The 135,547-nt window shown below is 53.8% G+C and overlaps 9 protein-coding genes and 1 long non-coding RNA gene across 26 annotated transcripts in view; 4 read left to right on the forward strand and 6 right to left on the reverse strand.

Annotated features, from left to right (window-relative positions):
* Positions 1–985: 985 nt before the first annotated feature.
* Positions 986–11,465, reverse strand: LOC120299528 (inactive serine/threonine-protein kinase PLK5-like). Of its 4 annotated transcripts, XM_039324422.1 has the most exons (16): positions 10,878–10,895; positions 10,007–10,114; positions 9,513–9,632; positions 9,037–9,153; positions 7,750–7,879; positions 7,080–7,167; positions 6,572–6,667; positions 6,034–6,232; positions 4,763–4,901; positions 4,509–4,582; positions 3,811–3,907; positions 3,593–3,670; positions 2,855–3,020; positions 2,470–2,599; positions 2,266–2,376; positions 987–1,606 (listed from the first exon to the last, which is right to left on the reverse strand). In XM_039324422.1, exons 3-16 carry the CDS (start codon positions 9,522–9,524, stop codon positions 1,418–1,420), a joined length of 1,626 nt encoding a protein of 541 aa, XP_039180356.1. In that variant the 5' UTR covers positions 9,525–9,632; positions 10,007–10,114; positions 10,878–10,895; the 3' UTR covers positions 987–1,417. The 4 variants fall into 4 exon arrangements, with proteins under 4 accessions (XP_039180354.1, XP_039180356.1, XP_039180353.1 ...); XM_039324419.1 differs by lacking the exon at positions 9,513–9,632 and having other exon boundaries at positions 10,878–11,461; XM_039324421.1 differs by lacking the exon at positions 9,513–9,632 and having other exon boundaries at positions 1,479–1,606; positions 2,240–2,376; positions 10,878–11,464.
* A 3,347-nt stretch (positions 11,466–14,812) lies between these two features.
* LMNB2 (lamin B2) lies at positions 14,813–21,119 on the reverse strand. Its single transcript, XM_039324379.1, has 12 exons — positions 20,823–21,119; positions 20,568–20,704; positions 19,332–19,488; positions 18,604–18,729; positions 18,315–18,485; positions 18,037–18,162; positions 17,552–17,772; positions 17,126–17,396; positions 16,898–17,005; positions 16,568–16,687; positions 15,889–16,008; positions 14,813–15,581 (listed from the first exon to the last, which is right to left on the reverse strand). Exons 1-12 carry the CDS (start codon positions 21,045–21,047, stop codon positions 15,540–15,542), a joined length of 1,824 nt encoding a protein of 607 aa, XP_039180313.1. The 5' UTR covers positions 21,048–21,119; the 3' UTR covers positions 14,813–15,539.
* A 20-nt stretch (positions 21,120–21,139) lies between these two features.
* On the reverse strand, positions 21,140–50,237 carry LINGO3 (leucine rich repeat and Ig domain containing 3). 3 transcript variants are annotated; one of them, XM_039324382.1, is made up of 2 exons: positions 50,188–50,237; positions 21,140–25,652 (listed from the first exon to the last, which is right to left on the reverse strand). In XM_039324382.1, the coding sequence occupies exon 2, from the start codon at positions 25,616–25,618 to the stop codon at positions 23,798–23,800; it is 1,821 nt and encodes a 606-aa protein (XP_039180316.1). In that variant the 5' UTR covers positions 25,619–25,652; positions 50,188–50,237; the 3' UTR covers positions 21,140–23,797. The 3 variants fall into 3 exon arrangements, with proteins under 3 accessions (XP_039180316.1, XP_039180314.1, XP_039180315.1); XM_039324380.1 differs by lacking the exon at positions 50,188–50,237 and adding an exon at positions 42,001–42,425; XM_039324381.1 differs by lacking the exon at positions 50,188–50,237 and adding an exon at positions 37,526–37,765.
* TIMM13 (translocase of inner mitochondrial membrane 13) lies at positions 48,286–49,168 on the forward strand. Its single transcript, XM_039324384.1, has 3 exons — positions 48,286–48,447; positions 48,813–48,881; positions 48,977–49,168. The coding sequence occupies exons 1-3, from the start codon at positions 48,334–48,336 to the stop codon at positions 49,073–49,075; spliced, it is 282 nt and encodes a 93-aa protein (XP_039180318.1). The 5' UTR covers positions 48,286–48,333; the 3' UTR covers positions 49,076–49,168.
* Positions 49,306–63,421, reverse strand: TMPRSS9 (transmembrane serine protease 9). 6 transcript variants are annotated; one of them, XM_039324377.1, is made up of 20 exons: positions 63,374–63,421; positions 59,879–60,048; positions 58,939–59,066; positions 58,352–58,419; positions 58,091–58,257; positions 57,921–57,965; positions 57,459–57,572; positions 56,685–56,856; positions 55,928–56,202; positions 55,273–55,412; positions 54,869–55,190; positions 54,604–54,775; positions 54,013–54,284; positions 53,641–53,777; positions 52,322–52,640; positions 51,978–52,094; positions 51,414–51,582; positions 50,967–51,232; positions 50,627–50,800; positions 49,306–50,459 (listed from the first exon to the last, which is right to left on the reverse strand). In XM_039324377.1, the coding sequence occupies exons 2-20, from the start codon at positions 60,021–60,023 to the stop codon at positions 50,254–50,256; spliced, it is 3,408 nt and encodes a 1,135-aa protein (XP_039180311.1). In that variant the 5' UTR covers positions 60,024–60,048; positions 63,374–63,421; the 3' UTR covers positions 49,306–50,253. The 6 variants fall into 6 exon arrangements, 5 of the variants coding, with proteins under 5 accessions (XP_039180311.1, XP_039180310.1, XP_039180312.1 ...); XM_039324376.1 differs by having other exon boundaries at positions 50,664–50,747; positions 54,604–55,190; XM_039324378.1 differs by having other exon boundaries at positions 50,627–50,747; positions 54,604–55,190.
* Positions 63,422–74,422: 11,001 nt separating this feature from the next.
* SPPL2B (signal peptide peptidase like 2B) lies at positions 74,423–98,201 on the reverse strand. The gene is given in 16 exon segments (XM_039324354.1): positions 74,423–76,058; positions 76,061–76,118; positions 78,379–78,539; positions 78,899–78,976; positions 79,329–79,428; positions 80,422–80,484; positions 81,001–81,075; positions 81,697–81,778; positions 82,163–82,279; positions 82,739–82,835; positions 83,873–84,015; positions 84,640–84,779; positions 96,056–96,145; positions 97,358–97,540; positions 97,647–97,772; positions 97,873–98,201. Coding segments are annotated over 16 exon segments (1,860 nt in total). The 5' UTR covers positions 97,930–98,201; the 3' UTR covers positions 74,423–75,768.
* Positions 97,928–99,707, forward strand: LSM7 (LSM7 homolog, U6 small nuclear RNA and mRNA degradation associated). The gene is made up of 5 exons (XM_039324435.1): positions 97,928–97,974; positions 98,091–98,340; positions 98,460–98,550; positions 98,663–98,734; positions 99,045–99,707. The coding sequence occupies exons 1-5, from the start codon at positions 97,928–97,930 to the stop codon at positions 99,185–99,187; spliced, it is 603 nt and encodes a 200-aa protein (XP_039180369.1). The 3' UTR covers positions 99,188–99,707.
* A 113-nt stretch (positions 99,708–99,820) lies between these two features.
* On the forward strand, positions 99,821–107,635 carry LOC120299498 (kelch-like protein 21). Its single transcript, XM_039324362.1, has 2 exons — positions 99,821–101,682; positions 104,993–107,635. Exons 1-2 carry the CDS (start codon positions 100,773–100,775, stop codon positions 105,406–105,408), a joined length of 1,326 nt encoding a protein of 441 aa, XP_039180296.1. The 5' UTR covers positions 99,821–100,772; the 3' UTR covers positions 105,409–107,635.
* A 21-nt stretch (positions 107,636–107,656) lies between these two features.
* Positions 107,657–135,547, reverse strand: part of ADAMTSL5 (ADAMTS like 5) — a 35,340-nt gene continuing 7,449 nt past the window's right edge. For 3 of the 6 annotated variants that reach the window (XM_039324358.1, XM_039324360.1, XM_039324361.1), the window contains 8 exons: positions 133,947–134,101; positions 115,753–115,880; positions 114,907–115,030; positions 112,433–112,516; positions 110,853–111,016; positions 110,291–110,549; positions 108,950–109,021; positions 107,657–108,501 (listed from right to left, as the gene is read on the reverse strand). In XM_039324358.1, the coding sequence (XP_039180292.1) occupies positions 108,188–108,501; positions 108,950–109,021; positions 110,291–110,549; positions 110,853–111,016; positions 112,433–112,516; positions 114,907–115,030; positions 115,753–115,880; positions 133,947–134,101 (1,300 nt within the window). In that variant the 3' untranslated portion in view covers positions 107,657–108,187. Of the gene's footprint in view, positions 108,502–108,949; positions 109,022–110,290; positions 110,550–110,852; positions 111,017–112,432; positions 112,517–114,906; positions 115,031–115,752; positions 115,881–116,387; positions 116,497–118,044; positions 118,106–133,946; positions 134,102–135,547 lie in introns of all 6 variants that reach the window. The other 3 variants (XM_039324357.1, XM_039324355.1, XM_039324359.1) reach the window with 2 other exon arrangements.
* On the forward strand, positions 108,390–113,954 carry LOC120299499. Of its 2 annotated transcripts, XR_005554426.1 has the most exons (5): positions 108,390–108,530; positions 108,808–108,874; positions 110,833–111,024; positions 111,922–112,120; positions 113,011–113,954. It is a non-coding gene; the product is annotated as an uncharacterized LOC120299499 (long non-coding RNA). The 2 variants fall into 2 exon arrangements; XR_005554425.1 differs by lacking the exon at positions 113,011–113,954 and having other exon boundaries at positions 111,922–112,168.

Here is a 135,547-nt window from a genome sequence, read left to right on the forward strand (position 1 = left end):
CTGGGCCCAGGCCTTCCGAGGCCCAGGCCGCTTTCTCAGACGCTGCTTGGCCTCTGCCACTCACAACCGCTGGCCTGATGTGGCAGTTCGGGTCTGGGTGAGGCCACTTGCCAGGGAGCGGTGCAGGCTTTTCCCCACCGAGCCCCTCCAGCCCCCCAAGGCTCCCCCCAGGGCTCCAGCCGGGGGACGAGGCCCCGAAGCCTGGCCTCTCTCGGGGGGAGGCAAGGGAGCCCCACCCGACCCGGGCTGGGCGAGCTGGCTCTCCTTGGTCAGAGCCTTCAGGGCTCCAGGGAGGGATCACACAGCCATGGATGCTTTGTGTATTGCTGTTGTTTGGGGTTGGTTTGTTTGTTTTGGTTCTGTCATAACGCCACTTGACTTCAAGTTGCTTCTAATCATATTGTGTTGTAAGCTGTGAGACTGAAAAGATTTGGCACTCACGCATTTAATAGATGACAACAATCATGTTGGCACTGTGGAAAAAATGTGGGTCCCTGCCCTGGGCCCACTGGGGTGACGGCCTCCCGGAAGACTTCCAAGGAGTCACAGATGCTGCCCAGCTGATTTCCCTCTGCCCAGCTGCCTCTCTCGCCCCACTAGTGCCAGCCGGCCGGGGGGGGGACCCTTCCATATCTCACGGGACCCCTTAACGGCTGCTCCAAGCCAACCCTGAGAACAGAACCCCCGCTTGGCCCAGGGGAGCCGCCCCACCCTAAGGATCCCCACCGTGGGCCAAGCAGCAGAGACCATCTGCACGCAGCCCCACAGCCCCTAGAAGGTCCCTGCCGCCCCACCCTGCCCATGGCTGCCCCCCAAACCCTCCCTGTGCCTGCCCTGCCTGGCCCTCTCTGCAGAGCTCCCAGCCCCCCCCCATTTGCCTCCAACGTCCCCCCTCCTCTCTCCGACACATCCCCCCCGCTTTCCTGCCCTTCTGTACCCCCCCAAAGTCCTGCAAACCTGTGACTATCTGACCCCCCCTTCTGCCAACCACTGGGACTCTGCCCTCCAACAGCCACAGAGTCTGACCCGGATGGCCAAGGGCTTCCCCACCCCACTGCGCTTGCAGAGCCTCCCCACAACAGCCAAAGAGACCACTGGGTTGCACCCCCCCCCAGACACACCAGCCTGATCCGGGGTCAAGGCACCGCCCCCACCCGGAGAGCCTTGCGGTGAAGATGCTGGGCTAGGAGAGGGAGACCCGGCCTCTGCCCCCCTTTTGCCCACAGACGGTGCCTGGGAATTGGGGGGCTCCTCTCTGGCTGGCTGCCCCCCAGGAGGGTGGTGGTGGGAGGCCTGTGTGTGCCCCCTGGGTCCCTGGAAGGAAGACGAGCCACGGAGGCCTGGACACCCAGGCCCTCCAGCGGAGGCCGTGGCCAGAAGAGACGGGATCTAGCTGGCCCTTGGGGAGGAGGGGGGGCTAGAGGCAGTGCAGCAAGCGCAGGGCGTAGTGCACCCGCTCGTGCAGGGGCAGCGTCCAGCCCTGCCGTGCCAGGGTGCCCAGAGGGAAGGTGGTGCTGCAACGCTGGCGGTCCACGAAGGTCAAGAGCTCCTCCCCCTTGGCCGAGCAGCTGAGCACAATCTTGGTGTGGTCGTGGTAAAAGTTCACCTGGGAGAGACAAGGGGAGGCAGAATTGGGCCAGGGGAAGCTGGCACCACCCTCCACCTCTTAGGGGGAGACCCCGACTCCCTGGGGAGGCTGAGGTTTATCCAACTTTTGAAAGGTGGGGGAGGGGAGGAAGGCTGCCTCCTTTGGCTCCTTGGCTCTGTTCTGCTGGTCCCGCTCCATGCGCTCAACGGAGACCGAATCCCAGGAATTGTGAGGTTGGGATTGACACAAGGCAGCATCAAGAAGCCGAAACCAACACTGCCCCTCCCACACACACCCCAGTGGCCCTTTCCCCTTCTGGGAATCCAGCAGAGCCTCAGAGGAAGAAAGCCGGAGAGGGAGGGGGCCGCCCTCCTTCTGCCTTCAGCCGCATTTTGCAAACCCCTCTGGCTGCCTCCGAAAGCCGATGTTCTCACTTGAACAACTTCCGCATTTCTCCTTTTGACCTGTTTTGTGGCTGCTGGCCCTTCGCTTGTTCCAATGTTTGTGGCCGCCTTGCATTGTTCCGGCCGGCTGACCCTCTGGGGGGCCAGGATGGGCCTCCAGCGTCCTTTGCTCGGTCTTTGCAGAGCCCAACCTCCCTCCCTTTGGCTAGCTTGACCTCAGGGCTGACCCACGGCCTCCTCCACTCACCCTGGCTGGGGGCAGGCTCCTCCTACCTGCAGGGTGCCGTCGCTGAAGAGCATCAGGAGGGCCTTGTCGGATTTTGCAAAGTGCAGGAGGGAAAAGTCCCACGCTGGTCTGCCGGGGCTGGTCTGCCGTGGGGCCCCCTGGCAAAAGAAGCAGGGTCGGCAGGGGCCCAGCCTGCAGTGGGGGTGCCCCACAGCCCCCCTCTCTCTGCCCCTCCCCTCCCAGCTCCTCACCTCCTGCAGCCACTGCTGCATGTACCGGGCGAAGAAGCGAAGGACGCTCCTCTTGGTGGCCAGCCAGGGGGGCACCTCTCCCCACCCAAAGGACACGGCCTCCTCCACCTTGCTGTGGTAGCAGATGCGCCTGAGGGGGAAGCCAGAGGGGGCGCTGCCGCAATGCAGGGTGGGCACCCCAAGTGGCCTTCACTGGAGCAGCTGCAGCCCAGAGCGCGAGGCACCGAGCAAGCAGGAGAGGCTGAGCCAGCTGCCAGGCCCCTCTCTCACCAGGACCCAGACCTGGCCCACCCTGCCCCCCCTTGCCCAGGGGGCTTGGGCCTCCGTTGCCCTCACCCAAACCAGGGCCCGTGTGGCGGTGCCTGACTCACAAGGGGAAACTCACTGGCGCCGAGGGCAAAAGGCCACGTGAGTCCCATCGGGGAGCAGCACCGCGGTCGACCCATTGGACAGGAGGTAGCCAAACCCGAACCTATTGGAGTAGTCCACCCACTTGGTGGCCATGTGGGCAGGACTGGCACTGGGTGGCAGGCCTTTGGGCAACTCTTCCACTGCAGAGGGAGAGAGAGAGAGACGCCCTCTGCTCAGCCCAAACTGGGGGGAGGCCCAGCACCCCCTGCCCACCCTCACCCCCCCGGCCCTGTCAAGTTTCCAGTCCTCCAAGATTTGGTGCGGGTCTATTCTAGAAAATTCCCATGGAGGTTCTGTGCCCAGGAGAGCACCGGAGCGCCTCACCTGGCACGGTGCCCAGTCGCCCCTTCCCAGCTGGGCAGGATTTACTTCTTTATCGATGCAATATAAAATGGCCTTGGCTATCAACCAATAACAGTGCCAAAACGGTAAAGTCCTTCTGGAAGGGGAGGGGGCTGGGGGCAGCTCCAGAGAGGTCTCACCCTCCCCCAGGACTCCAGATGACAACACGGAAGGGAGGGGAGCTGGCACAATATGGCCAGAGGGGTGGAAGCCCCCCCAGGTGGGAGGCTCCCAGCCTTTGGGCCGGTCCCTTCGAGTCCAAGGGAGCAGCAGCTGAGGGTCTGGCAGGCCGAAGAGGGGACAAAGCCCCCAGGAGAAGGCAAGGCAGACCCCAGGGAGACTGGGGGGGGCAGAGGGGCAGCAGCCTCACCTAGTGGGATGGTCTGCAGGCAGCGGCACAGCCTTCGCTCTACACTCTCCAGCACTCCGCCGGGGCCCCAGTTGGCCTCTGCCAGGGAGGAAGGAGACAGCAGGGAGGGAGGAGATGGCAGGGAAGGGGGGAAGGAAGGGAGGGAGGGAAGGAAGGGAGGGAGGAAAGGAAGGAAGGAGGGGTGGCATGCCCGCCGCCCTCCCTGCACCCCCACTCACCTTCGGGCAGCCGGCTGCGCAGGGAGCCCCTCTGCAGCAAGAGGGGGGGAAGGCAGCTGGGCTCCTCCGCAGGGTCCGGGCTCCCCTCTTCGGCTTCCTTCAGGGCCATGGGGAGGGGGGGGCAATGCGAGAGCAACCCATGAATCCCACAAAGCAGCTGTGCCCTTTGGCAGCACCCTCCCCTCTGCCAGGCCCTCTGCAGGTGCCAGAGGAGACGCTCTCCAGAGACCACCCGGCAAAGGCCGTTTGGTGGGGCCCCAATTTAAACGGAGGTGGTAGAAGAACTTTGCAGAAGCTGCCATCAAAAGGACAGGAATGTTATCCCCATTTGGCAGACAGGAAGACTGAGGGAAAAGGACCAGGCCTCCAGGGCACTAAGGGGGCAGGGGAGAGAGGCGGCCAGAATGGAGGGGGGTCCAGCTGGTGAATCAAATCAGTAAATGCACAATCAGAGGGAGGGGGGCAGTGGTAGCGAACCACGATCCCAGCAAAGTGGGAAGGACTGGTTTCTACTGGGAAAGGGAGTCGATCACCAACACCAATCCGCGTGACTCCCGGGCTCTCAGTGCCCATTCAGAGTGTGAGAATCGTCTGAATAATTGTGGTGATAACATGATCATGAGCTCCAGAAAGCTGCAGCAACCTTTTAACTGCTGAAGTTGGACAAGACCCCTAACGCAGCCAGGAGCCTTTCTTACCCAGTGGGGAGGGGCAGCGGGTCCCAATCCTTGCAGCCGTGGGGCTTCCTCCTGTTCTTGGGGTGCAGGGCTCACTGGGGGGGAGGGCAGCAGTAGAGGGACACAATTAGATGGTAAGCCTGCCTTCTGTAGTACACTGAGGACTAGAAACCTAGTTTAATAGCTGCAAAGGGCCTGGGAGGAGAGCAGGAGACTTGTCTCCCCTCCCTCTGCCCAATTCCCCCCTCCCCCCTCTTCCTTCCAAGAGCACTCACCAGCCTGGGGGTCCTGGTGAGGGGAGCCCTGGAAAAGGAACCTGGCTGCTTTCTGGAGGAATTTTCCAAGCGGATTCGCGAAAGGGAAAATGGGGGCAGAGTGACAAGCGCGCGAGGGGAGCCTGGCAGGGGTGAAGTGCTGGGGAGAGAGGCAGAACCGAATTACGCTCCTGCCCAGGACCCTCCACTCTGCCCTGAGTGACAGCTGGGGAGGGGTGGGACTCCAGACTTCTTTGGAGGGGGGGCAGGCAGGCGAGGGCAGGCTGGGAGAGGAGGATCCCTGCCATGAGGGTTCGGTGGGACCGGAGCCGCTCTGAGCCCAGCCACAGCACTCCTCGCCAGAAAGACCCCCACCCCCTCCGTTCTGGGGGGAACCCAGCACAGCCCTCCGGCCCAGGGACGCCTGCCTTGTGAGGGGAGGGGGCAGCAGGCCAGAGGGAGCCCCTCCAGGCTCTGAATTTCACGAGGCCGTTTAGGCGCTTCTGTTGCACTTTTGAATCCTATGCGGACTTTCGTGTTCGCACTGTTTTAATCCTGCTGGCTTTGACTGATTAAAAGTTGCTTTAATAGAGGTTTAGAGATGATTTTGTAAGATGTAGTATTATTATTGCCTATCGCCTCCTCTGGCGCTCCTTGGTTTCCCCTCCCCGTTGAGGGGCTCACGGCTTGGCCACCTCAGGGGGGCCTAGAGAAGGAGCAAAGGGGTCTCTGTGAAGGAGAAGCCCCCGTCCCCTTAAGACAGTGGTTCTCCACCTGTGGGTCGGGACCCCATTTGGGGTCGAATGACCATTTCACGGGGGTCGCCAAACAACGCAGTCCGCCAATTTTCCCCCCTTTTCCTTAGCTGTGCTACTCCCTTTTATTCGATTGGCTTTTGAAAGCCAATAGAATAGACTCTCTTGAATAGAGTCTCATTCTATTGGCTTTCAAAAGCCAATAGGAATTGTCCAGGCTGTCTCTGCCCTGCTGAGCCCGCCAAAAGTCCCATTCTGCAAACGGTGCTGCACCCGTTGAGTAGTCCTCGACTTACGACCAGTTGAGTAGTCCTCGACTTGCGACCGGTTGGGAGTCGCAGCATTAAAAAGGATGAGAACCATTGCCTTAGGAGAAGCCGGTCTTCAGAGCAGCCACATCCTCCCCCGGGGAACTGGCTGCATTCAGGGGACACACACACACACACACACACACACACACACACACACACACATACACACCAGCCTCCCTCTCCCTCCCCGGCTTTGGCCTTTAATCCAAAGGGCAGCTGCACACACCTGGGTGAAGAAGGGCTGGCGGATCGCCTCTTCCGGGCTGGGTCGGGCGGCTGGGTCGGGGGCCAGCAGCCTCCCAATCAGGCTGCGGGCGGCTGGGGAGAGGCGGTCGGGAAGGGCGTAGCGGCCCTCTCGGATCCTCTGGAACAGCTCCTGCTTGTGCGAGATCTCGAAGGGGGGGGAGCCGGCCAGGGCCGTGTACCTGGGGAGAAAAGGGACAGGCAGACGTGCCTGACACCCTCCCCCCCACGCCCAGAAGGAGCCTCCCCCCGTGAGCAGAGCCCTGAGTTTTGCCCAGCCTTTCCCCCAGAAAGGAACCCTTCCTTGGCCATGGGGATCACTTGCATCAGGGGTCCCCAACCCCCGGTCCATGGACCAGTACCAGGCCACCGCATGCCAGCCCCCGGGCCGCACAAACAAGCAAAGCCCCATCCACGGGATGCAGGCAGCACACAAAACCACGCACTCTCCAGTCCACGGAAAAACCTCTCTCCGAGGAACCGGTCCCTGGTGCCCCAAAGGTGGGGGGCCTCTGACTTACATGATGCAGCCCAGGGCCCACATGTCTGACTTGAAGGAGTGCCCCTTCTTAGCGATGACTTCGGGGGCCAGGTAATTGGGGGTCCCACAGACCACCCTGTGGAGAGGAAAGTTGAATTCAGAAATGTGCCTGCTGCTGCTGGTGGAGGGGGGAGGGGTGTCAGGTTCCCTATGACAGCATCCCTTGCATCAAGCATGTGGGGGTGTTGCTGGAGGAGGGGGGGAGGGGGTCAGAGGGGGGCTTGCCTATTCTGGCACTTGGGAACCGGCCCCCCTCCCTCCCCTCTCAGACTCCCAGCCGGCAGGGCTGCTGCTCCGTGGCTTCTCAGCCAGCTCCTTCACCTGGCACAGATGAATCTGGGCAGCGTCACCAGGTGGAAGAGGTGCCCTGCCCGCTGAGACTGGCTTAAGGCTGCCATCCTGCTGGGTCTGAGCTGCTTCAGCCAACCACCTCCCCCCCTTGCCCGAGGGGTCCTGGCCTGCCCCCCCCCCCACAATCGAGCACTCACCCTCTCCTCCGGCACGCCCGCTCCTCCCGTCTTGCCAGGCCCAGGTCGCCAATCTTCACCTGCATGCGCTTGGTGATGAACACGTTGCCTGGGAAGGGAGGGTGTGTCCCGACTGTGCCTCCGCAGACCGTCCTGCCTGCCCTAGAGCTTCCCTGGCCCCCAGCAGCCTCATCCGCCAGGCAGGGTGGAGCTCCTGAAAAGGGTCCCCTCCCCCTTGAAGGCTCTCGCCCCCCCCCCATGGCCTGATCTTCGCGCCCCCTCCTGCCACCCCAGAGGGAGGGCTCTGGGGAGCAAGCAGAGTGGCCCCTCCCTGGGTGATGGGTGGACCAGCCTCTTGGGCCGGCACCCAGGAAAGCAAGCTGGTCTCCAGGCTCTGGCAAGCCTGGAGAAATCAACCAGGTTCTTGGTCGGTTTCCTTTTTATTCTATCTGCTGTGTCCTTGCCTGTCATTTCCCCCCACCTTTTTAATGGTTTTGGTTGTTGTCTCCGTGCTGGGCGGATGGCATACAAATGCGATTGGTAAGTAAAGGAACATGGACTTCAAGCTGCACCAGGAATGGTGATTTTCCAGGAACAGGCCTCTTGGAGCCTGGGGCAGACTGTGGGTCACTGCCCAGCACTGGGGCTCCTCTTGCCCCCTCCCCCTCCCCCCAGGGTCTTTGCCACCTACTCAGTTTGAGGTCACGGTGGATGATCCCTTGCTGATGCAGGTATTGCAGGCCACTCATGATTTGCTTCAGATAGAATCTCACCTCTGGCTCCGTCAGGGCTCTCCGGACCTTCAGAATGTGGGCCAGGGACTAGGAGGAAGAGATGGGTTGAGGAGGAGGGGGAGGGGGAGGAGGAGGAGGAGGAAGGGGAGGAGGAAGAGGAAGAAAAGGGGTCTCACACAAGAAAGAAAGAACAGCATGCCTGTGCCTGGGGCTGCCTTTCACAGGCCTTTGGCCAACCCTATCCTAGTAAGGCTTCTGACTACATCAAACCTAACTCAGACTTTGTGTCAGGCTTCACACCAAAAGATACTATAGCCCAACGTACCAAAAAAGACACTGCAAAAGACAAACTTAAAACGAAAATTAAAATAAGCAAGAAAATGGGAAGAGAATACCTATCTGACCTTGATGAATATAAACCACCAGGACAGATGGATTACATCCCACAGTTCTGAAGGAGCTGGACAGTCACTTGTCTGAGATGGTATACGTCAGTGATGGCGAACCTTTTAGAGACTGAGTGACCAAAAACCAGCCCCACCTCCCCGCCCTGCCCCTGCTCCCACCCACTCCGTCCCCACGTGCCTTACCCCCACTCTGCCCCTGCCCACCCGCAGGACCACTCACCACCTCTACGGCCAGCTGCAGATCGCCCAGGTGACCCAATGGCAGCGCCATGGCAGCCACACCCTCTGCCTGCACCCCACAGCATCAACTGCACAAGACGGGTCGCAGACTGCCCGGCTGCCATGTCCTTGGCTGCGCTGCTCTGCGCAGGCCATGCCCGGGCGTGACTTTCCTCCAGGGGGGCTGTTGGGGAGGTGGGGGCTGTGGGGGAAGGCGGGGCTGGAGTGACAGCATGCGTGCCCACAGAGAGGGCTCCGAGTGGCATGCATGCCATAGGTTCCCCACCACTGATATAGATTCTCCTGCTTGAGCAGGGGGCTGGACTAGAAGACCTCCAAGGTGCTGCCTTGGAGCATTCTGTTCTGTTCTGTTCTAAGCTTCCTTGGCCAGCAGCTTTTCCCCTAACCTCAGGCCGTGCTCTGCTTCCAAGCTCCCCAAGTGCTTCCCTATCCTGACTCTCCAGGCTTCTTGCAAGGGTAGAAAACAGGCAAACCCTGTAGAAACTGCCCAGGTTGTCAGTCTGCTCCTCATCTCTGATTAGCTTCCCCATTAAATATTCCCCAGAGAGAGAGAGAGAGAGAGAGAGAGAGAGAGAGAGAATGGTCCACCCCCCTAACCTTCCTACTGCAGTATTCCAGCACCATGTAGATGTTCTCCTGGTCAGTGAAATGTCGGTGGAAGCCCACCACATTCCTGTGCTGAAGCTGGCTGTGCAGCTCGATCTCACGTTGAACCTGCAAAGAGTTAAGCCGAGTCACAAGGATAAGACGCTTCAGGCACAGGTGCGCATGCAAGAGAGAGCAGAAGTGCTAGAATCAGCTGAAACCCCTGCACACCTGGGGAGGAGAGTCAAAGAAGCCGACCAAGGTCACACCTGAGGGAAGGAAGAAAGCTGCGGGGCGAGGGAGGGGAAGCAGAGACCCACTGAGCCCAGATGCTCCCTCTCAATTCAGCAGACATCTTCACCTCCCTCACCCCCCCCCTTCCTAAAAGGAAGCTGGCTCTAATGAGAGCCCTTCTCTGCCTCTTCAGGACTTGGCTCTCTGCGGGACCCTGTCCCGTCCCCATCCCTTCATCCCAGAGGCTTCTCCACCTGGGAAGGCATGTGGGGCTGCCTCCCACTTCTGATCTGCAACGTTTTACTTCCCGTGATCTTCAAGAAAGTGGTCAGTCAACAGAAGATCACATCATCCCTGGAGGGCAAAGGAATCGGCTGGAAAAGACAGAAACTCTTTGGCGGAACTGAAGGAAGCTGAAGAGGGGAAGGGAGTTGTGTAGACAGGGCTGGCCTGCAGAAGACAGTCCAGGTGGGCAGCCAGTGCCTGACCTCTTGGTCGGAAGGATTCAGCTCCTGGCTGGGCACCCTAATTCGGCTGGTCCCCAGTCCAGAGACAGGACAGCCCAGGGAACTTGCAGCCGTTCGTTGGTTGGCTCATTTATTCTATTCAATTTTCATGCCGCCCCTCCCTCCTAGCAGTTGACTCAAATAAGGCAGGACTGGCGCTCCCTTTGTGGGAGCTGATCGCCCGGGAGAGGAATCTGGCAGAAGAACACAAGCCCCCCCCCCCCCCCGCAAATCCCACTTACCTTTCCTTGGTTGCCCAGCCTTGCCACTCGCTGTTGAGAGAGCACCTTCACCGCGTAGACTCTGTTAGTGGATGTGTCGGTAAATTTGTAGCATTGTCCGAATGCTCCCTGGTGGGGGGGGAAGACGGGGGGGGGAGGTGTGTGTGGGGGTGTCAGTCAGACGCAACCTCCTTCCCAGAACACTTGGCTTGTTCTGAGTCTGGAAAGAAGACCTTTGCTCCAGCCAGCCACCCACCCACCCCCACCTTTTATCCCACCACTGGGTTGAAAAGCGTCTCTTTGGGTCGGCCTCGCCCCTCCCTGGGAAGGCGAGGAAAGAATGGCCAGCCTGTGCCAGCCCCTGCCCGAAGGACGGCAGCCCCTCTGCCGCTGGGGAAGCCCCGGAGGAGACGGGCACACTTTGAAGGCGGGACTCGACCTTACATCCCGCCCAAGGTTTACCGTCTTCTGGTTCTGCAGAAGAGCAGCCGATGGTAGGGCAGGTTTTCGGGGGAGGGGGAAAGGCGCTCTTTCAAAACGGGCTGAGAGAGGAGAGCAGCCCCCCCCCCGGACCTGCGGCGGCGGCGATAGGAAGCAGGACGTGGCGCTCCGGGCTCCCGGGGCGCGCAGGAAAGGCGGGTCGAGCGGAGGAGCCGAGCGGCTCCAGTCTGTCTCCGGGCTCCCGCCTGTGACCTTGGCTCACACGTCGCCTCGCGACTTGAAAGAGGAGACCGGCGGTGCCCCGCCCGCCCCGCCGCCGTCGCGGGGCAAAACGCTGAAAGCACGCGGTGCGCTTCGCGGCCGCCGCTCCGGTCACCTTGCCGGGAATCCGGCGCAACCCTCGGAAGAGCCGCGACCGCCCGGCGCAGCCTTCAAGGCGAAGGCGGCTTACCTGTCCCAAAAGCTGCCCCCGCTTGTAAAGCGTCCCGGTGCCGGGATCCTCCACGAAGTATTTCAAGGTGTCCCCCTCGGCTCTCATCTGGGCGGCGGCGGCCCCAGCGGCGGCAGTCAGACCCATCCCGCCCTCGGCCCCGCAGCCCGCGGCCGGCCGCCCCGCCCCGTCCTCCCCCCCGCTGCTCCCCGAGCGTCTGGCTAGCCAGGCTCCCCGGCCGGAGCTCTTATACGGGGCTGGAGGGGGAGGCAGGGCAGAAGGGAGGTGCCGCCGCCACCCAGGCCTCTGGCCAGTTGGAAAGACCCGCCCGACGCATCTGGGGTCCGCGGGGGAGGGAGCGGCCCTCGGTCTCCCGCTCCCTTTGTGACTGTCGGGGTGGCGGGGGAGGCTAGATTTGGAGGAGGACTTTTATCTCCGACGTCCGTCCTGCCGTCCCAAGAACCCCCCCCCTCCCTCTCGCTCAGCCCAGGCTTGCAAGGGGGCGAACCGGGTTGCAGCCCAAAGCTACTTTCGGCTCAGTGAGGTGCGGGGGTGGGGGGCTCCTGCTCGATCCCCGCCGGCCTCTTCCTGACGCAGACCGTGGCTCTCTGGGAGGGGGGTGGAGCGGCACCATCCCAGGGGAAGGAGAGCTGCCTTCGCGCCCGGTTTCGGTGCAAGCGGGGCTTAGGCGGGCCAGTTGGATAACGGAGCGCCGCCCAGGGCAGAGGCAGGCAGCTGGCTTCAGACTAAACAACAGCTGGATGGGACCCTGGAGGCCTTCTGGTCCTTCCGGACAAAGGGCCGTCCAGCCTTTTCTTAAAAGCCTTCAGTTATGGAACACCCACAATTTCCGGAGGATAGCTGTTCTGTCAGGAAGTTTCCTTAGTTTAAGGCTGCTTCTCTCCCCGGTTAGTTTCCATCTTCTTGTTCTGCCTTCAGGTGCTTTGGAGGTCAGAGCCCCCCCCCCCGCTCCTCCGTCTTCTTCGGGGCAGCCCCTGGAACACGAGAAGGCGCCATGGGCCCAGCACCCCTTCTCCCTCTAGCCAAGACTCGCTTCCTGCGACCGTCTTAGCCTCCGGTCCCCCGATCATCTCTGCACCCCGTCCTTCCTCAGCCTTGAAGTCGGGGGAGGCGGGGAGCTGCCCCGCCGAGTGGGAAGCGGCGCTTTGCCAGTCCTTTTTCTGGGGCTGCTTCTGCGGGATCGGTGGAGAATAGACGCCACCCTAACTCTCCAGAGCTTAACCCCCCCCCCCGGAAAGGACCGGGGGAGGGGCAGCTGCACCGGCTCAACTTGCCCTGAGATGCCATCCACTCGGAGTGATTTTTTGCTGGGGCTCTACAGCAGCCGCCTTTGGCTGCTCACTGAGGGTGGGGTGGGGGGCTGCTATCAGCACTTCCCCCTAGCATGCGCGCGGGGGGGGGGGAGGATGCACAGGCAGGGAACACCGGTCGTCTTCCAAGCCAGAATTTGCCTCAGTCCCATCTGCAGCCCTCCTTACCCTGCCCAGCCCTTGGGCTTCCTATATGGACTTTGGGGTGGGGGAGGTAAAAGGCAACACACACACAGAAACACACCCGTAGCTGGGCTGGACAACACAAATGGCTGCCCAAAGGCTTGAAAGCAGCCCAGGAGAAAAGCAGATTCTTCTCCCCCCCCCCAGCTCAGAGGATTTTACACCCCCCATCCCCCTGCCCCAGAGCCAACAGGCGGGAGGGGGGAGCTTCCAGCATCCCATGGACTGACAGGCACTCTGAACTGCTGTTCACCATTTGCCACAAGAGTCCAGATAAAAATGCAAAACATTTATTTGAGTGTTGTACAAAATGCTTCCAGTCCAAAAAATGTATTACAAATTGCTGAAAAAGACACTGAGCATGCATATCTATAAGAACACAAAAACAACACAAGAGCATCCAGGTCAGTTTCCTCCTGAAGATACGATGCACTGGCCAACATTAGGTGCCCCCCACCAGCGAGTCCTTTCAGCTGTTCCCATTTTGGAAAACAAAACTCTCCAGAAAACAAAACAAACAAAAAAGCACTGCTACAAAAATAGACTTCTAATAATAAGGAAATGGGCTTTGTATCAAGTCAATGCTCACCTCTCCACAAGGGGTGTCAGAAAGTGTATTGCTTGCAAAACGTAATCTTGCAGGCCTGACCCAGCGCCCCCAACGCTCCCCCTGCAGGGAAGGTGATGGGGGGGGTCAGGGTAATAGCTGGAGAAGGGCTGGACAGGAGCTGGGCCTTTCCCTGTCCAGTCCAGTCCAGTCCAGGGGGTGCCTGCCAGCCAGGGGATTTACTGAGGAAAGCTGCTGCTGTCAGCAGTGAAATTTGGGGAGGGGATCCAAAGAACCCCCCCCCCCATATCCAGTGTCCTGCAATTTTTTTCACAATGATTCACAAAACTTTAGTATTTCAAAGGGTTATTAAGACATATCAATAATTAAGTGTAAACATGGGCTTAAAATACATTTAAAGTCACATTTTGTTTAAAGTACAAAGGAAGGCATACTTCCAGAGCAAACCAACCAAACCAAGTCACAACCAAATGCTGATCAGGTGCTGAATGGATCTCCCAGTTAACCCTGACTGCCCCCCCCCACTGAAGGGGAAGGGCCTTCCGGGGAGGGGAGAGATCAAGGCAGCCAAACATCCCTGGAGGGTCTCAGTCCCCCAGGACCCAGCTGTCCCCCAAAGGTGTTTTCTCAAGAGGCAACTGGAGTTTCTTTGTTTTTCTCTCTGAAGACATTTCACTTCTCGTCTAAGAAGCTTCTTCAGCTCTGACTGGATGGTGGGGAATGGGTGGATTGTCTTCAAGGAACAGAAATCCTCCCATTCCCTACCATCCAGTCAGAGCTGAAGAAGCTTCTTGGACGAGAAGTGAAATGTCTTTTCCTAAGAGAAAAACAAAGGAACTCCAGTTGCCTCTTGAAAAAACACCTTTGGGACAATCAAGGCAGTCCAAGTATACCTGCCCCCCCAAGAATCTACACCCTGATGTGTCCATTATTAGCGTCCATAAACTGTGGGGAAGGGGTGTGTGTACAGACCTGTGTGGCTGAAGAAAGGCAGGCAGGACTATCGGAGGGGGTGCCTTGAAAGTATTCCCTCCCCCTGCTTCCTATGGACAGATCAATGGGGAACCTGCTCAGCTTCTCTTATGTTGGGAGGCTGGCCCCAATTAAGGGTCTGGCAGGTGAGGGGGGGGTCTGGGTGGCAGCTGATGGGCTGGGAGGCCAGAGGGTGCACAAGGATGGACTCAAGCAGACCCCTCCCTCCCCCTAATTCTCAGCCACACAGGAAGCGTGGCTGTGGCCCCTCCTGCCAACGGAAGGGAAGGATTATTTGGGGGGAGGGGATAGACAAGAATTTATGCAACCTGATCCCACCTGAATTCCCCTTTTCAGCTGCAACACTGGGGGCTCCACAGAAAGCAGACCAGACCTTCTACTTCTAAAAGACTTTTACATTAATTCACATTGGTTATTAGCACCTCCTGGAGCACTGAAGCATCCAGGAGGGCTTGCTGCTTAAACCGCTACTCTTGTGCTGTGGTTGATTTCCTATTCAATTCCTGCTTCAGCTAGGCCCCCCCCCCCCGGTCTTCTCCTTTTTAAAATATCTTCTTTGATATCACTTCTTACCGCTGCCAAAATGTCCTCACGCTGGAGCTAAAGCACCAAAGACATCGCTGAAGTAGTGGGGGGGGGGAATTCAGGTCAGAAGCCCCCTGGCACTCTATGAATTTGGGGGATCGTCCCAAAGGCCCTTCCGAGCTTTTTTCGATTTCAGAGCGAGCGGGGTGCCCGGCGGCTCAAAGAGAGGGTCAGTCCGGTCCCCAGGACAGGTGCCGGGGTAACAGCGGGCAGCCAGTCCTTCGATGCGGCTGTCTAAGGTGATGGACTAGCAACCGGCCCTTGGAAATGCAGCTGGCTGAAATTCTCAAGACTTGTTTTTTTTTCCATTAAAATTTTGTTGATTTTTTTAAAAATAAATAAAATGAAGAACCGAGGCAGTGTGTTTGAAGCCTAGTGTCTGAAGAGGGAGATCAGAGCTGAACACAAAGATCACATAATTTTTAGGGTTCCGTGTTTGGGCCATGAGAGCTAACATTAGGGGCTTGTTCGCCTGAAGGGTGAGGCATCCAGACTGAAATGGCGTCGGGCACTCAGAGCACTAATTTAGAGCCCACTGCCCCACATAAAAGGTGGGCAAGACCCAATTTCAAAGGTATTTTTTCTATGACCTCCCAGTAAACGGCACCTGAGGCAGGCCAGGCGGGCGAGGCCAGCAGCTGGCAGGTCAGCGGTTTTTATGCTGGGCCTCCTCCCTATCCCGAATGGCAGAGAGCGCAGGCCGGGCGTGTCCCGTCTCCACCAGGGGCTCGGGGGGGGCTTCAGAGCCCAACCGGTCGGTCCTTGGCTGCCCATCCAAGAGGAGGCTCAGGGTGAGGCGCTCCCCCCCCTGCCCCTACCGCGGCTGGGGGCTAAAAAAGCGGCCGCAGGGGCACAAGAAGCAACTGGCCCAGTTCGGACCAATCCGCTTCCTGCTTTTTAAAACTCAGTTCGGCTCAAAGTAAAAATAAACCATAGAAGACTTAGAAAAATAATTTCCCATAAACGCAGGTGGAAGAAAAAAAAGGGGGACGGGGCAGGTAAAAGATGGTGGTTTCCTTCCTCTCACATGAGGGCGCATCCCCTGGAGGTGGTCCTGGGGTCCCCCTAGGAGAAAAGGAAAGGCAGCCTGAAGAGGGGGGTCCCCCGGGGTCCCTCCGCCCTGCTCTGGGGGCAGAAGAGCGCCAGGGCTCCCCCACCCAAAAGGGGGGGCTATGTGTGGTTCTGAGGTCCTCTCGCCAAAGGCTCCCTGGGGTCCCTCCTGGCGAGGGCAGCCCCCCCCATGGACCAGAAGGGGGGCCGGGGGGGCACCTCCCACCCAGGAGTGGCTCGGCCTCGCTCTTCCGGCTGCCAGCGGGTGAGCTGCTCCCCTCAGCCGAGAGGAAAGAGGGAGGGGGCCGCTTTCGGAGTCTACCTGCTGGTGGAAGAGATCTTCCTCCCCAAACTCAGCTGCCTCCTCCTCCTCCTCCTCCTCCTCCCCGTTCTCCTGCAGCCCGGCCGTCGTCCTCTGGGTCAGACTGCGCACAGCCACTTCCTAGCAGGGAGAGGAAGGGGAGCAGCCTCAGGAGGGGGACACCAGAGACCGGGGTGCAATGCACGTAGGGCGAGTGCCCCCCCAACATGGGTTCAGGGATGCTGAGCAGGAAGCAGCAATATTTTCGGCCAGCCCCCCCCCCCCAGCAGGCTATTTCTTTCTGCCAGCAGAAGCAACCCGGGCAGTCCAGCACGGCCCCCTTCAGCAGAGAGGCTCGCTAAACACCAGAGGCGGAAGGCCGGAGTGCAACCGTGGGTGACAAGAATGAAAGGACGGCTTCCGACAACCCAGAATCCCCACTTCTCCTGGATAACCCTCTGGCACCGCTGGGGGCAACTCTGGGCATGGAATTTGGGAGGGCTGGGGGGGTTGGGTTACTACTTCTGCCAGCACCTGGTGTGGGGAGGGCGCCTCCCAGTTCAGATCAGACCGGCTCCCTCTATGCCGGGAGCGTCGTGGGGACGCTTTTCATGTTATTTACTGGCCGTTTCTCTTGCGCGTCTCCTTCCCTTTGCTGCCCCCCTCCCTCCACCCTCTCCGTGCCCCTCCCCCCACGTACCTCTCCCTCGGCATTCACCAGGCACGTTTGGATGTGGTCCCCGGTGCCCCAGCTGCCCTGGTTCTTCCAGACCAGCACTGAGGGGGGGCTGTGTGCCACCCCAGCCTCCGTGGCCCAGATCTAGGAAGACAGACATGTTGGCCCTTGCCCAGCTCTCCCATCCTGGCCAGCCGGAGCCCCCCACAGCCTGGCATCGGACAGTGTGTGTGTCGGGGGGGGGGGGTGTTTCGGAGCAGAACTGCAGCTCCCATCGAGTGGAGGGGCTAGAAAGGGCCCCGAAGAAACCCTAAGGGCTGACCTGAGCGTAGGGCAGGGCCCTCCAGCACTTACCGTCACCGTCTGCCCGGCCCGGAGGATGTACTTTGGAGTAAACTTGTACGCAATCTCCTCTCCCTCCCCAACCTTCCTCTTCAGCCTCCAGTTTCCGAGCGACTGGTCCTGCGGAGGGAGGTGGGGGAGGGGTTAGCCCTTGCCCAAGCAGCAGAGCCACGGGGGGGAGGCGGGGGGGCGTGCACAAGGCAGCCCTGTGGGAGCTTCTCCGGGCTCAGGGGAGCCTACCTTGTCAGAATGGTTCTTCAGCTGAACAAACTTCCCTTCGGGGTCCACCTCCTCGATGCTGACGCTGCCCTTGGCCGAGGCCTGCTGGCTGACCCGGAGGCCGCTGCCGCCGCTGCCCCTCCTGCTTGCAACCCCACTGGGCGTGCGTCCCAACAGCTCCTCGACCTCCGCCCGCTTCCGCTTCCCCCGCAAGGAGCGAGCGCCCACGGCGCTGGAGGAGGTGGCCCGGGAGACGGTGATGCGGGACGGAGGGCTGGGGGACAGCTTGAGCCTGGCGGGGAAGCAAGTGGGAGCCACGTCCTCCTCCTCCTGGTGGGCAGAGCCACGCCTGGGACCCCCAGCCCTTCTCCCCACCCACCCAAGAGGCTGCTGCCAGCCGCCTTCCCTGGGCCCGTCCAGCCAGGAGGGGGGCCTGGGAGCGCCTACCTCTCCTCTTCCCCTTCCAGAAGCTTCCGGTAAGCGCTGATCTCCATGTCCAGAGCCAGCTTGACATCCAGCAGCTCCTGGTACTCCATCAGCTGCTGCTGCATCTGCTCCCGCAGGTCCGCCATCTCCCGCTCTTTGGTATCCAGCATCTTCCGCAACTTCTCCTGCTCTCCAGCCATCAGCTCCTCCAGGTCCCGCATCCGCTCTTCTGCTGTACTCACCTGAGGAATGGAGGAGGGGCCGTTAGGGCCCCCCAGTCTCCTTCCCCAGGAGGCTCTGAAGGCAGGGGCCTGTCTCTGGAGCTGGTTCCTTTCCAGAGGCCCCAGGGCCAGTCACCAGAGGCGAGGCTGTCCTGGAGGGTGTCCCCCTGGACTGGCGGGACTGCGGCAGGCGGGCCGGCCCCACCCGAGGCAACTCCTCCAAGCAAGCCCGAGCCTGGAACTGGCAAGGGGGGAGGGGAGAGAGACAGGCCCCGCGTGCCTCACCTGCTTCTGCAGTCCAGACAGCTGGTAGCTGAGAGCCTCGATCCGCAGGCGGGCCTCGTTCAGCTCCTCCCTAGCGGCGCTGGCTGCCCGTTCGTTCTGGTCCGAGCAGAGCTTGGCGTTCTCCAGCTGAGAAAAGGGCACAGGACCCGTTGCCTGCTGCGTGCGTGGGCTTCTTGGCGAGAGGCCAGGAGGGAGCTTAAAGTCAGCCCCCCACCTCCGCCAGGACGAGGCTGGACTACTGCCTGCCTCCTCCTCCCCCTCCCCGAGAAGGGCCTCACCTTGGCCTGGTAGGTCTGCTCCAATTCCAGCTTGTAGAGCTGCACCTGGTGGTCGTGCTGCCTGCGCAGGTCTTCCAGGGCTTGGGCAATTTTGGACTTGTACTCCTTGTGGCAGCTGCTGTCCACCTCCACCAGGTGGCGCTCATGCCACTTCTGGGTCTCTCTCACTTCCTGGGAGGGAGGGGCTGGGTCAGCACACCAGGGTTCTCCTCTTGGGGGAGAGGGGGGGCCTACAAGGAGCAGCCCCCTCCCTGGGCGCTGGAGCCCTGGCCCAGCGGAACCGGCCCACCTCTTCGAAGATGCTCTTCCTGAAGTCCAGCTCCTCTTGCAGGCTCTGGCAGCGGTTCTCCAGGTCCACCCGCAGGAGGGTCTCCTTCTCCAGCTGCTTCTTGGCCACGGCGTGGGCGTCCTCCGACTGGGGAGAAGCCGGACAAGAGTGCTCAGCAGGCTGCAGCTGGAGCTTTCGGATCCTCACGGGGGTGGGGGGGGTCGGGTGGGGGGTGGGAAAGAGCTGCTCCTTTGCCAGGCAGGGTGAGCTCACTTGGGCAGGCAGGAGAGACCGCCCCCCTGCCCCCCCCAACAGGGAGCCCCTCCAACCCTGGAGAGGCCTTCCTTGCCCCCAGGTGGGCCCCCTCCCCAAGCGGAGCCCAGAGCTCCCGATGTGTCTTTCCCCCTGCTCCAGCAGCAGCCTCTGGGCGGCCATTAGAGCCAGCCACAGCACAGAGGTAACTTTCCATGAGGGAGAGTCACTTGCAGAAGCCCCTCACGAAGACTCCGATGATGTGACACCCAACCATCACCTCATTCACAGAAACAACCGATTCACCAAACTCTCTCGCTGTTGCCCGGCCACACTGGGCACGTGTGTGGCAGTGTGCGATTTCTGAGGCTCCTCGGAGGAAAAGAGCCACCCGCAGGGACCTCTCTGGCTCCTCTCTGGACCGTTAGAAGGACCACCCCCCAATCCCCTGCCACCTTCTCACTTGGCAGCTGCCCTGCGGACTGCCATGCCTGTACCTTTGCCAGCTGGGCCCGGGCGTCAGCCACCTCAGCCTCCAAGCTCTGCTTCTCGCTCAGAGTGGCCGTGAGCTCTGCTTCGCTCCGATGGAAGAGCACCTCCAGCTCTCTGATGCGACCTTGGGACGTGGACCACTCCCCGTCCTTCTTTTTGTAGCTAGGGAAAGAAGCAGGATGGCTCAGCTCAGGGAGGAGGCAGAAGAGAGCCCCGGCCACCCCCCTTGCCCCCCCCAGAGGTCCCCTTCCACAACGCTTCCAAGCAGCCAGGACGGGGCAACCCCTGGGTGCTCTGAGCTCAGGCCAGCCTGGTCCCTGGGCGGAGGGCAGAGCCAGCGTCGGGAGGCCCACGGGAGAGAAGCCTTGCAGGGATGAGTTTGAGCAGAGGATAAACAGGCGTTTCCCTCGGGTGTTTAATTGGGAAACACTCCTGGCTCCTTTCGGGTGTCTGCAGGGGCTGGGATGTGGGCTGCCCAGGCTCAAGTGCCACCTCCGCTAGCAGGTGGGAGGCATAAAGGCGCAGGGAAGGCTGGCAGAGAGCCACGCTCCAACTCAGCTGCCGCCCTTCCATGGGCCCCCAGGCCAAAGGAGTGAGCCATGGGGGATGCGGTGCCCAAAGAAGGAACTGCCAGCCACCCTCCCTGCAGCTGCTGCGGCAGCTGGAGGGCTCCCAGGGGCTTTTGCAAAGGGGCAAGAAGGGAGAGAGGCTGAAAGATCTCCCCAACAGGCCCAGGGCTGGCACAGCAAAGAAGCAGCCTCTCCCACAACATGCTCCCACAGCTCCACCCGGATCAAGTGGGGGGATCCAGGGTAACACTGGACTTGGGGGGGAGTGCCAGAGGGTGTGTGTGAGAGGGAGAGAGAGAGAGAGAAAGAGAAAGAGAGAGACACCCAGGGAGAAGAAGGGGGTCAAAAGGGGGAAAGGCAAAACGCCAAGACCCAGGAAAGGAGACAGAACCCGCCTCCCCCTCACAGAATCCGCCCGGGGAGTGCCAGGCAGAGGCGGGCGGCTGCCCCGCTTCCTCCCAGCACCGGACGGGGATGGAGGGCCAAAAGCCGCCGCCCCTCTCCCATCTCTCCCCTCCCTCCCAGAGAGGAGCCGAGCTCCGGGGCGCCCGTGGGGGGGGCGGGCTGGGAACCTCCGCCGGGCCTTTCCCCGAGGGAGCCGACCGCCCTTCCCCCCCCCGTCTCTGCGGCGGGAGGGGGCTGCTCCTTCCTCCTCCCCCCTCCCGGGCACACCTCCGCCGCAGCTCCTCGAACTCGGCGCGCAGCTTCCCGGCCTCGATCTGCAGCCTGGCCCGCTCCCGCGCCGTCTCGTCCAGCGCCCGCCGGGTGTCGCCCAGCTCGGCCTCGTAGAGCGCCTTCAGGCCGGTCACCTGCCCGGGGGGGGAGAGGAGGGGAGGGGCGGGAGGAGAAAGAAAGTGAGAGGGAGGCGGGAAAGGGGGGGAGAGCGAGGAGGAGGAAGAGCCGCTGTGCCGCCGATGCCCCCCTCACCTCGCGCGTGACCACCTCCTCCTTCTCGGAGACGCGGAGCAGCAGCCGGTCGTTCTCCAGCTCCAGGGCGCGCACCCGCTCGATGTAGAGGGCCAGCCGGTCGTTCAGCCGCCGCAGCTCCTCCTTCTCCTGCAGCCGCGACAGCCGCGCGGGCGAGAGGGGCGTCGCCGCGGGGGACGGGGCGCCCGCGGCGGGCGGCGTGGCGGGGGCGGCAGAGGCGGACATGGCGCGAGCGGAGGGCGCGGGTCATTCAATCGCCCAAAATGGCGGCGCGCGCCAACGGCCGGCCGGAGGCGACGCCCCTCGCGGCGCATCTCGGGAAACGGGGCGCGTCCAATCGGAGGAGAGGGTGCGGCCGAAGCCTGCTGGGAGATGTAGTGCGGCGCGCGGCCGCCATCTTGGACCCTCGAAGCCGGCTGCCTCCGCCGGACCCGACGGGGCTTCCCCTCCGCCGCCCCTCGGAGCGGGTCAGGCTGGATGGCCTCTGGAGCAGCTGGCCGGGGGGGGGGCGGGGAATCCCGGTTCCCCTTTGCTCTGGCAGGAGGGCGGCTTTGGCTGGTGGGGAGGGCGGCGTGCCTTCCTCGGAACTAGGGATCCACCGCCACACGTGTCAACTCCGCGTTCCTACGGGCTCCCCGTGGAACCTTTGGGTGTTGTCCGTGCGCGTGGGAACGGAACGCAAGAAAGAGTAAAAAGAGGAGGAGGCTCGTGTGGAAGGGCTTCTTTATTAACTCAGCAGGACGCGAGAGCGAGGCGCGCTGGGGCGACTGCGACGGGCTCTCCTTCTTGGCGCGCTTCGGAAGGAAGGAAACCGCGAGAGCAGCTCCCCCACGCAGGACCCCCCCCTTCTCCCAGCTGTGCCCTTCCCCCCGCTCGGGAGGTGATTTTTATGGCGGGGGGGGGCTGGCAGAGCAGACTCAGAGCCAGAAGGGGGGGCAGGAATCCGTGGCGACCGAGAGCCTAGAGGACCCCCCCTTGGCCGGGGCCTCCCTGGGATTGCTGGTCTAGGGAGGGGGAGGGGATCTTGCCAGTGGTGATGCCAGCGGAGACTTGTGTTCCTTTGGGTCTATACTGGCTCGTTTTGCACAACAGCCCTGCAAGGTAGGCTGGGGCCAAAATCACTCAGGAGGTCCCGCGCTCTGTCGGGCTGGCTTCGCACTAGAGAAAGCGCAGATCGCTGGCTGCGGGTCGGCCCGTGTCCCGAAAGAGACTCGGCTGCTGTTGGGGGGGGCTGCTTCCCACGATGGAGCCAGCTGTGCGTGGGGAGAGGGCGGTGGGAATGGAGGAGAAAGCGGGAAAAGGTGGAGGCCTGCAGTCTGAAAGCTCTTCCCCAACGGGGCCTGGGGCGGGGGGCCTTGGCGGCTCGCTTCGGTCAGAAGAGCCAGCTGAAAAAAGGCGTGCCGGCCCCCTCCTCAATCGGCCCCCACTTCTCTGCCTGGCTGCAAGTCTGTTCTTCCCCCCCCCCATGGAGGGAAGTGATAAAAGAGGGTCTCTCCCTCTGCGCCTTCTTCCAGGCGGGGTGGCTCGCCGCCCTGCTGCGCAGAGGGCTGAGCCCCCCCCCCCCCCGCCGGAAGCCCTCTCGGCCCGGCCGAGGGTAGAAGCTCAGCAGAGGACGGCTGCCCCCAGCCTTGAGCCGCCCACGGGGGGCCGACGGCCAAAGGAGGCGCAGGCGCCAGCGGCCGTTTCTCACAGCCCTGCTGGTGCGGCTGCTCCGCTGCGGAAAAGATGTTTGGCGGCCACGAGGAGGGCGGGAGAATCCGGAAGGACGGCTGGGGACCCAGGGACACACACAAATATGCACAGGCGCACACGTGCATGCAAAGTGGTCTCAGCGGCATGCCCAGCAATTCCTGGTTTAACTATGGCTTGTTGATGAAGCCTTCATTGGCGTGGTTCAGGCCGCTTGCTCAGCCGAGACCGAAGACCTTATGGCTCATTGCAATGTGTGAAAACTGCCCTTAGCTGCCGGGGGGAGAGACGAGGCGCTAGGTCACCAAGGGTGGGGGGCGTTACGGAAGCCCCATCCAGCCTGGCGCGCTCAGCCTCCCCGCCCCGGCCATGCAAGCAGGCGGGGGATGGCCGGTCGTGGCTCAGCAGCGCCCCCTTCAGGACGCCGTGGAAGCACCTGTCTCGGTCGCAGCCAGGTTTTGTCCTTTGCCACCTGGGAGGGGAGGGGCTCCCGGCCAGCCCCGGGGACCCCCTGCTGACCTGCGCCTGGAAAGGCTTCAAGGCTGGCGGAGGCTGCCGGTGCTCAGCTCTGCTTGGATGGGCCGAGGGAGGCGGAGCTGCCCCCCCCCCCTTTGCAGCCCTGCCACCTACTAGGAAGACAGTGAACGTGCATATAAAACAGTTTAAAAATGAACCCATCGACTAAACCAGGGTTTTTTCAAAATTGTTGCTAAAAAAAGAGGGGCCTCCGTACCTGAACGGAATGTTCTCAGTGGTTGAAAAATGCATAGTTGAGATAGAAAACACTGACTCGGCTGGGGGGGATTACCCACCCACCCCTAGCTTGTGTTCCCACCTGGCCAAGAGACCTGGGGGAGGGGAGATGGAAGCACCATGAGGTGGACTGGGGAGGGAGTGCAGCTGATGTCCTGAGGGGGTCAAAGGCCCTCCCACCCAGCAGAAGCTGCTCCTCTGGCCAGGCCATCTGCCACAGGCAGTGGGAGGGAGGGGACTGGCCACTTGCTTACCAAGCCAGCGCTGGCAGCCCCACAGAGTGAGGGTCTGGACCAGCTGCTGCCAGGAGAGCAGCCCAACCCCTCCGCCCAGACCCCAGTGGGGAGAGGAATGGGGAAGGGCCGTGGCAGTGGGTCTGTGTCTGGCCTCACAAGGGCTCACTCAGAGCATGGGTCAGGAGGGGGTCAAAGCCCTGGATCTTGATGCAGCTGATCTGATCTGCGGCGGGGCAGTGGCAGATGTGCGGCCAGTGGGCTGCCTCGCCCCACGGAGCCCCCTTTGGCAACGGGCTTTCAGATCATTTTCATGTTGAACTTCCTGGCCCCGCCTTGCCCGGAGGCCGAGGTGGGGCCGTCCACCTTGCGGAAGGAGTACTCCCCGGCAAAGTTGTTCTTGTGCTGCCCCCGGCCCCGACTCCAAACAAAGAGGAGGAGGAAGCAGAAGAGGACCACGCCCAGGAAGGTGATGCAGCCCATGGCTGTGGACACCAGGATGGTCTTGAGGTCCAAGGTGAACTTGATGAAGACCCGGGTGTCGTTGTGGAAAGTGTCGTTGAACTCGCCTAGCATCGATGTCCGATTGGCATCCAGGATGCCATTGATGGAGGGCCCTTTGACGGTCAGGGTGGCAAAGTAGGTGTCATTGCCGGCAGGGTTGGTGGCGAGGCAAATGTAGGTCCCGCTGTCCCTGGCCTGGGCATAGCGGATCTCCAGCATCCCGCTGGACGAGACGGTGACCCGGCCCAAACTCTTGGAGGTGATCATCCGGTGCTGAGGGGAGACCCAGCTGATGGAGGGCACGGGCTCCCCCTCTGCCTGGCACTGGAAGGACACTGCCTGCCCCTCGTGAGCCACCACGTGCTGCAGGTGGCGGTTCCGGATTTTGGGCTTCTGGCAGGTGAAGTACTCGAAAAGGACGGAGTCCGGGAAGTCGTGCAGAGCGTTGCCCTGGATCTCGAGGGGCGAGGAGCACATGGGTGGCTGCCCACCGAAGTTCAGCGTCTTCCGGCGCTGGAGTATCCAGAGCAGGCGGCAGTCGCAGACCAGTGGGTTTTGGTCCACCCGGAGTGTCTCCAGGGTGTTGACGGAGTGGAAGGTGGTCTCCTCCAGAGTAGACAGGAGATTGTTGGAGAGGTTGAGGAGACGGATCTGCCTCAGCCCAGAGAGCGCCTGGGGCTCCATGGAGACCAGCAGAGTGCCCACCATGTGGAGCTCCCTCAGCCGGGTGAGGTCCCGGAAGGACCCCCTGGGCACGGTGCCGATGGGGTTGTAGGAGAGGTTGAGGTACACGAGATGCCCCAAGCTCCTCAGGGCCGCGGTGGGCACGGCTGTGATGTTGGTGAAGGTGATGAACAGGGAGGTGAGGTTCAGGCCCTGGAAGGCATTGGGCGGAATGTCCTCCAGCAACGGCCAGTTGTCGACTTCCAGGAGCTGCAGACGGCTGAGCTTCTGGAAGTTCTCATCCTCCAGCAGGGCAATGCTGAGGTGCCTGAGCCGGAGGAGCTCCAGGTTTTGCAGGCGGGAGAGGGACTCGGCCGAGAGGTCCGTCAGGTTACACTTCTCGAGGGTCAGCTCCTGCAGGCTGAGCAGGCCAGAGAAGGCCTTTCGGGAGATGTAGACCAGGTCATTGTCCCCGACCTCGAGGTGCTTCAGGTTCCTCAGATCTTGGAACATGAAGTCCAGAAGGACGACGATTTTGTTCTCGCTGATGTCCAGGAGGGTGAGGTTGGCCAGTTTGTGGAAGACGCCCTGAGGGATCAGCTTGAGCTGGTTGCGTCGAAGCCGCAAGACCCGCAGGTGGAAGAGGTTGCCGAAGGCCCCGGGCTCCACGCTGGCGAGGATGTTCTCGCTGAAGTCCAACTCTTCCAGCCTGGGGAAGGAGGAGAGCTCGCCCGAGTTCAAGCAGCGGATGCGGTTCTTGTTCAACTCCAGGATCCTGGTCTCGGTTGGGATTCCCTCCGGGACAGATGTGAGGCGTTTCCGAGAGCAGCTGACGGACTTGAGCTGAGGGAGGCACTCGCAGCGCACTGGGCAGGCCCACCCCGGGGCCAGACTCAGGAGGCAGCAGCAGCAGCAGGCCAGGAGGAGAAAGCCACGTTGCATTGTGTGGGGCATGGTCCTACAGACCCCTTACCATCGTCCCACGCACCTGGGAGTGGGAGAGAGGGAGGGAGGGAGGGAGAAAGAGAAGGTTACTCGGACCCTGGCAGGGTTTGTGCTGTTCCCTTACAAGCCTCACTTGGGAGCCTTGAATTTGCCCCGAAGGGTTGAGCATCTCTCTCTGCTTCGCCCAAGAGCAGGTCTGGGCCACCCTCCAAAGTGTGTAGATGAAACTGAACCCTCAAAGGACTGTGTGTGTTTGTGTGTGTTTCTGTGTACACACCCTTTTTGAGCACCTTCCTCCCTCCTGCTCCCCCCCCCCATCCCCAGGCCCCGTCCTGATGCAGGGCACGAAGTGGCTTTTCTTGTCTTTCCAGATCACAAACATCCAAGACAGTGTTCTGGGATCCATCCTTCATAGATTAGTCCATAAATAGCTACAGTCACAAAATAATCCCAAACCGGCAGAAATAGCCATGATTTAGCTTTATTCTTTGTGAAGATGCTGAGTTTTTACTACTGCAGACTGAATCAGAGGTGGCGGTGGGGGCTTTGTATCTGAGGGAGACAGTGCAGAAGCTCAGAACCTCTCTGCTGATACAACAGGGGGGGGGTCCCTTCTTATCTCTTGGGTGAGGGCCTTTACCAAATGGAGCCTGGGAACCCCCCTGGCTGCTGGTAGGTTTTCCTGAAGCTGGGAAGACTCCAGAGCAGTGCTTCCCCCAGTCTTTGGCTGCAAGGTCTTCCTCAATGAAACGGACTGTCTGGGCCGATTCCCCAGGCAGAGCATTGTGGGGGGGGGGCTTCATGAGGGGGGCTAGGTGAGGGCAGATGGGAGGAGCCCTGCGCCCCTTTCTGCCTCCTTGCTGGCAGACGACTCTTCCCCTGCACCTCAAAGGGATCATCAAGAGCTGCTGCAGGGCGATTTCCCCTCTTTGCATCATGAGGGGCAAATGCCTGCCCCCTCCCTTGCCGGCCACTCAGCCCCCCTGCCCCCCGTGGATGGGGCCCACTGCCTCCACTGCCCAGTTGCCAATTCTGGGGCAGGGGATCCACGCCCAGCAGAGTTTGCCCGGATATACTTTTAGGCCAGTCGGGACCCCATTTGGGGTCGAATGACCATTTCACGGGGGTCACCAAACCATGCTGTCCACCATTTTTTTCCCTTTTCCCTAGCTGTCCTACTCCCTCTTATTGGTGGCCACACCCACTTGGGGGTCACTACAACATGGGGAACTGTATTATGGGGTCATGGCATTAGAAAGGTTGAGAACCACTGTTTTAGGCCCTTACAGGATCAACAGGGGCAGCGGGGGGGTGGGAGTCCATGCCAGATCTGGGCTTTGTGCCGCTGAAGTGAGCAGGAGAGAGACCTGGCTCCACAGGCCCCCCTGGGGGCATCAGACTGGGACAGAAGCCGGCAGGGAAAGGGGGCCACCTGGTCTAAACCGGACAGGGCAAGAGAAGAGAAGCGGGAAGCCGAGAGCAGGTGAGCACTTGCCTCCTAAGCTTTGAGGGGGCCACCAGGTTCTCCAGAGGCTCCTGGAGAGCAAAGTTCCTCTGCTGTGGATGAAGCCAGACCGGACTCCATCTAAAAGCTGCTCAGGTGGCCCCTGGGGTCCAGTTCTGGCCCAGGCGATTGCTTTCCTCCCCACACCATGCAAGGCCCTGACCGTATTTCTTCTTCCTTCTCTCTGCATGCTTTGGTGAATTCATTGTGCATTATGCTTTTGGTTTGATGAGCATTTGGTCTTAATTGGAGCTGCTACTCTCAGCCCTACAAGACAGGAAATAAACTCCTCCAGAAGGCTGAAGGTGCTCTTGCTGAAGCTAAAACTGCCCCTGCGTTGCTGGCTTCAGCTTTAAGGGCAGAAGCTTGCAAATCTGCTTGTGCCGAACGAAAGGCCTCCTCCTGCTGCAGTGAATTAGGGAGGCTCCTGTCTGGGCCTCTTCCGAATGCTGCCTCCCTGCTCTGGGCTTAAGGATGCTTTCGCCTGGGGAACGGACCTCCATCTAGGTCACCTTCCTATCTTGGCAGCTACGGACCTTGTGGAATGAGGTGGTTGAGAAAATAAAAAAAGCAAGCCCCCCCCCCCAGGAAAGACCGCTCCGGTGGCCTGCTTAGTGTTGCTGGGCTGGTCTGTAAGCCCTGGGGCCTCCCCTTCCCACCAAGGGCCAGGCTGGAGCTCCTCAGAAGCCTTGGAAAATGACCAGCCCCCCCCCCCCGCTTGCTGCTGACCTACTTGAGGCAGCTTCAGGGAAAACCCAAGGCAGAGCAGCCCCCCCCCCGGGACTTGGCCCACTGAGCCAGCAACAAATGAGAGCTGGAAGGCGGGGGACTTTTGCTCTCACCCGTGGCTCGCCAGCCGAAGATGGTGACGGAAGCACTCGTGGGAGCTGCGAGGGCTGTGCCACAGGGGCTGATTGTTATCCGTAAAGCCCCACACGGCACAGGGCCCAATTACTGGCAGGACCACGTCTCTCCCTCGGTATCTGCCCGACTGAAGAGACCTTGCAGGGTGGGCACGCTTCTCGGGAGCAGGGCCTGCTCTCTGGAAGGAGGCTCCCCCTGAGCCCTGGATGCCCCCCTGGCTCAGCTGAAGGATGAAGAGCTGGCTCTTCAGCCACGCCTTTGGTGGGGAGACCGAGACCCTCGCTCAAGCGATCAAGCACTTCAAAGTGGAGGCGGACCCCTGATAAACCAGGCAGGAAATGGAACCAGTTTATCTAAATCTTCCTTATTGTAAAGCTGCATTAACAGAGTCTCTCAAATCTGGAAGGGCAGAACTTCCCTCCGGCCACTTTTAACTGCTTGGTCCATCAGGGCAGGTCCTCCCTCTGTCCCTTTCCGTGGCTGATAAGAGACTGGGGGCTCCTGCCCCTCTTGTCAGATAATTTCCTAGGCAGCATCCTTTCCCCTTGTTCCCCAAACATCCCCTTCCATTTTTGCAATTGACTGATGGGGAGCTGGCCAATGCTGATGGTGTTCTGGTGTCCAGATGTTTGCCCCTAAGGCTCCTATTGCGTTTGTTGTTACGGTTGCCTTTGGCCACAGTTGTTCTATTTGCAGGTCTCCTTCACATTTTGTGATTTTCTCCAGTTCTCCCTCTTCTAGAAAGGGACCTGGGATAAGCAGCTGTCATTATTTTGCAATATTAACACTATCGTTGCAGAATGTAAGTTCTGCCAAGTAAAGCTTATTATTAGTCTAATACGCACGTCTGTGAAATCACAGCTGGCAGTTCCTGAGTTTTGGCCTCCATGTGCGCTGAGGTTTTCCCAAGCGCTAAAAATGTTGTATCTGTGCGGATCCAAGTAGGATGTAATTTTGCAACTGACAGAGGGAGATTTTGTAAATACACAGATTGTGTAGTCCAAGGCCTTTTGGTATGGCACCCATTGTGCTGATAGCCACTGGGACCACCTGAGCTGGTTTATGCCATCATCTTTCAGTTCGGATTTTCATCTCTTGATATCTGTGATCTCCGATTATTTGTCTTCTACCATCCCCCACATCAGTTACCCACACTTCTTTTTAACCACAATTAAATCTGGTGTGTTATGAGCCAAGACCATCAGTTTGTATTTGGAAATCCCACAGTATTTTAACCTGCTCATTTTCAACTATTTTATCTACTAACTTTGTTCTGACATCTACTACCTGCTAATAAATTTTATCTACTACTTTAGTGGTTCATTTTATTATTATTGTTCCTGGAGACCAGAAGCATCATGTGAGCTGTCAGCGCAGGCGGATTGTCCTCTGAGAAAAGAAACAGAAAAGATTTCCTGAACAGCTTCTCGTAGGGCCAGCAAAAGTGCCAGATTTTTTGGGGGGGGGGGACAAGGGGTCTGAGAAGGCTGCGATGCAGAGGCCCAGCTCTTCTCTGAACAGGCCTAGGGGCCCAACCTGCACCTCCCACCTCCTGATGCTTCTGGGCTCCCCGGTCAAGAGCAGCTGCCCCGAAACTGAACAATGGACTGGGGGGGGAGGGGGGAGGAAGAGAAAGAAGGACAAGCGGGGGGGGGGCTGAGGTTGGAGACTCCCCCAAAGACTTCTGAAACCATCCATCAGCCTAGGCTGAGATGGGCTCTCCCCCCGGGGCTCCCCCCCTGGACCCTGCCAAGGAGGAGGGTGACCCCTCTACAGGAGTGGACTGGGCGGAGGAGCTGGTGGCCTGCAGTGCCCTTTGTCCTGCTGAAAGGACAAAGAACTGGAGGATGGGACCCCTAGTTGTCCCTTTCATCAAAAAAGTGGGAGTCCTGCAAACTACAAAAAGGACAGTCTGTTTCTGGACAGACTGCGTTGAAACCAGGTTGTGAGAAAGCACGGTGGGGGTTACTGGAAGCCAAAATGAGCCTTGTCAAATTAAGCGGCTGATCCCAGCTGGGTCACCCAAGGGGTGATGGTCATCTCATTGGTCAACTAAAGCCAGCAGGCACCTCTTTGGGCAGCAGCCAGAGGGAAGGATGCTGGAGGCGGCACTCACTCAGTGGCAATGGGAAAGGGAGGGGGAGGCCACGGGAAGCCTTGCCCTGTTTTTGCCAAGACACCACCCTGCACAGAGAAGAGGAACTGATGGCGGAGAGGATGCCGGATGACGGACCCTCGGATCGGAATTGCTGAGGAGCTTTCTGAATCCTAGGAGCATTTACAACATGGGTGGGTTAAAGCCCTAGCCCAATATCAAGAGCCTACCATCACAGTAAAGGGACAAAGCTGCAAGCAGTGGACCAATTTATGTATCTTGGTAGTACCCTCTCCCGTGCAGTGACAATTGACATCCAGGTCAACTGTAGAATTGCCAAGGCAAGTTCTGCATTTGGGAGATTGCGGACTCACGTGTGGGACCGCTGTGGAATAAGTCTTGCTACCGAGCTTAAAGTTTACCAGGCAGCAGTGCTAACTACCCTGTTATATGCTAGTGAGACCTGGACAGTGTACAGGAGGCACGTTAGGCAACGGAACTACTTCCACATGACTTGCCTTCGTAGAATTCTGAGGATCCGGTGGCAGGATAAGATACCAGACACAGATGTCCTCTCCAGAGCAGGCCTATCATCCGTTTACACTCTGTTGATGAAAGCCCAGATGCGCTGGGCAGGCCATGTTGTAAGGATGCCAGATCATCGCATCCCTAAACAGCTCTTCTATGGTGAGCTGTCTCAAGGAAAGCAATCGCACGGGGGACAAAAGAAGCGATACAAAGACACGTTGAAAGCCTCTCTTAAGTCCCTGGATATTAACACCATCTCTTGGGAACATTTGGCGCATGATCGACCGACATGGTGCACCTTGGTGTACCAGGGTTGCCAGACATATGAACGCAGGAGGACAATCTTGGCACAAGAGAAGCGAGCACTCCGCAAAGCCAGAGCTGTAAATGCTGAAGTAACAGTGTCTACATTTCTTTGTTCAGTATGTGGCAGAACATTCCGTGCTAACGTCGCTCTTATTAGCCACCTACGGACACATCGTTGATGGCCCATAACCCACAAGATGTCAAGGTCTTCATCGAAATCGATGGACGAACAACAAGGTTAAAGCCCTCGGGACATCCGGTTGCTGAGGTTGCCATTCAAGGAAAGAGACCCAAAGTGGCAAAGACAGAATTGCAGCAGGAATATGGGAGATAAGAAGCACGGACAGAGAAAGCTCAACGCAGCCAAGGATAAAGCGAAACCATGAACAGATGGCCATGCTTTTACGCATCAGCAAGTTGAGATGGATTGGGTGCCTTCAGTCAGAAGATCACACGTTAACTGCCCAGGACACGAAAAGCAGAGGGGAAGGGAACTGCTGCCGTAGGAAGGACACAGATGTAGTTGAAGATCCAATCCAATGATTTTTAAATTGCTAACACATTCTTTAAACCACCAAAAGGATGCGTATATACGTGGACATTACTGGATGACGTACCCTCAATTTTCAAGGATCAGGAATTACTCTGAAGCTCTGAATCTCATTGATAAGGAATCGGGAACTATGGAATGAAATCCACCAGGGACAGAAGATGTCAGAACAAACCGTTACCAAATGCCAAGAAGAGACGTCAAAGACAGAAAATTCAGAAAGATCTTGAAGTATTTCAGAGAGCAGTTAGAGGAGACGTGTAGGAGTGTTACAGCCAAATCTGTAAGCAATGAAAATGAAAACAGAGCCCAAGGAAAGTCTTCCAAAATGAGGAGGTGCACCTGGGGAAGTGTAAGTGTGTGTGTGTGTGTGTGTGTGTGTGTGAGGTCTTGGCAGCACAGAGCTTTCCCTGGAGGAGGTCCTGCCCTCCAGAGAGAAACCCAGATTAGGAGAGCTGGGGGGACTCCAGCTAAGGGGGGGGGAGGAGACAGAGAGGAAGAGGTTCAGAGTGGCCACACACTCTAGACTCTCTCAGGATAGGCCTATCCAGGGCAGAGGGTTACAGCTTTAGTTGGGGGGGAAATTGTCCATTACAGCCATCCCTTGGCTGGATGATGGGATGACTTGGGTCATTTAGTGGCCATTCAAAGTTACAACCGACCCTCCCAAAAGCTACCTATGACCTGGTTCCAAAGTTCTGACAGACAGATGACCCTGCAATCAAGTGACCGCATTTTGGGCCTGGCGGAAGGAGGTCCCAACCTCAGGCGGGTCTGCCAAAGGAGCCGGAGAGAGAGACCCTAACCCCAACCCTAACCTGTGGAGAGGTCAGCACGTCTCCTGCACTAAGAGCCTCTGGGACGACGAGGTCTTTACTTTCAGATGCCAGCAAAAGAGCGCTTCATGGATCACAGAAGGGCCTCCTCCACCCACTGGGTTGACCGTATCAAACTCTAGAAGGGCCTAGGAAATTGGGAATTCCAGCACCGCCAGCACTTCAGTCCCACTCTGTCTGCGCTGTCTGCGGGTATAGCCACAGCACTTAAGACTTCTATGCTGCTTCACAGCGCCTTTACAGCCTGCAATACTGCAGTCCAACCACTGTGTCACCACTGCTCCATATAGCTTTGCATGAGGACAATGAGATGTCCTGGAATTACACACACACACACAAAACTTCCTCCGAGGGGGGAACTAAGTCCCTAATTATTTTAAGCCAAGAACCAAGAAGAGAAGGGGGGGCAGCAGGGGGCTTTTGAACTCTCCAGGGTCAACTGCTGGGGGGAGGGGTGTCAGAAGACTTCCAGGCAGCAGGGAAATTGGGGGAGCGGGTGGGGAGCCAACTTGTCAGAATCCAATTATATTTCATCTCTAGTTATCGACTATGGAAAACCCCATTTCTGCCCTCTCTGGATTCTGTCATACGATGAAGGGGGGTGAACAAAGGGGCTTTATGGCCCTCACTTCCTTCACTACAGCTTCAAAAGGGATTGAATGTGGATTTCACCAAAAGGACTAACAATGGGGCCATCAGCTTTGATCTGCTCCTCTCTGAAGTCTCCCTTCCACCAGCAGTGAGGAAAGGGGGTGAAAATGTAAGGCCTGAGATTGCCACTGGAAAGATGATGGGTTGGGCTGGGCTGCTGGGGACCCCTTAAAACCTTGAACCGTAGGGTTTGGCCCCCAAGTCCTGTCTAGAATGCCTGCAACCAGTTTCTCTTAATAAAGATGCCTGTTGGAAGAAAGATTCCAAGAGTTCTGTCTTCTTAAGATGCAAAGTGGGGTGGGTCCTTACACAACCTAAACATCCCGAGTCTGCCTCCTTGACACTGGCTAACAGGCAGATACGGGCATAGGATTCCAGCTCTTTTTCATCCATTATGCAGGTTGCAGAACTCGGTAGTTGCCAGGAGGGGGAGCAGGAGTTCAACCCTCACGCCCCCCCCCCCCAAATTGCCCGCTCTTTGGCTGGCTGGCTGGCCTCGCCTCGCTCCATACCCTGGGGCTCGCCCCCCGCCCGGTGGGGACTGGAAGGAAGACGCTCCAGCCTTCCCCGCCGCCCGGAAACGAGCAGGGAGCCTGCCCCGCTCGTCCTCGGCTGCAGCCGGTCGGGCGGAGAAGCTCCGGGTCACTCTGGGGGGGAAAAAGGCTGCCGGGGACGGCGGCCGCCTTCAGCCTCCCGGTCGGCGCTCTCCATTCCCTGGCCAAGGACGAGGGCGGGCGCGCAGGGCGGCGGGGACGCGCCGCTAAATGGGTCTCTCTGTCCCGGCCGGTCTTCCACAATCGAGGCGAGGCCCCGGGGAGCCTTTTGCCCCGGATAGCAGCGCCGAGATCTGGCACACGCTCTCCCCCGGGGCTCTCGCCTCTCTCTGCCGCGAGGAAGGCGCGGAGGCCGCGGCGATTCACGCTCCCTCCCAAGGTGGGCCTGCTCTTGGCCCTCGGCGCGGGAGCAGCCCAGCCTGAGGGTCTTCACGAGGGGACGCCCCTTTCCCCATCCCGCCCTGGCCATTCTGAGACAGCCAGCAACTAAGTGCAGCCCGTCCAAACCGAGAACCCCCCCCCTTCAGATGCCTGCAGGTACGACCCAGGGCCCCCTGCCTGGGACTGAGAGCCCCCTCCCCGTGGCTGCCACCCCTGCACTGAACTCCCCTGAAACAGCTGGAGCGCTCCCCTCCCACCCACTGCCCTTCTGTTGGCCCTAATGTTGGCCTCCAGCAGTGGCTGCCTGGTGGGGAAGCGGAGGAGGGGCTGGGCACCTGCCTCAGAGCGCTCTCGCCCACCGGAGGAGGGGTCCCCGGGAGGGGTTGCAGTGCTGCAGAGGCACATCCCCACCTGCCTTTCAAGGAGGAGGAGGCATTAAATTACCTTGGTCATGGTTGCCTAGCAACGGGCCAGCACCTTGCAGGTGAGGGAGCCCCTGATGGATTGTCTGCCTGCTGAAAGGCGGCTGCTGGCAGATCCCATCAGAATCCCGGTGCTCGATGTAGAGGCACCCTTTGGGTGCAGACACAGCTTGTGCTTGTGCGGACACCCCCCTTCCCCCTCCTCCCCTGACAAGGACTGAGCCTCATTGAGGCTTCTGGCCTGGCCTTGAATTGGTCAGAGGAGGCCCCACTCCCTTCCAGTCAGACCAGAAGGAGATCTAGGTCATCCCAGCGTTTCCATAGCAGAAACCACAAAGCAAGGGATCCCCGCTCTTGCTGGCAGTGATCTAAACACACAACCATGGGGGGGGGGGAACACAGGATGTACAACAACTAAAATGTCACTAAAAACAGCAGATTTGGGGGGAGGGAGAAGTTTGGGGGAACTGATTATAGAGGTGTAGCAGGTCCTTGCTTGATCCTTTCTCAACCGGTCATGAAAAGCAGCCAGGATCCTGGCTTGGCTGATTTCAGATTCACAGGCGGACAGGGTGGCACCAGGGCTGCCCCTGGAGACTGTCTCTCGGCAGACTCTTCCTTGGGTAGTTGGTGGGCCATGGGGAGAACAGGCAGCTGGACTAGACAGGCCAGGTTCCCCTCCGGCACTGCCCAGCTTCTCTTCTGATGTTCAGGAAGACGTGCAGCAAACGTGCAGCTTTGAGGATGCAAGGCAGAACTGGGGGCCCGATCCTTTCCCCCCCCCCCGTCTGCCCCCATGGAGGGGTGCCGAAGAGCAAGGCTCATTCCGGAGCTGATCTCTGTGCAGCTGCCTGGTGAGCAGAGGGCTCCAGAGAGCCAGGCAGGAGGGGGCCTGTGCAGATGGTCGGGGCCTGCGTTCTCCTGGGCTTGGGGGAAAGGTGCTTCCTGTGGTGGGAGGGAAATCACAGGCAGAAGAAAGGCAAGCTGCCCGGCTGGCCGAGGGAAGCTGGTGACCTGCCACCTGAAGCCCAGACGCAGCAGGGATTTTCAGCTCCGGTTGCATCCAGAGCGGCAGAGCCTGACTGCCTGGGAAAGGCCCGCAACATCGCAGGGGTGCTGGAGGGGGCGGAGGGGGCTTTTCCACCCGAGCAGGGACGGCTCTGGGCTGGCAGCCTCATCCTGCCCAGGTGGAAGCCGCCCGATCGATTCACCCAGGCTCACAAGCGGCTTGCCTGGAAGCTGCCTCTGTGCAGCCTGGTTCTCCTCTCCAGTCTAAAGATCGGCTGCTCTGCGGAGGTTTTCACAGAGAGGCCGGAAGGTCTGCCAGCCTGTAGGCCTTTTGCAAGTTGGCTGGGCTGAGCGGTCAATAGATGTGGTCTACTTTATCAAATGCTTACTGAAGTCTAAGTATACTACGTCCATAGTATTTCGCTGGTCTATTAGTTTAGTCACTTTGTCAAAGAATGAAATAAGATTGGTTTGGCATGATTTGTTTTTAACAAACCTGTGCTGGCTACTATTTATAACTTTTTTTGCTTCTAGTTGTTCTCAGATCTGTTTTTTGATTATCTTTTCTAGGATCTTTCCAGGTATTGAGGTAAAACTGATTGGTCTGTAGTTTCCTGCCTCTGCTTTTTTCCCTTTCTTGAAAATAGGAACCACATTAGCCCTTTTCCAATCCTCAGGTACTTCCCCGGTGGTCCAGGATTTATGAAAGATGTGGTGCAAGGTTCTGAGATAACATCTGCCAGCTCCTTCAGAACTGTGGCATGTAATCCATCAGGTCCTGGTGATTTATATTCATCAAGGTCAGATAGGTGTTCTCTTCCCATTTTGTTGCTTATTTTAATTTTTGTTTCAAGTTTGTCTTTTGCAGTGTTTTTTTTTTGTATGATGGGCTATAGTTTCTTTTTGTGTGAAGACTGACGCGAAATATGAGTTAAGCAGCTCTGCTTTCTTCCTGTTGCCTGTTATTTCCTTGCCATCTTCTCTCTTTAGTGGGCCTACAGTTTCTTTGACTTTTTTCTTGTTAATGGAAGAAACTTTTTTTTATTATCCATAATTTCTGTTGCAAGTCTTTGTTCAATCTGGGCCTTTGTTTTCCTGACTTCATCTTTGCATGTTCTGGCTGTCTGCTGATAATCAGTCTTAGTTATGTGCCCCTCTTTCAAATTTTTGTATTTGTCCTTTTTGCCTTTCAGTTCGGCAGAGAGATCTTTGTGCAGCCATTCTGGTTTCCTCTTGAATTTCTTGTTTTTCTTTTTCAATGGTATTGTGCTGGTCTGGGCTTTTATGATTGCATTTATGAGAGTTTCCCACGCTTCTTGGGTTGTTTTACCCTTTAGGATTTTCATCCATTTCCTAGGTTCTCTCTGAGTTTGTTAAAGTCTGCTCTTTTGAAGTTTAGGATGTTGGTTGGATTGTTTTCTGTTGCTGGTGTTTGCGTTATATTAAACTCCAGCATGACGTGGTCACTTTTGCCCAAGGTTCCGGCAACTTCAACTCCCTCTATCACTTCTTTTCTGGCGTCTCACCCTGTCAATGTTGGTGGAGGATAGTCTCAGAGGTTCTTTGGTTGGCTTGTTTACTGTTGGCTTGTTTGACTGTTCCTGGATTGGGGCACTGTTTACCTCTTGGTCTGATGTTAATGTTGGAGTTCGTCTAGCAGGGTGTTTATGGCTTGTGTTGGTGGTGCTATATTGGGCTGAGTGGTCTACAGCACAACCAACACAAGCGTAAAAAGGATCACACTGCCATACATCAAGAAACCACCAACAGACTATTACAACCACATGAAATCAGCAGAGCACACACAAACCTTGTGCTCGGAGTGATTGGCCATCAAAAGGATACATAAACCAGATCTACCTATTGTACAAAGGAGACACTCAACAAGCCACAAAGGGAACGACTTCCCCACCAGAAATCAAGGCTCAGATGAGCATAGGGCAACTCCAAGATTTAACATCAGATCAAAAACAGGGAACAATGAGAAACTGCCAAACCAGCCAACATTAAACAGCTCAACGAGAGCATCCCTGAGACCACCCCCACCGACACCGGCAGGGCGAGGCTCTAGAACATCAACTGAGAGCAAGACCCCCCCCCCACTCCCTTCTGGCACTGATGTTACCTAGTTTGGGTAAAGAAACCTCTGCAAGGAAACCACCCAGCTGAGAGAGCATCGGGGACCCCTGAGTTACGAATATCCTCCTTTATCCCTACCTGGAAAGTCTACCTACGGAGACATCTGGAATGCGGGGCTCCTGGAGCAGGGCTTCCCTCTTCCTGAAATTCTTCCAGTGGATAAAGCAGCTGCCAGCCTTGAAGGGAAGCTGCTCTGTTTGTCTCACAGGCCAGGGCTATTTTTAAAAAATCCTAGTTGCAGTGAAGCCCTCCCCAGCCAGCCGGGAGCAGGGAGGGATGTCCAGGCCACTTCCAAAAGGGGAACAGGGCAAGGGAGGGAGCAGTTGGTGGCTGCAAGGGAGGTTCTTGTGAGGTGGCTGGAGTGAGGAATTGCCCTCCTGTCATTCTGGGCCCCATCCAGCCCAGGACCAGGGCCGGGGGAGGAGGGGTCTCTGAGCCCTGCAAGGACCCCTGGGTCTTGCTGTCTCGGAGGCTTAACAGCCATCTGCCTGCCTGCCTGCTGGGGGTGGGGATGCTCAACAGACGGGGGGGGGGGAGCAAGGCGGAGGGGGGCAAGGAGCAGAAGTGGCAGCTGGGAATTGCAAGGAGGGACTGGGAAAAGATGGATTACAGTCAGCCGATGCTGAGGCCTGGGATAGCCAGTTCAACGCAGGGGCTCCCTCCCAGCTCTGGGGCCATCTGCACAGAGGGCTTCTCGCTGCTGCTGCTGCTGCTGGCACCCGTAAACCCGTGGGGGAGGAGGCCTGGTTTCAGCGTCCCTCACCACCATCTCCTACCTGGGTATCACTTTTTTTTGGGGGGGGGAGGTCATCTCAGCATAAGGACTCTTGCCTGAGGTTGCTTACCAGTGGCTGAGTCTCCTCTGACAGCTGCAAAGGTTCACAAAGCCTCCCATATTCAAGGGGGGACGTGGGAGGGGGGTGCTGCAACCCTCAGCTCAGTGAAGAAAGGCCTTCGTTGGGCTGCTGGACCCTCCCCCCCCCCGCTGGAGAGTCTGAGTGGGCTTCCCAGAACAGGAGAGAGGAAGAGCTGGGGAGGATGGGAGATGATCTGAGGGATCATTTCCAAGCGATCCAACAGGACCTAGCAAGGCTTGGTTTGTGTGTGTGTGTGTGTGTGTGTGTGTGTGTGGCACGTCTCCTGCAGTACAAATGAGGGCCCCCTTGGAAGTTGAAAGCACACACATCCAAGGTAGACTGGCTCTGATACTGGAGGTTCAGCATGATATGTTTTCTCCATTTACCCTGAACTTCTTGCCTGAAAAGCTGGCAAGCTCCTCCTTGGGAGGGGAGCCACTGGCAGCCTCCATCCACTCCTGGGGAGGGCAAAGGGGGCAGGAACTGGACCTTCCTCAAGCACTCCTCAGTGCCCTCTAGCCTTTCAGCAGCCTTAGATCTGCTCAGAAGCAGGACAAATGTTTGGGAGAGCGATGGGGGGGGAGGGGAGGCCCCTCTAGGAAGGTCACTGGAGAATCTGAGAGGTTGCTGGGTCCTGCTCTGCCCAATCCAATCGGACCTTCGCTTCCATCTGCAGCCCCTCCTCTTACAGCACAGCCCTGCCCAGACCAGCCACCACCCAGAAAAGAGGCCAGATTGACAGCCCAAGAAGTTTTGTTGGGAAATTCTCTCCCCTAAGGTAACATGGGGGGGGGGCAGCCTCTTGCAAAGCTCAGGTGGGGATGCCCACCCAGGAATGGATGCGCTCAGGGCCGCCTTTCCTTGGTCCAGCTTTAGGCTGAAAGATGTACAACTAGCAGGGCAGCCCTGCTTGACCCCTGCATCCTTCCGCTGATCAGGACCCGGACCAGGCAGGTAGTAAGGAATCAAAGTATTCAGATCCGTTTGAGAAATGTTCCCTGGCCACATGGGATCTCCTCCCCCGCAGTCTTCCTTCGCAGCCGTCAAGAGAGCGCATCACACAAGGCGCAGCTACAGTTTGAGGGCTGCAGCTTGGCTGATTTGAAAAAGCAGTGGGGAGGGGCGCCCAGGGACTGTCTCGTGGGACCCCTGCCATCCTTAAGTCTAGCATTCCTTGAAGCCCAAGAGGCCACAGAAAAATGTGGGCGGGGCTGTCTCTGCCCTGCCTCTTGCCCCACGAAACAGTCACCCCCCCCACACACACTGCTTGATCCTCTCTGAGGGCCCCTTCCTGTTCCAAGATAGGTTGCCTGTCCTCGGCATCCATGGAGGAAGAGCCCCCTCCCCCGAGCCCTGACTGAGGCAGGCAGGTGACTGCAGCCTCCCCCCCCCTAGATCCCCTCCATCGCCAACTGACACTGAGGCAGGAGTCAGAGGGGCACAAAGTGTGTGTGGGCTGAGGAACACATGGCGCCCCTCCCCCACCTTAGACAGGGAGGGACAGCCTAAAGGACCCTGCATGACATGCCAGAGAGGAGATCCTGTCCGAGGCGGAAACAGAGGCAAAGGATATGGCAGGACTGGGGGACGCCAAGAAGCTCTGAGGCCGGCATCAGGGGCTGTTGGTGCACCCTAAGAATGGCAGCCCAGAGGTTCTCTTGAGAAATGTAAACCAGATGTGCACAGGCCAGTCCCTGATCTTAACCTCCCCTTACTTTGAATACCATTTAACCTAGGGGCAGATGGTTGCTTTGCCCCCCCCAGTCAGTTTCTGGAAGGGGGGGGAGAGCCCAGGAGAGAAAAAGGTCCCAGCAGCAGCAGGAGCACTCTGGCTCAGCAGAAGCGGGGGGGGGGGACCCTCTGGGATGGGCCCGGTTCTCTCAGGCCCAGGGAGAGGCAGCCCAACTGCTCAGCCTTTGGATCACCTCGGCCCAGTCGCTGTCCCCTTAGGAGCAGCTTCGGGCAATTTCCACTTGGAGGGGAGTAAAGCCTCCCCCCCCTGGGAAGAGCGCTTAGTCTTTTCCATCTCTGGTGGAGACCAGGCTTTGACCTCCTAGGAGCAGGCTCTCCCTCTAGGGAAAGTGGGGAGGAGGGGCCAAGTGCCCCTCTCTGTCCCGCTGCCCCAGCTAGCTGCTGGAGTGTAGCCCTGTCTGCAGGGTGTGTAGAGGAGCGGCAGGAGGGAGCATGGGACACAGAACAGAGTCCCATGCAGATGTGCAGCCGGATCAGCCCTTCCCAGGACTGGACAGCTCTGGGCAATTGGACATGACTGGTCGATCAGCAGAACACCAGAAGACAGATTTGGGTCATAGCTGGCTCAAAGTGGGCGGTGACAATTGAAACTGCAAAGATGGCAGCTTGCCAGAAGAGAGAGAATCCACCAGGAAAATGCCCTGGAATGATTTGCACCCAGGACAGGAGAAAACCACATGGGAACCGCCAGCCAGGGCAGCCCCAGGAGGCCCACGTTGGCAGGGGATTCTGCTCTGTGCTGGGCTTCCTTCCCTTGGGGGTGGGAACTGGCCCTTGCAGAGGCTGCCTTACTGGACCCTTCACATCCATGCCAGTCTCAGCCCCCCCCCCGCAGTGAGCGATCTGAAACGGGACCGGGGGGGGGGGGAGAGAGAGGCCGGGCTGGTGGTTCAGGGGAGGCAGAAAAGCGTTGGAGGCCTCAAATCCGCTCGGCCTGGCATTGACTCCCTCTCTGGAGTCGGTGGGCACTGGAGCGCAGAGGCGCACCCCCGGAATAGGCTCAGAGAGGAAATGGGGGGGGGTTCAGAAGTTTAAACGGGGGGAGAATGGGAGAGATCATGCACAGCTAGAAGTACCCGGTGGTTTGCCGGGAAACAAGCCTCGCTGACTGCGCGCATTTCGGGAGAGAAAAGAGCCCTAAACCCCAACGCGGCAGGACAGCTAGAAAGGCACCCAGGAGGGAACAACAGCCCAGAGTTCTGAATTTCTCACGCGCTTCACCGGCCCCGCAGCCTCTTCTCGGGGGAGCCGGGGATAAACGGGGCTCTCGCCAGAGAACTCCCCCTCCCACGCGCTGCCCCTTGCCTGGGAAGCAACAAGGCGCAGCGGGGGGGGGGGGAGGACAGGTGACGCACCCCGGTGCCTGCCTGACGGTCTGGGATCGGAAGCAGCCCCTGGGCCGCCCAGACGGGGGACTTGGCAGCGCAGGCCGCTGGGCCCTCAGCCCTGCAGGGTCACCCCCGACCAGCAGCCCGCTTTTCCGAAGGCCCGGCCGGGACCCGGCGGCGACCGGCTCTGCCCTCGCCACCTCCACAGCGACCTCCTCCTGCTCCGGGGCCCTGGACTCCGCGGAGGGGTCGGACTCCCCCGCCCCGAAAGCCCCTTTCCGGGGGGCAGCCTCCGGCCTCTTCCTCGCCTGCGGAGTCGCAGCAGGAGGCCGGGCAGAAACCCCCCCGCCCCGCGACGGAGATGCCGCCCCTCCGAGCCCAAAGTTACGGGCAGCTGCGGCAGGAAAGAAGCTAGCTGCGGGCCGGCGGCGGACAACCGCAACTGCCGCCGCCGGCCGCCCGCTGACCCAGCCCCGGCCGGCTGCGATCCTCGGCGAGTCGGTTCACTGGCGCCGTCTCCCTCCGAGCGCCGCGCTTCCTGCCCCCGCCCGCCCGCCCCTCTTTCCCGCAAGGACTCCGCCGCTCCGAAGCCAGGCGGGAGGCGGCGGACACCTACCGGGCACGGCGAGGAGCTGGGCTTCGGCGGGCAAAGGGAGCCGAGGGGAGCAGCTGCTGGCCGCGGGCGGCGAGCGGGACGGCGGCCGCCCAGCATCAGCGCTGCGCACTAGGAGGAAGAGCGGCGGCGGTGGCGGCGGCTCTCGGCTGGATGAGCGGCAGGGTGACCCGCGACAGCCGCCCTCTTGCCCGGCGGGGCTCCGTGGCGTATCGGGGGCGGCGAACTCTGCCCGCTCGCCCCGCTGGCCCTCTCCTCCCCGCCGGCCAGCTACCGTATGGCTCGGGCGGGGCGGGCGGCGCGCCTGGGATGCTGCTCTGCCCCGCGAGCGCCTCTGAGGCTGGAGACCCCCCCCGCCGCCGCCCGCCTGCTCGCTCCCGCCGCGCAGTGCGTGGGCCCGCGCCGCGTCCGACAGGGCGCCCTCCTGGACAGCCGGGGCTGCGGGGGAGACGTTTCGCGCGGCGCGCTCCGTTCCGGGCCCGGTGAGGGGCTTCGGGCGCCGCCTCGGCAAGCGAGCCTCGGTGGGGTAGGGGCGCCCCGACCTGTAGCCAGACGGGCGGCGCTCGGCCTGGTGTCCCGTTTGACTGCCAGCGCCGGCCCTGGAGCCTTGAGGCAAACTGATGGGGCCACCGGGGCCCCCCAGCCCGACCTGCCTCGGCTGCGGCACCCGGCTCCCTCTAGCTGGCCTCGAGCCGAAGGCGCCCAGCCCCCGGCAGGAAGCGAAGGGCCGCTGCGAAGGCCAAAGCGCCACCCAAACGTCCAAGGGGGCTGCGGTCCTGTGGGGCCGGCGAAGAGCCCTGCGTGGCTGGGAAAGGAACAGTCTCGTGCGCCGCCCGGCTCAGCCTAGCCCGCCATTCGCAACGCCCAAACCCGAGCAAAAGGAGGGCAGCGGGGCTGGAGCTCGGGGGGAGGGTGTCCCCGTTTGGAGACGGTAGCCCTCGCCTTCGCCCTCCAGGACTGCCCTGGGATAGCCGCCTGGTGCGGCGATCTTCCGCCTCCTGGCCATCGCGAGTGCCCCCTTCCCTGCCGAAGGGGAGCCCGGAAGCGGGCCGGGCCGGGCTTCCTGGGCCAGACCCGTGAAGAAGCGCGCGAAGTACCCCGGCTGGACTCGGGAGTTTCGAGCGGCCGCGGTACTGTAGAGGGGGTGGGGGGAAGGGAAGGCGGCGGACTGCAGACCCTGGCTTGAGGCTTGTCCGGCGCCTTCCCCCTCTTCCAGCCTCTGATGGGTCCTCCTCTGGGTCCGTTTCCCAGGAGGGGGTCAGCAGGGCATGGTGCTCCCTCAAGAGGGGCAAAGGAGAGTAAAGCGGAGTTCCCCTTCCCTGATTGGAGCGATCCGAAAGGGTCGCTTTGTGGATGTCGCCTTCGCCCTTCCTGTACCCCCCCCAACCCACTAGGCAGGGAAGGGTCCTTCCAAGCTGACCTGGCTGGCGGCTCCCCTCCCCGCCCCCCATCTGGGCTCTCCAGATTGCTTTGGCCTTCCTTTCTGTCTTCTAGGATATCAGGCAGCCCCTCCATTTTATGTCATCTGCCTGAACTATATTTTAGGGATATTTTGGGATTCATCATTTTTCCCCCTTTCGAGTTTTAGTTTCCTCCTTTCAAAGGCAAAATGACAAAATGGTGGAATCTGTCAAATACACACAGTGGGTGCCAAACAGCTCCCAGAACAGGATATTTCCTTTGTGGAGGTGCTCTTCCCTTCTGCTCAGCCTGCGCTGCGCTCGACTCCCCAGGACTGATCCTCTCGGGGAGGGTGTTCCCTTCAGATGCTGCGCCTCAGGAATGGAATTTCTGGGATCTGTGTTGGGACACGGCACTGGCATGCAGCCTGCACAGCCTCCTCTATTCAAAGTTTACATCCTAGCCCAGAGGTCCCCAACCTTTTGGGCACCAGGGACCATCGGTTCCGTGGAGAGAGGCTTTTCCAAGGACCGGAGGAGGGTGTGTGGTTTTGAGTGCTGCCTGCATTCCAAGGATGGGGCGTTGCTTGTTTGTGCGGACCGGTTGCTGGTATGCCGGGGCCTGATACTGGTCCACAGATCAGGGGTTGGGGACCTGTCCTAGCCAATTCATCTGCTCTGCAAAGGTGCGAAGGGCGACCACAGCAAAGGAGCGGTCCCAGCCTCTTCCCTGCGACCTCCTCCGCGCCCAATCGCAGGCCCTTTGTTCCCAAGTGGTCTGAAGGATGCCGTGGTTCCCATGGACTCTCAGCCTGCCCCACTCAGGCAGTGCAGGAATTGGCTCCCTCCCCAGCAACAACAGCCAAAGGAAGGGAGACCCAGGAGCTGCGGAGGAGCTATTGTTGGGCCGTAGGATGGTCTTCCCAGCAGCAGCAGCAGCAGCAGCCCTCACCGAGCTCTGTGGGGCAGGGCATCCAGAAAGGGCTCGGATCCCTTGAGGGAAGCCTGCTTGTCTGCTGGGCCTGGAAGCCAAATCTGTCAGCAGAGTGAACACATGGATAAGCCCAAGAGGGCCACAGTGGCAGTTTCTGGAAACGGTTCCTGCTCAGTGCACAGGGCCAGCTAGACGGCCGCTTTATCAAGTCACATCAATTCTAGCCTGTCCCTCTTTTGCAACAGGGACCAGCTCAGTTGAAAACACAATAGTGTGAAAATAGTGTGGCTGGATGTTGGCAATCTACACAAACAAAATGTGGGGCAATCCTTAGACAGCATCACCACCAGATGGATCAGTAGTTAGCTGACCGGCCGTATTCAGTGTGTGGTCCTCAATGGAACCGCATCTACATGGAGAGAAGTATGTAGTGGGGTGCCCCAGGGCTCTGTTCTGGGCCCAGTGCTCTTCAACATCTTCATCAATGATTTGGACGAGGGGATAGATGGGGAACTCATCAAATTTGCAGATGTCACCAAGCTGGCAGGAATAGCCAACCCTCCAGAAGACAGGCTTAGGATACAGGAGGATTTGGACAGACTTGAACACTGGGCGCTATCTAACAAAATGAAATTCAGTGGTGAAAAAAAGTAAGGTTCTACATTTAGGCAAGAAAAACCAAATGCCATTTATTTCCCTGGACGTCCCCGTTTGTCGGGGTCCTCCAAGGCAAGGCCAAGAACTGGGTGGAAAGGAAAAGGCCAGGCGTTCGTGTGAAGAGAAAGAGCCCTTGTGGTCTCCTTGTGGACCAGGCGTGAAGCAGGAGGCGGGAGAGGATGGGGCGAATGAAAGAGGGCGGGCAGAGAGAAGAACCGCCAGGGAGGCTGGAGTTCAATGCTTCCCCCCCCCCCTCCTCAAAGCACTCTGACCACCTTCCCAAGGCAGGATCAGGGGGAGACGGGGAAGGAACCAAGGGGCTGCTTTGCCCAAGGCACCCCGACTGATCTTCCTTTTGGTCCTGGATGCCTCTCCCTGCTTAAACCTCATCCCCCAGCCCTCCCCTCTCATTGGTTCTTTACTACCCTCCTTCTTTCTTTCAACCTCCACCCTTTTCTTTCTTTCTTTTTTTATAAATTTTATTGAATAAAAAAAAGGAATTAAAAACATTGAGCATAGTAAATCAACATTTGACAGACATCTCAGTCCATATTTACATTAATTACAAATAAATCTCTTTACAGTAATATCATTCTAATCTCAGTCTTGGCTTTTCTCATTACAATGACCTCCCTTTTTCCCCCCACCATATAAAATTTATTCCATATTTGATAAAAATCTGATTCATCCTGATTTTTTAATCTTTTAGTTATCCTGTCTAATTCTGCGCAATACATGATTTTCTGAATTAATGTTTCCCCACTCGGCACATCCGTAGCTTTCCATTTTTGCGCAAATAATATCCTTGCCGCTATAACCACGTGAATGAATAAATATGTGTCATCTTTACTTACATTTTTTTCAAGTAAAGTCTCAGGTTTGTACTGAATGTTTTGCATAGTCATTTCTATTGCCCATTCCCAGACCATACGCCAATACACCTGTGCTTTTCTCCATGTCCACCAAACATGAAAAAAGTGCCCCTTTCTTTTTTACATTTCCAACACTATCCTTTATAGTTTATACATTTTGGCTAATTAGGCTGGAGGGAGATACCATTTGTAAACCATCTTATACAAATTCTCTTTATATGTTGACGCCAATGTGATTTTATTGTTTCGAATCCATACCTGCTGCCACTGATCCAAATTAATATTATATCCTAGATCTATCGCCCATGTCACCATTGTTTCTTTGACCTGTTCTTCGAATATACTCCAGTAAGTGTTTATAAATATTCTTTATTTGTTTTTTCTCCGGGCCTAGCAATATTTTGTCTAGCCCCATATCTTGTCTATTAATACCCCATTCTTGCTTATCTTTTGTGTATCTTGCTTGAATCTGGAGGTAAGACCACCACTCTATGTCTATTCCTTGTTGTCTTAACTCTTGTTTTGATTTTAAATAACCCTCTTCTGTCAGAATGTCTTTATATGTAATAACCTTGTCTTTCCTAAACAGATTGGGGTATGTAACTGCCTCCAGTGGCGATAACCAGGCCGGAATCTTTGTATAATATTGACGCTTAATCCTTGCCGAACCTTGTGTCTTAAGAAGTATTGGTGATTTCTGTTTTGCCCCATCCACATGTGAGCATGCCATCCCTGCTGAAGATCATAACCCTCTAACTGTAAGCCTTTTCTAGTCATTTCTCCTAGCAAGTTTGCTTGTTCCTTGTTTTGTGTGTGTGTGTGTGTGTGTGTGTGTTGCTTGTTGTGGTTAGCTAGCACTTTCAGGAGTGGCTGGGTGTTCAAAAGTCTTCCTGCTCCTATTCAACCTCTACTACAGGAAGGCTGCTGGGGAAAGTCATTCTAGGGTTTCCCCACTGTGCCCTTCCAGCTGAGAATAAACAAGCCGGGCTCTCGAGGTCCTATCACAGTGCCTGGAAGCTGCTGGGCTCTGGATGGGGAGGAAAAATTCAGTTCCGTTCATTATGGCTGCCCATAAGGACTGCGGGGGGGGGGGGCTTGCAACATTCCCAAAATAATAAAAACAATTAAGACACACGTAAACCGCAGCCCAGACAGAAGCAGCCAGAACAGCCAACAGTGTGACTGGAGCAATGCCAGATGGCCGAGGTTTGGGAGCCACCTGGCTGCAGAGGGTTTCCATGGTTAGTTCTAGATGGGGCTGCCCTTCCCCAGGTGGAGAGATTGGGGGACCCTCCTAAACGCTTGGCTCCCGCTTGAAGAGGGCCTGGTAGATCTGGTTCCTCCCTCAGGTGCTGGGCCACATTTCTAATTCAAGTTTGTTTAACCACCCCCCCCCCATGTGGCATTTCTACTGACTGCCACTTTTTCATTTGAGCAACCCTCCGATGGCCGGCCAGGGACAGGCCCTAGAAATTGAGCAAATAAGCAGGTGAGGCGTGAGGAGGAAGGGAGGCAGAGCTGAGAGGGGCCTTGCTTTTTCCACAGAGGCAAAATGCCCCTTTGCAGAATAAAAGGGCGTCCAAGTGAAGTAAGAATCCATGTTTCTGATGCAGCTCCTCCGACTACCAGAACGGGACGACTGGAGGAAGAATCGCTCCCCTCCTTGGGGGGGGGGGGCTCCCCTTCGCTTGGAGCTCTTCCACCACCCTCGGATGCTAAAGATGCTTTGGGGGATCCTGTACTAAGTGGGGACGTTGGACTAGATGATCTTTAGTATCCTATATAACTCTGTATTAGTCGTTTGTAGTGCCCATTCTCGTCTGAAAGATATCCTTAATTTTTTGTAATTATCTTAAATTGTCCTGCCAATTGGATTGTTCTCAAGTTCTTTGCATCAGTTACACTTTCTTGCCTCTTCTCTGCTACTCAGCACTGAACTGTGCAAATTTTCTTCTGTCTCACTTAAATTTTGCTTTTTTCAGCTACTTAAACATAGCAGGCAGCCGGTTTTCAGGTTTTTCTGCATTTTGTCCTATTTCTGATTGCTCTGTCTTGAATTAGGCCATGAATTTCAGTCCAGAGATCTTCCCAAATTCCATCAGAGCTGATCCTTTATATCTCTTTCTCACCTTCATACAGAATATTGTTGAGGACGTATCTTGAGGATGTTACCTAGCCGGGCCGTGGAACGTCTGCAGGGAAACGGCCGAGCTCAGACGGGGCAGCCAGGACCCCGCAGTCGAATCCCCTTCCTCGGAGGCCCCGGCGCAGCCAACGGGCGGCCGAGGCTTCCAGGACCTTGCCGGCCACCGGCTCTCTCCCCCTCCCGTCCTCCCTCCGCCGCTGGGGGCGCCCGAGGGCTCCGCGGGCCGGGGCGGGGCACGGGCAGCGCTGCCGGAAGTCGGGCTGCGGGAGAGGCGGGGCTCCCCCGGGGCCGGAAGTGGCGGCGCGCGGGCTGCCGGGAGGGCGCGGGATGGCGGCGGGCGGCGAGTTCGGTTCCGGGGCGTCGGGCCGGCTGGACCCGGGGGCGCTGATGGAGCAGGTCAAGGTGCAGATCGCGGTGGCCAACGCGCAGGAGCTGCTGCAGGTGAGGGCGCCGCCCCGGGGGCCCCGCGGAGCCGCTCGCCAGGCAGCCCTCGTGCAGCGGCGGGGGAGGGAGGGACGCGAGGCCGCCCCGGGCGGGTCTGAGGCCGAAGGAACCCCCCCGGAGCGGGCCCGGCCCCCAGCAACCCCCGTCCGCCAGGGCTTTTTGCGGGGCGGGGGGCAAAGGTCCCCAGGAGATGCTGGCGGGGGAAGGGGGCTGTCTGGCAGCGCCTCCCCCCCACGCCTTTTCCGGACAGCCCCCTCCCCTCCCCGGTCTCCAGGGGCGCAGCGCTGTCCGGAGGGCGGGCGGGGCCGCTGGCCTTCCTCCTTCCTCCCCTCTGATCGCTCCTCTCCCCCTCCCCCCCAAAGAGGATGACCGACAAGTGTTTCAGGAAGTGCATCGGGAAACCCGGAAGCTCCCTGGACAACTCGGAGCAGGTGAGCCAAATGGGGCCGATGGGGCCGAGCTACCCCCCACCCCCCCCGCCGTCCCCCCGCCTCACCCGGCCTCTCTCTCCTCCCCTCCCCTGCAGAAGTGCATCGCCATGTGCATGGACCGCTACATGGACGCCTGGAACACGGTTTCCCGCGCCTACAACTCCCGTCTCCAGAGGGAGCGCGCCAACATGTGAGAGGTGGAGCTGAGGACTCTGGCCAGGACCCTTGGAGAGAGAAGCGAACTGTTCATTGGCCGGGGTGATAGCCATTAAAATGCTGGCCCAGGCGCCCCTTTGTCGTCCTCTTGCCCTGTGCCTGTCGGAGGTCCTGGCTGCAATCCCCGGAGGCAAGGCCGGCCTGCCTTGAAGGGCTGGTGTTGCTCAGAAAGGGGATCCTCAATTTCCTCTTTCAGAGGCATGTCTGAATTTGAGGAGAGGCTGCTGATCTCCTTTCCGGGACTCCATGTGTGTTTGTGTGTGTGCGTGTGCGTGTGTGTGTGTGTGCGCGTGAAAAACCCAGAGTGCTCTTGCAGCCTGTGTTGCTGAGGCCCAGCCTTCCCTCCCTCCCTGAGGCTGTCAGAAGCAAGACCTGGCCTGTCCCTTCTCTGCTGCTGGCCTTTTTTCACAGCCAAAGGCCGCCTTCCTCTTCTCAGCTTGGATTTAGGCTGCTAATCTTCTGGATCCCTGGTTTTGGGGAGGCCTTGAAGAAGTGCAGGCTGCCCGTCTGCTTTGTGGGAGTGCATGGAGGCTTCAGGCCCGACGCTCTGGGCTAAGAGGGGTGTGGTCCCTGGGCCTTGTTCCGCTGGCCAGTGGCGGGAGAGACTTGGGGCCCTACAGTGCCGGCATCTGTCCTCGGATAAAGCGAGGCAGGTGACACTGGGCTCAGCTAGAATGGGTGGCGGGTGATCCATTGATCGTCCCCAAGGCTGAGAAAGAACATGGAATATTAATTCAGGCTTACAGGTTGTGTGAACGGTGGGAGTGTGTTAATCCTTCTTGAGCACATCGTGTGCACATCCTGCCGTTTGGGGATTGGAGAGACTAAGCGGTAGATGGGCCGATGCAGGGAAGATCGGTTACCTTTCCTTGGACCTCAGTTTCTTCCGCGTTTCTGTTGTCTGAAGCTGCAGCACTTTCTTGGCATGGAGGAAGGAGGGAAGCCATCCCGCTCCCCAGGCTTGTGTGAGCATTGCAGGGGCTTCTGACAAGCTGTGGAGGCTGGGGGTGCCAGGAAAAAAACCCTCCCTCCCTGCAGGCCCAGGGAAAGTCAAGGAAAGTCACAAGTGGGTAATTTTCATTTAATGTACCTGCAGCTGGAACAGAAGTGTCCTGTCTGGTAGAAAGGGCTCTGGCAGGATTGGGACCATGAGGGCTCAGTCCTCGTGGGCTCCCCCTGCTAGCCCCAGTGGGTAGGGGGTTATGCCTTGAGGTTCTGTGCAATCCAGCCCCGGACTGCTGTCACCTTGGCGTAGACCCCAGGGAAGGAAGGCCGGGCGCAGCCATAGCCCCAGCTGGTGATGCCTGCCAGGAACCAGCGGCCAGACGGCTCTCTGCAGGCCAAGGGGCCTCCCGCATCTCCCTGCGGAGCAAGAGGGAAGCGTGAAGGCTCTGCAGCCCAGAGCAAGGGGTGGGGGACTTAGAGGGCTTGCCTCCCCATCCTCTGCAGAGCAGTGGGCTCATGGCCATTCCTGGCAGCCGTAGGGGCACTGCTGCTGCTGTCACCTCCCAGGCCAGGCCCAAACTCACCCTTTACCCCTGTGGTGGGGACCCTGTGTGGGCTCACCGAGCAGCTGTCGACGGCCCCCTGTGGGAAGCCAGCACAGAGCATCCGGCTGCTGATCTGGATGGGGTAGAAGCTCCGGCAGTCCTGCTCCGGGATCACCTGAACATTAGCCTTTTGCAGACGTGTGGTCACGAGGCCTGCAGGTAGCAAGACCCCCCCCCCCAGACCCCTGTCACATTTCCACCCTGAGCTGAAGAATCCCGTGCAAGGCATCAGTCATCCCCGGAAGACCCCAGTCGGGTAGTCCTGTGGCCTCAGACTGAGCTGTGCCTTACGGGGACAGGTTGGCGGGAACGTCCGTACCCCCCTCTCTGGTGGAGCCCCAGCCGGTGATGACGCAGGGCCTGCCCTCGTTGAAGACGTGGGTGCGGTCTGGGAGGCAGATGGGCCGGATGGCGCTGGTGTAGCGCAGGGGGGCTGCCAGCTCCAGCAGAGCCACGTCATAGTCCAGCATGTAGCCGTTGTAGAAGGGGTGCTTGTGGATTCGAGCAATCTTTTCTGCTTGCCCATCAAGGCCACTCAGGAAGGGCGTCCCCAGGACAGCCACCCACATCTTGGGGTTGCTGTAGCTGCAAGAGGCAAGCCCGTCAGCCTTCGGGAGGCCTCCTCAGGAGAGCCCCCACCCCAGCACCTGTGCTCTGGCCTGGCCAAGGCAACTTTCTGCTGTGGGCCTCGGGGGGGGGGGGAATTGGGAACAGAAGGGGCAGGTTTGGAGGGGTCTGGGCCCTTCTCCAGTCTCCCCCCACTCACATGTCGAAGCAGTGGGCAGCAGAGAGCAGCCACCGCTCGGCAATCACCACAGCTCCGCACGAGTGCTGCCTTCGCCGCAACCACAGGCTCACCTGCCACGGCCACTCACCCTGCGCTGCACTGCTGCCCCCCACGATCTTGCTGAAGGCTGTAGGGGCCAAGCCGCAGTCTGGAAAAGGCCAAAGCAGGGGCTGAAGGGTGGGTAGGGCAACCCAGCAAATCCTCCCTCCCCTCCCCCCGTCTGCTGGGATGGGCGCCATGGGCAGCCACGTGCCATGTCTCCGGCCACTAATGGCTGCAACAAAAGCACTCTCAGAGCAGCTCTGACCCAAGGCCTGCCACCTCCTCCTCTGCACCCGTGTTGCCAGGGGTTCCCCCCTGCCAGACAAGGGCCTCTTCCCACCACTCTACTGGGAGGCCCCCCTCCTCTGGCATCTTCATGTCCCTCCCATTTTCAAACACCCTCTTCACTGCAGCCTCAAGTCAGGCTGGATTAACTGCTGCCCCTGGGGGGAGGGGGGGCGCGGAGAGAGCAGGGCCGGAGCAGGGGAGGGAGGTACGCACTGCAGCTGGTCTCATCCCATCCGTTACTGCAGTCAATGGTGCCGTCACACTCGGGGTTTGCTTTCCCGATGCAGACCTTGCTGGAGCACTTGAATGTGGATGGGGTGCATGGCACGGCTGGGGGGGGGGGGAAGAGGGTGAGTCCAGCTGAGAGGCCTGGCTCCTCTCCCCAAAGGGAGCCAGAATTCTCTTCCACAGCTACTTAAATGGGGCATTTCCTGGCAGGTCTCCCATCACAAGCGATTGTGGCAGAGGAGAGGAAAGAGAACTTTTCTGGGCCTGCTCTCTGCCACGCTGACTTGCATGCCCTGCCAACTTGCAGACTGAGCCTTTCTGCCCTGTACCTGGCGGCTGGGTGGTCTTGGGGACACTGACTGCCAGCCCGGGTGTGGTCAAGATGGTAGGGCCAGCGCTTGGGCCAAGCCGTGTAGGCCTTTGCTCCAGGCCAGAGGCGGTGGAGGCAGAGGTGGTCCTGGGTCTGAGGGGCCCTGCGGTGCTGAGACGGGGCGAAATGATGTCTAGGATCCAGTTCTTGAGCTTGGTGATCCGGGCGTAGACCCCTGGCTTCTTGGCCTGCCCACAGCCAGCGCCCCAGCTCACAAGCCCAGCCAAGTAGAAGGTTCCTGGGGTCTCCTCGCACGCCAGTGGTCCCCCCGAGTCCCCCTGGAAAAAAAGCAGGAGGAAGCACCTCTTGGCAAGTGCCAGCGGCTTAATGCAGATTGGATGCCCCTCCGGTTACGGCCGAGGCAATTCCTCCCTCCATAAACGAAGGAGGCTGGAAGAGTTCTTGAACTGAGAGTGAAACTGCCCAAATGCTCAGTGGGGAGGCCACAAGTGCCCCTTAACCTCCCTCCCCCCAACGGTCACCTGGAGAACTATCAGCAACTATCCCGGCTTGGCAAAAATTGGCAAATGGGCAGTGTGGGAAAAGGGAGCAGGCCTGAAGGCTGAGGAGTTCCCTGGGAAGGAAAGTGGGGCAGACAGCATAGACAAAAAGTGAATGCCAGGAGCAGGAGCCCAGACAGGGTGGGGTGTGGAGAAGGCTCCCCTCACTGCCCTGGCATCTGGCCTGGTGGAACCAGTGAGCTTCTCCAGCAGTAGCAGCACGAAGAAGCCACAGTCACCAGGGGCCTCTCTGTCTCCCACCTACTCGGAGAGGGATAAGAAAGCCTTCGCAGGACACCGTGGGGCCTTTGACCTGCATGGGGAAGCAGTCCAGGGAAACTGGCAGCAGCCTGCAGCAGCAGCAGGGCAGGGGTGGTGTGGTGAGGTCAGGCCCGGAGAGGCCTCTGCGAGGGTCCATACAACACAGCAGAAGAGGGTTGAACTACAGGTCCTTGGTGCTTTCTGAGCTTGGTGGTTTTTCGTGCAGTAGGGAACACCTGCAGCGCTAGACACCCTGCTCCCTTTTATGACACCTAGTTGGGCCAAGAAACGTCTGCAAGGAAAGCACCAGGCTTAGAGAGCACCAAGGATCCTGCAGTGGTGTATCCTTTAGACTCCCGCTACTGAAAATGGAACGGAACTCAAACACTGTCCAACAACAGATATATTTCCAAAATACACCTTCAGCTTTTATGCCCTGTCCTTTGGTGGTCTGTGTGGGGGAGGGGGGGAGCTCCACCCTGAAAGGGTCAGGCTGGGGAAGGGGTGCTCCTGGTACCTGGCAGGTGTCCACCTGCCCCTCCAGGAACCCCGCGCACATCATCTGGTCCGAGAGAGAGACGTTGTACAGTTCCTCGCAGGTCGTCTGCTCGAGGATCCCGACTGCGGCTCGGTGCAGGTTCTCAGGCTGAGAAGCTGGAAGCCGAAAAGGAGGGGGAGGAGGAGGAGACCCCGCATGGACCAGCCCAAAGCCCTGGGCCCCATTTCTAACCACCTCAGACCCTGGGCACTCTCGCCCAGGATGGCACATGTCCATAGACAGACTACTCTTGCCTGAGGGGGTTCAATACGCAAGGGGGGGGCAGTCTTCTAGCCTCAGAGGACAACCTGATGCCCGGTTTCCCATCTGCTCTGAGGAAGCTGTTCCTACCGTTACCATCCTGGGGGCTGCCCCAGCCCGAGACCAGGCACTTTCTGCCCACGGGGAACTTGTGGACGGCCAGCGGGAGGCAGATGGGCTGGATGTATTTGCCAAAGCGCAGCGGCCTAGCCAGTTCCAGCACTGCTACGTCGAAGTCTAACAGGGTTGGATTGTAAGAAGGGTGGAGCACCACCTGTTGGATGCCGACCTTCACAGAAGAGCTATCCATGGCTGAGAGTGAAGTGGTGCCCGCAAAGGCAGTGAGGTGTCCCACTTTGATGCTGCCGATACAGGAACAGGAGTGGTACGCTGTTTATCCAGAGGCAGAGCAGGCCCTTCGCACCTTCCCTGGACCTCCCCCCCCAGGTTGAGGCTGGATGGAGCAGGACCCCCCCCCCTTGCGGGGAGGCAGAAGTGACACAATGGCAGGTGACTTTCTGGGGTGCCTCAGCCCCAACAGGGCACCAGTCCTTCTGGGATTCCTCACCCCCTCCTGCTGAACAGCCCCCCTGCAAGAGCAGCTACTAAATTACTCCCCCTCCCTGGAGAAGCCCAGAGATGAGCCTTCCAAAAGAGAGCCCCCCCCCAACTGACACGTACTGGTTGAAACAATGTGCAGCTGAAAGCAGCCATTGCTCCCCACTGATGGCAGCTCCACAGAAATGCTGGAGACCCTCCTTCAGGGTGACTTGCCAAGGGACCTCCCCACGGGATGCTTCCAGGCCACCCACAATTTTCGTGGGCTTGGAGAAACCAGGCCGCCGACCGCACTCTGCACATGAACAGGGAACGGCTGTGGTGGGCGTAGGAGGAGGCCAACATGCCGCCTCTCTCTCTCCCTGCCAGCTGCATGCCAAAGCCCTACCTGAGGGTTGGGGGCCTGGGGCCGCTGGCCTGCTTGGGGCCAGGGAGGCAGAGCTGGGGGTGGAGCTGGGGTGTTGCAGGCCGGCTGCGCTTGCGCCCAGGGTTGGAGCTGGATGAGGAAGCCCAGGGCCCAGCGGGATGGTTGAGGTGGTGGGGCCCCTGGATGCAGCCGTGGTCTCGAGGATCCAGTCCCGGAGCCGGATCACACGGGTGTAAACGCCTGGGCGCCTGGCCTCCGCACAGCCGATGCCCCAGCTGACTATGCCTGTGAGGAAGAAGCGCCCAGAGGGCTCTTGGCAGACCAGCGGGCCCCCGGAGTCCCCCTGCGGAAGGAAATGGCCAAGATGGGGTGGACATCAAGCAGGAAGGTCCACCCAAAGCCTGCTGATGGCCGGGGGCCCCTACCTGGCAAGAGTCGATCTTGCCCTCCAGATAGCCGGCACACATCATCCGGTCGGTGAGCACGCTGCTGCCGTACAGGTTGCTGCACAGACCCTGATCCAGCAGCTCCACTGTGGCTTTCTGCAGCAGTTCCGGCTTCACCACTGGGGGGGGGGAGGGGAGCAGGATGAATGCTAAGTGGGTCCTGGCCTTGCTCTCAGGGCAGCCCAGCAAGGTTGGGGGCTGAGGGCAGAGCCTGGGGCACTGCATTGGAGCAGAGTATGTGGCTGCAGCAACAGCAGCAGCTATGGGCTAAATGACTGGATTGGTCTGCTCACAAGGCCAACAGACACACCAGCAACTTTGCAGGGGCGCACACAACGGTTGAATAGTTATCTGGCCTTGCTCAGGAGTTTCCCCTCTGCCACACCTGACAGTTGTTGCAGCAGCGGGAATCTCCCTTCTCCGCCTATGAGAAGAGTGGCGGCCTCTTGGTGTTTCTGAGCAGCCCCAGGTTTCCTCACATGAGGAGGCAGAGTTGACAGGTTCAATCTCCCCTCATGAACCCTGGCCCCACCAACACCCCTTTGAGGTAGGCTGATCAGCTCCAGCCCTGGCCGGAGGATTCCCTCTGCCTAACCACCCCATTTTCCACCTGACCGCCAGGGACTCTGCTTACAGAAGTCTTCCTTCAGGTACCCCCAGCCGGAGATGAGGCACTTCCTGCCAGGGGGGAAGCGGTGGGAGGGGGCTGGCAGGCACACCGGCTGGACGTATTTGCTGAAGGCAAGGGGCTCTGCCAGCTCCAGCAGGGCTGCATCATAGTCGGCGCTCTCCGTGTTGTAGGAAGGGTGCCGGAGGATGCGCAGCACTTTGGCCTGTGCCCGGTTGCCCTCACCGTCACTCAGCCAGACACTGCCCACCTGCGCCATCCAGGTGCGGGGATCCTGGAACCTGTGATGGGACAGATTCAGTCTCCCCTAGCTCCCCCCCCCAGGAGGCCTCAGGGAAATGCAAGCCATGCTTTATCGAGACTGCCTGTCTGTGGTGAGGGCTGTTTCCCCTGTGACCTCAAACTCTGTTGTGGCTGTCCTTTTGACATTTTTGATCTGACTTGTCACCCCGGCCCTCCATTCCCTTTTCTTCTTGCTGTTTTGGAGAAGCTATCTGAGCTTGGGGGTTCCTTCTGCTTCCCCCCCACGACTCCCCCTTCTTCTCTTCCTCCCCCTCCCCATGCCATTGCTCCACACCCACTGCATGCTTCCACCTGCTCCCCCAGCCCGAAGAAGGGACGGATGTGTGGCAGAGTGTCCCCACTGCCTGCCTCCTTTCATCCTTGGACTATTCCTTCCCGGCCACACTCCCCCCCCGCCGTCTTGACGCCAACCCACCCTCTGCAGATGGTGCCAGCCGTGGCAGAGGGTTCCCGCGCGTACTCATTGAAGCAGTGTGCAGCGGAGAGCAGCCAGCTGGCCGTCAGGATGGCTGCCCCACAGAAGTGTTCATTGCTCTCTCTCAGGCTGACCTGCCATGGGAACTCGCCCAGTAGCGCCTCTGATCCCCCCACAATCCGGGTGGCGGACCGCATGGCTGGCCGGGTCCCACAGTCTGCAAAGGAGAATGAGGGGCTCGTGGTGAGTAGGGGAGACCGGGCGACGCCCCCCCAACACACACAAATACACACTTTCAGCCCTTGAAGCCTACAAAGGGAGGAAATGTGTGACAGAGACTTTGGCTTTGATTTGGGGGTTCAGAGCCTCTCACAAATTAGGAAAGCCCCAAACACATTTGCCCCACCCACCCCGGCCAGTTTTATTCCAAGTTTGTGGTTTGAAATTGAGGGGAGGACTTGTTGTCTTTTTATTGTCCTCCTGCTTGTGGTTACTTGGCTTGACTGGTCACTCTCTGAGCGAGGATTAGCTCCAAGGGCACATTGCCCACCTTCTCTCATGCACGGCCCCTTCTGTTTCCTAAGGCCAGGCTCCCCTCTTCACACTCTCTGTCCTGGAAAGGTAGCCTCTCTGGAGACGCTGCCCCCCACCCTCTCTGGGTTGGAGTGCAAAGGATCCTGCACTCTGTGTGGTTCAGGGCCCCCCTGTAGGAGGCATCCATGGCCTCTGCCCATCCTCTGGGGGAGAACAGGGGCAGCACGGAGAATCCTCAGCTTTGCAGAAGCAGCCAGCCCAACAGCCCCAGCATGAGGGACCCACCACACTCGGCCTCATCAGAGCCATCCGGGCAGTCTTTCCGCCCGTCGCACTGCACACTTCCTGAGGCCACACACTGGCCGTTGCGACAGGCAAAGGCCTCCCTCGGACAGCTTCCTGTGAACACAACAGGGGCAGAATCGAATTCTTCTCCTCAGCACAGACACTGGGGGGGGGGAATGCATTTGGGGGTGGAGTTCAGACCTCAGTGGGTCCAGCCACCATGCTCAGCACCTCCTGTAACTGAGGCGGGAAATCTCTGCCCTCTGGCAGCCTGGGCTTTTGGGGTAGTGGTTTGGCTGCTCTTTTCCACCCTCCCTCTCCTGCCCCCAAAAGCCCCTGTGCCATGCTGAAGGCCAAACGGGCACCCTGTCCTCAACGCTGCCCATCAGATGGAGGGATGGGGCTGGGCCCCCCAAAATCAGGGTCCTGGACCAGAGGCAGCTCCACAGTTGACCAGCCTACCTGACTTGAGCTCTGTGCCCGAGAAGGTGAGGTCCCGTGTCCCTGCTAGAAAGGGGGGGGGGATCAGAACGGGGGTGCAGGTGAACAGCAGAGGAAGAACCAGGCTAATTAGGGGCATGCACCACCCCAGCCAGCCCTGGGCCAAAGGGCCAGAAGAAATGCAGGGATACCCAAGAGGGAGGCAGCCGAGATGGTGCCTTGGGCGGGCACCCTGACGCCCTTGATGCCTACAGCCGCTGCCAGTCCCCGCCTCAGGATGTCCTCTTCCGTGCCAGGGCTGGGTGGTGGTGCAGAGAAGCAGAGGTGGAAGCGGACGATGAGGCTGCCATTGACCTCCCTGGCAAGCAGAAGCAAGAAGTCCTCACCCTCTCTGTCTGGCAGGCGAGCGGAGGAGCCCCTCCCCACAGGCCAGCCCTCCTGCTCCTGCCCACCTGTATTGCAAGACGGTACACCTGGAGCAGCTGCCGTCCAGGGGCGAGTTCTGAAAGCTGCTTTTGAACTGAACAGTCAGACAGGGGAACAAGAGAGCACATTGAGAGAGCCCATCAGAGGCACCTTCAAACAGGGGGCCCCAGTTTCAGAGCAGCCTCACCCCAAGAAAAGATCTGGACCCTTTGTTCACTCAAGCAAGTAGCCAAAGGAGTGCCTAGCCTGGGGCTTAGAGGAGCCATTGCACATCCCAAGCTGGCTGGCAGGATGCATGCCCTCAGCCCTCCCCTCCCTTTTCCTCCAGCCCCTCCCTTCCTTTCTGCCTTTCAGCTGAGTTGAACAGCTGGCCACCAGGTTACCTCACCTGGAAACAACCCTGCCACCAGCCTTGGCAGGTCTGAGCAGCCTGGGGAGGGGGAGGGGAAGGGGGAGGGGGAGGGGAGAGGCTTCTCTGTCCTGGAGAGCTGCAGGCCCCCCCTGGGGACCACTGCATGGCGGGCCCTGCCTCAGCCCTGGAGCAGCATCCCGTGGCCCTCCCTGGTGGCTCATCCGCAGCTCACCCTCTTGAGGAGGGGCAGGGGGCCCTTACCAGCTGCTCCAGAATGGGGGTCAGCAGGCGGGAGTAGCCAGAACTGGGCTGCTGCAAACTGCTCCGGTAGGGGATCCCTTGCAGCTCCACCAGGTGCTCAAAGCGGGTTTCTTCCTTCCCCAGGAAATCTGCGGTGGGAGAGAGATGCATCGATGCTCTGGTGGTTGCCAACCCCCCCCCCCAAGCAGTGCCAGGCGCCTGGCCCGCCCAGCTCCTGTCCCCTGCCCGCCATGCCCCCTGCTTGGCCACCAGAGCCCTGCCAAGCTTTGGGGCTGTCTGTGATCTCGCCCCCAGGAGAACCAAGGCTGGAAGGATGGGCTGGCCGGCTGGCACAGATGCCCCAGAAGGGTCCTGGCACAAGATGAGCATCAAATTCAGACTCTCCTTGTCTGCCCAAGAGGCTCTCTGGCCCTTTCCTTTCCTTTGCAAAATCGCAGCAGCCATCCCCAGAGGACACAAATTCCCCCCTCTCCCTCCCACCCGCCCCAGGCATCTTTGCCATTTTTGCAAAGAGCATGCTGCAACTTCCCCCCCCACCCCCATTTTCCCCAAGGCAAGTGGTGAGGTTGCTCCCTGCCTCCTTTCCTGGAGGGTGCCAGGCCTACCAGATCAGGTAGGGTGGGCCCACTCCAGGTCCCTCTCCTTAAATGTGTTCAGCTGGCAGAGCCCGGGGGGGGGCACATCTTCTCCATTTTGCTAGTTCTCCCCCCAAGTGCCCGCGGTCTAGGAAAAAAGGAGCTCAGCTGAGGTATGGGAGGGGATGCCTGGGGCTGCTCTGTTGGGCGAGGCCTGACAAGAACGGGGGGGGGGGAAACTGGGGTCCCTGGTCCCACCACCAAAGGGCTCTTCCTCTGTCAGTGCAATGGTGAATACATTTTGTAGGTTTAAGCTCCTTTGGGGACCCCAAGTTGACCCCCAAGCCCATTTCACAGCAACTCACACACAAGGATGCCCACACCCAGGGCTGTTAGAGTGCTCGTGAGGACGGTGGCCAAGACAGCCCGGCTGCAGATTCTACCACCAGCCACAGACCGCGCTGTCTGTCCGTCCAGGGCCAGCTTTGAGGTGATGCACGGTGGTCCCATGGCAACCGCACAGAGCAGGATGGACCTGGAGATGGAGGGAGAGCAGGACTGAATCCCCTCTTTTTGCTTTCTAGGCTGGGAGCCCGGAGGACCAGCATGGCCTCCCCCAACGGCTGTCCAGCCACAGGTTTGCAGCGTGACTACCTGGTTATTAATTCATTATTTATTTCTTCAGTCCCCAGCTTTGCAAAGCCCCATTGAGGACGTTTATAAACCCAATGAGAGCTGGTTTGGGGTAGTGTTACGACGTCAGGCTAGAAACCAGGAGATCATGACTTCTAGTCCTGCCTTAGAGCCAGCCGGGGACCTTGGGCCAGTCATTGTCTTCCAGCTCTAAGGAGATACTGGCAAAAACTTTGCCAGGAAAACTGCAGGAATGTCTCTGGGAAGGCGCCGAAGTCAAAGAGGTGCACATACACTCACAAAATAAAAACCCAATAGCAATGCAAAAATAAGATTTCAGGCTCCCCATCCTCAGTTATCTACCCCATCCTGTTTGTTAAAAATGGTCTGTTTGTTAAAAACAGATCATGCCAAGGCAATCTTATTTCATTCTTTGAGAAAGTGACTAAATTAGTAGACCAGCGAAATGTCCTGGACCTCATATACTTAATTTTCAGCAAGGCATTCGACAAAGTAGACCATAAGCTATTCCTGGGGAAGTTAGAAAAAGATGAAATAGACAACATCACCACCAGATGGACCTGCAGCTGGCTGGCAAACCGTACTCTACGAGTAGTCCTCAATGGCTCTACATCCACATGGAGAGAAGCGAGCAGTGGGGTACCTCAAGGCTCCGTCTTAGGCCCAGTAAACTCTTCAACATCTTCATCAATGACTTAGACAAGGGAATTGGAGGGGAACTCATCAAATTTGCAGAGGACACCAAACTGTCAGGACTAGCCAACACCCCAGAAGACAATCTCAGGATTCAAGAAGGTCTTGACAGACTTGAACAAGGGGCCCTATCCAGCAACATGAAATTTAATGTGGAGAAAAGCAAGATTTTACACCTGGGCAGGAAAAAAACAAAGGTACAAGTACAAATTAAGTGAAACCTGGCTCAAAAACAATAATTGTGAGAGGGACCTTGGAATCCTAGTGGACGATCATTTAAATATGAGCCAGCAGTATACGGCAGCAGCCAAAAAAGCTAATACGATCCTTGGTTATAAACAGAGGCATTGAATCAAAACCACATGAAATATTAGTGCCACTTTATAAAACCTTAGTGCATCCAATTTTGGTCATCACATTACAAAAAGATTTTGAGACTTTGGAAAAAATACAAAGCAGAGCAACTAAGAGGGGACCTGATAGCAGTATTCCAGTATTTGAGGGCCTGCCACAAAGCACCAGAGGGCAGGACAAGAAGCCACGGACGGAAACTAATCAAGGAGAGAAGCAACCTGGAATTAAGGAGAAACTTCCTGACAGTGAGAACAATTAATCGGTGGAACAGAAGTTGCCTTCGGAAATTGTGAGTGCTTTATCATTGGAGGCTTTTAAGAAGAGACTGGGCAGTCTGAAATGATATAGGGTCTCCTGCTTGAGCAGGGGGCTGGACTAGAAGACCTCCAAGATCCCTTCCAGCTCTATTCTGATTCTGATTTGTTATGTCCCCAGAGGGGCTTCAGGGTGGGGCCTTCCCCACAATGGGAGGGCTTGCCCCCAGGGCTTCCCTTTTTAGTGCTCAGCACTTGGCAACCAGGGTGGGGCAAGGGCTTGGTCACCGATGCCAGTCTGAGAGGTAAGTTACTCTGAAGAATTGGGTGGTGCCCCTCCTGGGTATGGGAGGAAGCTCCCCTCCCTCCTCTCCCCCCCCCTCTTCCGATAAGCCAGTTTTGGTTTCCTTCTGGCCTGTTGCTGGCTGCCCATGCTGGGAGCTTTTCTCTCGCCAAGGGAGCCCAGAAGCCTCTCCATGGGGGGGGGGGGAGTCCTGCAGCGCAGGAGCCAAGCCAAGAGTTGGAAAAGGCACCTTCATGCCACATAAACAACCTTTGAAGGCTGCTAAGGCGGGTGGGGGGAGGGGGGAGAAATCCGATGCAGCTCCTCCCTACCCCCCATCCATGGGGGGGGGTCTGCAAGGCAGTGGGAAAGGGCAGCCTGCCTTTGTGTGCCTGCCAGGCAGCAGACAATGCCAGTCTTGATGGGAGCCTCTACACACACACACACACACACACACACACACACACACACAAACACACACACGCCGCCCAGGGACAATGCAGGGCAGGTGAGGCAGCTGGGAGCCAAAATCCTGGGAGCAGCAACCTAGCCTGCTCCTCTCCTGCCCAGAGGCAGATCCTGGGCATCCCAAAAGAGGGCGGGAGGGGACTAAATTAGGTTAGTTTGCATCAAATCTCAGTTAATGCAAGCTCTCTGTATTATTTTCCATGTCTACACTCCCCCCCCCACTTAGCGTTTTCCCACAAGTGCAGGATCCGTCCCCCCTCCCAATCAATCAGGATGTTGACCCATCATTTGGGCTTGTTGCTAGAGCAGAGACTGGCCCAAAGTCTCCCAGCTGCTCTGATGCCCAGGTGGGACTAGAACTCATCGTCTCCTGGTTTAGACCGGTGCCTTAACCATTAGACCAAAACTGGATCTCTTGGTAATTGAACCAGGTTGGAAAAGATCATGGGCTTTCAAGAGGAGGAAGGGGAACAAGCAGCTGGGGGGGGGTCAGGTTCAGCCCCCCCATGCCAGCTAACAAGTGCAGGAAAGGGAGCAGTCAGGGCAGGGGTCCCAGCCGAGGGGACAGCCTGGGGCGGCTAGTCCCCAGGTGGCAGGGTCAGAAGGACTGGGGCTGACTTCCAATCAATTCCCCAAGACTTACTAAAGGGGGGGGCACAGAAGGGTCCCCAGACACAGCCCACCTCCCACTTGCCCTTTTGAGAAGATTCTACTCCAAGTCAGCTCCATGCTTTTGACCAGGACCTCCCCCCACTCCCAATCTATACCAGGAGGGGGGGTCAATGCAAGAGCTGGGATGGGTCAGAAATTCAGCTCATGGCCCGTGCTGCCCTGGGGGGCTGGCAGCTAAGGATACCCATTGGGCCCCCTTCTCTGGACATTGCTAGACCTGGAGCGCATTGCTGCCAGACAGCAGCCCCCCTCCCCCCCATCAATCACCACTTTGCATGGTCTGGGGACCCCTAGCATTCCCTTGGCTGGTTTCCCCTGGTTTGCCCAGGCTAGGCCCACAAGCGGCTTTCAACTTGCTGGGCAGTGCAGCCCCCTCTAGGATGCCCTTAGCCCGGGCCCTGCCTCAGCTCTGGGCTGGGCTGCCACCCTCCTCCTCCTCCTCCTCCTCCTCCTCCTCCTCCCCCCCTCCAGGATGGGCTCACCTCCTGAGCGGCCACTCGTAGGCAGAGCTGTGCTCCCCGTCTGCTCTGCTGTGCAACCCCATCATCTCTCTGGCTCTCAGGTGGGCTGGAGGAGGGGGGGTGAGGGTGGGGTGGGGGGGAAATCCCTTAAAGGGACAGGAGCCACCCGGAACTGCCTGGACAGGGTGGAGCTCAGCCAGAGCCGTGACCGGGATTCAAAAAGAGTGGCAGGCTTAGTCTGCCATCGTTCTTGCTTGTGGACGAGATGGTCACGATTGTCCCAAAGGTGCTTTTTCCAAAGGGCAGCTGGACTTTCTTGTTTTTTTTTTTTCTTTGAAAACGTTTCACTTCTCCTCCAAGAAGCTTCTTCAGCTGAAGAGGCTTCCTGGATGAGAAGCGAGATGTTTTCAAAGAAAAACAACAAGAAGAAAGCCCAGCTGCCTTTTGGAAAAACCACCTTGGGACACCTTTCTCGCTTATTTATACAATTATCCCATTTATGTTTTTTCTGCACCGTACTACCTTCATTGGAGCCTTCTAAAACAGTGAAAACTTGAGGTTAATGCTTGTTAAGAGCAAGAAACAGAAATATAAAAGCAAACACTAAAAGTGCTTCCCCCCCCCAGGACCCTCTCCTGTCTACCCAGTGAGCCCCCTAATGTTCAGAGGCCGCCAGGTCATCCAGGTCTTGGGCTGGCCAGGCGGCATCGGAGGACCCGTCCCGAGGCAGAAGGCCTGTCTCCCGAGTCCCACCAGGTGGCACTGCTCCTAGAGGGACCCACCGGGCTCCGTGGGGACGGGCTGAATGAGCAGAGACCGGTGGCTCTGCAGGCAAGTCAGCCCTGCGCCCCAGAAGATTTGGCTGGCGACAAACAGCACTTTGACCCAGAGGGAGGGGCCTCAGTGAGGAATGAAAGGATGTTGCTGGCCATATCTCGATTTAACTGATACACCTCTCCTCCAATTGGCCAGTGGAACAGCGTGCCTTCAGAAATCATGGGCGCTCCATCACTGGAAGTTTTTAAGAAGAGATTGGACAGCCACTTGTCTGAAATGGCATAGGTTCTCCTGCTTGAGCAGGGGGGCTGGACTAGAAGACCTCAAAGGTCCCTTCCAGCTCTATTGTATTATATTCCATTCTTGGCTCTTTCACTCATGGTTATAATATAAAAAGCTGTGGGATACACAATGCAGAAAGCAAAGTTTACTGGCCCACAACACGTGGGGGTGAGAATCCACTTCACTCTGCCACAGGGGAGGAAGGACAGGAGGAGCGGTGAGCACCCACCCGCTCGTCGGGCCAGGCACGGGGGGCCTCCACGAGCCCTTTTCCCGGAAGGCTGCGGTCCTCCAGCCACACACAGCCCTGTTTCTTCTCAGAGAACTGGGGTCTCGCAGGCTCCCTCACGCCAAGCTTGAAACGGGACAGACAAGAAGACGAGGGCATCGGCCGTGCTTGTCGAGGATATCTGGCGAGAGTGGGATGAGGGCAGCGCAACCGTCCTCTCTCTCCTGGGCCTCTCAGTGGCCTTCGATACCCTTTGGGGGCTAGCTATGGGGGGCTGGAGCAACAGGATCTTGTGCAAGTTTGGCTCCCTTTCTCCCCAGTCAGGGTCAGTAGGGAGCGAGAGGCCCAGCCCTCACCCACCGTCTTGTGGGGTGTGTGCCACAGAGCTCGGCATTCTCTCCGCTCCTCTTTAATATTTACGTGCAGCTGCCGGGCGAGATGAGCCATCACTGTGGATCAAGGTACCTGCAGTACCTGCTGGAGATGCCCGTGATGCTGTGGCCACCCTCTTGGGGTGCCCGGAGGCCATGGGGGCCTGGATGGGGGGGGACAGCAGGTTTTGATTGAACCCTGGCAAGAACAAAGAGCTTTGGGCACCCGAGATTCGGATTTTGTCCTCTTTAGTTCGGAATGGGGTGGCGCCTCCCCGGATGGGTCTGGTCCACAGCTTGGGGGGTTCTCCTGGACTCACGACTCCTGCTTGAGGAGCAAGTAGCAGCCGTGGCTGGGAGAGCCTGTGTTGTGCAGCAGATGTGGCTTCTCCTGGATCAGGACTCCCTGCACTCAGTCGTTCCAAGCCCTTGTCACCTCACGCCTCGACTACCGTAATGCGCTCTACAAAGGGCTACCTTTGAAGAGCGTTCGGAAGCTACAGCTGATGCAAAGGGTGGTGGCATGGGAACCACGGCTCTGCTGCATTAGAGTTGCTGGTCTGCTGCCAGGTGCAATTCAAGGTGTTGGTGGTCACCTTTAAATGGGTCCAGGTTATCTGAGGGACCATCTCACCCCACTGGGATTGGCCCACCCCACCTGACAAGTGGGCTGTCCAGTCTCTTCTCAAAAGGCTCCAGCGATGGGGCACCCGCGGCTTCCGGAGGCGTTCCCTGCGGGTTAGTTGTTCTCGCTGCAGGTTTCTCCTTGGTTCTAGGTTAAGATAAGCATGGAGCACAATGGTGAAAGCAGCCAACGGCCCAAACCGGGGTCAAACCCTAGTGAGCCCTTATCTTTTATCCAGGGGGCTCCCACAACGCCCTGGCCCTGCACTGCGGGAGAACCCCCAAGCAGATCTTCGCCCTGTCAACGCTGCAAATACTGTATATTCTTGCTTTGACAATATATGCAGAACTGTCTGGTATTTTTATAGTTAATGCAGAGCAGAGGAGGGAGGGTATCAACGCTGCTAATATTGAATATTCTTGCTTTGACAATATATGCAGAACTGTCTGGTATTTTTATAGTTAAATCAGTTGACAGTGAAAGGGGAGGCGAATATAAGGAAAGCCCAGGAAAAAGAAATGGAAGTGAATCTTTGCCCTCCACGTTAATTGGAAGATGTGAATCATGACCCCAAAATAGGGGAAGGGAAATGCCTGGAATGTTATGGGCAAAGGAAGGGAAATTCAGATCTTAGCATTTCCACCATGCCGTGCTGACATCTCTGTTATACTAATAAAGGCTTTTTAGGCTAAAAAAATGCCTGAAAGTTCTTTGAAATGTTTCGTTAATCAGACACATGACAGAGGGGGGAACAGCCTGCGAAAACAGAAAGGAAGGGAATCTTTGCCCTTAACACTGATTGGTGAATGTAAATCATGACAGCAAAATAGGGAGTGGAAATGCTAGCAAAATAACTGCTTGGTGAGTGGGGATTTTAGATCTTAGCATACATTCGTTATGCTGTGCTGACATTTTGTAACATAATAAATGACTTTTAGGAAAATCAGTGCCTGGAAGTTGTTTGAAGTGTTTTATTAGCCGGAACCATAACATCATGCTAAGATCTCAATCCTTTCCAAACGACCTGGGGTCCTGAACTCCATCCACTGCCTCTAACCTTGAGAGGAGCTGGTAAAGATACAGGGGAAGAAAATCTATCATGAGAAAAGGGAATTTGCTTGAAGACCCAGCAGCTACTGGTAACCCAGGGTGGGAAGCAACAGACAGCATGCTGTGGGAAGATGAATTCTGGCAGACCTTCCAGTTGGAAGCAAAGACTTCAAAAGCTGATTGGTACGGAGCTAATGAATGGCCTGCTACTCAAACTTTGGGTGAGTCACTGGAAAGATTTCAAACCCCAGATGTGAAAAGCAGAAATCAATTGCTGCAGAGAGAAGCCTACAGCCCCTCCCTCGTAGATCAGACCCTGGGTTTCCCAACCCGGGACTGCAGTCCTGAAGACAGAGGGAATCCCAGACTGAGACCTCTGCAGCAATGGCCAGATTGGCAACCCCCCCACACACACAGACAGATGATCAGCAGCAACTGAGCATACCACAGCTAATAGAGGCCTTGCAACAGCTTGGGGTGGTGCAGAAGCCAAGAGAGCAACAGCTGATGGGCCCACAAATGAGGGAGGTTCAGCAACAACTCCCACTCATCCAGCAACCAATGAGAGGCCTGCAGCAGCAGGGGGTACCACCAGCCCCTGTTGGCCAGCAGCAGAGAGCTCAGCAGCTGGTGGATCAACAGGCAGGATGGGGCCAACAGCCCCAGTGGGGGCCGCAACAGCCTGTATTGGCACCACCTTTCAGAGCAACCGTCGATGGGGACCCAGAGAAGCTGGTTTTTTTTCTCAACCAAGTGCGTTCTCATTTGAATCGCTGGGCCTATCTCTATCCGGACCCAGGTGCCATGGTCGATGTTATTGCATCCAACCTAGAGGGAGAAGCATCTGAATGGCTGAATAATTTATATAGTGAGCAAGCCCCCGAACTGGAAGATCCCCACCTTTTTCTCCTAGGACTGAGAGAAAGATTTGAGGACCCATCCATTGCCCTCAAAGCAGCAGAACAGATCCACAGAATAAAACAAGCAGGCAGGCTTGCCCTGGAGTACCTGCAAGAGTTCCGCAAGACAGCAGGACAAATAGAGGGGTGGCCTGAGCAAGTCCTGATCCAACACTTCACTGAGGGATTAGACCAGTGGTTCTCAAACTTTTTAATGCTGCGACCCCCAACCGCTCGTAAGTCGAGGACTACCCAACCGGTCGTAAGTTGAGGACTTTCCATGCCCGGGAGCGCTGTGCATGTGTCGTGCCGCCCCCTGCGCCAGCCAAGGCGTAGCTGGCAAGCAGCAGAGACGGAGCAGGTCGATCACCGGCTGGGCCACCAGCTGGCCCAGCCCAAGGGAGGTAAGGCACTCACTGGGCCCCACGCGTGCCAGCAACCCTCCCTGCGCCCACTGGCCCCCCACCTCTCACCCCTGGCCCTCTTTTACTTACATTTTTAGTAGTTGCTCAGCAGGGAGGGGTGGAAATTTCCAGACAGCTCGCCTTCGCTGCAGACAACTTGCAGCACCGTTTGCAGAATGGGATTTTTGGCGGGCTCAACAGGGCAGAGACAGCCTGGACAATTCGTATTGGCTTTTGAAAGCCAATAGAATTAGACTCTATTCAAGAGAGTCTATTCTATTGGCTTTCAAAAGCCAATAGAATAAAAGGGAATAGCACAGCTAAGGAAAAGGGGAAAAAAATGGCGGACTGCGTTGTTTGGTGATCCCCGTGAAATGGTTATTCGACCTCAAATGGGGTCACGACCCACAGGTTGAGAACTGCTGGATTAGATGATCACCTCTCTCAGGCATGCATCTATCGAGCCATACCTGATCAGCTGCACGAATGGTACCAGGCAGCAGAGAAGCTAGACATTTGGCTCGCCCACTATAAGAAGCCTCCCCCACACGAACCCGAGCAGCAACCAGAGCTACCTGGACAGCAATCACCCCCATGAAAGCCTTCAACTACTGCAATGGCTGAGAGACCCAGGCCCATCAATTAAGTTTTTTCAGTGTGGACAAGGGGGACATCGAGCAGCAACTTGTCCAGTCCCCTACCCCCGATTGCAGAGCAGACCGGAACCAGTAATGAGAAAGAAACCTGCTCAGCGGCTAACAAGAGAAAAATTCAACCGGCTCACGCAAGAACCATGCAGATGATTGCCGAGAGTCCGGGTGGACCCGCCCCTGCTCTACCCTCCTTTGACAGCGATGATGAAGGAGAGAACAATCCGATGGTGAATCCACAATTCCCGCCTTTTTCACTGGCTGCCAAACTTATAATCCCTAAGTCTAGGGCACAAAAACTTGCTAATTGATTCTGGATGCACCTGCTGCATTATTTATTTATTTATTTATTAATAAAATTTATATGCTGCCCAATCCCTAGGGACTCAGGGCAGCGTACAAAATTAAAACAATAAATATAACAATAAAACAAATGCATTCATACAGCATGTCCCAATCGTATCCTGGCACCCCCGGGGACATCAACCCCAGGCCTGCCAGAACAGGAGAGTTTTAATGGCTTTCTTAAAGGCCGACAAGGTGGGAGTAGTTCAAATCTCAGGGGGAAGTTGATTCCACCAGGTCGGAGCCACCACAGAAAAGGCCCTACCCCGAGGGCCCACCAGCCGACATTGTCTGCCCACGGGACCTGAAGGAGGCCCAATCTGTGGGACCTCACCGGTCTCTGGGAACTATGTGGCAGTATGCGGTCCTGTAAGTAACCTGGTCCTAAGCCATGAAGGGCTTTAAAGGTGATAACCAACATCTTGAATTGCGTCCGGAGACTCACAGGAAGCTAGTGCAGCTCACGGAGGATAGGTGACACGTGGGTGTACCTTGGTGCACCCACAATCGCTCTCGTGGCTGCATTCTGAACCAACTGCAGCCTCCGAACGCTCTTCAAGGATAGCCCCATGTAGAGCGCATTACAGTAATCCAGTCTTGAGGTGACAAGGGCATGAGTGACCGTGAGTAGAGCCACCTAATCGGCTCCACCTCCCTGCGGTGGGGGAGTGATGCTCTGAAGTCCAGCCTCAATAGGAAATGATCTGTCCATGACAAGGGAGAGGTGTTTGTTCCCCTTAATTCCAGATCATGTCTCCATTGCCCCGAGAGAAACACAAGGTCGAGTGTGTGACCACCCCTATGAGTCGGATCCTGGATTACCTGGGTCAGGTCCATGGTTGCCATGGAAGCCATGAACTCTTGCGTCGCCTGAGCGTTCGCCGAGTGATGGCAGATTAAAGTCCCCCAGTACCATAAGTCTGGGGAACTCCACCGCCAACCCGGCTACTGACTCCAGCAGCGCAGGCAGGGCTGTTGCAATGCAGCTGGGAGGTAGGTACGTCAGCAACAAGCCCAACTGAACCCGAGAACCCAACTTCAATAGGAGGGACTCACACCCAACAATCTCAGGGGCAGGAATCCCACGAGGACTCAGGGACCTCCGAGTGATGACTGCCACTCCCCCACCCCTGCCCTGATGTCGAGGCTGATGAAGCACCACAAACCCGTCCGGACACATCTCCGAGAGGGAAACACCCCCTCAACCAGGTTTCGGTTATACATGCCAGGTCCGCCCCTGTCCAATATTAGATCACGGACAAGGGGGGCTTTGTTGACAATGGACCTGGCATTAAGCAACAGCAGCCTACAACTAGGGCCCTGTACTCCCTTGTCATCAGTACTACAGGATGGGCCTTTTGATTATTAGTCTGCCATTTGCCATGAAAATGGGCATACGGGCAAAACAGCTTTTCAAACCTGTGAGGTTTGACCAAGCCGATGGCTCCCTAATGGGAGGGACTTGTCACACAATTAACTGAGCCCTTATGCTTAGAAATAGATGCACACTGGGAGTTTATTCACTTCCTGGTGGCTCCAAAAATGACTGAGGCGGTGAGCCTAGGGCTAGCCTGGTTAGACAAATGGAAGCCGTGGTGGGAGAAAGGAATGAGAACCATGAGACTACCTATAGGGCCTAATCCCCTCATTGATTCAACAGATGTTGCAGGGCACCTTAGGCCACCCAATGAGCGAGTGCATATGGCTGCCTCACCGCCACCAGGCAAACAGTCATCCCCAATGAATACCAGGACCTGGCAGAGGCTTTTAGTGAAAAAGAATGTGATGCCCTACCCCCTCACAGACCCAATGACTGCTCCATCGAACTGGTGCCAGGAGCCAAACTCCCATGACCGAGAATGTATGCTATGTCCTCCCTCGAAATGGAGCAGATGCAGCGATACGTGAACAAAAATCTAGCGAGGGGATTAATTGAATGGGCCAAATCCACCATGGGAGCCCCTGTGTTTTTCAAAGAGAAAAAATATGGGTATCTTCGTCTCTGCATAGACTACAAGGGACTCAACGCTGTGTGGAAAATAAATACCCCCTCCCCCTCCTAAAGGATTTATTGACCCATCTGGCTAAGGGGAGTGTCTTCACTAAGTTAGACCTAAGAGAGGCATACTACCGGGTGAGAATAAAAGAGGGAGACGAGTGGAAAACTGTCTTCAATTGTCCTATGGGGAGCTATCAATTCAAAGTCATGCCATTTGGACTACAGGTGGCCCCAGCTGTATTTATGCAGTTGATTAATGAGGTCCTACATGATCACTTGTACAAAGGGGTTTTGGTGTATCTTGATGATATCCTGATATACAGGACAAATATGACTGATCACATAAAGCTGGTGAGAGAAGTGTTAAAGAAACTATTGAATGCCAAGCTTTATGCCAAATTGTCAAAATGTGAATTTCACCAAAGCCAATTAGACTATCTTGGCTACAGAATTTCCAACAAGGGTATTGAAATGGATCCAGCCAAGGTGAAAGCTATAATCGAATGGCAGCCCCCAAAGACTAGGAAACAGCTCCAGAGCTTTCTGGGTTTTGCCAACTTTTATCGTCAATTCATCCCCTCTTTTGCCGAGATTGCCCTATCCCTTACAGAACTACTCAAAACAGGCAAAGGAGGAGGGAAGCCACGACCAGGCCAACCACTAGCATGGACAATGGGCTGTCAAACAGTTTTTGAGAATTTAAAGAGACTATTTGCTGCTGAACCGGTTCTAAAGCACCCCTGCCCAGGGGAACCCTTTGTGATTCAAGCCGACACCAGCGATGTGGCAGTTGAAGCTGTGTTACTGCAAAAGAATAAAAGTGGGATCCTGCAACCCTGCACCTACACCTCTAAGAAATTTACTGAGAGCGAGGGAGATGGGCAATCTGGGAGAAAGAGGCCTTCGCGATAAGATGGGCGCTATTAAACTGGCGACACTATCTGGAAGGGAGCAAAGTGCCATTTGAGGTATGGACAGATCATAAAAACCTAGAAGCACTGAAAACTCCCCGCAAATTGTCCCCAAAGCAAGTGCGATGGGCACAGTACTTTAATCGCTCCTCCTGGTATGTACTCTAAAGTACATACCAGGAGGAAAGAACTTCCTAGCTGATGCGCTATCCTGGTTACCCCAATACAAAAGTGAATGGGAGGAGGTTAACAAGGCAATTATTCCCAATCCACAAACTGCCGCTCAATTTACACCTCGCAGGGTCCCCAATCCCGATGACCCTGGGGTAAAGAAAATAAAACGAGAGCTCCTCACCAATGGTTCAAAGATAATCTAACATGCCGGGATGGCTTGTCTTACAAAGGGGGGAAATTATATTTGCCAGAAGCCCTCTGTCTTAATGCTCTCAAACACAGCCATGATGTAAAACAGGCTGGACACTTTGGATATTTGAAAACCCTACACCTCACCCGCTGGCAATTTTGGTGGCCGGGGCTGAAAAGGGATGTGGAAAACTATGTAAAAAGTTGTACTGTATGTGCCACAATGAAAAGAATCCCAGGGAAAACCCCTGGGTTACTGCAACCTGTGGCAGACCCTTCTCAACCATGGGAAGAAATAGCTATGGACTTTATAGTAGACCTACCTGATAGTGGAAATACTGTCATCTGCACCGTAATAGACCTGTTCTCGAAGCAGGCTCATTTCATCACCTGCAAAGGACTCCCATCTGCCCAACGACTGACCAAATTGTTACTGAAACATTATCTACCAGCTGCATGGCACCCCTAAGCGAATAATTTCAGACAGGGGGGTGCAGTTCACAGTGAAGTTTTGGAGACGTTTCCTTACATTAATTGGATCATCTCAAGGTTTATCATCTGCTTTTCATCCGGCCACCAACGGGGCCGCAGAAGCCGCTAACAAAATGGTGGAGCAATATCTTAGATGCTACGTTTCTTACCAACAAATGAACTGATCTCCTCCCTTCTGCGGAGATGGCGTACAATGATTCTATGCACAGCAGCATCGGCTACACGCCTTTCAGAGTGGCCACAGGAAAAGAGTTCAATCCAATACCTGAATATCCTCAGTTGCCCTCCGCTTCCCAGACACTTGACCAGTGGGTGAGGAGGTGGGAAGAAGTTTGGAGAAACACAAAAACTGCTTTAAAAAAGACTTTTGAAACCTATAAAAAGCAGGCTGATAGGAAGAGGGTTCTCCAAAGAACATTTCAAGTTGGGGAAAAGGTTTATTTGTCAACTAAGTATTTACGCCTCAAATTGCCCAGCAAGAAATTGGGACCAAAATTCTTGGGGCCTTTCCCCATAGTAAGGATCATCAACCCAGTCACAATAGAACTAAAACTCCCTAAACTTTTAGGGAAAATTCATCCAGTTTTCCATTGTAGCTTGTTGAAACCTTATCGGGGCTCCACTTTAAGACCTCCTCCGAAGAAGGCACCTGGGCCCCTCGTAATTGCGGGACAGACCCACTATAAAGTGAAATGTATTCTTGACTCTAGAATCTTTAAAGCAGTGGTTCAACCTTTTTAATGCCGCGACCCCCAACCGGTCGTAAGTCAAGTACTCAATTGGTCGTAAGTCGAGGACTACTCAACTGGTGCAGCACCGTTTGCAGAATGGGACTTTTGACGGGCTCATCAGGGCAGAGACAGCCTGGACAATTCCTATTAGCTTTTGAAAGCCAATAGAATTAGACTCTGTTCAAGAGAGTCTCTTCTATTGGCTTTCAAAAGCCAATAGAATAAAAGGGAGTAGCACAGCTAAGGAAAAGGGGGAAAAAATGGCAGACTGCATTGTTTGGCGACCCCTGTGAAAAGGTCATTCGACCCCAAATGGAGTCCCGACCCCAAGTTGAGAACCACTGCTTTAAAGGGAAATTGCAGTACCTAGTACAATGGAAGGGATATCCGTTGTCTGAAGCCACCTGGGTGAAATCCAGTGAAGTGAAAGCTGACAGATTAGTCAAAAGGTTTGATATGAAACATCCCAACAAACCGAAAAAGTCATTAACATATGCTTTTGTTTACATTACAGGATCTGTCCTTCTTGTAAGGGGCCCCGGATGTCAATGCTGCAAATACTGTATATTCTTGCTTTGACAAAATATGCAAAACTGTCTGGTATTTTTTAGAGTTAATGCAGAGCGGAGGAGAGAGGGGGGGGAAAGCCCACAAAAACAGAAAGGAAGGGAACCTTTGCCCTTTACACTGATTGGTGGACGTAAATCATGACAGCAAAATAGGGAGTGGAAATACTAGCAAAATAACTGCTCGGTGAGTGGGGATTTTAGATCTTAGCATACCTTTGTTATGCCGCGCCGACATTTTGTAACATAATAAATGACTTTTAGGAAAATCAATGCCTGGAAGTTCTTTGAAGTGTTTCATTAGCCGGAACCATAACACCTCCGCTGACAGACCCCTGTTCCATAAAAGCCGAGCCAAAAGAATTGAGACGCAATGTTTGGGCGTGAGCAACTCAAGTTTCATCAAGTTTATTGTTTAACCTGCTTCAGAGTAAAATAAAAGTTCCATGTACATTATTTATAAAATGGCTTAAATTAAGGCAAAATCCTGTAGTGTCTAAACAAGTGCCCATCGTTCTGCATGAGAGCCAGGCCCACTGACACCCCCCCCCACGTTGCCCCAAAGGAATCGGGACGAGCCCCTCTGAAACAAGGTTGTCATGTCCCTTCCCTGACTGAGGGCCAACCGTGCAGGGACCGGCCAGCGACTCAGCAGAAGGCGGTAAGCCTTTAATACGCAGGGTTGTAAAGCTACATTGTACAGTCCAGAGAACAAAAAAAAAAATGCAAACACACTACACTGAAACACAAGGACGACACAGAAACCCTCTGGCCCAGGATGCCTAGGAGGAGCAGCTGAAGGGGGACTTGGACGCTCCCCGTGTTAAGACTATTGTCCCTGGAAGACTTCAGGTCCCCCCCTCCCCTCTGCTGCTTCACGGGGAGTGGGCACGCCCCCCAGGCGTCGGGGGGGGGGAGCTGCAGCTACTGCCTTTCCCAAGCGGCTGAGGACTCGATCCGCCCCTCAGGGGCCTCCTCCTTGGGTCCCAGCTGGGCCAGAAGTGACTGCTGGTGCTCCCCATTCAGCCCCACTAACCCTTGCCCGCTGCCTCCACCCCCCCACCTCCCAGGAACCCAGCAAAGTAAAATCCAGGGTTGGCCTGGCCTGGCCTGAATGGACAGCCCAGAGAGCTGGGCAGGGCACCCCACCTCCTCCCCCTCCTTCCAGCACAGGAGCCCCCAGAAAAGAAAAAACTAAAGAACTAAAAGCCTGCAGAGACAAGTTCCTTTTTGAGACCGGCTCGTTCCTTGAGGACAGCAGGTGGGGGGCGGCCCCTGGGGAGGAAGGACGAGCGCAAGGGGGCCCCTTCCACGGAGAGATGAGTTTTAAAAAGAGGAAACTATCGCGGAGAAGAGCTTCTTCCCACGCAGCCCTAGTCAGGCTAAAGCAATTATCACGGCCACACAAGTGCAAATACTGCCTACAGTTCTTTTTTAAAAAGGTATTAATACTAACCAGCAGACTAAAACAGGGAAAGGAAAGGCATCTGCTTGCTGATTTGTCTTTTAAATAGTTGCTGAAACTTTACTCGAACCTTCGTAAAAGCACCATATTCAAAATGGAAGGGGATTTGGTATGAAGCGCAGATGGCTGCCCCTCCGAAATCCACCCTGGGAGTCTCCTAATGGCCCAAGAATCCACGAATGCAAAGGTGACCCGAATCAGTCCTCAGCTGCACTGGGGGGAGGGGAGGAGGAAGAAGGTGGGGGGAGAGAAGGAGTCTAGCCGGACGGACCATGTTCGGCTGGGGGGCTCGGATGTCCCTGAGCATTGTCCTTCAGAGGGTCACCGGGCGCCTCTCCCTGTGGCAGCTGGGTCGGCGGCTGGTTGGGCTGGGGCTCAGCAGTGTCCGTCTCCTCTTCCTTTGCCTCTTTCTCCACCTCCAGGAAAGGGGCGCGTGGCTCCTCCTCCCCCTCAGGGCCCAAAGGGGTGCTGGTGGGCTCCCTGGGGGGGACAGCAGAGGCGGCTGCTTCTCCATCGGCCTCTGGGTGGGATGCTGGAGGATCCCCCCCTTTGGGGGAGCAGAGCAGCTGACGGGGGAGACGACTAAGGGAGGATGAGGTAGCTCTTTCTGCGTATAGAAAAGCAGAGGTCAGGATCGTAGGGCAGAGACAGAGAGACCTGGCCCCCAACGGCCCCTGGACAGGGTGGGCCAGAGGCTCTCGAGAGGCCCTCCCTGAATTCAAGCCCCTGGGGAGCGAGGAGGAGGAGGGACGGCTGAGATCCCCCAGCCCAACCAGGCCCCTCTGCTTGAAAGCGCCTCCTCCGCTGCTTTCCCCCTCCCCCTTCCTCCCCTGCTCTGGTTCAGCAAGGCTGCTCTCCGAGGCTGCCCAGCTTTGCTGCCAGGAGAAGCCCCGGAGTGGGCGGCACCCGTCCCGGTCCGTCAGGGACACCCGCCGGGTCGGTTTTTAGGTTTCTCGTGCCATTCCCCGGCAGCGAAAAGTGAAGGGGGTCAGAGGGGTGCTCAGCTCTGAGTGCCAGCTACAGGGTGAGGGCCAAGCCTCCCACCTGGAAGGGGTGTGTGTGGGGGGGGGTCTGGGCTGCTTTTCACCAGGGCATGTGCCATCCTCCTCCCCCCAACAGTAACTTTCCAGGCTGCTAAATACGCCAGCTTCGGCCAGTTCAGCTCTGCTGCTCTCAGCTCCCCTGCAACCAGCGGTGATCTTGCCAGGAAACACGGGACTTTTCAGGATCCACAAGAGTCTCAAAGAATCTCACCTTCTCCCGCAGTCTGGGGAACAGGAGGGGCTCTCACCTGCCAGCCAAGCCCACCTCTCAATTTAAGAAGCAGTTTGGCCCAATGAATTTGCTCATCTCCAAAAGGGAGAAACTGACCAAGCTTTGCTCTTCTAAAACCCACCACCATCACCGCGAGCCCACTGCAGTACCCACTCGTGTGTGTGTGTGTGTGTGTGTGTGTGTGTGTGTGTGTGTGTGTGAGAGAGAGAGAGAGAGGGGGGGGTGGAGGGAGAGAGAGAGAGGGAGGGAAAGGGCAGCCACAACAGCAGCACCTGAGACAGAACAAGGCTGGGGAGCCAGGAGGAAGAGGAGGAGGAGGGGGAGGAGTCCAGGCTGCCTGCCTATTCAGCCACTAGGAAATAGCAAATCTAGTTACAGCTCTTCACCCAGGCCCCCTGCGGAGGGGAGAGGGAGAGCGCCCTCACTTCATCACCCTTCTATTTTTGCTTATTGATTTTATTGTTTGATTGTTGTGAGCCACCCCAAGTTGTGCAACATACAAGTTTAGTCAGCAACAGTTAATAGGTGGGTAAAAATCCCAAATATCTCGCTGATGATGGAACCAATAAACCATAAAACTCCACTGCACGTGCGCGCGTGCGCGCACACACACACACACACACACACCTCACAACAGGACCACAGTGGATCCCCAGGGAAACTTCCCAAGTCGGGGGTGGCTGTGATGCACCAAGCCCCCCCCCCACCCGGATGGGAGAGCCTCACGGGATGCAAAGCACCGCTATTCTGGCCTCCCCCCCCCGCTCACCTCCACAATGGGCCAGATCGATAGAGGCCACCCGACCATGCATAAGCGCCCCCCCCCCCCGCCCCTCCATCAGCAGAGTCAGCCACTTTTTCCCATGTTCCCCAGCGAGTGGCTGGGGCTTCTGACAATGCCAGCTGAAGTATGATGCCAGGGAGGGAGGGAGGGGAGAGGCCTCGCCCTGCAGGGTCAAGAGGGCGAGGGGGCCTGGAGATCCCCCTTGTCCCCTCCAGCCGCTGTTTAAGCCTCCATCCAGGGAAGCCCCCCCTGCCCCCCACCCTAGAAACCGGCTCCACCACCCAGCAACTCTTGGGAAAGCTTTCCTGAGATCCAGTGGAGATCTCTTCAACCTCCTCGTTTCGCACCCCATCCTCTAGGGCCGGGTTCTCAGAGGGGGACCTGGGAGGGTCTTTTGGAGGGTCTCACAAAATAAAAACTATTTGCCAGCCTATGTTGAAAAATAAGCGGTATTAAAATCTCATCAATCGTGAGAAGCAGTCGTTTCAGCGAATATCTCTATTTTGGGGTCCTCCGTTATTTCTAAAAGTGGGAAGGGCCCCCGAAAGAACGGTTTTGAAACAGGGCCACTTGCTCCCTGCGGAACCCCCCCCCCTTTTGCAGAAAATGGCTTTTTGGATCGAGAGGCCCGCCACCTGCCTCTTCTAAGCCAAAGGTCTGGCTTTGGAGAGGCCCAGAAAAGCTGAACAGGAAGGGAGAAAGAAGAGGCAAAAACTCCCTTCTCTGGAGGGGAGCAGCGATACAAGAGTTCTACTCAACTTTAATTCTAGTTAGGGGCTCGCTAGATTCATATCAAACTGGTATTCACCGCAAAGCCGCTGCCCGTCCAGAACGTGGCCAGCTCCCGGCGCCACAGGGCCACGAGGAGGCTGGTGAGGAGCGTGCAGGGCACCAGGTAGAGGAGGGCCGGCTGGCCCTTCCGCATCCAGGCCAGGGCCGCAAAGGTCGCCAGGAGGCCAACGCCGTAACCTGCAGGGAGACGAGGAGGAGGAGGAGGAGGAGGAAGTGGCAGGGACCCCTCTTGCCTGGCCAGGCACCAGCCATAAAGCCAGGAATGGGGGACAGGGAGCCCAGACCCCCCTGCCGAAGGAAAAGCAGAGGGGAGCCCCCACCCACCTTCTCTGCCAGCCTCTGGGAAGCCCCAGGAGGGCAGAGGCCGCGCTCCGGCCCTGGCAGATGCTGCCCCAAGGCTGCCCCCAGGCTCCCTTCGGTGTAGGGCCGGCCGGGGGAGGAGACTGGGAAGGCTTTCTGGGCCTCCCGGCTGGGCCTAGAGGGTCAGCCCCTCGGCCTTCACACAGAGGGGGAGGCAGCAGTGGCAGCAAGCGTACCTATGGTGCAAGCTACGAAATACACTCTGGATGACTGGACTTGAATATCAAACCTGTGGCAATAGGCCACAAGCAGACCTGCGGGGGGAGAGAGAGAGAGGGAGGGAGAGGAATTGGCTTCCTGTCCCAAAGCGAGTCAAGGCTAAGCGCACAGTGGGCTTCCCAAAGCAGCTAGAATCACAGGGGCGCACTCCCACCCCTCACCCCTTCAGACCCTGCTCTAGGCCCAGGAGAGACAGCTCAACAGGGCCAGCAAAGGTACCGAGCCCAAGAAGGGGGCAGCCGGGGGGGACCTGCCCGCCGCACGGGGCAGCCTCATCCAGGGCCACCTGGCCCAGCAGGGAGGGAGGGGGAAGGCAGGTGCTTGCGCTGCCCTGCACATCAGGTCGAACCTGGGGGGGAGGGAGAGAAGGGGACCAGGAGCTCCTACCTGGTACCAAGATGTCCCCAAATCCCAGGAGAGAGAAGGGCCTGTCGCAGAGGGCCAGAGGGGAGAAGTTGAGCCGGGGGACCTTGAGCACCATCGGCAGCTTTGGAAATGAAAAAGGCATCACAGCTCTCCCCCCCCCCTGCCCCAGCCTGGGCTGCAGGACTTCCCCCTCCCTCCCCCCTCCCCCCCTCTGCCTGGCAAAAGGGGCCGCAGGGCCAGCCCCACCGGCAGCCCGGAACAGGGACCAACTTCACAGGGAGGCCGAAGGTATTTCTTCCCAGCGGCTGTGACACCCCGGGTCCTGCGGGCCTCTCTGCCTGGGCCTTTCCCAAAGGCCATCTGTCTCGTCTCCCGGGGCTGAAAGGGGCTCCGGCCGCCTTGCACTCGGCTACCAGGGGATCCTGCCTGTCAGCTCATACGCCCCTCTCTCTGCCCCGACGGCCCTGCTTCCCGGCTCTGAGGGGAAGACGGAAGAACCACGACTGGCGGGGTGATGCCTGGGAGGTGGTTCTCTCCCCGGAAGGGCCGGCCTGCAGCCCACCAAGGGGGAGCACCGGGTCAGGTGCACCTTAGGTGAGTTTTCATCTGGCCCCCCTTTGTGTCCTACCCCCTGGCATCTCTCAGGGCACACCCCTCCCCCCCCAGTACCTCTGACGGCCAGCAGTTGCTCCCCATCGCCCCTCGGTGCCTAAATGCAAGCGGACCCTGCAGGGCCACCTCGCCTTCAGAGCTTGGCCTGGCACGCCTGAGGCCTCTCCACAACCGTAGCAGCCAAGGGAAGGGGAGGCAAGCATGGCACAGGGGCCCCTGACACCCCCTAACGGGAGCCGAGGGCATCTGATGCCTGAAAGCCACCTGGCAGAGCGAGGCTGTGGATCAACTCTGCAGCGATGCCCTTGGCAGCTCAACAGCCCTTCCCAAGGGCCGTTTGGGTTGGCAAACAGATCCAGATGTGGTGCCCTCATCCAACTCTCTTTCCTCTTGTTGAGACTGGGGCATTCCTGGGGAGCCCCTCCAGGCCCCTTCCCCCTTCCTGTGTTGAAGCAACGATTCCCTCCCCTCCCCAACTTGCCCTGGGGCAGCATCTACTCACCTTTTCGCGAGTGGAGGAGTTCGTTGGTCCAGCAGCCACTTCCACCATGATGCTCTCCCCTGTCTGAAGGGGCCAGGAAGGAGGAGGAGGAGGTCAGGGTGCCGATGGACTCAGCGTGCCCCAAGGCCTCCCGATGGCCAAGAGAGCGCCCCAGCCCCACTGAAAAGAGCCTTTGCCCCCCTTCTCCCTGGGGACCAAGCTCCCCACCTCCCCAACTTCTAGACAACAGAGCAGAGGAGCTGAGCTGGGGGACGAAGTAGAACAGGGACCCTCTGCCCCGGCCAGGTCCTCTGGCAGCCTCGCTGGGAAGTCCTCTCCACCAGCTGCCCTTCAGGTGTCTTAGATTCCCAACTCTGGTTAGCTCTGGCTTGCAGGGATGGACACGGCAGGGGGCGATGGGACAAGTAGTCCAAACAGCCAGAGGGCACCTGCCACGCTTCCTTCCTCCTCCTCCCCAGATCAGGAGACCTTCCAAGGCAATGGGGCAGGGGGGACCCTTTTAATCCCCACTCTTCTCCTCCCCCAAGGCAGGGCAGATCCTCGAGGGGAGCCCTGGGGGGGGGGCAGCAGTGCACGGACCCTGGTTAGATACGGAGTTATGAAGACGAAAAAGACGTCATACACGAAGAGGACCAGAAGAAGCAAAGTGCAGCCCTGGCGAAGAAGAAAAAGTCAGAGTCAAAACAGACACAGCGCCCCCTGCAGACTGGCCAGGCCCCGCCTCTTCTGAGGGGAGGGGGAGATCCTACTCCAGGCCCCCTGGGGAGCTTTGCAGGGGGGGGGGAGGGAGAGGAGGAGGAGGCTAGATCAGCTAGACAGGCTTCCTATATTTCTCTCTAAACCAGCAGCTGGAGCATCCGACTTGCAAGCACCGCTCTCTTGCCCCAGAGCAGCTGAGAGAGGCCCCACAAGCCGTGAGGTCTCCCTCCGTGCCAGCTGGCCTGCCTGCCTGAGCTTCATCTCCCACGGCCAACCGTTTCCGAGCTCCCCCTCCAGAGGACGGGAGTGCCTGGAAGCTCCCCAACAGCCCGGAGAGCAGCCCCCCCCCGCACATCCGCTGCCCGCCTTGCTCCAGTCCGGAAGGCCAAAGCTCCCGGCTCTGTCCTGGGCTCTGGGGGCCCCGTATGGCTGCTGGGAGGGAAGGGGGAAAAAGAGGGGCCCCCACCACAGGCGGTTCTCAGCAGGCTTCAGCGGGAGCTCTGACGCCATGGCGGGGCAGTGTGTCTCTCTCATGTGTGTGTGTGGGGGGGGGTGTTTCTGTCATGGCTGTCTCACCTTGAAGGTCGGCAAGCGGATGGTTTTCAGCATGTAGAGGCAGAAGGCAATCCCCAGAGCATCTTGGAGGACCCAGGCCCACCTGGGGGAAGAGCCACCACACACACGGCTGATCCTTCCTGCCGTGCGGAGGCCTTGCGCCACACACACCCTGGCTCACACAGGGATGGTGACACCCCCCCCCCTGCAAGATTCCTAGGCAAAACGGCTTTGACCCAATCGGTGTCTCTGTGTGGACTGCAAATCCCCGGCGGTACCGGAATCACTCGAGGTTTGCCTCCTGCGTGGCCTCTGCTGCTGTGCCAAGGGGGCCGACCGCGGGAGTTGTGCCCCAGGGAGGGAGGGAGGCCGGGGAGGCCCCGGAGCCCAGAGGGCCTGCAGAGACCAACACCACCACCTGGGGCCATCCCAGTCCCTCTCCCCCCCCCACCCATCCATGTTTCAGGAAGCTGGGAGCAGGACTTACTGGTCCTCATTTCGGAAGAGACCCCAGACCAGGCTGACAGCAATGCAGAAGGCGGCAAGGAGGAGCATCCGGACCTGGGGCCGTTTGTGGAAATAAGGCCAGTTGTTGCTGGGAATGCTGAAAGGCAGAGAGAGGCAGAGTGGCCTGGCAGCGCTGGCGGGCAGAGCGAGGGGAGGAAGCAAGCTGTGCGGCAGGAGCGTGTCAGTGCATGCAACCCTCTCCAAGCACCTCCCTTCTGAAGGGGGTGGGTAGGTTCCTGCGACCCCCCCCCACCTTCCTTCGGTCCTAATCTTGTGCGCCTTGAATCCATCCGGGGAAGCTGAAACACACACCCCACCTTCCTTCGGACCTCATCTCGCTCTGAACGTGGGTGAGAAAAACGCCCCGAGCCACTGAGAAAGAGGCGGGCGCTGTTTCCAGTAGCCACGAGCCACGCCGTCCTTGCCTGAACGTGGCCCGTAGCGGAGCCGCCCAGGCCAACCTGGCAGCAGAGAGGCCAGAGCCTGGAGAGGGTCTCTGCCACCCAAGAGCCCCTTCCCCAGGCAAGGTCACCGGGGCCGGCAGCCATCCACCTACCGGCATTTCCCGAGGGGGAACCTTCGGACAAACGGAGAAAGGCAACTGTAGAGGCCGATGGAAGCAGCCAGGCAGAAAATCCCTATGATGGCGTACACTGAAGGGAAGAGGAGGAGGGGAAAGCCTTGGGGGAGGGAAGGTGGAGGAGGAGGGGGCCCAGGAGCCCCCCCCCCCCCAGCCAGGTATCAGAAGAAAAATTCCCTTGGTTCCCGAGGGATGCTTAACGTTGCTAGCAGGATGGGAGTCCTGATTCCCCCCCAACACCCAGGCCTACACCTCCCCGCCCACCCCAGGAGCTGGCATCCTGTGGCTGGCAAAGACACCAGGAATTCACTCGGGAATTCGTTCAAATGGCCAGGCAAAATATCTCCCTCCCTTCGCTATGAAAGCAAAGCAACATCCCGCAAGCAGAAGGCAGAAGAGCCTCCGTTGTGGGCCTTGGTTCTGCCGTAGGCTGAAGGGTTGGCCAGAGCTGCCCTACTGGGTAACTGGTGGAAGCCATAGCCCCCCCCTTTCTCTAAAGAAAGCCTCGTCAGCCAAGGAAACGGGGCTCACCTGCCAGGCAGGGGGAAGGAAGACGGAGTGGGAATGGGAATAGAAGAGAACGGAATAGGAATCCATCATCCATCACTCCTGACAGGCCAGGGAGGAAGGGAAACAGACATTTTGGCCAGAATGATATTGGCTTATTTTTAGGAGGGGATCAGAGCTCAGCCGGAGGAGCAGGAAAGCCCCTGCAGATTCCAAGGGGTGACCCTTGTCAGGGCACGGGGGGGGGGGAATGGATGGAACCCCCCCACTGCAGATCCTTAGGCTCCCAGGAACCCTACTCCTTCACCAGGAGCATTCTGAGAGTTCTTCTGAGAGGGGCTCTGGCCTGGCAGGGCAGGGCAGAACCCGGAGGGCCAGGGTGGGACTCCGCCCCGGGAAGCCCCCGTAGGTCTGAACCGGGATCCCAGCAGCAAACAAAGCCTGGCCCAGGACTGCCTCCCCTTCTTTCAGCCCCTGGGGAACCTGAAGAGGTGGGTGTTCTGGTCGAAGTATCCCAGCCTTCCCCCCACCAGAAACGGGGCTGAAGTAGACCCCAGAGACGCCAGGGGGCAAAGACCGTAGAGACCGCCGCCCAGTCAGTACCTAGCTGGTCATAGAAGTAATAGAGGAGGACCAGCATGGAGCAACACATGACCACAAAGACTCCAATCATGACGGGAGTGACGTCCACCGTCTCGTCCTCCTGCTTCTCAGCCCCGTCATCCCGCTTGTGCTTCATGTAGCGCCTGAAAGAGAGAGGGTCCTCAGCGGAGGCTGCCCCTCCCCTCCCTCCCTCTTCCTCCTGTGCCTGGGAAGGCTGGGAGCTCTCTGGCTGCCCTCCTCCTCCCCCACCCTTCAGCTGCTGCCCTGTCTTAGGAGTCAGGGGGCCTTCGGGACAGTCCCGGCCCCTTCCTCGGTGGCTGCAGTGGGACAGCTTTGCTGCTGCGCTTGGTCAAGCCCAGGCAGTGGCTGGGCGGGCAGCGATTCCCTCTGATCCACACAGCCGGCCTGGGTGGGGGGCTCCACAGGGCTGCCTCTCCTCCACTGCCTCGTCTTCTAAGCAGACGTGGGGGTGCCACAAGTGGACATTTTTGGCAGTTATATAAATGCAAATAAATAAATGAAATTACTAAGTCATTTACAGATTCCTTTCTGGAAGATGAGCTGGTGAACTGTGGCTCAACCAACCCTCCCCACTCGGAGGCAAGACTCCCCCGGCTGAGGGACAGGAAGGGGGGACTTCCTGAGGCCATTAGAAGCAGCCTGTGAGGAGAGGGACCAGACCGTGGGCAGAGCAGCTGCCTTGTGCGGATATCCCAACAGAGGCAGAAGATCAAGCCCACCCCCACCCTCCACTCCTCCTTACTTACTTCTTCACATCTCTGCTCCCAGCCCAGTATCCACCGATGGCCACCGTGCCCACCGCCATGACAAAGATGATCACCATGTTGTAATCCAGAACGGGCTCGCCAGGTGCGTACATGGCCACCTTGGCTGAGCGACCAAAGCTCTGCAGGGGAGGGGGGAGGGGGGAAGAAAACAAAAGAGTAAACGAGAGCAATGCAGAGCCAATCGTGTTTTCCTCTGGGAATTAATCCTAGAGAGCTTGGGGGGCTTCCCATCCCACCCCTTTCTTCTGACCGTTCCAGACAGATGGCCGTCCAGCCTGCCTCGACAACCCCCAGCGATGCCCCCCCCCGCAGCTTTAGGACAGAGGCTGCTACTCTCTGGCTTCGGTCCTCTAAGGCAATTCCTCTGTAGCTCCAATCAGGGTCTCAAAATTCCACTTGGTCCAAGCTTGGTCCAGGCCAGGGAGAACCCGCCCCTCTACACACACACACACACACACACACACACACACACACACACACACACACACACACACACGACAGCAGCCTATGAGGGGAGGTGGGATCTACCACTGGTGCATCAGCCACTCCACTGGGGCCCCAGGACAAGTGGCAAAGGCAGGTCTTCAGGCTCTTAGGGAAGGCCAAGCGAGTGGGGGCAGATCTCACCCTGGGCAGGGAGGAGAGGGGGGGGGAGGTAGAGATCCCAAAGGCCCAAGGGCCTGGCAGAGGACCCCCACCAGCGGATGATCCTTGACTGACAGGGGCCGGCAGGTTTAGGGTTAGGGTTAGAGTCTTTCTTCAGAGACCTTTGTATAGCTAAGGCAGCTGTCAGCTGGTTTTTCCTGCCTAGTGCAGGGCCTCCTGTTGCGCAAGACCCTCTAGAGCCCCCTGGGGGGAGGGGAGGGGGGACTTGTGTGTGTGTGTGTGTGTGTGTGTGTGTGTGTCAGGTACACCCCGTGGCTTTGTCTTGCCCAAATGTTGAGCATCCATCCTCTTGACGGTGACCTTTTTTTCCTCCTTTTTGCCCTTTCACCTAACATTTTTCAAATAATGTTTCTTGTTCCAGGTCTGCTCTCTTCTGCTCCCTGAATTCAGCGGCTGAGCCTCTCTTTCGGTGGCTCTCATTCCCATCCACACGGGGGTGGGGGGGGGGCGGGGGCTGCCATTTTTGTTTACCTCCATCCCTCACAATACGTTGTCATTTCCTTCTTGGAAATTGCCTCCTCTGGCCTGTAGCCAGGCAGTGGCCTGTGGCCACTTCCGACCACCGGACGGAAACCTCTGTGGTTAGGGGAGGCCTGAGAGAGTCCCTATTTTATGGCCTCTTTGCCACAGTCAAGCAAATCACAGGGTCAAGTGACCCCTTCCCTCTCACAAGCCCCCCCCCCCCGGAAGGTCATAAATGGCGGTCCACGACCCCAGGCTGCTGTAACTTGTTGCAAATACATGTTGGTTAACCAAGTGCCCACATTTTGATCACGTGACTCCCCCAGAATGTTGTGATGGTCGTAAGTGTGACAGCACTCTTATAATTTCAAATGATTGTTAAATAAATGGCTGTAGGATGAGGACTACCCCGTGTCTCCTTCTGCTCTCTTATCTTTGCTAAGTGGCCAATCCTAACACAACAGTTCAAACAATCCACTTTCCCACAAAGATATTTGACTCTTTTGTTGCCTTTTAAAATTTCTCTAAAAACCCAGTTTTGATTGGTTGCCTTATTCTATTTAAATCTTTAAATAGAAATCTAACTCTCTCTTAGTTTATCTTTATCTTACTACAAAGTGGATATCCACATAACGTCATCAAAAAGTGTCAGCTAACTCAACCCAATCAACATAAGCCCTAAAACGGACTTACACCAAGAAGATCTCAGAAGCCACCAACAGACTATTTTACAACCACAGGGACTCAGCACAAGCGCACAAGCCAACTAAAGCGCCCCCCCCCAATCCAAAGTAAAGCAAAAAGACCCCGCAGCCCCAAAAGAAGAAAAAAGAAACAGGAGTCTCTACAATATAAAACGCAGTGAGTGCAACAGCCACTGTGTGGGGCAAACAGGCAGACGGCCGGCAGAGGTCATCCAGGAACACCAATGAGCCCTCGGAAGACAGGATGAAAGCTCCCTAATGTCACAACACGTGGACAGGCTTAACCGTAACTTCAGCTGGGAAACTGTGACCATCCTAGGCCAAGCCAAGTCCAAAAACGCCAGGGAATTTCCAGAAGACCGGCACTCTGACTGACAGGCCATCCACAGATCTACATAATCTAGATCTATATATTGTGCAAAGGAGACACTCAACAAGCCAAAAAAGGAAACAAAAAGACCAAAATAACATAATAATAATAAAATAATAGTAATAACAATGACAGATCGCCATTTGGAACACAACATGCCAGATATCGCAGTTGTAGAGAACCGAAGTATACAGCTGATAGATATCGCTGTATCAGGAGATGCCAGAGTCGAAGAAAAAGACTGGAAAAAATTACGAAATATCACGACCTGGCCATCGAAGCTGCGTGATTATGGATGAAACGTGTAACAGTGGTACCCATTGTCATCAGGGCACTGGGAACTATGTCCAAAAACTTTGCAAAATACATCAAGAAACTGCAGCTTTCTGCAATAACTCCAGCAATGTTACAAAAAAACTGTGCTACTCAGAACATCTTACATTTTAAGGAGGTACCTGGTTGACACCTAGGATGCTGGTAGCAACCCATGTCAACCATCAGCGCCAGCCAATCTGAATGTTCAGTTCACTGAGGTTCATGTTTAATGAATATTATCATCATCATCATCATCATCATCATCATCATCATCATCATCATCATCATCATCATAGTAAAAGTTGGAAGGGACCTTGGAGGTCACCCTGCTCAGGCAGGAAACCCTATACCAGTGATGGCGAACCTTTTAGAGACCAAGTGCCCAAACTGCAACCCAAAACCCACTTATGTATCATCGGGTGCCGGGTGGGTGTGGCCAGTTGGGTGGGCGTGGCCGAGGTGGTAATGGCAGACTGGGTGGGACTAAAAAGTTCAATCAATCAATTCCAACTTTGCAAGATCTTTTTTTTTCCTGTGAGAAGTTGAAATTGATTTTTTTTTTTTTGCACACGGTGGCAGAGGCCTAAAGTGAAAAGGTTTTATAAAACCCAGCTGAAGGCCTAGGACTGGGGCGACGGCACGCATGCCCACAGAGAGGGCTCTGTGTGCCACCTGTGGCACGCGTGCCATAGGTTCGCCACCACGGCCCTATACCATTTCAGACAAATGGCTGTCCAGTCTCTTCTTAAAAACTTCCCCAATAGCGATCAAGACCCCAGATCTCTTATTAGTATTTATTTTATTAGCTTACAATATAAAATACAGAAATGCAAAAACAAGTAGTAGGAGACCAAGGTAAGGGGAAAGGGGAAAAGGGGGGAGGGCGGAAGAGGGAGGGAAAAGAAAGACTCTGTTGTGGTTCCGGCTAATGAAACATTCCAAAGAACTTCCAGGCATTTATCTTCCTAAAAGTTTTTTATTGTTACAAAATGTCCTCACAGGCACAATGGAGGGATGCTAGGATCTAAGTTCTCTTCCTCTGAGCAGTTAAATTATCAGCATGCTCCCTCCCTAAATTAGCCTTCATATCTCACATTATCCCCCAACGCCCCTTCTGCTCTTTATTAACCCCATATTTACCAGACAATTCTGCATATTGTCAAAAGCAAGAATATACAATATTTGCAGCGTTGACAGACTCCCTCCGTTGCAGTGAAATAATAAGGCATCAGCAATGAGCCCCAACTTTTGACGTTTCCATAACGGCACATTTCTGTAACCAGCCATTTCTATAACAACAAATCCATCTAGTCGGTAAAACCCAAAACCAAAGTATCATTTTTTTCCACCTCAAGCACAAAGTCGGAACCATGACAGATACATCACCTTATAAATTTTTTCTTTGAAATTATAATTTAGTGTGAATTTTAAGCCTTTCGTCCACGTATTCTCCCACTGTTGAAGCATCACATTATACCCAAAGTTCCTTGCCCACTGAATCATACAGTCTTTTACATGTTCACTTTCCAAATTCAATTTCAATAACATTTTATAAAACTTAGCAATAATATGTTCATCACTACCACGTAGTAAAATTTCCAATTCATCTTTAACAAAATCAAACCCGTTAACTATTTTTATCGAGTTTAAATCTTTCTTTTAATTGTAAGTATGTAAACCAATGGCAGACATGACCTTCTGATTCTAACCCTTCCTTAGACTTGAGGGTGGGGTCACCAAAATTAAAAGATATTATTTTACCATAAGTCCACCAGTCTGCCTTCACCAGCATTTCTTTTCTAAAAAAGCTTCTGGGGTGGGGGGGAAACACCCAAAGTGGCAACTTCATAAAGAGCCTTGTTTTGTATTTATTCCAAACTCTTAGTATGGCATGTCTAACAAAATGATTGTTGAAATCAATATTTATTTTATCTTACCATAAACAACCGTACTATTCTAAACCTTAATTCATGGCCTTCTAAATCAAGTAGCCTCTTGTTCTGAAGGTTCACCCACTCTTTTAGCCAGACCAAACAACAAGCATCAAAAGACAATTTCAAATCTGGTAACCCCAATCCCGCTCTTTCCTTAGCATCTTGCAATGACTGATATTGTCATTATTTAAACAGAATAGCAGTTGCAAGTATTGGTAATGTCTGAAACAGAAAGAGCATCTTTGGTAAAACGTTCATCTTAATTACAGGAATTCTACCCAGTAGAGATAAATGTAATTTGTCCTATCTTTGTAAATCCTTTTTAATATCATTCCAGAGATGCACATAATTATTTTCAAATAGTTTTGTATTTGTGTTTGTCAACATAACCCCCAAATATTTCATCTTTTTCTTGACCTTAAAACCAGACCTTTGTAATCAACATATCACAATCATGAGAGGACATATGCTTAATCAACATTGTTGTTTTCTGTTTAAAACCCGCTAAAGCCCCAAACGCATTTAATTTTCTCATCAAATATTCTATATTATTTTTGGGGTCTTGCAGGAATAGGACCAATCAGCAAATGCCCCTCAATTTATAAACTTCTTTCTTGATGCTTATACCCATTACTTTTTCGTCATGCCTAATATCTCTATTCAAAACTTCCAGCACCAAAATAAACAAAAGAGGAGACAAGGGGCATCCTTGTCTTTTACCCTTTTTTTAAAAAAAATATATTTTATTAGATTTCATATGGGTAGGGAAAAGGTGGGGTCGTTGCGGGTACAGGAAAATCGGGATGAAGGGGACAGGGTATGGATAACTACAGTAAATACGTAATTCAGCGAACAAGCTGTCGTCTGGGTCTTCATATTGAGTATTATTGTTTATATAATACTAGACATTTATAAGAATAAATCGGTATAGTTACAACTGACATTTGGCAAAACACTAATATTCCTTTAAATAATTAACATAGTTGATAGCGTAACAACTATTTCCAATCATCAACCTTAATACTTAATATAATAAAGCTCTAAAATCTCTTCTTATTCTAACGTGTTTCAACCCACTAATAAAATTTTCCCCAGGTTTTATAAAAAATTGAATCTTCTTTCTCCTTCATCTCTAACGTTAATCTGTCCATTTCTGCACAATCTAGGATTTTCAAAATTATAATCTGGTCTGATGGTAGGTTTTCATTTTTCCAAAATTGGGCAAATACTATTCTTGCAGCTGTTAATACATGTAATATTAAACAATCATTTTCTTTGCCATAGTTAGGTCTTAATATACTTAACAGGAACAATTCAGTTTAAATTCTATCTGGATTTTCATCATCTTTTCTAACCATGTATGAATCTTAGACCAATATTTTTTTGCAATAGAACATGTCAACCAGGCATGATAATTCAGTACCCGGTTTTTGTTTACATTTCCAACATGTATCCGATAAATTTTTAAACATTTTCGCTAAGCGAACTGGTGTCATATGCCATTTAGAAAACATTTTATATAAGTTTTCTTTGTATGTTACTGCTTTAGTAAGTTTGATATTTTTATCCCACAGTTTTTGCCAGTCTTCTAATTCTATAGAATATCCAAAGTTCTTCACCCATACTATCTATCATTGTCTCTTTTACTTGTTCTTCTTCCATCTTCCACTTTAATAAGTATTTATAAAACTTCTTAATCAAATGTTCATCTGTTTTAAAAGTATTTTATCATGGAGTCAGCTCTTTGTAAAATCCCATTATTTTTATGTCTTTTTCATATCTTGTTTGAATTTGCAAATAGGACCACCATGTTAAGTCAATACCTTGTTGTTGAAGGGCTTGCCTGTCTTTGAGTTTTCCGTCCTTGTCCAGAATGTCTTTATAACTCACAAGTTTATCATAATTAATCAAATTAGGATAAGCAAATGCTTCCATCGTTGAAAGCCATTCAGGAATTTTCATATACATTTTGTGTCTAACTTTCTCCCATTCAGAGAGTAAAACATTTCTTATAGCATGATTTTGAAAGTACTTACGTATTTTAGCTTTCTCCTACCATAAAAAGGCATGCCAGCCTAGTTGAAGGTCATATCTGTCTAAATAGAGAATTCGCTTATTTCTCAGAGTAATCCATTCTTTAAGCCAAAGCAAAATAGCTGCTCGATAATAAAGTCTCCAATCCGGAAGTCCAAAACCCCCTCTATCGTTTGAGTCTTGTAGAAGTTTACATTTAATTCTTGCTTTCTTTCTTTGCCATATAAATCTTAATATCATTGTGTTTAAATCGTCAAAAAAATTTTTACCCAACTTTACAGGAACTGTTTGAAATAAAAAAAATTAGCTTTGGCAAAATGTTCATTTTTAACAGTCGCTATTCTTCCTAACAATGATAGTTGGAGATTTTCCTATTTTTCCAGGTCGATTTTTGTTTTAATAGTCTCTCATAGTTACCTTCTTTTAGTAATTTTGCCGTAAGATAGATACCTAAATATTTAACTTTTTTAACTATTTCAAGATTTGTCTTTTTGACGAATTGAGTTTTCTGTTTATCAGTTAAATTTTTTGTTAACACTTTAGTTTTTTCCCTACTTATTTTCAATCCAGCCACTTCTCCAAATTTCTCAATTTTCTGCAAAAGTTTAGGGGCTGTTTCCAAAGGCTCCTCTAAGATAAAGACCAGATCGTCTGCGAAAGCCTGTAATTTGTATTTCTGGTCTTTAATCTCAAGACCTTTAATTTCTATGTCTTGCCTGATGTTTCTAGTCAATACCTCCAGAGTAAAAATAAATAACAGGGGTGAGAGTGGACATCTCTGTCTTGTGCCTTTTTTAATATCAAAGCTCTCTGTATAATAATTTATAAGTATCCTTGCTGATTGTTTCTTGTAGATCGCTTGGATTGCTTTAATAAAGCGCTCATATTTCTTGACGCACAAAAAGCATTTGATAATTTAAATTGGCAATTTATGTTTCAACAACTACAGGAAATGGATTTTGGTGAAATCTTTTACCCTTTTGAATTTCATATGAATTATTTAAACCACCATTGATAACAATCTTTGCTTGCTGTGACGTATAAACAGTTTTGACTCCTTCTCTCCAAAGTCCATTTCTTCCAGCACTTTAAACATGAACACCCAATTTAATCTGTCAAAGGCTTTCCTCGCACCTAAGAATATTAGAGCTGCCTGTTTCTCATTATGGTATTGTAAATATTCAATGATACTCAAAACAGTCCTCACGTTATCACTTGTCTTTTTGGCAGAAAGCCAGATTGGTCTTCATGAATATATATGCCTGCAAGATCTTCTTTAGTCTTTCTGCTAAAATTGCAGCAAAGAGTTTGTTGTCCTTGTTTAATAATGAAATTGGTCTCTAATTCTTTGTCTTTGTAACATCTTGAACCTCCTTCGGTAATAACACAATACTGGCTTCTTTCCGCGTTTGAGGAATCTCTCCCCCCTGTAAATGTATTGTTCATTATATCCTTTAGTGACTGAAGATGTTTCTCTTCAGAGCATTCAAAATATTGGCTTGTCAGGCCATCTGGTCCCGGAGCTTTGCCTGATTTCACTTTTTTAATAGCTTCTGATATATCAAAGGCAGTTACTGGATCATTCATAAATTGTCTCTAAGTTTGTGATAGCTTAGGCAACCATTGTCTTAAAAGATATTCATCTATTTTAGACATATCTAGCTCTGTAAAAATTATGAAAGGTCTTTTTAACAAGCTCATTATCTATTATTACATTTTTGCCTTCACAAATTTTCTCGATCATTCTCTTTTCCCCTGCCTTCCTTCCTTGGTTTATATGCCAACCATCTTCCTGGTTTATTTGCAAACCCAAAGTGCCTTTGTTTGTCTCACATACTTCAATTTTGTTGCTATTTCTTGAACTATTAACATGGAAAATTGTTGCTGTAACAATTTAATTTGATGTAAAGTTTTAGGATCTGTAGGTGTCTTTTGCAGTTCAATTTCTTTCTGTCTAACTTCATCCAATATCTTTTGTGTCTTTTCCTGAGATTTTTTCTTATCTAAGCGATTCTACCTTATAAAATAACCCCTCCTAACAGCTTTATTAGCACCCCACAGTTGTTAAAGTTGTCCCTTTACCTAGATTATCAAAATGCTTGTTTTTTTAATAATCTTTTACAATCATCTCCTTTTGCAGAATAGATTCATTTAATCTCTATCTATAGCTCAAACTCTTTCCTCTAAGCACCAAAAGTACTGGATTATGGTCAGGAAAAGATTTAGGTAAAATATTGACTTTTACAATTTTTTTGCAAGATTTTTAGAAATCCGTATCATATCAATCCTTGAAAAAGATTTATGTCTTTCTGAAAAAAAAAGTATATTCTCTAGCTGAACCATTTTGTATCTCCATGAGTCTATTAGTATTAAACTGCCCATCATCTCAAAGAAGGTCTTTGGAAGTTTACCCCGGGAAGGTTCAATCCCCTTGGTAGATGTTAAAACCACTCCCTTCCAGTCCCCCAACATAAACCAATTTTCATACAAAAAGGGTATTAACTGATCCATAAGATATTCAAAAAATTTACTTTTGTCATCATTTGGCCTGTACAGGCCAACTACGATTGATTTTATTCCATTGTTCAATTTCCATTACTACAAATCTACCACGTTCATCTGCTAAGAGTAACTTAGATTTAAGTTGGGGTTTTACATATAAGACAATTCCACAGACTTTTTTTTTAAACCGGCTGATATAAATTTCTCCCCTGGTCATAGATTTGTTAAGCATTTAATAATAATAAATAATAATAAACCGTTGGAGGGGACCTTGGAAGTCATCTAGTCCAACCCCCTGCTCAGGCGGGAAACCCTATACCATTTCGAACAAATGGCTGCCTAGTCTCTTCTTAAAAACTTCCAGTGTCGGAGAATTCACTGCTTCTGGAGGCAGGTGGTTCCACTGGTTAATTGTTCTCACTGTCAGGAAGTTTCTCCTTAGTTCCAGATTGTTTCTCTCCTTGATTGGTTTCCACCCGTTGCTTCTTCTCCTGCTTTCAGGGGCTTTGGAGAACGGCTTGACTGCTCTTCTTTGGGGCAGCCCCTGAGATATTGGAACACAGCTATCCTGTCCCCCCCCTTGTCTTTCTCTTCATTAAACTAGACATTCCCAATTCCAGCAGCCGTTCCTTATATGTTTTAGCCTCCAGTCCCCTAATCATCTTTGTTGCTCTTCTCTGTACTCTTTCTAGAGTGTCAACATCTTTTTTACATCGTGGTGACCAAAACTGGATGCCATATTCCAAGTGTGGCCTTACCAAGGCCTTGTATAGTGGTATTAACCCTTCACGTGATCTTAATTCTATTCCTCTGTTAATGCAGCCTAGCACTGTGTTGGCTTTTTTGGTAGCTGCAGCGCACGGCTGGCTCATATTTAAGTGATTGTCTTATCTTGTTCCTTGATATGTGTTTTTGGAAAGACAGATTCTGTCAATATTGATTTTCCTCAGATAATGAAATAGTTTTTTAAGCTTAAATGGGGCGTTTGCCCCATTAATATTCCATATAACAGACGTAATCTCCATCTTTAAACAAAGTAGCAGGATTCTATACAGATATCTCAGCCACGTTTTCTTCGGTACCACCTTTTTGAGGTTGTTCTACCTCAAGTTTCTTTTCTATATCTATTTCTTCAGCTGGATCTGAAATTAGTTTATGTCTAATCAAAAAGTTCTTGGCTTTTTCTATGGAATTCAATCTAAGCCTTCGCTCCTGATAGGTAAGTATCACTTCAACTCTATCCCAGCTGAAGGAGATTTTTCTTTTCTTCAAGATATCAGTAAGCAAAGCATAAGCTTTCCTTTTTCTCAAAATTCTGACCAGAAATTTATTTCAGAACAATTATATCCACGTTTTCTATTCTCAGTTTGAGTTTAAAGTGGCAATCCAAAGCACAATCGTTTGTTGTTGTTCTTACAAAGTGAACTAAGATGTTCCTTTCTCATTGTGGCAAATCTGGAGTTTACTTTATAGGCTTTGTCTACACCCATATTGAGAATTTTTCTTCCCAATTAACCAACTGAGCCAACGCTTTAACCATCCTTAGTGTAGTATCTTCTCCTGACTGTTCAAGAATTGCTCAGAAGCTTAATTGAAATTATTTAATCTGAGATTCCAAAATTGCCCTCTCTTCCAGGTCAACTTCAAACAAAATATTTGTCTTCTCCATTTTATGCTCTATAACGTCCACTCTATCCTTCTGTCTCCAGTTAAATGTTGGATTTCCTCCCAGAGTTCTTTTGCAAGTGTATCAAGTTTGGATTCAAGCTTCATTCCCATTGCCTGAATTAATTCATCTGTTTTAGCTGCGTGTTCATCCAAACAAGGTCTTAAAAATTCTGTATCTCTGAATAATCTACTTTTTCTGTCCTCTTATGGGTGGCCATGTTAATAATGTGTGGCTGAAACTTAGATTTTAAAGTTAAAAGTTTTAAAGTTACAGATTTATAGCAAAAAATTCAATGGGTTTGGTAACGCCATTGGAAAGTTAAAAAGAGTAGCAATAGGCTTCCTCTTGTGGTCAAACATTACTATACAAAAAGAAAAAAGAAAAAAGGAAAGATTCTGCCTCTTTGTTTAGGTACCCACAGGTCTAGTCCAATTAGAAGCAGTTAAAATCAAAACTATTTCACCCTTTCCTCACAGCAAACTCAAAACATCATTTAGGCAGTCCTTTGTTTTAAAAACAAACACAAAGAATTCCAGAGTCGATCAGCAGTATAAAATCCCCTAGAATGTTTTAATCCAAAAGTTTCAAGAGTAATTTCCACAATGACTTCCATCTTCTTTATTTTGGCAATCATCATCATCATCATCATCCCTGGTGCCCAAAAGGTTGGGGACCTCTGATCTAGAGGCACCTCATGCCTGACTATGTTGAAGACCAGACAAACACAGAGGAGGCTCACCTGTCCTATGTCTAGCATATCCGCATAGCTGAGCAGGGCCACTGGGATATCAATTTCCTCATACTGAGTCCGGTTACCAGCGGGGGGCACCTGAGAGTAGAAAGGAAAACAGCACCTAAATACACCACCTAGGAATCATCAACTCAATTTCAGTGGCCCCGAAATCTAAACTCAGCAGCATCTATTTAACAAGTACCAGAGCCACTTTGTTCAACCCACATGCATTGGAGGGAGACTTGAAGATGTTAGAATTGTTACAGGATGTGTGTGCTTAGGAACACAAGGCCAGAGCATCTTTTGCTATTGCCACAGGACAGAATCACCTTAAACCTTGGCGAATGGGTTGTGAAGGTGGCTGAACTTGCAGAAATAGCTGAATCAATGTTTGATTAAGGAGGAAACAACTACTTTTATAAAAGACTGTAAACCCTTTTATGGACTTTTATGTGGATAAACATTTTCATTTTATGGATAGAAATGAAGTGATGGTTTCTGAATGTACTGATTATTCAGGGTTGAATAGGGGAGAAGGGAACTATGCGATGCAACTTAGAAAGGGGGAAACAGTTCCAAGGACGTTTAATTCAATCAGAATAGAGCTGGAAAGGACCTTGGAGGTCCAGCCCCCTGCTCAAGCAGGAGACTCTATACCATTTCAGACAAATGGTTGTCTGAGCACTTTTTAAAAATCTCTAGTGATGAAGCATCGACAACTTCTGAAGGCAACCTAGCTCCACTGATTAATTGTCCTCACTGTTAGCAAGTTTCTCCCTAATTCCAGATTGCTTCTCTCCTTGGTTAGTTTCCATCTGTTGTTTTCTTGTCCTGCCTTCAGGCGCTTTGGAGGATAGGTTGACCCCCCTTCTCTTCTTTGGGGCAGCCTCTCAAATACCGGAATGCTGCTATCATGTCCCCCTTGGTCCTTTTCTCTAAAACTAGCCAATGTTCTTGTCTCCAGGCCTATAATTATCCTAGTTGCTCTTTGCACTTTTTCCAAAGTCTCAACACCTTTTTTGAATGTGGTGACCAAAACTGGATGCAGGATTCCAGTATTCCATGTATAAATAAGGATGTGCGAACGAGACTAAAAGTCACTTTTTCAGTATCTTTTGACTTCTTTTGGCTTTCTTGCTTCCTTCTTTTTCTATCCCATTCCGTCTTTTCCTACACAAAGACTGTAACAGGGAAGAGAAAAGAGGGGGCGCGGGCAACCCTTCCCTCCCCCCCTGGGCGCCCAAGGACGGAGGTCCCCGCCCCCTCCAATTGCCGGGGGGGGGGGAGGATCTCGCCCGGCGGACTCACCAGCCTCTCCTTGCTGACGATGAGCAGCCCGCGGGCGCCGTTCACCTGCGCCAGGCGCACCTTCTCGTAGAAGGTGCAGTTGCCCCGCATCACCATGGGCACCGCGTTGCCGAAGCCCCCCTCGGGCACCTCGGAGGCCGCGCACAAGACCGACGCCGTCTGATCCTGCAGCGCCAGCGGAGACTGGAGGGGAGGCACCGGGGGGGGGGAACCGTCTCGTCAGCCGGTCCAGCGGGGGGGGGCAGCGCCCCTCCCCCTCCTACCGCCCCTCCCCCCGCGCGGCACTCACCGCCTTGCCCAGGTCGTGGGGCAGGTGGGCCCACTGGGAGTTGAAGAGGATGCAGTAGTCCTTCCCCCCGCCGCCGCCGCCGCCCTTCTCTGGGAAGACGCGCACCACGCCGAACTCGCCGGAGACCTGGCGGGGGAGGCACAGCAGCCGGGCCAGCTCCAGGAACCCCGCTCGCCCGCCCACCCAGCCTCCCTCCTCTCCCCCCTCCCCCCGCCCCCAGGCTCACCTGGGCGACCACCAGCAGCGCCAGCACCCACCTCCCGCGCGGCCCGCCAGCCGCCATGGCCGCCTCCCTCGCGTCTCCCCGCGGGCACCGGAGGCAGCGGCAGCGGGACAAGGGGGGAGAGGCTGACCGGCGCCAGGCAGGAAGCGAGCGCCCGTTACTTAGCAACCCCGGAAGTTCCTCCCCGGCCGGCGGGGAGCTCCGCCTCTTCCCGTCCGCAGAGGCTCCACCGGGGGAAGCCCCCGCTCAAGACGAGCCTCGCTGCCGCAGCGGATCCGGAGGCGACCCGAGGAGCCTCGCGCGGCAGCCCGGAAGCCTCGTCCGCTCGCGGAGGTACCTCTCGGCCACGTGATCGCGTTCCCCGCCCCTAATTGGAGAAGGGGCGAAAGGGCGGTCTCGACAGGCCCGCGGGCGGAAGTGACGCCAGGAGGGGGGGTTGGGCGCGGAGTGCCCGGCGAGAGCAAGATGGCGGTGAGCGCGGGCAAGGGGGGGGCTCTTCCTTCCCCTGTGGGCGCGCGGGGTTTGTGTGCGTGTGTATGTGTGTGCGTCCGTGCGTGCGTGTGTCTGACGGCCTCCCGCTGCCCCCGCAGGACAAGGAGAAGAAGAAGAAGGAGAGCATCTTGGACCTCTCCAAGTACATCGACAAGACCATCCGAGTGAAGTTCCAGGGCGGCCGGGAAGGTGAGGGGGGGCTGTTGGGGCTGTGGGGTCAGATGGGGGGTCTCCGTGGCCGCCGGTCGGACGGGGTTCTCATGGAGGGGTGCCAGGCGTTTCTCCCTTTCTCTCCCGACAGCCAGCGGCGTCCTGAAAGGCTTCGACCCGCTGCTCAACCTGGTGTTGGACGGCACCGTCGAGTACATGAGAGGTGCGTCTCTCTTCCCCCCCCGTCCGAAGGGGAGGCGGCCCCCCTCCTCGTTCCCCTTCGGGGGGGGCTCTTCGGATAAAATGGGGGTGGGAGTTGCGTGTCCCGGGTGCTCTCTGGGGTTTTGGCGGTTTCCTCGCAGACGTTTCAGGACCCGGCTGGGTAACTTCATCAGGAGTGGGGGTGGGAGTGGGTTCCGCCCTGCTTCCCGCCTCCCCTTTGGAGGCTTTTTATTTACAGAGAGAAGACGATGGGAGACACACACACACACACACCCTGCTGCCTGCCTTCCTAATTTCCCTCCCCCCCACAGATCCAGATGACCAGTACAAACTCACCGAAGACACCCGTCAGCTGGGACTGGTGGTCTGCAGAGGGACCTCCGTGGTCCTCATCTGCCCGCAGGACGGGATGGAAGCCATCCCCAACCCCTTCATTCAACAGCAAGACGGCTGAACCGGTTCGGACTTTAGGAGGAGCAGAATGCAGTCTCTGGGAAGGAGCCTCGTTTGCAAGAGAAAATATTTTTTTATGCTCTTTTTGTATAGGATTTTTCCCCCCCTTTATTTTGTGTGACACTGTATGTGGGCCAGAACATAGTCTTACAACGAGGTGATGTCTTTTGTCTGCAGCTGTTTTGGACCACCTTTCTGCTGTAAACAAAAGCAAATTGGAAGGTTCGGTAAAATATGCCCGACTACTCTTGTTGATTCTTGTTCCTTCAATCGCTGGATAAACAATGCAGTTTGCTCCTTAGTTGGGTCCTGTGTCCTCCAGCCTTCGTCTTTGCTGATAACTCTGTGCTGTTTTCTCAGGAAGGCATCCAGGACAAGTGAATAGCAGCCATGTGAACGCTTAGTTATAAAAAAAGGTGACAACATTTGTGTAATTTGTCAGCATTCGTCTTCCTTTTCATTCCTCACTGAAGGAGGAGACTTTTCGAGTTGACAAATAATAAAACACCTGCTGAACCTTTTCACAAGTTGAATGTTGGATAGTGTGAAAACTCATGGGTAGTGCTCATTGTGAAAAAAATTATAAACTTAATTTAAATGGTACTCTGGGTTTGAGGGACAACAGCTATTTTCTTCAAAATGATTCCTGGGCTACAATTTTAAACCTAGTCTGGATATGGTTGCTTGATTACAAACTATCCAGCTTTGCTTGTTGGGCTAGAATTTGATCCAACGCAAGAGGTCGGTAAAATGAGGACCCAGATTGTTGGGGGCAATATACTGACTCTGTAAACCACTTAGAGAGGGCTAGTATATAAGTGCTGTCGCTGATTATTCCATTTGCATCCTAGGCCAAACAAGTAATGGCTGAGCTTCCATTTCCAACTTCTCTCTCTCTCTCCTTTCTATGTTAGAGACAAATTGGCCAAGCTACAGTGCTGCATAAAAGATTAATAATTTTAGCAATTTTATAACGGAGGGCAAACTTGCAACACCAAGGAGGCTGACTCACAAATATAAGGATGATAAAAAAGAGGAGAGCACTGCGCCAGTCAGTCAACGATGGTTCTTTGGGCCGTGGATGGACAGTTTGATCTGTTCCGGGTCCAACTTGTTTCTCCAAAGGGAGATGGAGCCTCCCAGGCACAGTCCAGTCCATCGTTTCTCTCTTAGGGTCAAGTCTTTTGAAATGCCGTCGGTTGCAATGTTCAGACAAGAGTCAAAGACTTTGGGCAGCTGAGCAGTTATCCTACTGTTGTACTATGCAACTCAGAATGCAAACATTCTTAATACTCCTCAATCTGGCTTCCTGCTAGTTACCTCGCATCGCCAGGATCGGTGTGCCTCTTCCTTTTGTATCGACCCAGTGGTGCTTGCTCCAGACGGACAGACAAAAGGGGCAGCGCCTAGGTAGGAGGAGGGGCTGGGTAAAGGAGGCTGCTCTCTATTTTTAGGATCGGAGTCGTGTCTATATTGGGCCTAGCAACTGCTCCGCTGGCCTTTCACCAGGGTTTGAGCGGGAGCCAAGTTCGCAGGGCAGGAGGGTGTTTTATTCTGGGTTCGGCTTCTAAGTCCGGCCAGCCGGCATGGATCCGTCCCCGTGCATGGCAGTTCAGGCCAATCCTGAGTGTGACGCAGTCTTGGAAGTGGAGGGAAAGTGCTTCCCTGTCAACCGGTGGGCCCTGGCCTGCCACAGCAGCTATTTTGAGGCCATGTTCTTTGGTGGCACCCGGGAGCATGCAGAGCGGCACATCCGGATCCAGGGGGTTGAGGCAGAGCCCTTCCGGGCACTCCTGGACTTCACCCGGACAGGCAGCCTCAGCCTCACCCCTGCCAACGTCGCCAGCCTTCTGCAGACGGCTGACTTCTTGCGGCTGGAGGCAGCCAAGAGGCGCTGCGAGACCTTTCTGGAAAGGGAGCTGCATGTCTCCAACTGCCTCAGCCTTAGGGCCTACGCTCAGCACTTTGCCTGCCCGGCACTCGACTCTGCTGCCCTCAATGTGGCCCTCAGTCACTGGGCTGACGTGGTAATCCACGGTGAGGTTGAGGAGCTGCCCAAGGCGACTCTGAGGGAGCTGCTGCAGAGCGACGAGCTCTTCGTGGTTTGTGAGGATGTGGTCTTTGACACAGTGAAGCAGTGGGTAGTGGCAGACCTGCCCCAGCGGGCCAAGGATTTTCTGGAGCTGGTGGGCCTGGTGCGGGTCCCTTTCCTCAGCCTCCCCTTCCTAAGCCTCCTGGTGGAGCGCAGCAAGCGCCCTGGGCTGGACCCTCTGGCTCAGCTGCTGAAAGAGCTGGACCGCTTCCCACCCCCCAACTGGCAGGAGGCCACCCAGGCCCCCTGCGCGAGCCGGAGCTACGAGACCCTCTTCGTGGTGGCCGGGAAACGTGACCAAGAGCAGCAGGAGCTCTTCCACTTCCTGCCCAAGACGGGAGCCTGGCAGGCCTGCTCGCCACTCAAGATCAAAAACCTCACCCAGTACGCTGTGGCTGCCGTGGGTAATGCTCCTTCCCTTGGGGGGGGGGCTCTGGACTGCAGCCCTGCAACAAGGAGGGCCAAGAAGAACTGCCAGAGCAGCTCCTGGCTTCCTAAATCAGAATAGAGCTGCTTTAGGGACCTCGGAGGTGCTCGAGCAGGAGAGATGCTGTACCCGTCTCAGCCTCTTCTTAAAAGCCTCCCACAACATCTGAAGGCAACTTCTGTTCCTCTGGTTAACTCCTCCTCACACTCAGGACGTTTCTCCTTCATTCCAGGTTGCTTTTCTCCTTGATCCGTTTCCATCCATTCTTCCTTCTCTTGCCTTCTGGTGCTTTGGAGAAGAGGTTTGACCCCCCCCCCCCAAATACTGGAATACTACTCTCATGTCCCCCCTGGTCCTTCTTTTCTCTAGACTGGCCATACCCAAATCCTGCAACCGTTCTTCCTATTTTTTTTGTCTCCAGGCCTTTAATCATCTTAGTTGCTCTTCTTTGTACTTTTTCCAAAGTCTCAATGTCTTTTTTGTGATGTGGTGACCAAAAATGAATGTAGTATTCCAGGTGTATATCCTTACTAAGGTTTTATAAAGCAGTATTAATACTGCACGTGATTTTGATTCTATTTTGTTTATAGAACCAAGGATTGTGTTAGCTTTTTTGGCTACTGCTGTACACTGCTGGCTCATATTTAAGTGGCTGTCCACTAGGACTCCAAGGTCCCTCTCACAATTATTGTTTTTGAGCCAGGTTTCACCTACTCTATAATTGTACCTTTGGTTTTTCTTGCCTAAGTGAATTTCATTTTGTTGGATAGGGCCCATTGTTCAAGTCTGTGAAGATCCATCTGGTTCCTGAGTTTGTCTTCTGGGGTGTTGCCTATTCCTGCCAGCTCAGTGTCTTCTGCCAATTTGATGAGTTCCCCTCCCATTCCCTCATCTAAGTCATTGATGAAGATGTTGAAGAGTCCTGGGCCTAAGACGGAGCCTTGTGGTTCCCCACTGCTCACTTCTCTCTGTGTGGGTGTGGTGCCGTTGAGGACTACACTCTGAGTACGGTTTGTTAGCCAGCTACAGATCCATCTGGTGGTGGTGCTGCCTATCCCACATTCTTCTAGCTTACCAAGGAGTAGGTTGTGGTCTATTTTGTGGAATGCCTTGCTGAAGTCTAAGTATATTACGTCCACAGCATTTCGCAGGTAGTCTAATTTAGTCATTCTGTCAAAGAATGAAATAAGATTGGTTTGGCATGATTGTTTTTTTTTAACAAACCCGTGCTGGCTGCTCGTTATAACTTTGTTTGCTTCTAGATGTTCACAGATCTGTTTTTTTGTTTATTTTTTCCAGTATTTTCCCAGGTAATGATGTTAGGCTGCTTGGTCTGTAGTTTCCTGGTCTGATTTTTTTCCTTTTCTGAAAATGAGAAGCAAATTAGCCCTTTTCCAATATTCAGTTACTTCCCTGGTGCTCCAGGATTTTTTGAAAGATGTGGTGCGACGGTTCTGAGATAACATCTGCCAGCTCTTCAGAACTCTGGGATGTAATCCGTCAGGTCCTGGTGATTTATATTTATCAAGGTTCTCTTACCATTTTCTTATTTTAATTTTTATTTCTAGCCTGTCTTTTACAGTTATGTGTTTGTTAGGTTGGGCTATAGTTTCTTTTTGCCTGAAGACAGAAGCAAAGAATGAGTGAAGCAGCGCTGCTTTCTCTTCCTTGCCATCTTCTCTCTTTAGTGGACCAACTGTTTCCTTGACTCTTTTCTTGTTATTTATATGTTGAAAGATTTTTTTTTTATTATTTTTGACTTTTGTTACAAGTCTTTGTTCATTCTGAGCTTTTGCTCATTCTGAGCCTTTTCCCCTTTAGGATTTTTATCCATGAAATTTTGCTTAGGCTCTCTGAGTTTGTTAAAAATCATCTCTTTTAAAGTTTAAGACACTGGTTGGTTTATTTTCTATTGCTTATGTTTGCATCATATTGAATTCCAGCATGACGTGGTCACTCTCCCCCACAGCTCCAGCAATTTCTACTCCCTCTATCACTTCTTCTCTATTAGTAAGAATTAGGTCCAGTGTGGCTTTACGTCTAGTTCCCTCCTCCACCTTTTGGGTGATAAAGTTGTTGGCTATGTTGGTTAGGAATCTGTTTGATCTCCCGCTGGCTGCAGAGTTTGTCTCCCAGTTGATTTCAGGGTAGTTAAAGTCTCCCGTTACTACTGTGTTACATTGATTAGCAAAGAGTCCATTTATTTCTTCTGCTTGATTGGGTGGCCTGTAATATATGCCTATGATAATGTCACTTTTTCCTTTTATATTAACCCAAATGGATTCTGGGAGGTTTTCATCCTTGGTTTTGTGGATTTCTGTAGAGCTGTAGTGATCTTTTGTATACAATGCAACTCCACTTCTTTTGTTGGGTCTGTTTGTATCCTTTCCATCACTCTCTATACTTCATTATGTTTTTCTTTTTTTATTTCTTCTTTCTCTTTACTCCCTCCCTACGTGATTGGTTATCTAGTGGTTTTTGCTTGGAACTAGGTGCTAAAGGTCGTGAAGATTGCCCCCGCCCCTCAATCTTAGTTTAAAAGCCCTTCTGATAAGATGAGCCAAGCAAGATGCGCTTCGCTCTAGGAGCCCCCTTGCCAGAGCTGCCCTATAGCCAGAGAGGCTCCTCAGCTCTCTGCCCTGGGGCCGGTTCCTGGCTTTGCAGCTGCTGGGCCTTCGGCCTCCCTTCCCATTGGCCAGGGAGGAACTGGAAGAAAGCGGGAGCTGGGATTTGAATCCGGGGCTCGGCTTCAAGTCTGGATGGGCTGCAAGCTAGAAAGTGCACTTGGGTGGCAGCCTTCCGAAGGCTCTCTGGGCAGAAGCAGGGACGGGAGGAGAGTTCCTCCGCTTCTGGGTGGCCAGGAGCCCACTCGCTTCCGAGCGCCCCCTGGAGAAAGCAGGTGGGGCAGAGCGAGACAGTTTGGAAGGCCACTCGGCGTGGTGGCCAAATAGGGAGCAGGTTGTTCTGAGGTAACCTACCTTGAAACGCCAGTCCTTGGGGAACAGCTGCCTCTGGGGCTCGCCTGGGACCCTTGGCTCCAGGCAGGGGCTCCCACTCCTCCCCCCTCCCGTGGGTGGCAGTCAGCCTGCCCCACTTTAGGGTGCCCCACAGGGCGCTGCTGTGAGTCTGCCTGGTGCGCTGTTCCTGAGGGTCCCGGGCAGGGCAAGGGGGCCGCCTCCCCATGCCAGGAGGGAGCGGCCCAACCCTTTTCTTTTCCCAGCCAGGAGCGAAGTGCCGCCCTTCCTTCTCCGGGCACAGCGCCTGCTTTCCCTGTGCTCTCTCTGCAGGCAACCTCCTCTTCGTCACGGGAGGAAACTTCCGGGAGGAGTTTCTCTGGGCCCCCGTGGACCGGGTGTGGATCTACAACAGCTGGGATGACCGCTGGCTGGAGGGGCCAGCCATGAAGGAGGCTCGCGACAGCCACTGCGCGGTGGGGGTTGGCTTCCACCTGTACGTGATGGGGGGCAGCACCCCGGAGGGCATCACCCCCAGCGTTGAGCGCCTTGCCCTGGCGGAGTCCTCCTGGGAACCCGCCAGTCCCCTGATCCACCCCGTGGAACGAGCCGGAGCCACCGGTGTGGGGACGCGGATCTATGTGGTCTGTGGCCTGGATGAGAACGGGGACGTCTGCCGGGCAGTTCAGCGGCTGGACATAGAAAGAGACACGTGGGATGTTGTTTCTTTCTCACCGCTGCCAAGGTGAGGCTGCGCCTGGCTTTCCTGGGGTGTTGTGTTTTTTTGTGGGAGGGGGAGAGTGTCCTGTGTGGCCAAAGAAGAGGCCGGGCCAAAAGGTGGGCTTGGGGGCCATTTCTGCCCTCCGTCAGACGTGCCTTGGGGGGAAAGATTCCTTACTCATGCAGGTTTCCGAAAGATGAAACTACCGTATGAAAGCCCACCCCGATGGGTGCCCCAGATTGAGCTCGTCGGCTGCCGTCAGTTCAGGCCCTGGGGGGAGCTCCTCGTGGGGCAGGGAGACTCCCGTCAGTGGATCCAACTAGTTCCAAAGAACAGTGTCTTTTGTGGGTGCCTCCCTCCCCCTGCCCTGCTTCTCTCCCCTTTAGGTATGACCTCTGTGTGGCAGCCTTGAACGGGGCCCTCTACACTGTCGGAGGGGGGGCCTTCCGCTTCGATGTCTGCACTGACGAGTGGACCCCCGTGGAGGAGGACGGCCTGGCTCAGAAGTTCTTTGAAGGATGCAGCTCGGCCAACGGACGCATCTATCTGCTGGCGGAGAGGCGTGGGAACACCGCCGTCCCAAACATGGTGATTCTGGACCCCTACAAGGAGACATGCCAGGAAGTGGGCCACAGTCTCCCCTGTCCCCTCCCCATCCACGGAGTGGCCTCTGTGCGCAGGTTCAACACCTGGGAGTGGCAGGCATAGCCACCTCCCTTCAGAAGAGATCCCCGTGGCAGGGACCAGCCTCCATGGAGGGTGCATCTGAGTCTCCCTGTTCTGCCGACATCAGCCCTGAGATACGAGGGGGAACTCCTTTCACAGATCCATGGCGTGCAAGCAACCTTGGAGATCACCAGGCTGTCCCTGGTGTCAGTGCGGGAATCCCCGGCCGAAGGCCCTCCGGCTCCCGTACAGCCAGCCTCTGCGTTCAGCCACCCCAACGCATCCCACAGGCTAAACACCCCCAAGGCTCCCAACCGCTGCTCTTCGGGCCCCACCTCACCTTGCTTGCTCTCCCCTGGAGACCTCTCCCCCTTTTTCAATATCCCTCCTAAAATGTGGTGCCCAGGGACTGACCCATGCTGCTGAAACAAAGGCCTCTTTTGGTCTCGGCCCAGGAGGTCATTGCTACAATTGGGGAGGTCCCGCCTGGCCCCAGGAATTAGCTTAGTTTTACCAAGGTGGCTGATCACTTTATTCAGTCAATTTATACGGACACCCACTCCGCATACAAGGCAGGGCAGTAAAATCAAAATATACAATGACATAATAAGAGTTAATGCAGATTATCCAGATCTTTCAGGCCGAATGGGGTGGCTCTCCCATCAGCGATGGCTCCTTTCCAGACTCTTCAGTGGGGAGCCTAGTGGTGCCCCCGGCATATCGCCTAGTCTGGACAGAGAATTTTCTTTGATTCGCTTTCTGCCAGGTTCTCCTTGCAATTCTTCTTGGAGCACAGCTGTTCCTTTGGGCTAGGGCGGCCTCTTGGTTTTGAAAGGGGTCTCTGAGCCGCCCTGGGGACCTTTCCAGAGCAACTCCCGGCCTGAGCTTTGTGTTCCGGCTGGGATTCTTTTACTGCGCTTTGGAATACCCCCCCCCCCCCAGCCAAGAGTGGGAACTGACCTTTCCGGCTCTCCTCTTCACCCCGTTTGCTCTCCTGAAGCCATCGTGGGTGTGTGGGACTTTCACAGCGACCTACCTGCCCTGACGACTACAGCACTAGAGTCACTGTGAGGTAGTTCCCCTTTTTAAAAAACAGACTGAGGCTATTTGGAGGGGTTTATCTTGCAGGAAGGACTTCCCCCCGTTTGATGGTACCTGGTGGCAACAGTTTGTTCCAGGCTTTCTTTAAACACCACCTTCAGCTGGATTTCCTTTCTGAGGTCTCGGTGGTCTCCCGTCGCCCCCTGCCGGCCTTTGCCGTAAGTGCGAGCAGGAGGAGGGATGCGGAGGCGCCGATCTCGTTCTCCGCGGAATCGTCGTTTTTGCAAATTCATTTGTAATTTAATTTTTTTAAATTATTTTTTTTTTAATTTTAGGCTTATAAACTCAAGAGGATATTTGTAGTTCAGGACTGAACTTCAGGATTCTTGGTTCTCTCTGAACTTGGTGGGTTTTTTTTTCTTTTGGCAAGTGTTTCGTTACCCAACAAGGTAACATCAGTTTTAGGCTTTTTTTTTTTTAAGTCACTGGCTTCATTACCTCTTTAAATTTGTGTTCATATATCATAAACTTACAAATCTTTAATAGTAGCATTTAAGCTGGTTTCCTGCTTGTGGTTTACGTGTACATTTATTTTAAACTTAAAATTCCATCCGAAGGTTAACGATACCGAGTTGGAATGTAAAAGGTATGCAAGGATAATGGGCCGAAGATGGCTTCCGTGGTGGCAGGAGAAACACCCGGGGCGATTCCCTGAGCCTGAAACAGAACGGGGCGGCTGGTGCGGTCCGTCCGCCCGCCCGCCCGGGAGCAGCATCACCCAAGGGAGCCAGAGGCGAGTGGGCGCCCGGGGCTCGGAGGCTCTTCCGGGGGACAATTTCGGGGCTGATCTGACGCCCTTCCGCTCGGTCCTGGGGAGGTGAGAGAGCCTCCCGGACTCGCCCGGCTTGGACGCGGCGCAGCGGGGTGTGCCGCGCGGCCGGCCGGCTCAGAAGCCCAGCGCGCCGGCGGTGGCTGCGGAGTCCGGCGTCTGGGCGCAGAAGCGCGCGCTCCCCTGCCGGGCAGGGCGCAAGGGGCGTCCGTGGCGCGCTCAGCAGTCGGGGGGGGGGGCTCTCGCGGCTCCCTGGCGCAGGCGGAGGCTCTCAGGCGGGCGGGCCGGGCTGGCAACGCGGGGCGGCGTCGCGCAGCTGCAGATCCTCGCGGGGCGACCAGGGCCGGGCGTAGCCTCCGCGCTGCAACAGGAGCCGGTTGCGGGTCTGCTCGAAGTTGACGTGGTTCCGCGCCATGAGCAGATACTCGCGCCGCTCCAGCAGGTGGGGGCAGTCGCAGGTGTTGGGCACCCAGAGGTACTCGCGCGAACGCAGCGGGAAGCGGTTGCGGTAGGTCTGCAGCACCTGCACATCGTAGCGCGTCTCGGAGCCGACGTAGCGCTTCGAGAGGATCCTGGCTCGGAAGACTGCCGGGAAGAAGCCCGCCCGCCGGTCGGTGAGAAAAGCCTAGGTTCCCCCCTCCCCCGGGTCCCCTGCAACCCGCCCTTGTCCGCGAGGGAGGGAGGGAGGACGGAGGCAGCCTTCCTAGCGCGGAAGCCGGCTCCCCCGGGATGCGGACTCCGCGCGTTCCTCCTGGCGCGCCAGCGCCGCAGTCCCGGGCCGTCTGGCCGCGGCTCCTGTGGTGCGCGAACGAGGCACAGCCGGAGAGCCGCTTTAAGCGCCGGCGTCAGTTTCTTCCAACAACAAGCCGCATAACGTCAATTTCTGTGCAGCCTGAATGGAGCCCGACATGGACGGACGGGAGGAACCGGCGCACCGGGAGACCCGAGTTCTGTGCAGGTGCGCGGCAGAAGCTCCCCGCAGCGCAGTCGGTCTCTCCCTCAGCCCAGCCCGGCAAGGGGGGAGAATACCTACCGAAATCGCTGTTGCAGTAGTGGTGAAGGCGTTGCGACTTCCCTCTCGGCGGGTCGCACTTCCCACACCGTCCTGCAAGGCCGAGAGAGAGAGAGAGAGAGAGAGAGAGAGAGAGAGAGAGAGAGAGATGGAGAGAGAGAGAGAGAGAGAGAGAGAGAGAGAGAGAGAGACTGTTAGGGCTGTGGCCTGGCCTGGGCTGAGCTTTGGCCTCCTTCTCCTGGATTAAAGGCAGCATCCCATGGGGAAATTGGGAGGGGGCAGTGTGCTTTTCCAACGGCCTAGGCCCACCAATTGTTTCTGGTCAAGCTGCCACCCCTCTGACCTGCAGGAGTGGGGGGGGGCTTTTAGAGGCTGATGATGCCAGCTGGTTTGATGGAGAGGAGGGCAGTTGCACTACCCATCTCAGTTGAATGCAGATAGCTGAGGGACTGGCGCAACTGCACCTGTGGGCTGAGGAGCTCCTGAAAGTGCAATGGGGAAAGCAGCTCCCAGCCGATTACCCTATTTTGGCAAGGGGAACAAACTCTGTTAGAGGGGAGATGCACACCGTTGGAAGACCCCGAAGGACCAGCTAAGCGGGAGAGTCTCCTGCTAAGAGTTGAGGGTGGCTTGGCAGCCCATGACCAGTCACAGAGCCAGCGGAAGAGGTCGAGGATATGGCTGTGATTGGTCAAGGATCTGTGCCCGTGTTTAGGGCTTCCTATGGCAGCGACTCTGATATCCAACAGTCTCGTTGGTCTGCCTGCTCCTTGTTGGGAGAAATAGGCCCCTGGGAGGCCTCGGGAGAGGTGGGTTTCTGGTGCTGGATGGATCTGGGTGAAAGGCTTGTTTGAGCAGGTTGGAAGTGGATGACCTCAAGGCCCCCCTCCCACTCTCTCAGAGTTTGGGCTTGCCAGCTAAGGCGTCTCTGCCTCACAGGGATATCTGCCTGCCAACGCATGAGCATCCCTTACTAAGGACTCCTTCCCCAGGAGCATGTGTCACAGTGTGGCCTAGATAGTCGGTGCCCACCCTCCCCACCCCACCCCCTGCAAGGAAGGCCTGATCCTTCTCTCGGGGGCAGCCCTTTCCAAAGGACTTCCAGCTTGATTTCTTGTTAACTTCATTAACAAAGAATAAAGTAGCCTGTGGGAAGTTGGGGTGGCATCGCTCAGCTAGAGGGTGCTACTGTGTGTCTATGGGCCTTTGGGGCCACAGCTGGGGTACGGGGCCAGCTGTTCCACTGAGAAATCTGTCATGCCTCCCCTGCCCATCGCTTCTCTACCTACGTCTGCCGGAGAAATTGAAATGGACGGTTCAGAGAATTGGGGGCTCCCCCCTCTGCGCCTGCCCCAGAGCTACCTGGTGCTGTAGGAGTCCTCGGTGCTGGGGTGACCTTCTTCTGCAGCGCCTCGTTGGCCACCTCCTGGGCCTTGGTGAAACGTCGCGTCACTGCTGTGGCTTCAGGAAAGTCTGCAGGCTCTTCTGGGTGCTGGGCCTCTACCTCTCTGGCCTGGGCCTGGCGCAGAGCATGGCCCTCCCCCTGTGCGCGGTGGGGGATCTGCTTCCTTGGCCCCCAGTACTGGTAGTCTATGCTGAGGTTCTCCTCCTGAAAAAGGACCTGGCAATGGGATTGGGGGGGGTGTTAGCAGAGGCCAGGCGTACTCACAAGCAGGGGCAGCCCCTCTCCAGCTGCCTGCCCTTGCAAAACTGCTCCCGGCCCCATACAATTTTCTTCCTTGCATACCAGTCTAGAGAACCAGGAGAAGCCAAAGACACACGTTCTGTGCACTGTTTCCCACAGATCAGAGGGTGGCCTGTCCCTCCCACCCAGCATTTAGTGTCCAGAGGTGGCCGTCTCTGAAGGGGCTAAAAACAGTGATTTGTGCTATTTCCTTTTCTAGGGGATCCCCTCTCTTCTCACCATGATAAACAGATCCTCGCTTGTGGGTCCAGCCGCCTCAAGGGTCTCGTGCCCGTTATCCGTGCGAGTGTAATGCCACTGGGTGCCTGCTGCTTTGAATGCACCTGGCCGATCCACAGCCCACTCCCCATTGAGGACATAGTGCTGGTTTGCTTCCATCAGGGCTGCAGAGGTAGGGAGCACAGGAAGGGTTTGGGGTGGGAGGGGGGCTCCGGAGAGAGAAAGCGGAAGAACTAGGGGGTGGGGGGGGAGGGCGAGGGCTTTGGTTTGGAGGTCTCCACTGCTTTGAGAAGCAGCCATCTGGGCCTCGCAGCACCCAGGTCAGCAGGGAATGTAGGGACTGCTCATTCGCCTCAGCTTGCCACAACCATGACAGACACCCTGTGTCCAGCGTGGAGCAGAAAGCCAAGGGCTGAATTCCCAGATGCGGTGGGGGGATTGGAGGGGAGGGCCTCTGAGCAGCTCTGGTTCTCCATTTTCTTACTCAGGGATGCACAGAAAAGGCCCCAAAGCAGGAAGCAATTGGGTGTGTGTGTGTGTTGCAGAAGGGTTCGACAGAAGAAGTGCCATCCCTCTGGGCAATCATTTATCTGAAATGATATAGGCCGGGCTCTCCTGCTCAAGCAGGGGCTTTCACTAGAAGACCGTGAAGCTCCCTTCCAGCTCTGTTATTCTATGTTCCATGCTCTTTCAAGGAGCCGGGGGGAGGGGGGCAGCACCCGCAGCTGCAGTGCCCTCTGAGGAGGGGAAGGCTGTCCCGAGATCTGGCCAGGAGAGGGAAGCAGCACACCCTGCCCTTCTCTGGGGCCGAGGCACCCACAAGTGGGCACTGCTGAGTGTGGAGGTGGCGTTTTGTTCCCATGCCCACAGGCCCTGGTGGCGCTCCTTGTCTGCTTTGGGCTATTTTCCTTCCTTTGGAGCCTCCAGAGTGGGGAGCCGTCCCACACTCCCTCCCAGCAGAGGAGGGGGTCTCTTAAGGGTGGTCTTCTGGGAAATGCAGTTTTAGTTGTTACCTGGTTATATCTGTGTTAGGATTGGCCACTGGGAGGGTCTTGTGTTTTTATTACAGGATATCCTGTTTAAGTGCCAGTCTATTCTCCCTCCATGAATCCTAGCCAGGAGGGTTAGGAGCTCCGTTAAAGTCTTTGTGTAGTCCAGCCACGAGGCCCTTTGCTCCGTTGGAACATGGGGTGAATTTACCTCTACTCTTTTACACCACAAGAATGCACAGATTATGAAACGTGTCTCAGAAGAACTCTTCATTAACTGTGAGTTACTGTTTAGAGATCCCTGAAGAATAAACAGTCTGAATGCCATCCCTCTGTGGAGTTACTCGGTGTTGGGCGAGAGCGAAGCAGTTCTTCTGCTTGGTACAGAACAGGTGGGGCACCCAGGGGCTGGGGTTCCAGGCTGTGCACCCCCTTTGAGGAATTGGACAAAACTAGGGCTTGGCAGGATTGGATGCCTGTTGCCCCTCCCGCCCTGCCCATCCTTAACCTCCAGCGACTGGGGGGTGGGCAAGGAGGAAGCCTGGGGCTGATCTGAGCCACAGCTAGGGAGGAAGGGAAGGACGGACCTACCGAGGTAGTTGCGGCTGTGGTCGATCACCCTGATCTGTCTGGCTCCAGCTGGGATCCGGGTCACATTCCTGTACCCAAAGAAACCTGTTGGGAAGAATCAGAGGGGAGCCAGTCAGAGAGAGGCAGAGGCAGGGAAGATCCGAGGGGTGGGGCCCCAAGAGAAATGGGACCTGTGCTGGGGGGGGGGGACTCCTGGGTGGCTTCCCAGGGCTACTGCCCCCTCCTGGCCTTTGCAGCTGCTCTCCATCCCCGACTCTCTGCTTTCGGAGGATTGTGACCTCCCATGATGGCGCTCACTCAGAAGAGGTGTTTGGCACAGTTCCTGGATGGCTTAGACAGCTCAGTGCTCTTCAGGGCACCTTCCCAGACCTTGCTGTTCCTTCAAACTCTCCCTCATTTCCACCACTTCCATATTGTGATTATGTGCCATCAAGTCATCTTCAACTCTAGTGACCATTTCCTTCCTTCCTTCCTTCCTTCCTTCCTTCCTTCCTTCCTTCCTTCCTTCCTTCCTTCCTTCCTTCCTTCCTTCCTTCCTTCCTTCCTTCCCTCTTCTCTGAACTTCTCCTGTCTTTCAGCTTCTTACCAACCATCAGCCTGGTCCTCAAAAGACGTTCACGCGCCTCCTGCCTGCCATTGGTAGCTTCGTCTGCTTTGTTTTCTCAATCCAATCCTTGTGAATTTTCATGATGCAATTTTCATGGGTTTCTCTCCTCCGTTTTTGTATTCATGTTTCCTTCTCGATCCTCCCTTGTTTCATCGCCAGTTTCTCCTGACGGCACCCTCCCCTCCTCCGGTCTTTTTTTGACTACCAATTATGTCATCCCATCCACTTCCAGGGCACTTCTAGACCCATCCTCACATGGTGGGAGGAATGATGACATGAAAATGCCTGGCTTTTGTGAGACCCACGCCAGGGTCTCCATGCCAATTCAAGGACCGGAGGAGTGCCCATGAATGCAGCTCTGAGGAAGGGCCCATTTTCTATCTATTTCTTCTGGAAGATTAATCGAAGGCTGGCCCTTTCTCCTTCTCCACCCTCTTTCTTTTCTCTCCCAACCTGCTCTTAGACTTAGGGCCATTTCTTTGCCGTGTGGGCCCAGCTTGCCTGTCGTTCTCTGCCCTTCCAGCCTCCTCCCTCCCCCACTTTCTTCACCAGGGGAAACCAGGCCATCCTCTCCCCCCACCTTCCTTCCATTTCCAAATTCATCCCTGGCTCTCCTGTTGTCAGAATCCACATCACCCACTGGCACTCCCACCTTCAGGGGCAGACCTGCAACCTCCCAGTGTTGCACACACTTTATGTCCTGGTACGCACTTGTCAGTTCCGGTCTATGAGATTGGACGAGAAGTGCGCAGGAGGTGGGACGGGACAAGAGGGCACAATCTGCAACTGTGTCGTTTGTACAGTGTCCTTAGAATGGTTTGATGGAGTTTGGAAAAAATTCAGAGAAGAGCAACTAAGATGATCAGGGGCCTGGAGACTAAAACATACGAAGAACGGCTACGGGACTTGGGTCTGGCTAGTCTAAGGAAAAGAAGAAATAGGGGAGACATGATAGCTGTGTTCCAGTATCTGAGGGGCTGCCACAAGGCAGAGGGGGCCAGAGCACCAGAGGAAAGGAGTAGAAACAATGGTTGGAAACTGACCAAAGAGAGAAGCAACCCAGAACTGAGGAGAAAGTTCCTGACAGGGAGGACAATCAACCAGTGGAACAGCTGGCCTCCAGAAACCGTGGGCGCTCTATCACTGGAGGTTTTTAAGAAGAGACTGGACATCCACCTGTCTGAGATGATGCAGTTTCTCCTGCTCGAGCAGGAGGCTGGACTAGAAGACCTCCCGCTCTATTCTATTCTGATGCCATCCAGGGCACCTTCCCAAACCTTGCTGTGCTTGCAAACTCTCCCTCATTTCCCCCACTTTCATGTTGTGATTATGTATCCACATCTGTCCTGGATGTGCCTGGATACGCTTCATTGAGACTGATTCCACACTTGCCCTCTCTGTAAATTTCACAAACTCACACTGCGTCTCTCCTGTCTTTACGCCTTCTTAACCCTTTACGGCCTGCTTTTGGTCTCCAAGCAGGGCCAGGGGTGTCTGCCCATTGCCTAGGAGCATTTTTGTGTCGCTCTCGCGTGCCAAGAATGATGAGAGCCCATCAAGGAGTGCTCGGTGCCCCCTCTGTGGGCAGGAAGCAGGTGCAAATGCTTCAGCTGGTTGGAAGGACGTGCCAGGTGCTCGGCCCGCAAGCCTGGAGATGGGGCTCCTAGAGGGCACCAGGCATCACCAGGCGTGGCAGATGGGCGAGACCCGCCTTCAGGACAGCCCCGGCCAGCCAGCAGAGCAGCAGCAGGGGAGGAAGAGAGGCGTGCGGGGGGAGGGGAGGAGGAGGAGGAGGAGGAGGAGGAGGAGAGGCAGGGGGTGGGTTGACAAAAGCCAAAGCTTCACCCACGTCAGCGCATTCAATCACCAGAGGCGGGAATCGCCGCCCGGAAGGCTTCCTGGACGAAGACACAGGACTCGCTCCGGCCTCCACAGACACCACAGGCATCGGCCAGCACCCCGGAGCCCAGGATCCCATCACAACCGGCTGTCTGAGGGATTGGAGAAAGGGCGGCAATTAGAGGTGCCCGGAAGGGACACCCCTTGTTATGGGGGGATGGAGAAAGCCCACTGCCCCTCGTGTCGCAAGGCTGCCCTGCACCCCTTGACCACTAGAGCTGCTGCCTGAGGACATCCTGGGATGGGGCAGGGAAACCCTCCCCAGAGAAAGCATTTCTCCTCTTCTTCCTCCCCCCCCCATAAAGGCAAGCACTTGTTTTGTGGGTGGGCTGCTCTTCCTCCGGAGTTCTGCTCCTCTAGAAAACGACAACACCCACAACTTTCCTTTAGCCACTCATTCAACAATGAGGCTGCTGTTGCTGCAGCGCCTCCTCGGTTTGTGATACGCCTCACTTGTGTGGACTTTTGTGTTTTTCTCTTGCTGCATTTGGAGAGTGACGGCCAAGGACAGTCCAATGCTGGAGAATAGGAGGATCTGGGCCGTGGCCAAAAGCGGGGAGGGCCAGCCCAAGAACAACATTGAAAAATCCAGCCAAAGTTAGTTCTTTATTTCCTTGGACCAGGCAGACAGAATCTTGCCGGACTAACCTTTATTTCCCTCAGCTGAACGGAGTTTCTAGGGAGGGCTCTCAGTCTCTTCCTCTGCCTCCATCCTGCTCCGGGGGGGGGGGGCTGTGCCGCCCCCTCCTTGGAAAGTGCTTCCTGGGAAATTCTCTGGCGCTTCCATCACACCCCTCCCCCTGACAGGACTCACCAAGCACCGGCCGCTGATGCAGAGATCTGGCGATGCTGGGCTGCAGAGGGTTCCGTCCAGGACTCGGCCAAAGCTGTAGTAAAAATTGTGTCCCACCGCCAGGCAGTTTAGGTCACAGAGGTTGGCAGCTAGGGGGGCAAAGGAGGCAGAGGGGGCATGAGAGCCAGGCAGTGGCACAAAAAATTGTCCTGTCCATTTGATTGGGGGGGGGTTGATCTAAAGGTCACAGTGCTAGACCAGGACTGAAGTTTTTCAGTCTCTCTCACTGCCTTTGCTCCAGGGGGCTGACCAGATTGTCCGCTCCCCCCACCCACCCATACCCACAACTGACTTGCCTCTGTGCCTGGACAACCACAGTCAGGGATCCTAGTTCACTTTCCCCTCAGGTGGAAGGAAAAGTTTTGAAACACTTTCCCCCCTTTCAGCAAATTCCCACCCAGGCAATTGTGGGGTTGTGTGTGTATGTGAAGCATGCAACACACAGAGATATAGCATTCCCGGCAGAGTCCTGATTTCTGGGGCAGGCCCAGCACTGGGCTCCCCAAACTGAAGCTGGAAAGAAACCCAAGACCAAGCACACACACCCCCCCCCCCGATGATCTTGAGAGCCTGGCTCCCCTCCCCAATGCTCTCACCTCCATGGAAGGGGACCCACTGGTACTGGGCCTGCCCCCCTGGGATGGGCCTGCTGTTGTAGAGGGCGCACTGCATTGCCCTGAAGGGGACAGCGCCAGCTGGGCAGGCCTGAGAGAGGGAGAGGGAGAGGGGGGGAGGGATGGGGGAAGGGAAGGGAGAGGACCACGGTGAGAACATGACTGCAGGATGGAAAGAGAAGACACACCCAGATGATGGGCTGCCCATAAGAGTCAACAATACCAAACAAGAACACCGACACTGCATTCCAGAATCACAGAATAACAACATTGTAATAAAACTTAGTAAAACTTCAAAAGCACCACGTAAAGTTCATAAATAACATCAGTGTTATCTATCACTTTAGACAGTCCTTGATTTATGGCTGCAATAGGGAATGAAAAATTCATCTTTAAGTGGTGCTTTTTTTCACTATGGTCTTCAAGTGAATCGCCCACGATTGTTAAATCAGGCATCAACATAACCGCAACTTGCAATTGTCTTCCCTGTGGGCTTCGGGGATGCTGCTGAGGGCAATCACACAGCTGCAGGATGCTCTGAATGTCGTAAATGGGCACCAGTTGCCGAACTCCCAAATCATAATCGCATTGACCGTGGGGACGCTGCAACAGTCGTAAGTGTGAGGACTGATTCATTGCTTTTTTCAGTACCACTGTTACTGCAAGTGAATGGTTGTTACGCAAAGACTACTTGTACAACAATAAAAACAACAACAAACTTCACACGTCAACGTATCAACTATGTTGATTCCTAACAGTGAGAACTATCAACCTGTGGAACAGATGCTGTGGTGTTGCATCCCTGGAGGCTTTTAAGAAGAGACTGGACAGCCATTGGTCCAAAATGGGCATAGAGTCTCCTGCTTGAACAGGGATTGGACTAGAAGACCTCTAAGATCTCCTTCAACTCTTATTATTCTGTTATTGTGTTAACTATGATATGTTTAAAAAGTCCTAAAATACAAGGCTGGATGTTAGATATGCAACTTGAATGTAAGCACGAACCCACAGGGCCCACAGTGCTGTTGAGCCTACCAGAAACATTGGGCAGAAATTGGTCCCTGCATTCTGGACCCACTCTGAAGGGCCTGGTGGCCTAGTGGTGAAGGCGCCCACCTCCCACTCTGAAAGTTGAAAGCTCAGTCCTAGGTAGTGGCAGATGTTTCTCGCAAAGAGAACGTATCTGCTGGGAACTCTGTGAGGGTGTCAGGAAGGGCATCCGGCCAGTAAATCTCAGCTGCATTCAGCTCCGCCCCAGATTGTTACAGGGTCATAAAAGGGGGAGGGAAATCCAGACCCATAATAATCTGGAGGGGTTCCCCACTTATGAGGAGGCAGCCTGGGCAGCATTCAGCTGACCTGTCTCTCCATACCCTGGGAGTGCACTTACGTGCTGCACGTTGCTGGTGACCACGAGGGCCATGCAGAGACCACGGGACTGTTGGATTTCCTCCCAGGCCATGCCTGCAAAGGTTCCCTTGAGCCTCCGAGGACTGTGGTTAAACTGGGACCCCCAAGTGCCTCTTTCCTTGACCCCCATCCCCCCATGACTGATGTTTGCAAGAGGCTTACAACCTCTCGGCTAAGCCCACCTGCTGCCTGTCAAGACAGGCTCAGCAGGGGAGAGAAGGGTACTCACTTCCCGCTCACAGACACGATACTGCCTGGCCTCCGCTCTGCAAGGGTCTTCTCCAGGAAGCCTGTGGCCCAAGAAAAACGAAATAACAGAAGAGTTGGAAGGGATCTTCGAGATCTTCTAGTCCAGGGGTAGGCAACCTTGGCTCTTTTATGACTCATGGACTTCAACTCAGGAATTCTGGGAATTGAAGTCCATGAGTCATAAAAGAGCCGAGGTTGCCTACCCCTGTTCTAGTCCAACCCCCTCCTTTGGCAGGAAGCCTTATACCATTTCAGACAAGTGGCTGTCCAATCTATTTTTAAAAACCTTCAGTGTTGGAGCAATCACAACTTCTGAAGGCAAGGTGCTGATTACTTGTTCTCACTGTCAGGAAGTTTCTCCTTACTCAATTCCTGCAACCGTTCTTTGCATGTTTTAGCTTTGAGCCCCCTACTCATCTTTGTTGCTCATCTCAATCACAACATCTTTTTTATATTGTGGTGACCAAAACTGAGTACAGTATTACCAAGACATTATAAAGTGGTATTAACACTTCACTTCTGTCCCTCTGTTAATACAGGCTAGGATTATATTGGCATTTTTGGCAGCTGCAGCACATTGCTGGAGTCCAAGATCCCTCTCACAGTTACTGATGTTGAGCCAAGTTTCAGCTAATCTGTGCCTGGACATTTGATTTTTCTTGCTTAAGTAGTAATAATAATGAAGGAAATAAAAGTTATTCTTTTATAAAATATAAGAATAAAGTTCTAATGTAATGATTGAAGGAAATAAAAGTTCTTTTAATAATTGTAGAAATGTAATGCCATTATATGAAACTGTCTTTTTAATACAAATGTAACACTGTAATGTAAATGTAACAATGCAATGCCAATATGTGAGAAGGAATATTTACTGTTTCCTGCCCATGTAAAATGACTACAAATGGTAATCAGCAAAGATAATTAATTATGACCAAATGTTTACTATTTCCTGCCTAAAAATCCTCCAGACACAGGAACTTACACTTTTGAGTAGAAATCACTATCAAAGGGATTTTGACCCTAGGTGAAAATTACAAATAAACAAGATAACAGCAGATGGGTGGAAGAGGTTAGGATGACTTTAAGTACAACTTCAAAGTACATCTATAAAGATGAAAGAGCTTCTTAGATGTGACATGCACTGTAAAGGTATAAAATGCAGAGCTTGAAACCAGGCCAGGGCTCTCTTGGAAAACATTCGAGTGGGAAAATTTCAGGAGGCTGCGTTTGCAAACGCTCTTGTTCTTTTGATTCATGAGCCTGTCTTCTGGGATATTGGTTATTCCTGCCAGCTTAGAGTCATCCGCAAATCTTATTGCATTCTGTGACCAAGTGACAAAATTAGTGGATCAGAGGAATGCTGTGGATATAATTTACTTGGACTTCAGTAAGACATTTGATAAAGTAGATCACAACCTACTACTTGATAAGATAGAAAAATGTGGGGTAGACAGAATCACCACCAGATGGATTCGTAACTGGTTGACAGGCCATACTCAGCATGTGGTCCTCAATGGAACCGCATCTCCATGGAGGGAAGTGTGTAGTGGGGTGCCCAGGGCTCTGTTCTGGGCCCAGTGCTCTTCAACATCCTCATCAATGATTTGGATGAGGGGATAGTTGGGGAACTCATCAAATTTGCAGATGACACCAAGTTGGCAGGAATAGCCAACACTCCAGAAGACAGGCTTAGGATACAGGAGGATCTGGACAAACTTGAACATTGGGCGCTATCTAACAAAATGAAATTCAATGGTGAAAAAAGTAAGGTTCTATATTTAGGCAAGAAAAACCAAATGTACAGGTATCATATAGGGCAGTGGTGGCAAACCTATGGCACGGGTGCCACAGGCGGCACTCAGAGCCCTCTCTGTGGACACACGCACTGTCGCCCCAGTCCTAGGCCTTCAGCTGGGTTTTATAAAACCTTTTCGCTTTAGGCTTCCACTGCTGTGTGGAAAAAAAAAAAAGGTTCAATCAGTCAATTTCAACTTCTTGTGGGAAAAAAAATCTTGCAAAGTTGGAATTGATTGATTGATTGGCCTTTAAGAAGGCCGTCAAAACCCTCCTGTTCCGGCAGGCCTGGGGCTGATGTCCCCGGGGGGCCGGGATATGATCGGACTCGCGCTATGACTGCTTTATTTTATTGTTTTATCATTGTTTTAACTTTGTACGCCGCCCTGAGTCCTTTGGGATTGGGCGGCATATAAATACTGAAAATAAATAAATAAATAAATAAATGATTGAACTTTTTAGTCCCACCCAGTCTGCCATTACCACCACAGCCACACCCACCCAATGGGCCACACCCACCTGACATCCGACAATGCATAAGTGGGGTTTGGGTTGCAGTTTGGGCACTTGGTCTCTAAAAGGTTCACCATCACTGGTACAGGGGTACCTTGCTCAATAGTAGTAACTGTGAGAGGGATCTCAGAGTCCTAGTGGACAATCATTTAAATATGAGCCAGCCATGTGCTGCAGCTGCCAAAAAGGCCAACACAGTGCTAGGCTGCATTAACAGAGGGATAGAATCAAGATCACGTGAAGTGTTAATACCACTTTACAAGGCCTTGGTAAGGCCACACTTGGAATCCTGCATCCAGTTTTGGTCACCACGATGTAAAAAATGTTGAGACTCTAGAAAGAGTACAGAGAAGAGCCACAAAGATGATTAAGGGACTGGAGGCTAAAACATATAAGGAACGGTTGCTGGAATTGGGTATGTCTGGTAGTTTAATGAAGAGAAGGACGGGGGGGGGGGGAGGAAAGATAGCAGTGTTCCAATATCTCAGGGGCTGCCACAAAGAAGAGGGGGTCAAGCTATTTTCCAAAGCACCTGAAGGCAGGACAAGAAGCAACGGATGGAAACTAATCAAGGAGAGAAGCAACCTAGAACTAAGGAGAAACTTCCTGACAGTTAGAACAATTAACCAGTGGAAGAACCTGCCTCCAGAAGCGGTGAATGCTCCAACACTGGAAGTTTTTAAGAAGAAACTGGACAGCCATTTGTCTGAAATGGTATAGGGTTTCCTGCCTGAGCAGGGGGTTGGACTAGATGACCTCCAAGATCCCTTCCAACATTATTATTATTATTATTATTATTATTATTTATCATTGCACAGTCAGCCAGATATTCAGACTGGATTTGGCATTTTGTCTACCTATCGAGTCCTTACCCAGGACCTGGGATAGGCAGATGTGGATGTTTGATTGTATTACAGATATCATCGTAGGATGGAAGCAGTTCCTAGTAAGGCCGCCTTTTGCAATTATTATTATTATGGATCATCGCACAGTCGGCCAGATGTTCAGACTGGATTTGGCATTTTGTCTATCTATCGAGTCCTTACCCAGGACCTGGGATAGGCAGATGTGGATATTTGATGGTATTACAGATATCGTCGCAGGATGGAAGCAGTTCGTGGTAAGGCCGCCTTTTGCAATTGACTAATAGCAAATTTGTCAATGCCAATGGTGTTCAAGTGGTGCTCAAGTTGTTTTGGGATTGCACCCAAGGAGCCTATGACTATTGGTACTACCCTTGCTTGCTTTTGCCACAGTCTTTCTATTTCTATTTGTAGGTCTTTGTATTTTGTTATCTTCTCCAGTTCTTTCTCTTCTATTCTGCTATCTCCAGGCACTGCCACGTCCACTATCCAGACTTTTTTGTCTTTCTTATCGACAATTGTTAAGTCTGGGGTGTTATGTTGCAGGTGCTTGTCTGTTTGAATTCTGAAGTCCCAGAGCAGTTTAATTTTATCATTTTCTATGACTTTCTCTATTTTATGATCCCACCAGTTTTTGCTTACAGGCAAATGATATTTTTTGCAGATCTTCCAATGCACCATTGTTGCTACTTTGTCATGCCGCTGCTTGTATCAGTTCTGTGCAATCTTCTTGCAACAGCTTACCAGGTGGTCCACTGTTTCTTCAGCTTCTTTGCATAGGCGGCACTTACTGTCTGTTGCTGTCTTCTCAATTTTGACTTTATATGCATTTGTCCTTAAGGCTTGGTCTTGTGCAGCCAGAATTAGTCCCTCGGTCTCTTTCTTCAATTTTCCTGCTCTTAGCCATTGTCAGGTCTTGTTATTATCTGCTTTCCCAGCTATTTTTTTAATGTATTGGCCATGTAGTGCTTTGTCTTCCCATGCCTCTATTCTGTTCTTCATTTGGTCTTTCTTGTAGGCCAGTTTGTCTCTCCAGTAGTCAATAATAATAATAATAATAATAATAATAATAATAATAATAATATAATATAATAACCTTGACGTGGTTGTGGGGCTTGTGTACTCTGAGGAAGATGAGAGCTATGCCAGAGGTTCAACCATACTGGACAGGTCTCATCAGAGGAGTCAGACAAAGAGTGTCTCTCCCATAAAAAATATGGTGAGACGTAAATTTCAGAATGCCATACCGGCTCGGATGTCGCCCGGGTTAACAAGGTCCGCGCTAGATATTGGAGTTCCTGGATATCTGGTGAAAAATGGGTTACAGGACTCAGGACTGTTGGCTGAGCAACCAGGGCCAGCAGCTGCAGAACTACTGGAAGAAAAGGTGTTTACCCGTCGCAGATACACAGTGATGGAAAACAAAGAAATAATGATCTGTTACTACAGATCAAGTCCAACAAGAGAGGATATCTAAAACGAATGCACCAGTTCTGGAAAGAACAACATCCAGAATCAGAAATAACAGAACAGAGACTAGCAGATCAACGCCGATTTATAACACGAAATAAAGTATTCACAGAAACAGAATTGGACGAACTGCAAAGGTTTACCCAGGGCAAAGAAATCAAAGCCTTACCAGAAGTAATTCAGAATGTAGAGGCAAACCAGGGGGAGTTGGCAGTGAAGGAATCCAGCAGAGATATACAACTGTTCTCATTTGGAAACCAGGCACCTCTTCCTCAGGAAGAACAAAACCCTCTAACTAAAGAAATAAAAGAATTGAAACAAAGAATAACTGAGCATCTAGAACAGCACAAAAACAACAGAATAAGGCTACCTGCATTGAAGCTTGTTCCAAAGAAACAGCTAGCACAAGCATTAAAAGATGCAAATACTGCAATATCAAGTATAAGCACCAATTCACTGCACGAAACAAACCAACTAATGTACAGCACAGCTGCAGTTATAACAGAATACCTGGGATGCAAAATCAACAAAGAAGAAAAACAAACAAACAGTGCACCAGAAAAATGGAAAGTTAGACTAGAAAATAAGATCAGCAAGTTAAGATCACATGCAAGCAAGCTAGAACAGATGAAAGAAAAGAAGCTGAAGAACAAGAAGACCAAAGAATACCTAATCAAGAAATACCACTTAGAAACAAGGAAGATCAAGGAAGCACTGGAAATAATAAAGCAACAAATAACAGCTATAGCCAGGAAAATCAGTAGATATGAAGCTCGAATTGCAAACTATAGGCAGAACCTCCAATTTCAATCCAATCAGAAACGTTTCTACCAATCCATCAATGGAGAAACTGCAAGGAATCAGTCAGTACCTGACAAGGAAGAAACAGTGCAGTTCTGGAAGCAGATATGGGATAACCCAAAGAAATACAACAAGGATGCGGCTTGGTTAAAAGAGGTGGATGCAAATAAAACAGAAGTTGAAATGAAAGAACTAGTAATAACAACAAAAATGGTAGAAAAAAGAGCAAAGAAAATCAAAAATTGGTCAGCACCAGGTGAGGATGAACTGCATGGGTTTTGGTTGAAACATCTAACTGTTATACACCCACTCATTGCCAAACAGTTCAACAATATACTACAAGGAGGAGAAATTGAAAAGTGGCTAACAACTGGGAAAACCTACCTAATAATGAAAAATCCAGCAAAAGGGGCAACACCAGGTAACTACAGGCCAATTACCTGCTTACCAACAACTTTCAAATTACTAACTGGTGTAGTAGCTGATGCAGTGCAACAGCATCTAGTTGAAAACAATCTCTTTCCACCTGAGCAGAAAGGAAACCGCCCCAATAGCAGAGGAACAAAAGATCAACTCCTAATAGACAAAATGATCTTGGAAACTGCAAGAGAAGGAAGACCAACCTGAATGTGGCATGGATTGACTACAAAAAGGCATTTGACTCTCTGCCACATGATTGGATAATAAAGTGCCTAGAAATAACAGGAGTCATAGAAACATCAGAAAATTTGTGCAAAGATCGATGGCACAATGGAAGACACAGTTGCAGATCAATGGTGAGAGGCTGGGAGAGGTTAATATCAAGAGAGGAATATTTCAAGGAGATTCATTATCACCATTACTATTTGTTATTGCACTGTTTCCTCTGTCAACAATACTGAATAACTCAGGACATGGCTATCAAACATCAAAAACATCTGCCAGACTATCCCACCTCCTTTATATGGATGATCTGAAGCTGTATGGAAAAACATCATCTGAAATAGAATCGCTGCTCAACACTGTCCGTATATATAGCCAAGATATTGTAATGGAGTTTGGCTTGGACAAATGTGCCACACTTACTATCAAACAAGGAAAAATAGTGAAAACTGAAGGAATCAAGATGCCCCACGAAAATAACATTAAGAGTCTGGATGAGGAAGAGTACTACAAATACTTGGGTATCCTTCAAGCTGACAACATCAAGCACACTGAAGTCAAGAAAAAGATTAGAGGTGAATACATCAAGAGAGTGAAGAAGATCTTAAAATCCAAACTCAATGGAGGAAATACCATAAAGGCAATCAACACCTGGGCAATCCCAGTCATTAGGTACACAGCTGGAATAGTGGACTGGACTCAAGCAGAACTAAAAGCAATGGATAGGCAGACCAGAAAAATAATGACAATGAATCATGCCCTTCATCCACGCAGTGACATTGATAGACTTTATCTACCAAGGCAAATAGGTGGGCGTGGAATGCTACAAGTACATCAGATGGTTGAAGAAGAAAAAATGGCTTTGGAAGAATATCTGAAGAACAATGATGAAGATGCACTGAAATTAGTATATCAGGAAGGCTTACTAACTACTGGAGAGACCAAACTGGCCTACAAGAAAGACCAAATGAAGAACAGAATAGAGGCATGGGAAGACAAAGCACTACATGGCCAATACATGAAAAAAATAGCTGGGAAAGCAGATAATAATAAAACCTGGCAATGGCTAAGAGCAGGAAAATTGAAGAAAGAGACCGAGGGACTAATTCTGGCTGCACAAGACCAAGCCTTAAGGACAAATGCATACAAAGTCAAAATTGAGAAGACAGCAACAGACAGTAAGTGCCGCCTATGCAAAGAAGCTGAAGAAACAGTGGACCACTTGGTAAGCTGTTGCAAGAAGATTGCACAAACTGATTACAAGCAGCGGCATGACAAAGTAGCAACAATGGTGCATTGGAAGATCTGCAAAAAATATCATTTGCCTGTAAGCAAAAACTGGTGGGATCATAAAATAGAGAAAGTCATAGAAAATGATAAAATTAAACTGCTCTGGGACTTCAGAATTCAAACAGACAAGCACCTGCAACATAACACCCCAGACTTAACAATTGTCGATAAGAAAGACAAAAAAGTCTGGATAGTGGACGTGGCAGTGCCTGGAGACAGCAGAATAGAGAGAAAGAACTGGAGAAGATAACAAAATACAAAGACCTACAAATAGAAATAGAAAGACTGTGGCAAAAGCAAGCAAGGGTAGTACAATAGTCATAGGCTCCTTGGGTGCAATCCCAAAACAACTGGAGCACCACTTGAACACAATTGGCATTGACAAATTCGCTATTAGTCAATTGCAAAAGGCGGCCTTATTAGGAACTGCTTCCATCCTGCGACGATATCTGTAATACCATCAAACATCCACATCTGCCTATCCCAGGTCCTGGGTAAGGACTCGATAGGTAGACAAAATGCCAAATCCAGTCTGAACATCTGGCTGACTGTGCGATGATAATAATAATAATAATAATAATAATAATAATAATAATAATAATACCATCAAACATCCACATCTGCCTATCCCAGGTCCTGGGTAAGGACTCGATAGGTAGACAAAATGCCAAATCCAGTCTGAACATCTGGCTGACTGTGCGATGATCGATAATAATAATAATAATAATAATATTTGATGAGTTCCCTTTCTATTCCCTCATCTAAGTTATGTATGAAGATGTTGAAGAGTACTGAGCTAAGACAGAACCTTGTGGTACCCCACTGCTTACTTCTCTCATTGTGGACTTGGAGTCATTGAGGACTACTTGTTGAGTATGGTTTGTCAGCCAGTTACAAATCCATCTGGTGATGATATTGTCAATCCCACATTTTTCTAGCTTACCAAGAAGTAGTGTGTGGTCTACTTTGTCAAATGCCTTGCTGAAATCCAAGTAGTGTATACTATGTTCAGAGCATTAATTTTGTCACTTTGTCAAAGAATGAAATAAGATTGATTTGGCATGATCAGTTTTTAACAAACCTGTGCTGGCTACTAATTATATGTTTATTTGTTTCTAGATAGTAACAGATCTGGTTTTTGATTTTTTTTCCTACTATCTTTCCAGGCATTGATGTTAGGACGATTAATCTGTAGTTTTCTGGGTCTGTTTTTTCCCCCTTTTCTGAAGATGGGAACCATATCAGGTCTTTTCTAAACCTCTGGTAATTCCCTGGTGCTCCAGGATATTTGAAAGGTATAATACAATGATTCTGAAATAACATCTGCCATAAACTTTTTTTATTATCCTTCATTTTTGTTGCAAGTCTTTGTTCATTCTGAGCCTTTGCTTTCCTGACTTCTTCTTTGGAAATTCGGGCTATCTGCTGCTATTTTGCCTTAATTATGTATCCTTCTTTCCATTTTTAGTACTTGTCCTTTTCGTCTTTCAGTATATCAGAGAGATCTTTGTGCAACCATGCTGGCTTCTTGTTAGATTTCTTGATTTTCTTTTTCGGTGGTATTGTGTTGGACTGGGCAAGATCAGAAATGAGGTGGTGATAAGCCGCCTGGGAAAGCCAAGGGAAATCATCAAAACAATTAAAAAACGAAAATTATAATATTTCGGACATGTGATGCGACACCCAGAAAAATACGGCATATTCCATTTAATCCTCCAGGGAAAGATTGAAGGCAAGCAAGGTCCAGGCAGAAGAAGAACTTCATGGCTTCAAAATCTAAGGGATTGGTTTGGACAAAACTCAGCAGCACTTTTTCGTGCGGCTGCTGATAAAAATACGATCACCAACATGATTGCCAATGTCCAATAACGGATATGGCACAAGAAGAAGAAGGGCTTTTATGATCATATTTTTCAGTGTTTCCCACACTTCTTGAGTTGTTTTCCCCTTTAGAATTTTTATCCATGGAGTTCCTTAGTCTCTCTCTGAGTTTGTTAAAATCATCTCTTTTAAAGTTTAAGACACTGGTTGGATTATATTCTATTGCTTGTGTTTATATTATATTGAATTCCAGTATGACGTGGTCAGTGTGGTCCAAGGTTCTGGCAACTCCCACTCCCTCTATCACTTCTTCTCTATTAGTAAGAATTAGATCCAGTGTGGCTTTACGTCTAGTTCCCTCCTCCACCTTTTGGGTGACAAAGTTGTTGGCTACATTGGTTAGGAATCTGTTTGATCTCCCGCTGGCTGCAGAGTTTGTCTCCCAGTTGATATCAGGGTAGTTAAAGTCTCCCATTACTACTATGGAGTGTTTCCTACATACATTTGTTAACTGGTTGGCAAAGAGTCCATCTATTTCTTCTGCTTGGTTGGGTGGCCTGTAATACACGCCTATGGCAATGTCATTTCTTTTTCTTTTATATTGACCCACATGCATTCTGGGAGGTTTTCATCCTCGGTTTTGTGGATTTCTGTAGAGCTGTAGTGATCTTTTGTATACAATGCAACTCCACCTCTTCTTTTATTAGGCCTGTTTCTTTTGAATAGTTTGCATCCTTCCATCAGTGCATTCCAGCCATGAGTTTCATCCCGCCAGGTTTCTGCAATGGCAACTGCATCATCTCTGCCTTCGTGCACTGTTGCTTCAAGTTCACCCTGCTTGCTCCCTAAACTTTCAGCATTTGAGTCCTTTATGGGTCTTGGGCAGTGGTGGGATCCAAATAGGTGAACAACCGGTTCTCTGTGTGGATGCTGCTTCCGGAGGTCCATTCTGGGCCTGGGCAACAATAAATTAGCTACCGATTCTGCCAAACTGGTGCGAACTGGCTGAATCCCACCACTGGTCTTGGTTATGTTTCTTATGTCTCCTACTTTGTAACTAGGATTTACATCCTTTCCATAACTCTCTATTTCATTTTGTTTTTCTTTTTAATTTCTTTTTTCCTCTTTACTCCCTTCCTCCTTATGTGATTGGTTATCTAATGGTTTTTACCTGCTTTTGCTGTTAGGTCATGAAGATTGCCCCCCCCCCCTCAATTTTAGTTTAAAGCCCTTTTGATAAGATGAGCCAGTCATTTTCTGAATATATTGTTTCCTGTACTTGTGAGGTGCAGTCCATCCCTTGCCGGTAGCCCTTCATCTATTCTAGGTAATGCAGATCATGGTCTAGGAAGACGAAGTTCTGTTGATGACTGAAGACTTCTGTTGAAGTGGTTCACTTCCAAAATCCTTTGTTCCCTCATTGGATTTTGTTGGAAGTATAGATGAAAACACCACTTGTGCTCCTAATTCTTTAACTTTCTTCCCTAGCTGTTCGTAATCTCTTGTTATTGTTTTCAGATTCATTGTGTCATTGGCCCCCACATTTAGAAGAAAAGGGTAGTATTCCGTGGGGCTAATTATTTTCGTAAGGTACTCAATTACATCTTTGATTTTTGCTCCAGGGAGACTATATACCTCCCTAGATTGACTGCCTGGTCTCCTGCCTTGAGCAGGGGGTTGGACTAGATGACTTAGGAGATCCCTTCCAGCTCTATTCTATTTTAGACATCAGCCAATTGAGAATGGACATCTTCAGTCTGAATATCACACTGTTTACTACTCAGTACATAAAAACAGAGAAGGAATGGCATTGCCTTTATAATTAGGAAGGCTATAGCAAGAAACCTAGAAAAGGACCAGACCATCATCATCATCACCACCATCCTACCAAAGGCTGAACTATGGTTATTATGGACAGTTCACAATATTTACAAAAAGCAAAAGAACTACTAGAAGACAAAGAAAATTACATCCCAATGAACACTTACAGAATACTAAAACTAGACAACTCGATCAAGAGCACTCCTGGTGACCTCGCTAGGAAAGGCCAAGTTACCAAAGAGGAACCGTGGTGGATGAGAAGCAGTGGATCCATCCTCCTGTGTCTCCATGGAGGCCCTAAAATACACAAGCCTGAAATATCTCTCTGTCCATTGGCATCATTCCTGGGGACTCCCCCAACATCGCAAAAGAAATAACAAAAAAGCTGGGGCACGTCCCAAGGGGAAGCAAACACTCCATCAACTCCCCACTGCAGGGCCCTCAAACGGTCAGAGACCTGACCATGGATGAGGGCGAAGTCAGGGTCTCATCTGATGTCGGGGGCCCTTTTCACAGATCTGGAATGAGCCAAAGGATCTGTGACCACATCACTCCACAGCACATCTGACTTAAACTAAATACATGAAGGTCGAAACACGCAGGACCATGGAGCTCATAAACCTCTGCTTAGCCACACACTTCCAGTTTGATGGACAAACTTACCAACAAATTAAAGGCACCCCTCTGGGACCACTGCTTTCAGAACTTACAATGGAGGTTATTACGCAACGTCTAGAAGCCCTAGCACTCCCACAAATACAATCCAAAACGTGGGTCAGACTTGCAGGTGACACTTCACCATAATAAAGAAGGACCAATCAGAGAACACACACACACTACCATCAACAATGTCTTCAAAGGAATTCAGTTTACCAGAGAAGAAAATGACTTGCTACCCTTCCTGGCCATCTTTTTTTTTAAAAAAAAAATTCTATTAATTTTCTAATATTACATTTGCGTATTTGAAAAGCAACGTGGCAGCTGAGTACAATAATTCCATTACATCAGCAGATCAGCAGAGACCACAATGGCAAACTGGAAACACAAGTGTGCAGAAAAACCACCCTCGACAACCAAGTGCTCCACTACCAAAGCAACAGCCCAACCTCCCACAAGAGAAGCAGTGTAAGGCCTTTATTTAGACGAGCACAAATTCACTGCAGCCACCTCAAAAAAGGAAACAGGACATCTATATGGCACATATTGCCTGTTCCAACAAAATGGATATCCACACAACTTTATCAAAAAGTACCTGACCACTCAACCCAATACAGCACAATCAACACAAGCCCTAAAACAGACTTACACTGCCATACACCAAGAAGATCTCAGAAGCCACCAACAGACTATTTTACAACCACAGGGACTCAGCACAAGCGCACAAGCCAACTAAAGGCCCCCCCCCAATCCTAAGTAAAGCAAAAAGACCCCACAGCCCCAGAAGAAGAAAAAAGAAACAGGAGTCATCTACAACATACAACGCAGTGAATGCAACAGCCACTGTGTGGGGCAAACAGGCAGACGGCCAGCAGAGCTCATCCAGGAACACCAATGAGCCCTCGGAAGACAGGATGAGAACTCCTTAATTTCACAACATATAGACAGGCTTAACCGTAGCTTCAGCTGGGAAACTGTGACCACCCTAGCCTAAGTCAAGTCCAAAAATGCTAGGGAATTTCTAGAAGCCTGGCACTCTGACAAATTGGGCATCAGTAGACACAAAGATGTAAATAATATCTACATGCAAAAAGACACAATCAACCCAGCCAAAAAGGAAGCCAAAAGACAAAAACTCCTCCTCGCCAGCAATCAGCACCCAGAGGAGACAGATTATATTAGACCAACAACCAAGAAGTAAACAGTGCCCCAATCCAGGAACTGCCAAATAAACCAACAGTAAAAATCCCAACCAGAGAACCCCCGAGACCATCCTCCACCAACACTGACAGGGCGAGACATCAGAATATAAACTGAGACCAAACTCTACTCCCTTCTAACACTGATGATGTTGCCTAGCTGGGTAATGAAACGTCTGCAAGAAAACAACCCAGTTCAGAGGGCATCAGGGACCCCCTGGAAGCATCAGTTCTAGAAGAGGAAGCCGGATCAGCCCTGGGCTGGAAGGCCAAAGGAACTGATGGAAGACCCAGTGAAACATGGCAACCAACCAAAGAAGACCAGACTATGTCAGCAATTCTGGAGAATATCACAAATTTTGTTGTTTTATATTCCGACTTAGCCTGTTCGCCTCCTACAAACCCTCCACTGTAACTCTGGGACTGCATCTGATGCGGGGGGAGGAATAGCCAACAGTTTAGAACAGGGGTAGGCAACCCAAAACACTCAAAGAGCCACTTGGACCCGTTTCCCACCAAAAACAAAACACTGGGAGCCGTAAAACCCTTTTGATATCTAAAATGAAGATAACACTGCATATATCCTTTTTTACCTTTATTATAGGTGTGTGTATGTGTATGTGTGTGTGTGTATGTGTATGTGTATACACACACACACACACACACACACACACAGACACAGAGACAGACACACCCAGACAGACACACACACACACACAGAGAGAGAGAAGCAGGGAAGCGCAATTGCCTCTCTCTGTCTCTGTCTCTCTCTGCAAAGGCAGAGGAGGCTGGGAGCCACAGGGGAAGGCTCAAAGAGCCGCATGCGGCTCCGGAGCCGCAGGTTGCCGACCTGTGGTTTAGAAGAAGGATCTCTGCAGACTTGACCACTGGGCCCTATCCAAGAAAACACAATTCAGTGGTGAAAAAAAGGAAGGCATTACACTGGGCAAGAAAAACCACATGCACAGGTAGTGAATACGGGGTTGTAGCAACTGTGAGAAGGATCTAGGGTTCTAGTGGACAATCCCTTAAGTATGAGCCAGCATTGTGCTGCAACTGCCGAAACAGCCAGTGCAGTCACTAGGCTGCATCATCAGAGGGCGAAGGTCACATGAAGTGGTAGCACTGCTATGTACTGCATTGCTCAGATTACACTTGGAATACTTTGTCTATTTTTGGTCACCATGATACAAAAAAAAAAAATGATGAGACTCTGGAAAGAGTGCAAAGAAGAGCAACAAAGATGAACTGGAGGCTAAAGCATATGATGGACCGTTGCAGGTATTGGGGGTGTAGTTTAATAAAAGAAGAACTAGGGGTGACATGATAGCAGTCTTCCAATATCTAAGGGGCTGCCATAAAGAGGAGGGGTCAACCTATTCTTCAAAATGCATGAAGGCAGGACAAGAAGCAATGAAACTAATCAAGGAGAGAAACAACCCAGAACTAAGGAGAAATATCCCGACAGCGAGAACAATTAACTAGAGCAGTGGTTCTTAACCTTTTTGAACGAATCGCCCCCTTGAGCCAATGAGGAAGTTGTCATCGCCCCCTTCCCCTAACATAATCTCTCAATCACAACATAGGAAATAATTCTTCAATTTATGCAAACACTTTTTTTGTTTTCTTTAAAATTGTCATCAGGATATATCGATGCAAATAATTTATTTCCAGTCTTTTTCCCATATCTCAACTGTGTGAAAAATTTTGGTGCTACCCGTCACTTTATTCCCAAACTTCATTTTTCATGAATCGTTGACTCATCAATCTGCATCACAAATTCTGTATTTTTCAAGGTGTCAATAAGCCTTTCTTCCACATCAGCAGCCATTTCATCAATTCTTTTTGATACGGTGTCATTGCTCAAAGGAATCGATTGCATGATAGTGCTTGCGCTGGGCCCCAACATGGTGGCAACAATCTGTTTCACTGCTGGTAAAATCAGCGTTTCTCCAATAGTGTGAGGTTTGCCACATTTTGCTATCAGCAAAGATACTTCATAGGAACAAATGAGCCCCCTGTCAGCGTTGGGTGACGATTTTCCAAATAACTTCCCAACAGTGCTGCGACCCTCAAACTTGGCCTTTAAGGATTGGAAAAATGATGCCGGTTTGTCGGCTTTATCTGAATGAATTCTTACCAAATGGTCTTTCAGTCGGGAAGGCTTCATCGCTTCATTTGAAAATGTTTTCTCACAAAGAAGACAAAACGGAAGCTGTACGTTGGAAGGAGATGGAATGAATCCCAATTTTAGGTATTCCGTCGAATATTGGCAACACTTTCTCTTCTCGACCATATTGAGAAGTCTTCAAAATGAAAGGCACTATCTGCAAATTAAATTTTTGACTCCACTGGAACACTAAAAAAACACACGTGGACATCAATAAACCTAGTTTCAACAGTTACATTGACATTACAGCTGATGTCACAGGGGACAGCCACTCAGCATGCGATGTTTTGAAAGAAGCGCTCCCCCCTCCATCACTGCCCATTCTGGCCAATGGCGTGCCACTCTATGGGTAGACGCTGCTGTGCAAGGCGCATGAAGATAAGTGATGCGTCTTCACATACGTACGGCGTTCTGTACTGAAGCTAGCTGGAGGAACATTTGAAAACACAATTCAATCCACTAATAGCGAGTGATCTGATATTTTTGTATGACAGATATACTGTACGAAAAAGTCTCAAAAGTGTCCCCAAAACTTCTCGCTCCATCGCCCCATATCACCTCCTTTTTGTTCCATCGCCCCCCTGAAAAATGAAATCGCCCCCTGGGGGGGCAATATCGCCCAGGTTAGGAACCACTGAACTAGAGGAACGGCTTGCCTTCAGAAGTCACTGGAGGATTTTAAGAAGAGACCGAACAGCCACTTGTCCAGAATGGTCTAGCTAGGATCTTCTGCTTGAGCAGGGGGTTGGACTAGAAGACCTCCAAGGGCCCCTTCTGACTTATTACTGTTATTCTCATATTCTGTATTCTGATAGGTCTTTCCCCTGATATCTTTGCCCACCTGATACACCTCCGGATCCGGAAGGAGACGCCGTCCCCGCAGGTGCTGGAACATGCACTCCAGCTGCCCCAGTGTGTCCATGTTCCGCGGGCGGGTTGGTGTCGTTGCTGGGGCTCTGATTCCCGATCAAGGTCCAGCAGGCCATTGTTTCTCCCCTACTTAAAAGAAGATGGCAAAGTCACCAGAGGAAACAGGCACCAGCCCGGCACCACTCAGCACAGCCTCTGAAGTGTGTGTGTGTGTGTGTGTGTGTGTGTGTGTGTGTGTTATTTCTGACCTTGCCACATTTTTGGCCTATTGAGCAACTCCCTGTCTCTCGCTTGGAAGCAGGGCTATGTCTTTTCCTCCACGCCATCCTGAGGCAACCTCTTAGGATATGCCCAGCTAGCCCTTGGCAGTGCAGGTCAGTGAGCGATGGGGGCAGGAGCACGCACGTGTGCAAATGAAGAGGAAAGCTGTCCAAGAGTGGGAAGGCTGGTCCCTGGTGTCTCTCGCAGGATGGGGCAACCTCCTGAGAGTGGCCAGTCCTGGGCTACCGACAGGCTTTGCTCCTCCCTCCGCTGGTGGGCAAGTGGTGAGTCATCGTGGCTCCAGCCACAGATGGGCAGCCTGGCCAGTATAACTCCCCACTCTGCTGGCAACGGCAGGGCAGGGGGTTCCTTCTCTGAAGCTGCTGGGACAACGGTTCAACCAGTCGGACTTGAGAGGCCCTCTTTGGGAGAGGAGGCTCTTGGCTGAACAGGTGGGGCTGCTGTGTCTCCGAGAACACTTCTGGGCGAGAATACTCGTTTCTGGCCATCCCTGTCTTGCCTCTTCTCTCCTGATTAGCCTCCAGTGAAGATGGTGGGTGACATTTCCTGGCCTGCTTCCTCTCTGGTCTGATGGATGGATAGACGGCTGCTCTGCTGTGAGCCTCTGGATGGAGTCTCCCCCCCTTCCCCATCTTCTGCTCTGCCTGCTGGCTGGCAAGGAGGAAGGAAGGGAGGGTCCCCCCCCTGCAGGCATGACCTGGTCTGGAGAGGCCATGCCTAGTCCCGATTAGTCAGGCCTGCCCTGCCCTGCCTCCCCTCCCCCTACCCCCAGAGGCCGAGCTGTCTTCCAAGGGAGTGCTTTGACTGGCCTTGTGCTGCTGAATGACCACTGCCAGAGCAGCCTGTGGGTGATCCTGGTGCAGAGGGCATCTTTCCCTCTTTCCAGCCCTCCTCCCCCGCTGCAGAGGCCAAGCACAGAGGCAGCTTATTGTCACCGCTTGTTGCATGGACTGAATGGGGAGGGGAAGAAGATCACCCCCCAAGGGTCTTCCACCCTCAGACCAAGGAAAGGGCACCTGATGGCTGCTGGTGGGAGGGGGTGGGAGGGAGCCCTCCGGGAGCCTGCAGCTGAGCTATCTTGGGCAGCTATCTTGGGTAAGGTGGCTGTGCTGCATCTGGTTGCCAAGTTTTTGCTACCTTTGGTCCCTTGTTTTTATGACAGCATTGTTTTATTATCTTTCTGTTTGGCCCTCAGTGGGAACTGGGTGGCAAACAAGTTTATGAAACAAACTAATGGCTCTCTCTCAAAGTAGAGTAAAAGTAATTGGCATAAAGACTCTGTGTGTCTTC

Source organism: Crotalus tigris, unplaced genomic scaffold (genome assembly GCF_016545835.1).
Source record: "Crotalus tigris isolate CLP2741 ecotype Arizona unplaced genomic scaffold, ASM1654583v1 scf7180000024298.760630, whole genome shotgun sequence".
NCBI classification, from domain to species: Eukaryota; Metazoa; Chordata; class Lepidosauria; order Squamata; family Viperidae; genus Crotalus; species Crotalus tigris.

Bases quoted from the DNA above. Each gene is read 5' to 3' on its own strand.
- LOC120299528 (XM_039324419.1), bottom strand. From the start codon at position 11,003: ATGGGTCTGACTGCCGCCGCTGGGGCCGCCGCCGCCCAGATGAGAGCC. The intron at 6,668-7,079 runs GTGAGTGCTCGA...TCCTCTCCACAG, and splicing joins CGGGCGTGCCGGAGGAGAGG to GGTGGTCTGTGGGACCCCCA. The intron at 3,671-3,810 runs GTGAGTGGGGGT...CCTCCCTGGCAG, and splicing joins GCGCAGCCGGCTGCCCGAAG to AGGCCAACTGGGGCCCCGGC.
- LMNB2 (XM_039324379.1), bottom strand. From the start codon at position 21,047: ATGTCCGCCTCTGCCGCCCCCGCCACGCCGCCCGCCGCGGGCGCCCCG. The intron at 17,773-18,036 runs GTGAGGCACGCG...TCCATTCCTCAG, and splicing joins TGTCTGGACTGCAGAAGCAG to GTGAGTACAGCAGAAGAGCG. The intron at 17,006-17,125 runs GTAGGCTCCCCT...CTCCCTCCGCAG, and splicing joins TGAAGAACCATTCTGACAAG to GACCAGTCGCTCGGAAACTG.
- LINGO3 (XM_039324382.1), bottom strand. From the start codon at position 25,618: ATGCCCCACACAATGCAACGTGGCTTTCTCCTCCTGGCCTGCTGCTGC.
- TIMM13 (XM_039324384.1), top strand. From the start codon at position 48,334: ATGGCGGCGGGCGGCGAGTTCGGTTCCGGGGCGTCGGGCCGGCTGGAC. The intron at 48,448-48,812 runs GTGAGGGCGCCG...TCCCCCCCAAAG, and splicing joins ACGCGCAGGAGCTGCTGCAG to AGGATGACCGACAAGTGTTT. The intron at 48,882-48,976 runs GTGAGCCAAATG...CCTCCCCTGCAG, and splicing joins CCCTGGACAACTCGGAGCAG to AAGTGCATCGCCATGTGCAT.
- TMPRSS9 (XM_039324373.1), bottom strand. From the start codon at position 60,023: ATGGGACCACCGTGCATCACCTCAAAGCTGGCCCTGGACGGACAGACA. The intron at 57,966-58,090 runs GTATCCCTGCAT...CCCCCTTTCTAG, and splicing joins CTCGGCTGCCTCCCTCTTGG to CAGGGACACGGGACCTCACC. The intron at 55,191-55,272 runs GTAGGGGCCCCC...TTCCTTCCGCAG, and splicing joins GCAAGATCGACTCTTGCCAG to GGGGACTCCGGGGGCCCGCT.
- LSM7 (XM_039324435.1), top strand. From the start codon at position 97,928: ATGGCCGCCTCCCTCGCGTCTCCCCGCGGGCACCGGAGGCAGCGGCA. The intron at 98,341-98,459 runs GTGAGCGCGGGC...CTGCCCCCGCAG, and splicing joins CCGGCGAGAGCAAGATGGCG to GACAAGGAGAAGAAGAAGAA. The intron at 98,735-99,044 runs GTGCGTCTCTCT...TCCCCCCCACAG, and splicing joins CACCGTCGAGTACATGAGAG to ATCCAGATGACCAGTACAAA.
- LOC120299498 (XM_039324362.1), top strand. From the start codon at position 100,773: ATGGATCCGTCCCCGTGCATGGCAGTTCAGGCCAATCCTGAGTGTGAC. The intron at 101,683-104,992 runs GTAATGCTCCTT...CTCTCTCTGCAG, and splicing joins GTACGCTGTGGCTGCCGTGG to GCAACCTCCTCTTCGTCACG.